This window comes from Glossina fuscipes, unplaced genomic scaffold (assembly GCF_014805625.2).
Source record: "Glossina fuscipes isolate IAEA_lab_2018 unplaced genomic scaffold, Yale_Gfus_2 3, whole genome shotgun sequence".
NCBI lineage: Eukaryota > Metazoa > Arthropoda > Insecta > Diptera > Glossinidae > Glossina > Glossina fuscipes.
The window spans coordinates 12,896,920-13,038,198 of record NW_023998417.1 but is presented as its reverse complement, the minus strand read 5'-3'; the positions used below and the strand labels follow the sequence as shown (position 1 = coordinate 13,038,198).

Sequence of the window (141,279 nt, the reverse complement as noted above, 5' to 3'; positions counted from 1 at the left end):
CTTTGTCTTAACTTTCCGACTTAATTAAGGTAGATGTGATAATCTCAGTAGTAGACATATCAGCTCCCATTTGGCTACAAGCGATTCCAACCAAATTTTTTTTAAAATCTGTTTGCCGGAGACGGAATACTTCATCTGCGGGCTGCTTGGCTTGACCTAGCCTTAATCCATTCCACGATTAGCTATTGAAATATATTTTGTTTTTTTTTTTTTGTTATTTCGTCTGTCTCAACATTCATTGAAAGTTAAGGCAACAAGATTGCGTAGATGGAATTTTTTCGGCAAGCGATAATCGGAGTCTTCACAAATGGCAAGACTGCTGTTTGCTGCCAAATAATCTGAAAGACAGGCTTCCACAAAGAATTTCTATGCCAACAATCATCAATGACATACATGCATGTGATGAAACAGAATTCTTATATAAACTACCATCAGATTGCCCTCAGGCCATCAAAAATCTTCATTTACACATTTTGGATTCATTAGTCATAGAGGGGAAAGTAAACATTATTCTATTCCAAGGATTTTCACACTATAAGCAAACAGGCCATTAGTACTCGAAGAGGCGCGAAGCGTAAGGGTTATGTGCTTTTTCGCCAATACTCCATCAATTGTGACTATGAACTATAGGCAAACTTTAAACACAAGTTAATAAAATAGTTTTCAAAGAGCACTCAAGAGCAAGAATTTAATTTTTCATTGTTACATTAAAGAATTGCGTTTTTTAAGTTTTTTTTTGTCTTTTTTCTTCATTTAAAAAAAAATAGAAAGCTAAATTATTTGACTTCCGGTTTTGTGGCTTTTGTGAAAAATCGAAAAAATTGCATTCTAAATTTATATAAAATGCTTTAACATTTCAATTTGAACCAATATATGCTGATTCTGGATATCCAATATATACGTATATATATATATGTATATATATGTATGTCGTCTGCCCAAAGCCGTATTCAAATTTTTAAATTCACAAAAAAATTGTATAAAACCCATTACCAGCATTTATAAAATTCTCACTTTTGCTAACCGCAATGGTTATTTGCAATTTCCCTTAACGTTTGAATGTGTGAATCAATATACATATATATGCATACATTTATGTATCTATGCAACTACGCTACAATCATGGCCCGCAAGACTATGCCACAGTTGATTACAAGCAATTAATGGGTTTTGTCGAAATTTTTAATTTTTATCGATATTTTCTTTTTTAAATCTATTTTTATTCCCTGCATTTTTTTTTTTGGTTTTTAACAATAAGAGCAATAAAAATTTTGCAGTATATTTCCCTTTAAAATAAAAATAAAAAATTCCTTTCAAAAATATATAAAAAAAAATTAAAAACGAATTACGGCATCGAGAAAACCTCCTAAATAAAGTGGGACAAAATATTCAATTAAAATATTTCATAGCTGTGCCGACAATTGGCTTTTAACAGCAAACATAAAATGTACATAAAAGCTATATGCACAATCGTTCGCACACAAAAAGCCAATTCGCAAAAGGAAACATAAAGAAATTGAAATCTAGATAGAAATCAAACAAAAAGGTTCAGATCGAACTTTTATTTCGCTTCCAAGACACAATAAGAAAATCAGAGCAAGGAAGGAATCAGAGGACATTAAACAAGATTAGGCATTTCAAGAAAGTATCATCTCGAGCCCATAGTATTCTACATTAGGTCTGCATTATTGTGGATTGCGGCCTTCTACTCTAAGGCCTTATCTTCACGGCTTGAGTAGCAATTCCGGGTTACCGTTATATGTTTTTGGAGTAAAGACATTGCTTGACAAAGGGAGAGAATAAGAATCGTATAAGAACCAACTAATTCTTCTTCTTTTCATGCACGTAAGCACTAAAACTTGCACTAAAACTACGACAACGAAGATCCTCTTGTTGACAAGCGATCGTCTGAAGCCGTTTGCTTTTAAGCCTGAACAAAGAGAAGTTTTCCAGGTATCGTTTCAATAAAGTAATGAGCACTGAGTAAGAATTTATCAGACCTGATCACAAAAGCTCTGGATAACTGAAAGTTCCTGTTCGGTTATGTATGAAAAGCAGTTTGCATATTTCTCTGTCCGCCTTACTCACAAACTGTTGTTCTAGCTGTTTTCCGACCAATAACAAAGCAGCCCAAGAGAGAGAAGAGAGAAGACTAAACCCATAACCAAATCAAATAAAGTTGAATACAAAAAGGCACTAACCAACAAACCGAACTGAATCTTTGGCAATGGTGACCGTAAAGCGACAAATCAAATAAAAGCGAATTAACGAAAAACGGATAAAGACCATTTGCAGCAACGATATGCTAATAAAATAGCCGGCAAAGCGACAAACAGGCAAAAAAAGGAAAACGAAATCGCTTATGTTATATAAAAAGCAGTAAAATTAAAAAAAAAAAAAAAAAAAAAGTGAAAAACCATAAAAATATTTCAAAAAGAGAGAGAACAAAAAAAAAGAAAAATTTTATATTTTTAATGCTAAACGTTTGAGAACGACGAAGAATTCAATCGGACATACTTACAAACACAGGCATTTAAAAAGTATTTCATGCATAGGTTTACACAGCGCTTGCATATGACAAATGCCGGAATAATGTCGAAAAAAAAAAAAAAACGAATTGCACACAAACACATTCACGCATTTTAACTATTCTCAATGTGTGACTGAGAATTTTCACCGCAGGCCAAAATTCTTGCTACTTGTCTTTTACGTGTGCGTGTGTATATATATGCTTAACTAAAGATAATGGTAACGTATTTGGTGGTGGTGGTGGTGGTGGTGTTGATGATGCGGTTATGGTCGATTCGGTACTTTAGCGTATAATCAATGAAAATCGTCATCAAAAATTGCATGCGGTGTTAAGACATTTCCGTTCTTTTCACTCTCATTCCATTTAGTCACCACCGTCGCCTTTTTCCCACGGATGATGTTTTTTGATTTCAAACGAACCATCTACTAAACGGCTTTGAGGCTGACTAAACGGGATTTCGTGACCAAAAAAAGTCCTTACTTTTCTCTACCGTTTCTCTCTTTGTGTTTTCTTTTTTTTTTTTTAATGCTACCAAAGCATAGAAGAGTATTTAATTTTTCGTTCCACATGACCTCTTTGATAATCGTTGTACACATTTATGGCACCAAAAGTGATGATCCGATTTAACGTAGTTGCTCTATTTTTGTTTTCATTACTTTTTTTTTAGAGAATTTTCTGATTTAATTTCACTTCAAGTTAATACGTTCTTCAGTTGATGACTGACACACACGCTGACCAAGGTGGTAATAACATAGCATCTTTGTATGTTATGGAAAATATCCATAAAGATTTATGAATATATGAAGAGAGTATAATATCAACCCGGACGAGTTTCGAAAGTATTTAAAGATACTTATTAGCAAAATGGTGAGCACTACTCATAGTCAGTTGGTACGAAGAACGATTGCTTTTGAGAGCAAAATATACTAACAATCGTAGAAATTTCTATTCAGGCTTCAGACTTCTATTCATATAACAAAAATTCCCCTCTTCGATAAGAGATAACGTCGCACTGCATTTCTCTAACGTTTATCGCAGAGAAAGCAGCTTTTATTGAAACCGGGAAATCGCAACTGTTGCTGCTGTGACTGCTGCTGCTGTGATCTGTGTGTGGATCGAATGAGCAAAGTAAGTTAGTATGTCGGCAGATAACACTAACTTTTTCATTTTTGATCTGTAAGCGCTTTTACAAGCAACCGCGACGACAATTACAATGACAGAGTGAAGTATGGTACAAGGAAAGTTGACAAGTAGTCTGACGAGCAATAAATAGTCGAGACAACATTCTTCCTATGTCGAGAGCAAATTTGAAAAATCATAAGTATTCTCTCTTCTTCTTACTTTTAAACCAACGTTTATACGCATTACACTAATTCATGTAAACAGTACATAAATGCAATCATACTTTCAGTTCATTCATTCATTCATTCATTTCGCACTCGTATACTCTGGCAGTTTATGCGACTTTATAGGATCTCTCTTAATGGAGTGCATATTTGTTTAGGCCGCTTAATCTGCTTCATATAGACACATACACACACACACACACATTATATGTATCTTGCATTGATTGTTAGAAAAATTGCACGAGCAAAGTATTTGTTGGGTCGTCAAAATTCGTTTTAAGCCGCGTAGAGCTTTTCCGCTAATTTTTTTTTTTTTTTTTGTGCTTTTTTTCGCTTTTCCCCTTTTTGTTCAACAAACAAAATTGATTTCAATTTCAATTTGAATATTTTTCTACATAAAATGTATTTGTATGAGCTTACGGCTGTGCGCTTGTATGTATTTTTTTAAAGCTTTGCATATTTAACATGGCTTCTACATTACTTTTCTTCTTTTCTCTTTTTTTTTTTAAATGCAAATTGAAAATGTGCACATCCGCCATTTTTTGTTTTTCATTTTGCCTTATAAGAAAAAATTTGTCGAAATAAAAAAAAAAAGCTGAAAGGGTAAATGTGACTGCTAACGTATACTTGAAATGTATAAGAAAAGAGATGAACGACATCAACAGCAACACTAGAGTACAAATAAGAAAAAAAAATATAAAAAAAAAATTCAATTCAATTACTTTTTTGTTTTATGACTTTTAATGTAAATTGTGTGCAATTTTGTTAAACAAAATCAGGAAGCACGAAGAAACAATATGCTGGGACCTGAAGCGTCATTTATCTGCTACCGAACCCCTTTTTGGGTTATATCCTTTCTGCTTTTTTTTTTTTTTTTTACTGATAGTGCTGCCTCGTTACCGAACACGTTCTTACATTTGTTTAACATTTGTTAAATATCTTGCTTTGCATAAAATGTCGCTTCTATTTTTTTTTTTGTTTTTTTTTTTTTTTTTTTTTTTTTTTTTTTTTTTTTTTGCTTAATTTTATTTTTTTTTTCTTTTTTGTTTTTTTTTTTTTATACAGCATGAATTTGAAATTATTCTCGTAACGTTTGCATTTCACATTTTATGTGTTCGTTAGTTTTGTTGGTTCAGTGTTTTCGTTGTTGTTTTCAGTTTTATTTCTAAATCAATCTTTCTACGTAGAAACGTGTAAATGTTGTATTATCGTCATGTTCTGTTATTGCAGATACTCTCCGCTCACGCCGCCCACTACAAATTGGTTTCCTGTCAAAGGTGTTACCATTGCCGACGGCTCATCGCATTGCAATCAATTTATATGTAATGTCGAATTGGAAAAACTCAGTGTTCACTCCTCCGGCTCTTATCGCTGCGAGGTGTCTGGTGATGCACCCGAATTCAAATTAATCGATAAAACGGCCAACATGACTGTAGGCGGTACGTTCATAAACTAAACGGGTAGTTAGTTACTCATTTCTCGCCATCCGACTGCCAACAAATATAATAAATTAAAAATTTAAACGATATTAATGCTTTAAGTCTTCACTAGTTATCCTTCTCATTAGAGAAAAGCATTTTCTCCCCTATTCCGTTATTTACTCCTCTTCAACCGTAACGAATAAAAGTTTAAAAAGGTTACTTTTTAACTGGCAGGACGATAAATTGTTATTTGGTTATTGGGAAGGTTTTCAGAGAGAAGAGGAAATAAGTCGCTTACACAACTGGATTTATCTATATCTATATTTCGCATCGTGTAACACACACACACACACGAAACATAAACGATGCCATAGAAATAGAATGCAAATCTACACTGTTGACAGGAAAGCAAGATTTAGCCTAAGAGCCAAACAAACGCTTAGTTAAAGAAGATGTTGCCTGCCCCACTTGTTTTTTTTTTTATACGTGTTTGTAGCAGATTATGGGTCTCTGAGTGATTAGAAAAAAAAAGTGTATTTATTCGATTATTACATTGGATACCTTGATGTTCAACAATATACGCGAGGTTTAACATACATCGCCTATATGAGAAATATTTTTTAGGTTGCGAAGTTGAAGATGAAGTTAAGATTAATGATGAGCTTTAAGCGGTCGGAGGCTAAAATTATAATTCAAGTTTCGAAATATAGTTGGAATGCGAGTGTTAGGTTTTAAGGTTAACCTTGAAGTTGGACAGAAAGTTCTTAAGCACGGGCCATGTTCTCTTTAACACAAAACCTCTTCATCCGCCTGTGAATACTCAACGCTTCTAGCTGTGGAAGATTGCCCTAATCAGGCTAGCAAGAGCGCCATTTCAAATCAACGCTACACGTACAGAGTTATTAGTAAAGTTCTCAAAATAGCAAGCACCTATGTATATAACGCAGGGACTTTACTCGCAACACGGATTCATTTCTTCGCTCCTCTTAAACCCCTTAAATCCTTTAAGACAACATCTAGAAGCCAAAAGATATTGTATCACCTCCGACATAATTATTGTTAATTAATAAAAAAAAAACAAAAAAACATTTAAAAAATTTTTAAAATTATGCTTAACAAAGCAATATTTTCATAAATTTTAGTTGTAATGAGAGAAACAAGGCTTCAAAGAATTAATAACGCTCTTTGTTAATAAAGACAAATCGATTTTAATTAATTTTTGCATTTAAAAGAAGCATGAGCTGCTTTTGACAGCTTTTTAATTGGCAGTGTAAGCATAGATTCAGTTAAACGATTATTCTCGAAAAGTACACTTACTACTACCATTTACAAATTAGAAGCTTAGAGAAAATCGATTAAATTTTCTTATGAAGAGCAAAATCGTATTGCCATACGCACGATATCAAAACAACAGACACATAATAATTATTAAGCTTCGTAATGAACTTTGTTTTCATATCGACTAAGATGTTTAGACTTTTCAGTACAAAATTCGAAATGAATGAGACTTTTGACAGTAAATACAATTGACTTTAAACAAAAAACAAAACGTAGTGGCTTTGCAAACCCCAACAAAATATTGACGAACGTGATAAACATACTAAATGTGAAACGTATATGAATGTGTACAAGTTCACGCTTCGTGCAAATGCAATGAACCGTTGCTTGGTTGTCACGTTTCCCGTGAATATAGATGACTAAGTTAATTTTATCTCAGGGAGAGAATTCGCAGGGAATCTCCAACAATTCCCTTGTTATTGTTAACTACAATGAAGATTTATTAGGACTCTGTAATTCTATACGCGACTTCTTTCACACATCAAAAACAAAAATAACACTTCAGTGCTTTTGCGAAAATTAATTGCCACGAATCTCAAGAAATACTCGTACGAAACTTTGCAAAACTCTTATCTGGGAATGTCTTGGCGAAAACGCTCTTGCAAGTTCTGTAGAGTGGGTCTTGTTTAAATGAAAGAAACGAATAGTAGCGGCCATTACTAGAGTGCTGTGCTTCAATTCACCATTTGGAATGCTTCGGCTTTTTTTTTTTTTCCAACATGAAATTCATTTGCTATCAAAATCATGAGAAATATAGTTTGCCTTTTTGTTTTTATTTTTTAATGAACGTGAAATTTTACTAAAATATCTTCAAAGCATTTCGCACAGTCCGGCTACAATTTCAATCAATAAGTTCATAGTATAAAATACAAACTTATTGAACCAAGTGTTCATTGATGCTAAACGTAAGCGAAACTATGTAGAGCGGGGAAAAAAGTTTGAAATCTATAAACAAAATACTTCGTATGATTTCTAAAAAGTGTGTAGGCCCGCGTAGGGAATTACAATTCCGCCGTTATAGTGGTTTAAATAATATCTGTTTATGCGTGTGTATCACAATCTTGTCAGATCAAAGTTAGTTTTCGATCAAACATTGGTTTTCTGCGTTCTAAAATGTGAAAAATTTAATAAAGTTTGCGTTGTTTAATGCCATTTATTTGAAATTGGAGAATTTTTATTTTATAATATGACAAAATGACAGCATTTTTACTTATGTTATGACACAATGACAGAACGAAAGGTGGTACAAGCTCATTAAGCAATAAACCCCATACCCGGCAATTCTCAATCGCCGTTTGGCTGAAAGCTCTTCTACGAGTCAAATACACTGAATTTATATAAAATTTTATGGCATTTACTTGCATAGAATGAGAAAATTCAATTCTATGCAAAGTAAGAGTGTAAAAACGTAGTCGTCGTCAGTGCAAAGGATAAACGGTATAGACATTTTAAATGAATAACTTTCGTACTGTATCTAATGTATTGCATTTGATGACATTTTCTTTTGGTTTCGTTTTTTTTTTTTTTTGAATCCTTCAATGGAAAGAAATTTCATTTGTAAAATTCTTCTTTTTTTTTGTTTTATTATTTTTCAATTTCCTGAACACAGAAAAAGTCTCTGTATATGGCGTATGAGTGACATTTAATTCTATTATTTAATAACACTTAAAGAAATGCATACATACGTATATAAGGTGTTATTGCATTGTTCTAAGGATACATAAAATTTATATGGAACGGTTAATGGCTTTGTTTTGTTGCTGCTATTGTCGTCGAAGTAAACGGTTGCTCTCTTCTTCTTCTTTTTTTTTTCATTTACAGTTTTGCCGAAATTTGATCCATTTATCAGCGGTCTTCAACATACCTACAGATACGGTGACCTTATTATGTTGAATTGCAGTTCAGAATGGTCAAATCCCCCGGCGACACTTACCTGGTATATCAACAATAAAACGGTATGTTAGCTTACGACTTATAAGCATACATCCGAACATATGTACGTATTGCTGCCATTTAATCGTACAATATCGCAAAGCACTTTTTCGAATTTTCAGTTTTTAGTTTTGTTTATTCACCAATTCCATGGTTTCTATGTTTTATAACATTTCGGTCTTTTTTCTTGTCTTTTTTTTTTTTTTGGTTTTGTTTTATTTTTGCCAAACAACACATTCACCAGAATGTACACAATAAATAGAAAAGCAATTTAAACTATCCTGAGTGCATGTACACATATGCATACATTTGTGTATAGCTGCTATATACACTATGTATATATATATATTTATACATATATATATATATAACGACTAGATGGTGATGATGTTCTTTGGATACTGTAAAAACTTTATCTCTCTCTATCTCTCTCTCTCTCCCTCTTTAATGTCTTATCCCTCTCTATTTCCCCCATCGGATAGTCTTTATACGCTGGTGATCTGTGATTTATTGCATGATGCGAGCTTTGTATAAGCGAAAGTGTTTTTATCCCTTTACGTATCCTTGATTAAAATTGTAATGTAAAGTGTAGTTTGGCATTTAACAAACCCACACAAATTACGAAAGGGAAAGTCAATGAAAAATTTTCTGCAATATAAAGTAAAATGCATTCAAATCTTTACCAATCATTCGCAAATAAATTGCGTTTCCTTTGTATCTTTCCTGTCAATCATAGGGCTTCGATATCTTAGGCATTTCCTATACTCACGCCAAAGCTACCTACACAGTGCTTACTGTGCTTAGCAGACCGTTTCATTTATGCAATATATCGTACATGCTGCAACCATCCGTCCACACACACATCCATTGAATGATCCGTCGGTTAACGTCCTGCTCATTGCAGTTTGCAAATGCGCTAAACAGCGTTTAGTAATTATGATGTGATGAACATGAGACTTATGCGCGCTTGCATTTCTAATATTAAATATTCAAACATTTCATCGATAATATCTCAATTTACTTCTTGCTCTTATTCTTGCTCATCTTTCACTTAAATATTTCATGGAAAATCTGTGCCATCATTATCCGGCATTGATGATAAACGTCAACGTCAACGTTAACGTTCTCGTCAAACGGTTAGGCACCCCTGACAACTATACAACCGCAAATCAATGAAATCACACGCAGCACAGATGGTTTCCTTCTTTATGCCAGCAATTTGCAATTACGCATACACATCGACGATCCACGTTTCATAGCGAAAAGTGAGGTTTTCGAATTGAAATGTGTTGCGGACATAATGGCCATCGCCAGTGTACGGAGGGAGAGTAAAATTACAGCCACCATTTTGGCTTTACAGGACACAGCCAGCCATAAACAACGTCTAATGGGCCAGAGTAGTACAAGTGGCGGCGATAGTCTATTACGGTTAGCGTTCATTGCCGGTAAGTATAAAACTGTTTTGGGATGTTCATGGGTTCGCGGTGCACCGTACACCGGAACACATTTGTATACCTCTCTCACCCCATCAAACACACACACCGCGTCTCATCTCACCTCATCTCATCTCATCTCATCTCATCTCATATCTCACCTATACGATATTGTAGCATTCTCGGCATTTATATTATGCTCACGTTCGTTCAACACATTTGGTCATTCATCTTTCTAATGTTTTGTTCAATGCGTATATGTTATTGTTCTTGCTGTTGTTGTTTTGTAATATTTGTTGAACTATTTACTGTATGTGATTTACCTGTAGTGGCTCTGTTCTTGCTTGGCTTAATTTCAGATGCCTCTCCGAGCGTACAGTGTTTAATTTATGCGCTAATCATGTCGATGTCGGTGTCTTTATGGCAAACAGGTTGTTGGAGTTAGCTGCTGCATTCGGTCTAATACAAAATAAGTTAACATTTAAGGGAAATGTTTAGAGCGTATATAGTGTTTAAAATTGTGTATGATTGTATGTGTATGACGAAATAATTAAAATGATGATTATGCTGATGATGATGATGATGGTGATGGTAATGAACAAGAGTTGAAATGTATTTTTAGCTAAATGAATTTTCAAAGCAAATAAAGTTTGATTTAACGAAAAATTCAAAAAAATGAATCCCAAGTCATTCTATTTGCGACTCGTTCATAGAGTTTTGGTAACTGAAAAGTGAGTATGTAGTAATGTACTTATTTTTTATTTTTTTTTTATTTTTTTTGCATTTCGTTGCAAGGATCTTTACATGATGAACATTAATGCTTTACAGCTTATGGGCTCGACATATAGAAATGAAATAAACATCGACATATATTCAATTTAAGATCCTGCTTAGCCTCTCTTATTCCCTATATGCAGATCATGGGCGAGGAAATATTTAGTTACTCATACAGTGATTAATGTAATTAAAAAGAAAAAAGCTGGCGTTAGTAACAAACGTTATATTTCCCAGGTCTCCTCATATTTAGTTTATTTAGATCTTTAGATCTTTAACACGGATAGGTTCATCAATAAGTAGCAAACATTTAGTACTTAAGCAACCAGCAATCAGTGAATATTTTTTCTTTACTCTTTCTCTGCGCTTAGTCTCCCGTTGCGGAAATTATCGTTGCATTGTTGCGCAAATACATTTGCAAAAATTCTACTATAAGAGTTGCTTGAGCTTAGGGTAATGAAAGGTGCTGCTCCTCCTTTTTCTTTTCTAGCGATCAGTCACTCAAGGGAGAAAGAAGGGGAAAGAAGAAGGATTTAATGTGATCGCAGCCCGGGAAGTATGCTTTCCAAGGTTGAATTGATTCCTCCTAACTGCGACTATTTGCCACTCGTAACTGAACTATAACCTAACGCGGTGAGAATTAAACACATGTATGCCGACTTAACAGCCATGTTTTGCACTTGTACGCTCCAAACTTCTGCTCAAACTTCACTCAACTTACAAATTGTCCTAAAATCATGCATTTAAGATATTTATAAAAATCTATTTACAACGTTGCCTGATTGTCGAGGCGTTGAGCTCCAGAAATTCAGAGCGGGAAAATTTCAAACCTGGGAGAAAATCGTCCATTACTAGGAATGTACTTGCTCTGAATGGCCACCTACCGGTATGCCCAATCAAAACACCCAAACTAAGTGCTCCCTTAAGGTGGGTGAACGGATAAAAAGAAACTCCCATGCGTTTCAACGTACGAGCAATCGTTCGGTGCCCTCCCACGAAGCCAAGCACAATCAATTCCATCGCCATATTTCCCAGTTGGGAGTAGTTATCGTAACGCCTATTAATGCTGTCATAAAATGAAAATTTTCTTTTGATTTATGAAATGATGGGGAAAAAAACCAACAAATATATGTACACACGCACCTACATAAGCTTCAGATACAAATTAAACAAGTGTACGCCTGCTTATAAAACACTAATACTTTTATGAGAAGGCAGCTTTTATTTATGTGATTTTGGAAGATGCTGTAAATTTTTAAAAGAAATTACTTTTGATTTTTTTTTATTATTATTTTGTTTGTCCTCCCTCTTTATGTAACGCATTTGCTAAGTTGTTGTTGTTGTTGCTGTTGCCGCTGTTTAGAGAACTTGAGATTACTGTAGGGAAATGTTTTTACTTTTTTGTCCTTTTTTTTTTTGCTTCTTCAGCAATGTAAGCACAATGTTTTATCACGTAATGTGTTTTTTCTTTCTGGTTGTTTTTCGTTCGGTTTCATACTTACCGTCACAGATGAACGCACCCTAATACTATCGAATCAGTTGTAACAACTACGCTATTTCCATATAATTTGTAATATTTGCGATTATACATTAACCTAACTGTGAGTGACATCCGTTGCAGAGAATTCAAGTGTCTTCCAATTGTCGGTCAATAAATGTCTTAAATCGGTTAAAGAGCCCTATACAAATGGAACAGAGTATCTTTGGTGTCTTTGCTTTGAAGATCTTCTGAAATTATGATACATCAGTGATAGCCTATACCAAGTTAACCACATCTTAGCTATCCTTTCTATCTATCGTTCATACGCTAGTGATGGATGTTAAGAGATTCGGCCAAGACCGAATTTAACTTCTTTCCTCTTCATTTTGTAATCTTCTTAAACGAGAGTTTTCCCTCTTTATTTAGTTTTCTTTTGCTTTTTGTCATTTTTTGCATTCCAATCTCCTCAAAATAACATCAAAGATATGTGTTTCGGAGCAAAAATTTCCTTTTTAACATTATTTACTTGATTTATGGCAAGATTTTGCCCAAAATAGGTCAGCCGATATAATGTAAAATAAGACATGATGCGTATTGCAAACATATTGCAAGCAGGTGGATGCTCTTAGACATACTAAGAATTTTACACTGCCTTCGCTGCGTCGTCGCCGTCATAAACTGCCAGATTACCGGCACAATACTCATTAATTTCATCGAACAAAGTTGAAAACTTGAACAAATGCAAAGAGATTTGACCAATCCTGCTCTTTTTGGCTTCCAGTTTAAAGTGATAAAAGTGCTAGTTTTCATCTAAAATTAGTGTGAAAAGAGCGGCTACTACCTGCTGGCTTTTATTAGTACCGGCATGATATTTTCTAGCGATCAAACTGAATCAGAGGAGATTCCTTAGCGTTGTTCACCAAAATTTACTGTCATTGGCTAACTAGCCTTCGATGTTTTCAAAAGAAATTTCCTTTTATATTAATTTTTTTGTTGGTGTTTTTTGAGAACATTTCTGTGGTGCGATGCTTAAAACGAAACATAAAGCACAAAAATGACAACAAGGATAACTTTGCTTTACCACGCGCGCACTCAAACATTTGCTTACAATATAAATTCATAATTTACAATCCGCAATCACAATAGGTGAGAGGAGGTTAACAGATTATCTGTCTGTCTGTCTGTCTTTCTATTTATTCGTGCTGCCGCCTGTTTGTTTACCTACGGTTAATACTCCCAAAAACAAGAAAAATTAAAGGTACAGGCTCATGAAAACAATACGAAGCAAAATACATCTAAACTGGCCTAAAGGACTAAGATCGTTTGGAAAAGTACATCATTTTGTACAAACAACCTATAAAGCTTTCTTTAGGTTATGAAAAATTTCGCTTGAAATAAAAGAGTAGACCTTATTGACTCTTGGATGCTGATCCGGTAAAGCTTCACAGGTAAACATCTCTCACCGAATAGTGATTAATTTTGCCTAATAAATATTAAATACTAACCCTAGTACAGTACATCGCCTCCCTCATCCCTTTCGGCTTCTCTCTGCTAAAAGAGCTAATACCATCCTTTAAATCCATACTGTCCTGACGTGTATTAAGCGCAAAAAGAATGAAAAAACAATTTTACATTATCTCGTTCGTAGCACATATTTGTCTTATATTATGTTCAAGAAAAATGCCTGTCTTTTCAAAATTTAAGCTTTACTACTTGCAGGGCTTTTCATTAGGTTTTATTTCATTGTGAGTAAGCCTTACCTTCGGACAAGTAAGACATGCTTTCAATTAATCAATTGTAAAAGTTAAGTTCGCCAAAACGACGACTCGAAACGACGTCTAAGCCAATTATAGGACACTTTAGGAAATTATATTTTTTCTCTTCTACTTTACTATCGCATAATATTTTTTATAATTTATTTGTTTTCTTAGGAAGAAAAACGACTAGAAATATCCACATATAAACATATACACGTCATTCTGCCCATTATCTCAACATTAAATTTGATTTTATGTAAAAGAGCTGGCAATCTACAATAATTAATCAAAGCAACACCACATTCACTCCCACAGCCAGTAAATAATTAGATTGGAGAAAGAAAAGCAAGGAGAAAAGAAAAAATCAGATAAACGCTTTAAGGGGCATTCATGCCTACATAAATGCTAAATGAGTAACAGACACCAGCAGAATATTAACATTAATATACGTCGTGTTTATTACAATATGATGGCGCCTTTAGACTAACCTTCCATCTTCTTCAAATAAATAAGCTTTTACATCGCGCCACGGTGTCATATACTATAACAATGCCAAAGACAGCAGCAACAATCAGACTCTAAAGTCTTAAGTAATGTGATAAATCTTTTCGAGAAAAAAACCTAAAACTTTTTTCATGCTTTTCAGCTCATTCTCATAATACGAACGCTCCCTTATTGCTACGGTCACAAGGTTGTGTTAATACAAGGATTTAACAGAACAACACTTAAATGATGGGCAGGCCGCCTGCACCGCTTACTTTTGTCAACAAGACACTTCAAATGAATTGCATATCATCTTAGACATAATTTCCCCGATTGCTTTATATCGTATTATTAACTCCCTTTTAATTTCGGTTAAACATTTCAAGGGAATTTCTTTTAATGTTCGTAAAGTGCCTGGTGTTCAAATGATTTCAACAAAAAACGGGAAAAAATATATTTAGCGTTGGCCGCCATATTATTAAAGCAGTGCAAGCTTTGTAAATATTTCGAAATTCTCATGTAATCCTTTTGATAGATATAAATGAATGCTATTTTATTTGTAATCGAATTATTTTTCATTGCTCCTCTCAACGTCATTAAAGTTCGGATAGAAAGGTACATCTTGTCATATGTAAGATTCTCTTTAACTTGCAGATAGAAAGCGACGAACAAATGTGGAAAGATGGAATATTTATAACAACAAAACGTTACCAATCTATTCGCTCTCATTTGTTACAGAAACGGAAAATCAACTTAAGTAATAGGTGTTGAAAATTCCCGCAAAGATCTAACTTCTCTTGTCTTCTTCTTCTTTTCTTTCTACTTTAACTGCAATAAAAGAAAAGAAAACTAGATATCAGCTTCCAGATGTCTCCGATGGCGAGTACAGGGATGAACTCAGCTCAAGCTCAGCCTGGTTCGTATATATTTTCTTGTCTGCGGCACCCGTGCACAGTTATGGGGTTTTAGTTGACACAATGTGTTTTGCGTGTTCCTCCTTTCGAGCAAAAAGAAGCAAATTTTCGGCATATGTCAAGTACCGGACGGGTGAGTAGGCGAATAAAGCGATGAATAAAAACAGGAGAAAGTCGAATAAGTGGTCAATGTACAAACGGGTGTAACAGAAAATGGAGAAATCAGCGAACAACTATAAGTGCATACGGATGAACAGATAGACGGTTACTTTGATGAACAGAGGTCTTGCTAAAGGCTCTCTGTATAAATGTAGAATTTTACTAAGTAAATATAATTGATTTATTTCCCGCAGCAAGGTATTTATTTGCCTTGAAATTTCAAATTTCTTATAACTAGTATTGCATGTTTAAGTATATCTTTTTGCTTGTTTGCCTCTTGAATTTTCTTAAAAAAAAAAAAAAATAAAAAAAAAGGAAAAAAGCAACTGAAGTTATCGAAGTCCTTAAGCTTGAAACACCTAATCAAGCTCTTCACCTATGTTCGTATGACTTGTTTGTTTGTTTATCTAGCACTTCGAGCAAATGATTTTCTCTATTTTCAAACGTACATAGCAAGAACGAGAATTGAATTAAACGAGAAAGAATATATTATTGGGTTTACACAAAATTTCGAATACCCAACGTCCGAATTACTTACACTACAATCTTATTTTGATATTTATTCTCTGTTTCTGTCTTTTACGTAAGTCATCTGAAATTTAATGCACTTATCATGAACATTTTTAGAATATACACGAAAGTAAAAGTTTGTTTGCATTTTGCGTATTATTCTTGCCTTTTAAAGTAAACAAGAGCCTAACAATAGATCAACAAAGAAGCCTTCAAGTGAACACATGCATAACGTATATGGCAAACTAAAAACATTTACTTTATAGTAACAATAATAATTAAATTATTGTTTATGAAACCGTTCACTGACTTCGAAATTTGGACGTTTTTTAACTACCTCTTCAATCAAATATCTAATAACAACAAAATCAAGCGCATTGCTACAGGGGATTGCTGGAAAGGCATTTGAAATATATCCATCGAACAGGGAAGGGTTTTGTTCATTACTCCTTTCGACCACTTCCTCAAAAGGCAATGGAAAATCTTATACAGATAGAATTCATGCGCTTTTTCTTGGCTTACACGGAGCATATTTACATGATATTACTTGCGCTACGAAATACTTTGAAATGAAGAAATAATAAAAAACAAGTAATAAAAATGAGTATTGAGGCTCAAGTGAAGTTTTGTGGAAACCACAATAAAGCCTTACCTTCCACCCCTTATATGGTTCTTCATGGGAACACTACCATTAACGTGTACCCCACAACGCTCGACGGCGCACGAGTTAAGCACATTTTCTACTCTTCACCGCCCGCTCAATCACCCCTTGTACTAGGCGTTGCGTCTTCCAATTATAAATTGCTTCAAACGATAATTAAAAAGGAAAACAAAAGATTCCGCTGATAACTTCGGAAGACTAAAGCGAACCGAAAAAGACAACTGTGGATCCATTTTATTACTATGTTGCTAACAACACCATGGCTTACCATTGTAGATAACAACAAAAAGGAGCAAAATTAAGTACTTCTCGCTGGTGAATTCCCAATAATTGATGAAAAGTAGGTATGGATCTCCGGAAAAGGTTTAATTTCTTGTTAGATTCATTTAGAAATTCTCGCTTGTTCTACATATATACAAGTTTGCTCTATAAAGTTTCGAAAGGAATCAACCTTCCATAACAGTCATGGCATTCAGTTTGCTTTTCCCTAGGGTCTCTATCTACCTCTCCTATCATTTAACATTCTCTTCGCCGATATCCATTATTTCTACTTCTGTCCTTTTTTGAATTTTCTTCAAGGGTTGCTTATTTCAAAGCGGATCGCGCACATAGAAGAAACAAAGCATTCATTTTTTAGATATAAAGCGATGTTTATTGGAAGATTATGTTTTATTTACAAATATTTATAAATTCTACAAGATCCCCCCCTCTCTCTCTCTTTTATATTTTTTATATACGAATCAAAGAGCCTTTTGTGTGCATCGACGTGTCCAGTACTATCCGTAACACCAGCGTGCCTAAACCTTAAGCAACCAAGAATGCACAAAGAGAGCGCACTTCAATACCATCGCCGCCGTGTCACCTGTGTTGTAAGAAGCAAAATCATGTGTGGGATGGTGGGGTTAGCTCGACGATACTATACCGGGTAAATTGACCCTTTACGCTTCATCCATCTGCTGTCTTCTACAGTACTGTATCCCAAGTCGTGCTTCATTCTGCCCCTTACAATCAAAAAGAGCACACGTCAATACCGCTGTAATTAACACCTCGTTTGTAGAAAGTGGGCAGAGGCTAAATCTTTGCAAATTCTAAACTTAACTATACTTGTGACGAAATTTATGTCTCCTTCCTGTGAGATTTAAAACATAAACTCCACAAAGTAGTAGTAATTGTGCCTAAGAATCAAAATTGCAAAATATTTCATTTCATGAACCAATCTCTCTACATTGAGTTCTTTTTTCTTCTAATAAAATAATACGTTGAACTAATTCGTTTGGCCTGGTGAAGAGGTGGAAAGCGAGAAAAATATATACTTAAGAAATGCCCTGAAATGCAAACACAAAATACCAAATCATTATAGATTATTCCAAAGTTTAGGATACGCTGCTTTGCACATTTTCAGTGAGAGAGGGAAGGAGACAAGCATTCTTGTCACTCTAGTAACAGACAATTTACTTTGGTTTAAACAAAAGTTCACATTTGGTCCATCACACATTATTCCATATATTATCGTATAGTGCTATGCGGAAAATACTTTTTGTTTTATTTTCATTTTCTGTCTTCTTTATATGCATATATATATACATATATATACGAATATATATATTCTTTTTTTTTTTTTTGTTCGAAATGTTTTAGTTAAACAACTCTTCTGTTTACGTGTGTGCATCGCCAGCACTTAGTTTTTATTATGTATGATGCTCTTATTTTTCCTGCTCTTTATCTTTTTTCCTTTTAAATCTTTATTTATTTACACTACTTTTTATCTACTCTAATACAGTTACAATTTACCTATGTAAACATGCACAACCGTAGAAGACATAGACATTAAATTCAATGCATCTCTTTTGTTTGTACGTTTAGCACACAAGTACTACAAACAAACACTGAGAATAGAGATGAAATAAGAAAAGAGTGTTATATGCGGCTTAAGCCGATTCCCTTGATACCCATCACCTAACGTTTTTTTTTTTTTTTGGCGCGAAATGAATCACGCAACGAAGATCTACGTAATATATAATATATTGCAGCTCGCTGCCTTGCAAGTTCAATTTAAAAATAAAAGATACTCGACACATAAGACTCACAAACACGCGCATATAATCGAACATACCCAAAATTATCCAATTTAGCTGAATAGAAAGCTTAAGGCAGAGCGAAACGAATAATGACTGAAGTTCTTGGCATGATTTTTAAGGCGCAATCAGGCTTCCGCAATGTAAGAAAATGGGAAAAGTAGTCAGAATTTATTGTTGACTTGTTTCTACAAAAAATTTTTGCAAACTTATTATGCCCTTTGCAATAGCAGTAGCGAGGTCCGCGGACGATGTAAATGATTTTAAGATGTCCCCATCAAAGAGTTCTTCGCTCTACGCTGTACGTTGTACTTAGAAATCAACTTCAAATCCATAATGATATATAAGGAGGCTTATTCGTCAACCAGGGCAGTCTAGGGAAGTAATTCTTGATTTATGGATATTTCTTCAATGCAGATGAACCTCATAATATGTAAAGAAGACAATTGACCTTTCCTATTTTAGTAGGGTGAATCGTATATTGATATCAATAGAGGTCCAAACACATAACCAAATTGACCTCGTTACTTATGCTGATCAGAACTGCATATAATCTATGATACGATAAAACGCAAATTCCTACGTACTCCAAATGTCTACCGAACGCATTGTAAATGAATTTATGCGTTGTTTGTTGCAAAAAATCGCTATGATGAATTTATTGTAGCTTTGCGAAAATCTCATGCCATAGTACAAAAGCCCTCCAAGACAATGCGAAATTTCATGCTTTGAATTTCACTGAACGGTACCGAAATTACGATCCGAAGAGTCACGGTTTCTGAGGACCAAATAAAAGCTCTGTCCACATTTTCGCTGATTATGCTTTAATTTTCGGGCTTCTATCATCACTATATTCTTTGAACCTCTACGATAGAACTTATGAAGGACAAGCAAGTCTTTTAAATGATTTCATATGATTAACGCAGCCGGTCTTGTGCACTGAATTATAAAATCTTCCCGCAGACCCCCAAATTGGTTTGCTTTAACATATAAAATTTTGCTTTACGCGCAAAAAAAAGGCCTTGCAAATGCCAATCGCACGTCTCCTTTTCTTATGAAAGAAACGCATTCATGTTTATTTTAACTCAATTATGATATGATAATATATTGATTGCATTGCCTTAATTTGCATAATTACGGTATTGTTCGCAATATAAACTTGAATATTTGTATACATATATATATGTATATATATGTATATATATATGAATGTATGCATACTTGTTTACCTTTGCATATCTTCATTTCAAGCGAACATATTTGTTTCAATTTATGACAAACACACACTCGCTGGCGTGCGAAAGAAGAAATGTAAAAAATTAAGGCGATAAAAAACGTAAGTTGGCGTATTGAAGAAACCTCCGCATTACACATTTGCTGATGTTCGTGTTAAAAACATAAAAAGTGGTTTTTGCTGAAAGATGCAAACGTAGATGATGTCGAGGAACATTCGACTAACGTGAAGGCAATTTAGTTAGCCTGCAATAGCGTTCGAGGAGTTCAAGAAGTCTTAAAGAAGGGGATAGATGCATAGAAGCTGGGGCCGCAATGCTTGTCGGGACAACGTTCTATCTAATCAAAGGGATATAGCTTTTGTTCTTTACTTATTTTCTCCAAACGATTCCTTATCTTCCCTTAATATTATTAAGGCTAGATTGCAGACATTTATCGGATATGAAAGAAATTTTTTAAAACCGTTTCCAAATTTGTTTGAACAACTTTTTTTACGCAACAACAACAGTTACTTTTGTGTTTGGTTTGAAGAAAACATACACTCGAGTGCAATACTTGAGTTAATTGTGAAAACTTTCTTCTTCATATCCTGCAGTATGAGGAATATTCGGCTTGTGGGTGAATGGACGTGAGACAGATCCACTATAGTATTCGATTTTGCATCATTTTCTCAATCAATTGAGCTGTCCCTGTTCGTTTGATGTCTAACCATGTTGTTTGTACCAATGCACTGCAATCGTTAAAAGTTAATTCTTCTTTCCTTTGCTCTTATATTCGTTTAATATATCGCGCCCGCATTTTCTTCGCCATAGGACACTGAATCTCCTCGACACAATTAGAGAATTAAATGGCAGTTTTGTACATGATTTTCCAAACGTGTCCTCTGCATTCCTTTACCTATTCTATTATCTGTTTATGTAATGGCGATTATTTCGATGCGATGCTTTCGCATATCAAAACAATTCCTCTCATTCAAGCAATTGAAGGCGATAAAGTTAAAGAAAGCATCGGGTAATTGCCTCTCAGGCAGTTAAACTAAATGCCTGAGCTGCGTACGACTAATGTGCGCTTATAAATGGCTTTTCTGTACATATAATACAAGCCATTAAAAGAGATGTTAAGAAGAAACGAATGATTTGTTATAAATTCAAAAGCGTGAATTTTTAAGTGATTCCATCGAATGCGCTTCATTAACTTTTCTCTTCAGCGCCTTTGCAATCGATTTGTTTGCGCTTATTGGCATTGTTCTAAAGATGTGATGTTTGATAACATATATGATGAGAGCATAACTGTGTGTGTCAAATTTCCTACAGGATGTACACCTGCTTTACCCATTTGTATAAAGCTAATGTTTATTAAGTCATGCGTGTGCATTGGAAGAAAGTCATGTGTAATGATTTTTGTTTGCATTTTTTTGTATATTTTTTTTTTCAATGCCCTCTGAGAATTTAAGCACAAGTGTATATGAAAATATATAAATAAGAGTATGTCACATAAATTCCATGTTACAATTGTTTCAACTTTATGGATATATTTTTTTCTTTGTTATTTATTTATATTTTGCTCTTTCTTTCATTTTTATAAGAGAAGACAAAAAAAAAAAAAAAGAAAAAGAAAAAAAAAGGAAAAGAAATATTCATTCTCATTTTCCCTTTGCCTTCTCGAAAGCAAACGTCAACCTGAATTCACCTCATTCACTTGTCCTGCTTTCCCTCCTCCTTAGAAATATTTTATTTCGTAAAATAAAATGAAATGAAAATATTTTCATTTAATTTGAACTGTAATTTAAATAAATATATATATGTTTTTTTATTCTTCTTCACGAACTCTGTAACGCATACACAAATTTAAAGCAGAGAAGAGTGAAAGACGAAAATGTAATTTCATGTTATCACATAATTATAATCAGTGTCATCCGGTTGAGGTCTCTGAAAGTCAGTCGCCATAGTAGAAATGTCAATTTCACATTTTATTTATACTTTTTTTTTATATTAATTTTTATTTTTTTTTTTTTTTTGATTTACATGAAATGCATAGCAAAGCGTTTAAATAAAGCGATAATCATACGACTTTTGAATTTACTCTTTTTTTTGCTATACATTTACATATAAAACACACACTTACAAAGTTCATTATTGTTCGTATATTCATATGGCTATCAATGGATCGAAGCTTCAGGGAAAAATAATTAGGTTTCTCATCGTCATTCAAACAATGGAATGTATGGTCTGAATAGATTTCTATGTTACAACAGAGCCCACACGTCGTCAACAAGGACTAGTAATAATGCCATACACCATACGGCAGGGCAAGGTTACCTTTAGTTACCTGATAGAATAACAATCTACCGTTTGCCCCAGATGCCCTTCGCTAGCTTTCCGGATTTTTTATAGCGATTTTCTCCAAATTCTAACTTAAAGTTTGCTCCGACAAAGGACCTATTTACAAATAGTTTTTGAGCAAACTCAGAACACACACACATCATCTAATAATCGATTTCATGCAACAGGAAGACATGCGTGAAACTTTCAAGCGAAAAAATCTAGATCTTGTTACTGATGCGTCTTTTATTTATAAATCAATATTTGTTGTGGTAGGATGGAAAGATAATCTCTAGGTGAATGTAGCTCCTTGTCTCTCATCTTGGAAAAAACTTTGCTTATATTTCGGATTACCTCTGCAAAAGCTAGCTCCAATAACTCTACCACGAGTTACGAACGGCCTAAATCAATAAACAGTGTGCGGCGCTTATCGACTTTTATTAGATTGTATTTTTGTTAAACGTTAAGTGGATAGCATTTTTTCGCTTCGCTAATTTCACAACAATAGCCTCAGCAAACTTAAGATCAAAATTCAATCAGGTATATAGCACTACAGCTCATCAACCGCAGTCAAAAGGTGTTCAATTTGGGAAATAAATATCTTTCTCTTTTTACTAAATTTAGCAGGTTTCTGTCCTTCTTGTCTTAAAATAAGAAAAACTCAATGCTTTACTTTAATTAAAAAAATCGTGGTTTTCTTCATTCCTTCAATTTTTTGCACAAACCTTGCGTTTCTTATTTCGTTAACATGTTATTTCTTCTTAGTTCAAAAAGCAAGAGAGAAAAAATGCTTGTCTTACATACTGCACTAGCAAAGTCTAATGAAAGTATTTCAATCATCAAAATCAGTAAACCACACACCTTCACGCACTATCGTAGTATTATTAATGTTAAACGTATTTTTTAGAGAAGAAGAAAAAGAAACACACAACAAACAGTGACAGCGTCAAGATATTTGATGTTATTAAAAAGGACGCGTCATTATCTGGCTTGACAGACACTAAGAAAAAAAAAAAAAAAAGCCGAGTTACATAATCATACCGTCATCATAAAAACACCGATGACAAGGTGTAGGTTAGTGTGCATATAGTATAGTAGAGATGCTACAAAGTATTAGAGAGGTGGATGCTTGTGCGAGGGCTTACTTAGTTATCGTCGGGATGTGCATATATGTAGGTATTTATGCGTGAGTATGCGGACATGTGTATATTAACCAAAACACATAGTGGCAATATACAGCGAATGTTGCGGTAAAAAATGTGACATGTAAAATCCCTCAACATAATCTGTTGAGAAATGTATTCATTCAAGCACGTTATAAAATGTTACACTCACGATGTAACGGTGCTCGCTGTTCGTAGTGATATAATGGGAATAAAGTATAACAAATCTGTCATCAGTTTCAGCCGATATTTTACATTCCGTGTGCACGCACACTACTGGGAGCATCGTAGTCGACCGCCAGTCAACAATTTGTTATATACAGATTTTTTTCTAATATCTATACAAATTTTTATGAAAACAAATGCGAATCTCCTGGTGAGTATTTGTGGCATGCCTGCTAAACGCAAGATATTCAGAATAACAAAGTTTTTCTTTCACGAAAACAAAGTGATGTGCGTGTAATTGTGTAGATATTTTTTTGCGCTTCACACTTTCCACTTACGTTATGCTCTAGTCGGTATATATTAACGATTATAAATTGTTGAAGCTGACATATTTGTAATGACTAGCTTACGCGCACATCCATACATACATACATACATATATACATATATACATATATACATAAATAAGTATGTTGCGAAAAATAACAACAAAACCAGTAATAACAAATATCAAGTTGACGTTGCAATAGCAGCTTGCCGCTTCATCTCCTTCTCTTGCTAACCACGATAATGATGGCAGCACTACTTATTATTCGCTGGAATACTAAAAATGACGATAACACTACCTTCATTTCTACCTTCATTGCCTTGTGGTTTGTTCTCATCTTTCATCTTTCTTCTTTTTGTTTTTTTTTTGTTCCTATTTTCTCTTGCACTTGTGACAGATCTATTTGCATTTGTTGCAAATACATTGCCAACACCTGGGCACCAATAGCTTGGAATCTGTTCTATACATAAGCATTTATGGCTATGTAACCCATGGCTATAAGAAGTCAGCTACAAGCAATCAATCACCTTAACGTTTCTACAACACTACAATTCGGTCCAAGCGACTAAAAGATGGGACAAAATAAAAAGAAAAAAAATTCAAAATTTTATAGGATTCACTACGCAGTGTTCTCACACGGATAGCGTACTCGAAAGTCAAACTGATCTTAATGTAAATGCAAATTTGGTTCTTTGTATTTTTCCCTCAGTAAACAGGTGACAAATCGCTTTCGTGCTATTTAAATGATATGCTCGCAAGAGGTTTTAAGCATCGCGATGATTTATGAACAGCACATATTTTCCCAACAAATATAGCGACAGTCAAAGGAACCGCTATACAAGAAGCCGCACGCAAGAATGGTTGAGAACGAATATCTTTCAAGTTAAAGGGAGTCTAACCTTTTTTTTTTTTGTATGAGGTCAAACAAAAACGTTTTCAGCTTTCAGTGATCAGTGCTAAAAACATTCATTTGTTCATTTATTGATTTCTGAATTGCTCCTCTTTGCAAAATAACGTTCAACGATCTATGTATTGCTTTAGTAAATGGTCCTCTCCTCTATTTCGCGCAGCTTTGTAATCTTATCATTTAATGGCGTCTGCGTCCCAGAGTTTGTACCAGAATTTCGCAAACTCTTCTATGATAACATTGTTAAAGGAATTTCAAAGTATTCTTATGTATATATGGGGCGTAAACATAGGCAATGACTCCCTCTTACCGACCTCTCTCCTTTTCTAACAAACCCTTATATTTCAGTTGACAGAATACGGAAATTACTTTCATAGCACTAAGTCGCGCAAGCAGCTAAAACACAGCTAAAAGTCTCCTACTTTGTATGATGAACTCCGCAGCAACCCGTCGCGTGCACTCCTGTCCAATCCAACCAAATTTCATGTGTCTCTTGCTTTTTCTACACTGCTTCTTCTCTGCGTGGCACCCATACGCGAATAGCTCTCTTTAGTTAACTCGACAGCACTTGAAGCGTAGGACTGTTAGAGTGCGAATCTTACTCGATTTTTGTCAGGACCGATTGTTGTGACTTACTACTACACGGACTTTTAGATGTTGCTTTTTCAAATATTTCCGTAGCCATTGTGACTTTATCGAAATGCTATCCCTCATGGACAAAGTGTAACACTTTAGTCCTGCGTGTAGTGCCAATCTCTTTTACACACTTATTGACTTTAAGACTCGAGAATTAAATGACTTTTCTCTTGATATGTACAGGACTGAAGAGGTCAATACTTTTTAAATTACCTAATATTCAAAAATGATTGTATTTCCCAAGTTCTACGTAATTGTTGTTAGTTAAGCAAAGCCATTTAATGTACTTAGTTTTCATATGCGTTTAATTAAAGGGATACTCATGACGAATATGATTTAAAGTCAAACTAGCAACCAGTTAACGCAAGTATGACTGCAGTATCTTATTAACTACTTGCGCTTATACATTTTAGTCATCGTCGTCGTCGTCATCGTAATTGCTGTCTTTCGTATTCTTATTTGTGTCGCTGTTGTTGTTATTTTCATTTGTTGTTAAAGAGCCACAATTTTGACAATTTGACTTTATGCAACACATGCAGAATTGTTTACAATTCACTATCGCATCGTAAGTTTCCTTTCCTGCAGCCACATATGATATAAGAAATTCTGATGAAGCACAACATTGACATCATCTATTCGAATTGCGTGCACATATATATATATATACATATATGTGCATAGAGACACGTACACAATAGTCGAATACAATCACTACTCTAATCCATGTTGTAGTAGTAGTAGTAGTAGTAGTAGTAGTAGTAGTAGTAGTGGTGGTGGTGGTGGTGGTGGTGGTAGTCGAAGCAGTAGTAGTGCAATCTGCAATTACAAGTGTATTTGTCTCATATCTTTCTATTGCCAATATAAGTACGCATGTAGCAGCAGTTGTACCAAAAGTTAAAAGATAGAAAATAAACGAGAAACATTCCTCTTCACACACCGAGCCATACGTGCTTTCATACATATTTTAGTAAACGATTACAAAGATTTCACACATGGCTTTTGGCTGAACACTCTCAACGACCCAAATAATAGTGGAATACTTCAAAACCAGAGATATTTACACACGGCAACATTCACACACATATATATATATATATTACACATAAATACAAAGGCGTACATATATATACGACGAGTATGTACGCTCAGCTCAGTCTTTGCCATGTTTCCCAACTGACAAATGCAATCACATTCACGCATGCATTCTAATATATTCGAACATATTTACACTGGCTAACACTCCAAACACACAATCGTTGTAATCTACCATCTGTTTTCGCTTCAAATACATAGAAATACGATGCGTACGTTCATTTACTAAATGCATTCAATATACAAATGTACACACGTGTGCGTATACGTTGAATGTACTGATTTTAATTACAATGGGTAAAAGACCATTGTTTCAGTCAGTCATTCATTCACTCATGCATACCCTCTCCTTATAATTGTTGCTGGCCTATATTAAGAAAAGCCAATTACCTATATACCATACGCAGCAGTAGATATATGTGTTATGCTTACACGCTTACGGATCAGGGCATCCGGTATTAAAAAGGCTCGGTATCTAAACGGTAGCATTGACTTTAAATTCGAAAGTTCAAGACATGGATAGGATAGGATTCTGCTACAATTACTTGCCATTAAAACTTGCTTCAATACGGATCAAATGAAAACTTGTTTATCAATTAAAAACGTCTTTAACAAAACTCTACAGCATTCTGATGTAAATTCTCCTCTAGCACCGTAGTTATCATGGAAATCAATATAAAACTGCAAGCCCTACCGTATGTTTGCATTTTGTACATACGAACGTTAAAGTTTTTACAATCGAAACGCTTAGTGCTATTCAGTTCTTATACTTTTCCCCTTTAACTTGTACTCGTGGTTCACATGAATGCAATCAAATTGAATTCGACTGAATTCAATCGAACCAAGTCTTTTGCTGCTCTCGTATTGCCTTCATTTGAGTTCGTTGGCATTGGCAATAGCATTAGCACCCGTCTAATATGCCCTGTGTTATATTTACATATGTACATATTTACCCTATTGAGGGCATAACAATACTATACTAGATTTACGTATGTGTATATGTACATGCATACACTCACACTAAACTACACTTAAGTATGTATTCTGCGAGAAATTTGATCCATTGCCATTCTTATCGCTTAAGTTGCATAAATAATTCCAATTATATAAAAATTTAATTGTTTTTTTCAGATTTTTCTTCGCTTATTTTTTTTTTTTCGCCTCTAATTTTTATATAGAATTTTATTGTATTACCTTCCTGCTCCAATCAAAGGCATAATGAAATTCTCTTATATAATTTTACAATCATCGCTTGAGAACAGAAACAAGGATATCTGATGGTCTTGAATGTCTTTGCTAAATCATGACCCGATCATTCTCTTCGCTTTTCATGAGAAGCCTTACTTGAGAGGAGTCTCGAAGTACGAACCAATGTGGTCCGATTTATTACTTTTCCTACGAAAGAAATGACTACACTGTTGACCAGTTTTCGTCCTTACCATACAAAAAAAGTAAACCTTACTACGCTATATAGATTTCAGAAGGGAGTCTTACGTCTAAATAAGATGAAGTTCCATTTCTTGCACTTTTTGCCAATTTTCCACAAGTATTATGAAAATTCGCAAATTTCTTTGATATATAATGACTTCAGCGTTGGATAACGACGAATGGTCGTAAGAACGCGTCAATCCAATTCACTTGAAGTAGGTTGTGTCTTTGGGCCAAAACTTGTGTGTATATAAGGTTTCATCAAAATATATAGAAAATTGCCGTAACATAGAGAAAGCCTATGTAAGGTCAATAAAAGATCATATTAAAAAATTTTATCAGCGATTAGAGTTGGAGTTCACTGTTCAAATGGATCCAGTCAGAATGTTGAGATGATAGCTTCGCTTTACGACGGGCCGAATTTTGATTTCCTATTGCATGAATCTACTCGAAATTACTTAACAGTTTTTCCCTTCGGCAGCACTCAACACCCGGGTTGGCGAAAAAGAACTCAGGTTGAAGTTGGCGTGGTTTCGTCCTTTCGCATTCAAGACATCTAGCGGATGTGAATCTAATATAATACTTCTATCTGCTCTGATCGTCTTGATGGCAATTCCTATTTAAGGGGCAGAAAAACCATTCACTGGTTTGATATTCTTAGGACAACACAATCACAAAATACTAAAAGTCAATCTAAGATTTAAATCAGTGAGCAAAGGAAGTTCTGCTCAGTTCTATTGAACATGATAGAAGGGCTTGAAAATATCGACTTTTGCCGTCCCATTTGTCGCGCACATTAAAATCTACCAACTACGTTATTGAACTAACCCTCGCAGATCTTCCCCTATCCATATCCGTGATGCGAAGAGGGCGATGTAATAAAATTAAGGAATAGGGACGACATGGGATGACTGGGGGACTTGTAATCAATGGCCTAAAAATCGCTCTTTGTATCTATTTTCGTGCAAATTTAAATCTTATGTAAAACACTTTTTGCAATTACTTTTGTTACTGGATCTGTGAAATTTCGAAACTAAAAATTACAAAATTTTGCCTGCCTATCAAAACAAGTACTAAAATAATATTCACTCAAAGCGAACTTTCAGTAGTGATAGCCTGAAACTCATTTATAACAGTCATAGAGTAAACATTTACTTTTAGGTAAGTCATTATTATTCTAATTCAGATCATTTTTTAAATAAACTTTTAGGTGGCTCTTGTAAATATTTGAATGAAATTTCGTGGCGACAACATTTGCCTTAGAATTTTCTTCTTCTCTTACTTAAAGATTTTTCTATTTCCGCTTTATGGTAGTCAACTAGCAGCAGAAAGAATTGCTTTTCAAATAACAAAGGAAATCAAGGAGTTTTATGGTTGCACCAATCAATCGCGAGTGCTAGTCCAGGGTGGTACTAAGTATTAAAGTAAAGTCCTAAAGCCAGTTGTATTTTCACAAATAGTGGAACATAATCATTTTATGATAAAGCTTCAAACATTGACATTGCACTTGATTTATGCGTTAGCCACTCATACGTATTTATGATGCATGCTGATGCTGCATATATGTCAATGTCTAAGAGAGCAATGCATTACTTACGGAATATCTGTATGGAGAACATAGGATTCATGTACTAATCAAAATAATCCGGAACTTTTGAAAATATTTTCTTACAATTGTTTATTGCTTTGTTATTTACCACTGCTGTTGCTATCCTACTTTAGTTGGTTAGGAAAGCTGACGAAGAGAAGAAAGAAAAATAACAGAAGATTAAACTTGCAGTCTCATCATACACTTATGCAGAAGCATTGACTGGAAGTCACGTATTCAACGATTCCATTTTAGATAAAAATTTTGAAAGACAAGTTGTTATAATAACATGTCACATGAACATAAAATACAATACTATCAAAACAGTAACCATAGCAACAACAAAGCATTGGGGAAACACAGACAACATTCGTACAATGAATAGCAATAATAAACGTAAAATGAGAAAATCTTTTCGATGACACATAGAAAGATACATAACTGTATGCTTACAGCCTTATATACTTACTTACGCCATTACTGTTAATACTAATATACAACAAAATACCGGAGGATTATAAAAAGAGAAAATTACATCAACGCACATCATCCAATCCTATCGCACATAGCACATCATAACAACTAAAGCAACAAAATAAAATTTATGATATAAACGTTATTCTTCGTTCTCTTGCAATGCAATCAAAACGTTAACAGCGATAAAAATATTTTATCCCTATGATCTCTCTCAAAACAATCTTCTTTCTATCAAACCGAACAAGACCTTCTAAGCTCGTTTAGACTCTGGAGCAGCTCGCAGTATCGGAAAACTACTAAAAAAGATGGATGGTTGGATGCATGGATAGGCATCCTCCTCTTCCCAGTGGAGACATCTGATCGACAAATCCTTAAAGTTTTCAAATCGAAACGTTTTCGATTTAACAAAGTTACCTCGCTTGCCTCTCTATAATTGAATTCAAGTTTAAAGCGCATCCTAAATTCGTTCTCAACGTTGCGCATAGATTTCTCCTACATTTTTATTGCTTTGTTTACGTGCAAAAGTAAATTTATGTGAAAACACATGAAATGTACAAGAATGAAATTTTTAAAACTAAGTAAATCCATTACTAATCATAATCTACACGAAAAGTGAAAAAAAGAGATAAAAGACTCCTTTTACCCAAACGTCGTTATTTAAAATTCTATGAAAAAATCGTTTAACATAAATTCACTCAAGGGGAAGACTAGATTTCCCCCACTGCATGTCTGAACGAAAAATATCGTGCACTTAAACCTAGACGGATCACATCATATATGGCTTTTTCGTTATGTAAGAATTAATTATCAATGATCAATGAATGTGAAGAGGGAGACGACTTAGTCAATTTCACACTTTTAGTCCTCAATATATTTTTTCGAAAAAGTCGGACTTGAAACTTGATATGGTCTACCCCAACCATGTGCAAAAAACTATAAGGTGCTAATCGTAGTACATGTTAGCGTAGGACGTGCAAAAGTGATTACCAAGGCCATTTGAAGGCCTATCGCTTACGGTGTAGAAAATTTGCTAAAGTCAGACTTGGTGCACGTATTCTCTAGTGTTATGTAAGAAAAACTCGATAGGCTAACTAACCTGTCAAAAACTAACACAATTCTTTGAGAGAGGATTTTCAATAGCGATTGTTAAGAACACTTCTATCTGAATAAATAGTAATACGTTCTATGTACGCATGTTTTTTTCTTTTCATATATAGTGACATCGCGCTGCTAACTAGTGGCCCCACAAGACCCGGGTACAAAAAAGCCATCTTTGAACAGCTTCCACACGGATCCTTAACGATCGTTATTCGATCCTCAATGGAGGATAATCGTACTTTCCTTTGCACGAGATCGTGGTTTCAGGTCTCACATTTGTGTGCCTTTACTCCGGAGAATGCTTTAGCCAAAAACTGTGTACTGCGCGTCATCGTTTATGCGCAAATTGAAAGGGGCAGGGATAACTCGAGAAAGTTCCATTGCCAGTCAAAACTTGAGCTAAGGAAAAATGCATTTCTGCCTATATTCTCCAAAAGCGCTATTAAGCTTTCGAAATTAGGGTGTAGATCCATTTTCATTTCCTATCGTTTTTCTTCTTTTTTCTTCCACTCTGACGGTGGTAACTCAATGGATAATAGCGTGTATGCATATGCATACATATAGAGAAGAGATGTTTGTGTTGAGTTAAATCACACTAAGAGTCATCGTTTAATATTGCAAACACACACGTTTGTGTTGCGTCGAATGGAATGCAAGAAATGCATGCTCAACATTTCGTACAATATTTTATGTTCGGTGATAGTTAATAAATGAAAACAATAATTATCGTGAAAAATGGACATGATTTATTCGTACCATAAAATTCTGACACCGAAAATGTCAAAAGTTAGAAATATATGCTCGTCTGTGGAAACATCGACATGAACGTAAAACCAAATTGTTGGTGTTTTTTGTGTACGCGGGCGTTATTTTAATTTAAATATTATTTTAACTTTTCCACACCAAACCCCAACCAAACCAGAGAGAGAATTGTAATAAAACTCAAATAAAATATTTACACAACATATGTGCACGCACATACAATGCGCATGTTGACGAAACTTTTCACTTGAAAATATCATACATTTTTCATTCATCCTTTTGCACACTCCCTCCTTTCGTTCTTTTATTTCGGACTCTTTGGGCTTTTGGGTGATAAAAAGGCTCTTTCAAGCTGTCTTCATTATTTCGCTTTGATATGAAATATGATAAATTCTCATGATTATATACCTTAAGTCGTACTTGTCATCGGTTTTTTCTCTCGTCACTGACGAAACAGCGTTATGACCGCACACGATATGAAATTGAAACAAATATCTTGATTACGGTATTTTACACTTGAATTTACTGAGACTTTCACTGCTACTGCTACTGCCACGACACTACATTCGAGGAGGTGACAATTATGCATACAACGCTTCAGTGCACGTAACGTGCACTAATAAAGACAGCCACGTGCCAGTGTCAGAAAAATTCTGAAATTCCCAGCGCTTTAGGGGAAAGTCACTCAAACGGAAACTTAAATTGCTATCAAAGATCTTCTTAGGCTTGTTGAATACTCGAATGCGTGACGATGTTTTTCAATTCTTTCACCTTTGGACAGATGTGACCGACCACAAACAAGTTGATTATGCCCCCCTGCTTCACAATCAGTTGAACATAGCATAAGTTATTGAGATTATTTTTATAACCAAATTCACGCTTGCGAATACTTTTTCGAATATTGCAATTAATTACTCATCCGTACGTTGTACGCCATTCGGATGTCTTGAGATAAGAATAAGGAATTTAACTCATACGTCCCGTCGCACGTGAATATTGACAATGAACAACCATTCAGCCATGACCACACAATGACGCCGGCTAAAAAGACGGGAAATAATATGATCTCGATTATCTCTGAGTATTTCTGGCGACAGAGTGAGAGGACTGTACCTAACACACACCTGAAGTTTGATACAATTAACAAGTGTTAAGTTTCTGTTTTCTCTCACAGAACGGTCGTACTTACCATAAACAAACCAAAGTGGTAAAATTAAACAGAGGATCGCGAAAAAAGCAAGCAAAAAAAGACACGAAATCCGAGTTAAGAGAGTTCGACAACAGTCAAGAAACTGACCTCTGATATATGTATTTATACACAACTTATACATATAAATATCAGCCATGTTAACCATTCATCAAATTGTACTACAAGGTGACTACAATTTCTTTATCACCTTGCATGAGCTGTTATTCTTTGACATGTACCTAAGTGCTGCACGATTCCGGTCAAATCTAAATCCATTTCCAGCTCCATACTCTGCACTGTTATTACACGAGACCAGTTCAGACCAGTCTCCTTCTTAGACTTGTGAGTGTTCCAAATCGGTTCCAAATGAAAAATTACAAAATTTCGAATATATTCACGTTTACGTGTAACTCGTGTGTACATCAGGCTCGTGAAATTACTTAAAATTATTAACTTCTTCTACTCTTGCCCCAACGCGAATTCTTTAAATTTTAAAGCTTTCGCATCACGCCCGCACGCTAACATCCATTGAAAATGAAATGCAATTTCTTTCTACCGTTGTATTTCGTTTCATAGAATTTTTGATGGAAAATGAAGCGCCAACAACACACCAGTATAATGCCGAACAAAAAAACTAAGAAAAACATATTTTTATGCAATTTTAACAAAACTATATGTAAATGAGGAGGATATGGCAGCCAGAGAAAGAAAGAAGGAAAGAATGAAAGAAAGAATGAAAGACAGAAAGAAATTGAAAAACATATATGTGTGTGTATAAAATATTGCCAAGTTCATGTGCATGAACGCATAGATATGTGTACGTGTGTGTGCATGCAAATGTAAATTTTTGCAGACATGTAAAACAACGCAACATGTACGAAAGAGAACACAATGACATGTGTTACGTATGGAATACAAGAATATGTTAAATATGTTAGCATGCATATGATTGCCTGTGTGGGCGAATGTGTGTATATATATATGCGTCCGCATTTGCATTGGTAAGAATGTTCATGCCAAGGAATGCATACAAACACAAAAACACAAAAAAACATTACACTTTCAGTCAATATTCTTTGATAAACATTGAAAATTGAAAGTGAATGATAAACATGACTACGGTCTCGAAAGGGAAAAACAGATGCGAAAGTCTCTGCATGAAATGGGCAAAAGCTAGGCGGGCAGGCAAGGCAACAGCAGCACAATAGCATCAAATTAAAAAAGAAAATCAAGTACATTCGTCGTGTACATAGAACGCAAACGTATAATGTAAAGACCATAAAAGAAATGAGTGCAGTAAGCAAAGAAAAAAAGAAGAAGCAAAATATATGTTGATAAAAAACAAAACAAAATGTAGAGCAAAAAGCAAACCAAAAGTTTCGTTGCTTCATTCCGATTACTTTCTTATGCAAAGCCAAACAATTATAAGAGAACAGCATAAAAATATTTCTCCTTTCTCTGTGTGCGATTGGGGGGAGGGGGTGGGGGGAAGGTCATTTCATAAAGCGTTAGGCAAACTAATTTTCTATAATAACATGTATGTGAGTCTTCATAGAATTCTTAGATGGGCATTAGTTGCTTCACCTTTTATTGTCCTCCTGTATGTTTAGAGAGGTGAGCGCAAACTGCATTAAGTCGATTTCATTGCTCTTTAAGAGATTTTAAATTTGATAAGATGCACTCATTCAATGCAGACTTTTGCACTTACACGCTTGCAAAGTGTTACACGTCAATTACGATAGAAAAAAGGTTGATATAAATAGTTTGTATTCATCTATTGTACGGAGAACGCTTGCCGACACCTTGTCTTTAGAATGTGTTTCCGTACTGCGAAAGGACAAGGTATGTGCCAATCACAAGTTGTTGCAGCTGAACTGCAACCAAACGAAAACGAAGCAATTCAATAGCGACTGGCCACGAAGTTTGAATAAATTCGAACACAATCGCACAAGCGTTCACGTGTTTTGAACTGAAAGGCGTTTTAATGCATTTTGAATTTCAAGATAAACGAACGTCCAAGCCTTCTAGATTAATTACAGATATTTTCGGAAAAATTTCGGCTTTCGCTGCTAAGCCATGTTAGCTTAAGGCAAGCAAGGCCGTTGAGCAATTCATAGAAATCCGAAGCATTATTCAACGAACCTGTACAGCTTTTTGATAGTAGTTTCGTTTAGAATTTAGCTCGTCTCTCATGTTATATTAGGTTAGTTTTTACCCTTTGGAAAAGTTGAGTTCTAATAATAGCTTACGTAGGGCAATTCGTGAAAGTTGCTTACATTTACGCAACTCTGGAAATTTAAAGAGATGGCGTAGATTTCCAATAAAACCCCACTACTATCCAGAGGTGGAGAGTGTGACCTCAAAAGTTGGAACTGAAGAGGTCACGTTATCTTGTGTTCCTTAAAAATAGCGTCAAAAATTGTTCTCCGAATCGTTTCCTTTAACGCAACGGTCAAACATTGCATTATTTTTGGTTTCTTACTGCGAGTGCAAAGACAATAAAATTTCCGCATGCTTTACTAATCTCGTTATTTTCCGGTCTGTCTTTCAATTTGACGGCAATTTGCTCTGTCAGTAATCACATAACTTCTGCATTTCACAGGATAAAGCCTTACACGTCTTAACGCAATAATGTCTTGTGGAAGACAAACAAAAAAAAAAAAAAACTGAAGCGACAAGAATTAGGAGACATTCATTTTAACATTTTATGTCCTTACTCCCGTCCCACTTAGCCTCTTTGCTTGCTCAATTTCCTATGCGGTAGCGTAAGCTCTCGCCTAACTATCGAATATTTTTAGTGTTGTCAATTATTGACTTTGTCAGTTCGTATTTGATGAAACTTTCGAGCGCATCGCTGGCTCTGTCCCGTCGCTTCTTCAATTCATGCCCGTATGACCGTAATATTTAAGCAACAACAAAGCTGCCTATATCACTGAAAAATATTTTCAAGGTATGCGCGTTTGCTCTACCAGCGATGTTATTATCGCTATAAGTTTGTTACCATAACTTGACTGATGCAATCAATCGCTACGATTTTTATTGATATTAAACAAGAATCAAGTTTGCTTGCAAGTGTACTTTCAAGTGATGCAGAGAAATGTATAAACTGGCAGCTTATTATTAAACTTTCCTTTAAGTGGGTTACAAACATTTTGAAAGACGTATTACCTTCGCTCCATTTCAGTAGAGTCGAGAGTAATTTTCATCATCACAGAATATAATAAAATCGCTAGCAATCGTTTTAAAGATGACTCGACTCGGCTGTTCGCGTTCGCTGCCATGCTGCCGTATCCAATGCGTACATATCAGGCCGACAGCAATGAAATACCAGTAAAAAAGAAAAAAGAAATATATATCAGAGTAAAATATATACATAGACGCACATGTATACACATCCACACATTGGTATGCGATGGTTTTAGCATTTAGACCAAAACTAAAATACGACCACTACGCCAACAATTTAATGGCGTGTATATAGATACCAATGCAGCACATGCCGGAAATAACAAAAGAAAAGAACACATAGCGTACACATAAACACTATACAAATAAAGCAAACAAAGCCAAGAGAAAAAAAAAAGGAAAGAAAATGAAACGATGACTAAAAAAATAAAGATAATAGTGTGTAACTACAACAACAACAACACAATGCAACCAAGTAAGAAAATCATATTCGATTGCGGGCGAATCTTTTATACCCTCCACTTTCACCTTGAGAAGAGTCATAACTCTAAGAAAACAAATGGAAATTTCAATACCGCAAAATATTGGATGGACGTAACTGATTTTTCCTTTCCAAAAGTTTTTATCATTTGGTCACTTACGTAACGAGAGCGAAAGGCCGCATTTTTTCATTTCTAAAAGCAAAGGTATTTTCAGTTCACGCTGCACTGTAAGCGTGTGCTTTGGCCAAATTGGCTCATTTTCAATATTAACTTGATTGCATAAAATTGCCCTGTTTTCGACAATTGTGAAGCGGGTATTCTAATTTTGTCGATTGGGAGAATGTTTGCAGCAAGCATTGCATAGGCGGATAGATGGCCGGACTGTTCGTTGTAAACGTGTTGACAAAATGAATAGACGCCCAGCTTTCGGTAACGGTAGCAGTAAATGGCCAGTGCAGAAAAGGCAAAAAGAAAAAAAAGTGGAGACACACACACACACACACACACACACACACACACACACACACATACATACAAACACATTAAAACAAATAAACAAGAATTATGCCTGAAACGATAGTTGGATCAGTAGTAATGGTAGCAGTAGATGAACGGACGTAACAAATGGAGAAACAGAGAGACAATCAGATATACGACTACTACTGATGGCAACAATTTGGCAGCCAAAAGTACATTGTAATGCTGTTTGCTGCCTCGGCAACTGCTGCATACTGAAAACATTGTGGTCGGTCACGATAAGATTGTAAAAAGACATTAGAGACAATTGGCAAATGTTATAAGTCAAGGGAGGCGTAAAGATGACCGTACGACAGATGCTTGAATTTAAATTGAAGAAAAATGTTCGTTTACAATTACGATCATAGTTTTGCATGTCTATGCATAACAAACATTAAATGGACATTATATTGCGGGATATTTGTTAAAAACACATCAAATCAAAACCATCTTCACAACTACGCTCTTTAAAGAAATGACTTAAGCACAACAGAATATCTTTATATTTATTTCATTCTTTACATCGTTTTTTCCGTAGTGGGTTAGCGATTAAAACATTAGTATCAAATGCTAATTGGTTAGTATACGCTTGAGGTAAATAATATGGATCCAAGAAACATGAAAGGAAGCAGGATTTAATCATTAGTTAGAACATGCTTAGCACATATTTTTGAAGGACAAGTTGATAGGAGAACTCAACAAAATAGATTTGTGTCCAAAGATTAGATCGAATTCATAAATTTTACTCTTGTAAGACTTTCGATAGGCAGCAGAGACACTCAAGTGACTCTGTGATGTCATTCATTGAATATCGTAAAAGTAAGGAGACAAAAAGGAGACAATAAAGTGTTAATTGCTTTCGAACGATCCTATTATCATAAAGAGTGAAATATATTTTTGAGTAAAGCAATACGTTCTACGTAGGAAGAAAAACCACAATTTTGTAGTCTTGATCTCATCCTCATCTCTTGATAATTGAAATACAAAATTTGGACTCGATACATATACGTTTGCTATAAATCCTCAAATAAATTGTAAATCTAACTATAATGCGAAGATAAAAAGCAAGTAAGAACATTAAAGTGGGGCACGGCACAACATTCTACCATCCTAACCATCCTAAGGCATATGTCGGCTCTTTGAAGTAAGGCCACATAAAGGCCTTATGTGGCAAGTTGTCGAAAAATAGGTCCGATCCGAACCATTTTCAATACCGTTCGTCCTTGCACCAAAGCACATCATCGATATATGTCGAAATTTGCGTTCTGTGGGCTGAATAGATGAAAACAAGACAGACAGACAGACAAGCTTAGATCGATGCAAAAACTGATTCCAAATTGATCGATATAATAAAAGGTCTATCTCAACTCCTGCTGGGTTAGGCATACATTCGCATAAACTTAACATACCCTTGTACCACAAATGGTGTGAGGTATCCTAAGAATGTGAAGACAAATTCTTAGGTTATTAGGAAAGATGTTTACGAATCACGGGGACAGATATTTGTGAAATCTCAAACTTTTCTCTGTTAAATAGTTAATAGGGCTGCATATATTGAAACTTTAGGCTATGATCTCACGCCGCCATATGTTGTTCAAATTAGTTTCACATCATCATATGCTACTCTGAATAAATATACCTAACTAGTATTGTAAACAACTAAATCCACCTGCATATATGTATTTAAAAATATGCAGACATGTGCATGTATGTAAAGCCTAATGTTTAATTGTCAAACAGATATCCCCCCCTCTGAAGTCTCTAAATTTTATATTAAAATTTTTGAGATATTCATAAACTGATTATTGCTTATTATTGCATAATACGTAGCAGAGCATGTGCTTGCTTGTTTGTTTAAAGGCGTTTAAAGACATTGCTATACATATTCATGCAAGTGTGTGTGCATGTGTCTGTGCGTACGTGTGTATATAAACATATCTATATACAATAAATATATTTATATTGTAATGATATCAATTAACATAAAATTTACTACCAATAATGCTACTCGTGCATAGCATTCACATTCACATTCGCATATATATATATATATATATATATAGCATTCAAGTAGACACATGGTAACCATTGTATTGTCTGTTGATGTTATTGTTACCACACAATATGAAATGGTTAAGTATACGCACACGTTGTTTTGCGTGTGTTCTTGCATTAATGAGTAGTAACACATACTGCACTTGCATACATGCATATATACAATTTTACGTAAGTACATTGTGCTTCATTGGTACTTTGGCTATATAATGTTGAATAGCAATTACGATCAGTGTTGTTGTATTCAATCTATTATTATTACCAACAACATTGTCATCATCGCCTTCATTATCAACACCATTTCCGTATCCGTTAATAGTGCAACTGTTGTTGATAACATTGCCATTAAAGCGTATTAACGAAAATTCGCTTTTCATGCACTTCAATCCAATGATATTCAACTACGAGTTTGCTTTATTATATTACAAAAGAGAATATAAAATTCTGCTTACGTTTTTACTTAAATGCATTAGAATCGAGTAAAGATTAATTGCGTTATGTGTTGGTTTTGAAATTTTAGAAATATTTAAAAATCTTTGAAACTTCTGAGAACTGCTTCTTTCCGTTTCGGGAATATTCTTCCCGGTATTGAGCGCTCGAGATCATAATTGCAGATACAATTACATTTTCTGCTTCCTCATGTAAGAAAATCTTAAAAATTGTTATAATAAAATATAAAACTGATTCAAAAACAAGTTCAAATCATCCTTGACCGCAGTAAAGTAGTCGCAAATATTACGGACACTGTAGTTGCAATTAGCTGACTATAGAAAAACATTGCGTTTAAGATAAATGCGGGGATCCCTGCGAGCCTGACATTTCATCTAGGAATGTCAATCTCTTTACTAACGGGGATGGTGATGGAAGCCACAAACGATAAATAGAAGATTTCTTATCCTATTTCCATACATCAGCACGGTAGGCATTGCTAGAAAAGTGTTTTTTTCGTTTGCCAAGTTACAAGCGCAGCAAATGTAGCGTTAGAAAACCTCAGTATACCACCTACATGATTATCTAAAGCACCGAAAATCGGAAGAGACCTTTTCGAGACACATACAACGAAGCAAGACATAGTTCGGAAGTTGCTTTCCCGAAACTATCATGATGAGGAGCTAAATAGTATTACAAAGAGTGGCCATCAGGTTCTCAAGCTCCTCAAAGTTATTGTATGCTCGCAAGCGTGAAGCAAGAAATTCGAATTCTTATACACTGATAGAAACTAGTTTGAAAACGAAGGAGTAGCAAGCTAGAGACTCAATGGCTTAGACTCATATGGTTACACTGCCTACTAGCGGTAAGCTGTTTGCCTGCACACTTTTCAATTTTCCCACTTGCAGTAAATATCATATAATTTCTCCATGAAGATTTAACCTTGGATAGATCGCCAGAAGCGATCCCGTTCCGACCTAGTACTTCTTAAGCCGATTAACGGAATTTCCTTCCATTTCCTCTATCATATGAGTATATAGCACTCGAAAGTACGTAACACTTATTCGGTCAATTTGCGATACCTGTGTATTTGTAAAAAGCAAAAACCTAATGCGCGTATATTCCTCCTAACTAAAGTGCACACATTGGTTCCGAAAAAAAAAAGACAAGTGCTTGCGAACAATTTTAAGAATCGGGGAAAATGAGGAAGACAAATTTTTCATCGGTAACCTACCAATGGTAGCAGCATTATTACTGTTGCTATTGCTGCTATTATTATCAAAATTTTATTTTAATTTATGCACATGTACATATATAGGACAATATTTTATTAAAAAATAAACGCAAAAGTTATATTCGACTTTGTAGCGGTTGCTGATTACCCTTCATCTCAGAGAAACATGAAACTTTCTTCCCACCCTTCTCGTTTACATACTGTTTAGGTTATGTCGCGACACTTTTGCTACCCCTAACTTACGCTTGATATCGCAACAATCTGTACGTTGCTCAAAAGTGACAAATTGTGAGGGAAGAAAAATACAAAACGACTGGGCATCAAACTGCCAATAGCCGCTCGTCTTACTATACTACTTACTACTGACTATACTTTTAGCAAGTTGTCAATGGACATAGCAATCAGGTGGGCATCAAGTAGCACGAAGTAGCGTACGCAGCGCCCTTTGAATATAAAATCGTAGGCGATCCTAAGAAGTATCTGTATACACCAACTCTTGCACATATTTACTGACTAAAGTTTTGCATCGAAAATTAGTTAGTTCTCTAGCAAAACTAATTAATAATCTCAAGTATATATAGCTTTTGGTATTAGGTCATCTTTCACATTTGCCTTTCAAGTTGTTCGCATTTTGCAACTCCAAGAGCATTCATCAAACAAAACAAAAGTAATTGCATCGATTTGTCTGAAAGAGGATTCCATATCGATGTCGTCCTTTAATGCGGAATGGACAGAACATACCTATGGAATTGGCTTTGAAATAACAAAAAGAAATAAACTATAAATTATCATATTGTTGATAAATTTCTATTAATTGTAATAAATTTCATTATCAGAGCCGCAACAAGAGCAACAACAGCACAGCGCGTTGTTTAAAATTAAAATCAATATAAAAGAAAAAAAACAATTTATATGTAAGCGAACGCACAACAAAACTTAACATATTTATGTAATTTATAACAAAAAAAAAAAAAAACATGAAAAAAAAGAGGGAGGAATTCAATGAACGCCTGCCGTAGCATAAGCATACACTTACATACAATGTGCACATATTTGTGTTTGCAGAGAACTAAAAGTTATTTATAAAAGTATTTATTCAACATTTAATAGCAATTGACATAAAAATTAATATATTTTTAATGTATGGCTGTTGCTGTCGTTGTTATTTCGGAAAATTTAAAAGCAAACTTGCACACGCACACACACACACACACACACACACGCACGTAGAATGCTTGCCATGTCTGGTTGCGTTTGCAATATTTATTGATTGAATTTTATTGTGATTATTCAGTTTTACTTTATAATTGCATATAAATGGGTAGGCTTGCGTGCTTGCGTGCTTGCGTGCTTGCGTTTGTGGTATGAGGTTTGAGGTTTGCGTTCACAACAAAATAAAAAGAGAAAAAAGATAAGCAACAACAACTCTCTACCACAATACGTTTTAACTGCACCCTGATGCTGCGCTGTGCATGCAGGCGCGTGCTTATATGTCTTTAATGCGTAAAATAAAAAAAAATAAAAATTAAAAAATAGAACAAAAAAAAACAAACCGGACTTTTCGTCCAACAGTATAAAATACGTGCATAATTAATTTTAAAAGTAATTTCATAATAAATATTCACAGTTACAAAAAATATTCACAAACACACACACACACATATATATATATATATATATAAACATATCTATTATACACTTATATATATATATATATATATATATATATATATGTGTGTGTGTGTGTGTGTGTGTGTGTTTATGTGCATCTGTTTTAATATACAAAATAAATATGTTAAGCGTATGCATTATGTTTAACTGTTTTTGACTCACCATAAATCTGCGCTCATGATAATCTTGATGATATTGTTGCTATTATTTTTAAAATTATTTTCAGTTTGAACATTTAGTATTACTGTTAAAATACCGCAGAATCTTATGCCATTCCCGCGAACTGACTTTAAAGCGACCTTTGAACACCAAAACACAGCGAACAGCAAACATCTAGGAAAAGAAAACAAAAAATACAAGCGTAAATGCTCGTGAGTTTAATGAATTTTGATTTTCTAAAACAATAATATTTCGCAGAGTACCTCATATTTGAACATTCGTCTGTCTGTCTACATGTCAAATGTGAAAGCGGAGCTTGTCCATCGAAGGCATATCCCAATCATTGCTTCAAATGTAAAAAGCAACTTACGAAATACTTTCTGTTTCTGACACATCTCACCTAAGGCCGATCACAATTTCTCTCTTATGTTCCTAAGGAAAGCAAGTCAAGTGTATGTAGTCTTATTTGTCTATTTTACAAGTCTATGATGCAATCTGTTCATACGCTTTTTGCTCGTTAAAACTAAATTAAATAATTCTTCCAGAATAAGTCGGACGAATTGAGATAATTAATATGCCTTCAGTTCTTGTAGGCTGAGATTTAAAATAAATAAAAAAAAAAGCATTTAATGTTTTTAAATTTGTTTCAATAAAAAAAAAAATAATACGCGAAAAATCATTAACCCAAGCTGTAGCGCATTACTACCGCATTAACAGTGGCATACCATCAAACGCGTTTATTCGTCCACACAAGTGTAATTTTGCATTACGCGATAAGCGAATCGAAAAATGAAAAAATGGCAAATACTTGATTGCATGTCTGCGCTCCCACATACATATGTACACTTTTCAAAAAGCACGATGTACCGGATGCACAATACATTACATTACTGGCTACCACCTGTTATACTCTCTCGATGGTTGCCATATATTTAAGGTTGTGGCTATTATTGCGTGTTAAAGCATCATTTTAAAGTAGCAAAATTCATGCCATATAGACATTTGCATTTATGCAATTCAATGGCCATTAATCCATCGGTTTGTTATTGCTATTACCGGAGCGTACGCACATGTTCAAAAGCATGTGCATGTAAATATTTTTTAATGATGAAAGATCATAGCATAACATGCGCCGATTTATGCAAATAAATTGATTCAATCAAAGATCAAAGATATTATTAATATTAATATTGCTTTTTAGGAGAAGACAACTGTAATCGAACTATCTATCTAAATCTATCGTTAATAAATCTCCTTTTCGATAAGGCTGTAATTTGGCCAAACATTATTTTGTCATTAAATTCCTGTTAGCACGAATACCACGACAAAATTAGTCCCAGCAGCAGATAATGGTACAAGTTGAATTTATCGTTCCACTCAAGAAATCTAATGTAGAGATAAGAAGCGGATCACAGAACTATTTTTGCCCAATTGCTCTGGTCTTTGCTTGGTAGGCATTACAGCTGCTCAAGTAGTTCTTAGCAATACTCCTCGCCTTTGCATCGGTTGCCAGTTCACTATACGCACTACAAGTCTTAATAGTTTTAAGTGGAAACCAATCTTACCTTCTCACTCTCACACCTATAACGTTCCCAACGATTCGCAAATATACATAGCATTGAAAAATATGCTTCGCTTATAGCGTTATACTGTAACCGGTAAATTAGTGATCAGAATGTCGTGAAATTGAAAATGATATCTTTGGCGCTATCTGAAAAAATCGTATGGATTCTTTCATAGTCGTCTTACATTTGTATGTCCTCCTACGAGCTTATTGAGTATTATAGTCTTCAAATTTCAGCAAATATTAATCGAAAATAATTAAGGAAAATTATTTAAATTTTTACCTTCACGTCACCATAAAGCTTGATCGCGCATCGAAAGAGAAATATTTTTATATACCAAAAGCTTCTTGTATTTTATTAGCTTAAGATGGTGGAGGCTTTTTTTAACACATAATAAGTTTTTTTTTTATATTTTTCACACTGAAAGCACGTGTCAGGCGCAATAGAGCGCTGCATGCCCAAATTATGTGTGGCATCCTTAGCATCGAGTTCAGCCTAAAAAAAGTAGCAGTAAAGAGAAATATGGCGTAAAAACAGCTTCGAATTTTCACCTGTTGTTTAAACAGGTCGCTAAGAGTATTTCTCTCTGCAGATTTTCTAGTCTCGCATGCGACAATTTTTGCTTGTCTATGTAGCATACTGCACCTACCAGTAAAGTGCTACTATTAAACGTTTTGCTAATGATTTCTAATGATCTGCATAACGTCCAAACGACCTGAACTGTTGACTGAAACAAACATACATATCGAATAATATCGTAAAGGAAGCTATAATTCAAAAAATTTCAAATGAAGCGAATGAGAATTTCGTAACTACTTGACAGTAAAGCTTCTTCACACCAGTAACTGGAAATCTCTATACAATATAAAAACGTTACGTAAGAGCTTTTTCCTAAAATGTTCGTAAACTTACTTCCATTACGCAATTAAATTGAATTATTTCCTTTTGTCACAACGTAGTCAAAAGTAGTTGCGTGATTTTGTAATGCACAAAAAGGATTTGGACTTCAAAAGAAGGATCAATGCCATTTTGGAGGAGATTCGAAAGCCACTGCACGCCTTTACCTCAACGGCACAATATCTAAACACTCTCACATCAGTGTCTATTTATATATTAAAAAATTGATTATGGACTAGAATTAAGGAGATTAGGTTAACCTTTAGCAAAACCAAAGTAATGACTTAACCAGGAGGGACCTAACTTAATAATTTATGTTGTATATGCGGCGAGACAAACTCCACTGCCGAACAGAGAACAACATACCGTAATAATCGTTATTTTCATTACAATTCATAAAAAATTCTTTTGGATTTAAAGTAAATTTAGCAGAAATTAAAGCACAAAAGAAACGAAAAGAAAACTTTGCTTAAATCAAATAAAAATTCGTTCGCATCCAGTGGGATATACATAGGAAAACATTAAAAAAACTTAAGGAGAAAATGTTCTTCTTCAATTTATTTTTTATTTTTTTTATTTTTTTCATTTTTTTTTTTGTTTTTTTTTTGTTGCTATTTTCAAGTGCTGCATGTAAACACGAGTTCAATAGTTCGTGACAATAACTATGACCTTTTGCTAAACATGACTTTATTTGTTTTACTGTTATTGTTGATTGTTATGTATTTGCATAGTTGTATGCACAAATGTATTTGTTCAGCATTTTGTTTTGTTTTTATCGTTGCTTTTGTATTTTTTAGCTTTTGGAATTTGCTTCTTTTTTTTTTCTCTTCTATTCGTAAAAGATATTCAATACTTCAAGGTCTTTTAAAAGTTAATACGGTATGAATGGATGGAATGTGTTTCGAATTTTCAATGCTCGGCAACGCTTAAACTAGTTATGTCGTTGTATGCAATACACGGACGTACAAGTTTTGAACAATACAGTAGCTTTTCTAGTTCATCGTTAAATGGACGCACACACATGTACGCACATCTCCCTTTCAATATATATGTGCCAATCAATGCATGGTCATACTTATATTACATATTACACCGCTTTCGATATCTTTTTCTCTATAAAGCAGATTTGACCCCATTTTCGAGCTGCGTTTCTCATACGATGATTACGTGTATATGTATGGATGTATCTGCATATATATATATACATATATTTTTCGTACATATATACGTAAATGGATATCACGCGCATCATTTAACCGATCCGAAATTATAGTTAAATTCTAATCATAACATCCATGCTTTTCCGGAAAAGAAAAATTCTATAAAAAAAAAATAAAACAATTTTTATGAATTTGAACTGGAAACAAAATTTACGTGCATCCGGTATGAATGGCAAAAGACACATTCAAATGAACCCTTAGTTAGTAAAAGAAATTGTCAATAATTGAGTTGTCTTCAATGCATATGCTTACAATAAAAAATCTTGAGCCCTATAGCGGAGACAAGGTTTGTTGCATTGAATGCCACTGCTACACAAGAAACAATTTACTCGATTAACAAAATCGATTTAGCTTGAACTCTTCAAGGCGATAAATTATGTAATAAATTCCATAAAGTTTAGCTCTCTTTTTTTTATTTTTAAAAATTTTTTATAGAAAAAATTGATTAATTAATTTTTTGTTTGTTTTTAAAATTCATAATCAAAACAGAAAAGGAATGGATTTATAAAAGTTTAATTATTTTTTATACCTTTAATGAACTCTTTTGACCTACATACATACACATACACACACACACACACGCACGCACATATCGCATATTATAAATGTATCCGTCTGTCGATACAATGTGTGGAAAATGTTGTTCAATCTTCGCAATGAAAGGAATAGAATGAAATTAATTAATTTTTAATTATTCTTCTTTGTTAAATATTTTAATAGAGATTTTCCCTTTCATTCGCAGCTGGATGCCAGCAAACGCTGTAATTGATAATAGAACAGATGAGCGGAAAGAAAAAAACACAGGTAATAAAGCTTCACGCGCTTTTGAACGAATCGCGAAGGCGCAGCAATTAAGGCGAGTTATAGACGAATTTCATAAAAATGGGCCTGAAAATAGTAGTATTGCGGCTCCAAAAGGAGGGATTATGGGAAAAATTATGAGGAAATTGAGAGACTATATTAAAGAATAATAGGGGAACTAGGCATCCTTTCTAATGATTACAGCGAAGATATGCCAAATTTTCTCAATCCTTCATAGGCATAGCCGAGTGGTTAGGAGTCACAACGGATTGCTCATGCGTAACATACACCCACTAGATTGCGAAATGGTCTCTTTCTCTTTCCTCACTTCTTGCTGACGTCGCTGACCATCGTCGTGGTATATATGTAGGGCACATCTCCCGAGTGAGTGGTTATATTAAAACAAACATTAACGCACAAATACATATATGACTAACTAAGAGGCGTTTCAAAATTCGCTCTGAAGGCTACAAACATTTGTCGCTAATGTAGCATTCAATGTATAATGAATTTAATAAAAAAGCGAACTTTTTTCTTTTTTTTCCTTTGAAAGTGACGTAATTGCGTGCAGTTTAAAACCGAGCCGTTTAAAGATCTCTTTTAAAACGTTGTATTTCATAAACAGTTATATATGTATGTAAAAAATATATTAAACAAATTTTCAAAATTCAAACGTGAAAATTCATTTAAAAAAAAACGAGTTATTATTAAATTTATAAAAATAAAACTAGAGATGAAAAATTTACCGAATCGCTTCGAAAAATTCCTATTTAGTTTATTGCATGTATCTAAAGAGCCGCCAACTACTGTCATCTGGTTTATCTAACTTGGACTTTACACTTATTAATGGCAGATTAATGCAAATATCAGAAGAGGCAAAGAATTTTCCTTCTTTCTTTCTATTTTAAAAAAGTTGTCGTGAAAGTGACTGGCGAAAAGTTGGGAGTGGCAATGGTATTAGAAAAGATGGGAAAACTCATAAGCCGGCATAAGTGCTCTAAAATGTAAAAGAAAAGTAGAAGTTCAACCCTGTTAACCCGCATACATCTCTGCAATGGTTTTTTTTTACCCCTCATTTACTGTAATAATTTTCGAAAAGACCTTCTCGTGATTGTGTGGTTAGGTAATCCCTAACTAGGTCTATACCTTTTAAGAACGCGTATATGGATTTTAAATTCCTGCCTGCCATATTACAAATCGACCATGGTTTGGCAACTCGCTATTCCTCTTCCCGACCCTAGCGTTATGAAAAGCATGGCGCCGCCGCTTCAGCCAAACAAAAAAAAAAAATCCTGAAAACGGGAAAAGCCAGAGTCTTACCATATCTTTTCAGTAAGGATCTAATAATCCAGTTTCAACTGAAGATTTCAAAGATGTCTGTAAAACTTGCCAGAAAAAGAAACGAGATCGCTTGTCAAGGTTAGAAAATCTTACCTGACGAAAACGAAATTATTTTTTCTGTCGATATCAAAAGCTTCATCAAGTGCTGTTACCTTCTTTCTTTTACACCATCTCTGCCTCAGAATGGTTTTCTTCAATCAAAGCGTCTCGCTGGGAACTTTTTGGTCTAAAGTAAAAAGTGAAGCTATGAATAAATGCCTGCGTCGAAGTGAACTAAATTCAACCGCTTCTAAGCTTGACGCGTATAACCAACCATCTCATAGAAAGTTCACAGAAGAAATTAAAAATTTGAAGCGTTTCTGCCTTTTTCGTAATATTTGCGCAGATATTGCAAAAAATGGCGGATTTTTTCGCAAGTTTCTCTCAATACTTTTTCCACGAAGCAATATTTCCCCCCAACTGTAACACTAAAGTTTCTATGACTTGACCTTTAAATAATACAATTTTTCTTTTATTTTTGATTTTCACAGAGGAACAGCATTTTATTATGATGACGATGTCAAGTCTTTAACGCTTAACTAGGATACTAGAAGTTTTTCATTCATATTAAAGCAGAATAAATTGCTTTTCATATTTTTACTGCCGAGTATTATAAAAGTAAAAATGTGTGTTACTCGTTCGCAATGTTCCCCTAGAGAGATGCGTCTTGTGGAACAAAAGGACAGAACAGCAACAATTGCTGAAATTCCTGAAAACTGTAACACATAATTTCTCATGCAATTGGCATGTTGAACTCATTTATCATATGAGTAAACAAAATGCGAGTTTATATATTCCATTTTGTGAGAGTATAAGCAACCGGGACATGTGTGCGTGTCATGTTGTTGGTGTATATTCTGAATGCGTATATTAAGCTTTTATAAAAATACCAAATATTAACTGTCTTTTTTCTTTTCTTCCTTTTTTTTTTCCTATTTTTTTTTTTTTTTTTTTTTGGAAAGAAAAGAAACAAGTGCTAGTGCACTCTAGAAATTACGTAAATGCACTCGCATATGGCTTTTGTTCGGTACCCTCCCAGACACACGCGCCGCACACTTGTAAACATTATTCACGACAATAAATAACAGCTTATGTCCTTCAACACTTGTTGTAAAAATTGCTTGGTTGGTTGGTATGTGGATTTTTGTTTCTCTATTTTATTGTCCTAAGATGCGAAGTAAATATATATGAGTTTTTCTTACTTCTCTCATTTTCTTTTTCCTTTCACTTTGTGCATTGTTTATGCGATTGTATTGTTGCTGTTGTTGCGTTTGTTCTTTACTTCTTAAATAAAGCAAAAAACACGCTTATCGCTGAGGAGCGACTTTTGAATACCCATCATTTAATAAATAAATGCATGAAACTATTTTGTGAAAACTATTAATTCGAAGAAAGGAAGCATTTAGGTGCGGTTGTTGTAAGTTGTTGGACCAATCCTTTAAAAATCCTTGCATTTTTCAAAATTGTTTTTAGATTGCCTTTTATTTTAAAAATTGCTAAAAAAAAAATCGGAAATAGGCACCAGGCAGCCACATAAGAACATATACTAAGGGAAGTATGGATAGAGAGAATCGAAAGCGAACGAAATGACAAACACGGGGAAATACGAACAGACAGAAAACCCAAGAAGCAAAGACCTGAAAAGACGAAGACAGGAATAAATGGAAGAAAGTGTGCTGGAAAAGACGAAGAAACGAAATCAAGTGCAGTAGAAAGGAAAGACGACCAATCGAAAAGCCTAGTTGTCGAAGGCAACACAAGATGAACAGTTGAAAAGAAGAACAGACTTGCAGATGTAGTAAGTGCAAGGACGGACGGATATAAAGGCTTCCAGAGGAAAGGTCAAACAGTTGGAAGCGTGAATAACCGGAAAGACAGAGAAGGGGAAAGAGAACCGATATAATCAGAGACTGCATAGATAAATCTACGAATACTACTATATGCAGCAGCGAACGCACCCCTCAATGCTGCATATTATTAAACCACTTTGAAACCATTAATCGATGAAGAACACACTATGAATATGATCGGTAGCATTGTTGATTATCACAAACGCAATGACGAAATGACGAAACCTTCGGCCTTGAATGACGAATAAAAAAAAATGTTAACACGGCGAAAGTGTATGGCGTATACGCGTATATATCATCGCACCAACGTAAACGTACACACATATAAACATGTTTGTATGAGAAAATATAAGTGTTTATAAATTGTGGCGTGTTGGTGGGAGCGTGGGCTTGTGTGCGTGTGTGCGGGTGTATATGTGTGTGTGTGTGTGCTTGTGTCAAGGACACTTGTCGAGGAAATTCTAAAAGCATTAAATTATGACGCTCTTGATTATAAACATTAAATTAAGGGATAATCACAAAAAGAACACAGAGGGTGACATTCAATGTTATTGCCAGGATTTATAATACATTCGTTTAATGTGCTTATGCGTGTCTACTCGCATGCGGATGTCTTTGCGAGAATGCTCTTTGTTTTTATTGAGCAGGGAATTGGAAATGAAAAAAAGATAAACTTTTTCTTTTTCGTTTCTTTTTCTTCATTTTTTTCTTTGGCTTTTCAATGAATTTGAAAGACCGAATAAATAAAATAAACGACATATAAAATAAAATGAATGAGAAAGAATTGAAATTCAAATGAAACTAACGGCAAAGATTGTTCTTGACTTCATCAGCAGACTTTGATCAGCAGCAGCAACAAAGCCATAAAGATTTACTCCTAACATTAATACACACATTCAAACACCAGAAGCTTATGAGAAGCTTATGATCAATGCCTTATCATGAAATTGAAAGTTAAACCAAGCCGCGTTGCAAATGTACTCAACTAAGGCAAACGGAGTCTATCGTGGAAATAAGACAAAGATCTATGGCTTACTTAATGTTTGAAATTAATTTTTGATTCACATTTGCTTTCGTTTACAACTTCTGCCAAATATAACAAGTAACAACATTATAACCAAACTCTTTACCTATTCTCAGCATAACAAATGCAGAATTAAAGTTGCTTGCCATATAATAGCTAACATTCATTGAGAGCCCCTCTACGGGCTGAAGCCAAAGATTAACATATTGGGGCAACTTTCGTCTTAAAATTGGAGAGTTTTGCTATGTAAAGGGTTACTACTCCTAAGGACATGTTACATGCGAAGAAGTTGAAAAAATCCTATCGAAATTTTTCTCATCAAGCTAGTATGTCGAGTTTCGATAAGGCGTTGAACGGAGGTTGATTGTGAAAATGGTCCAAATGGTTTATCTCATACATTATGACAAACAAGTTGAACGCAAAAATACGTGAATAGAGATCGCTGATGACAACAAAAACAACTGCGAATGCAACAAATACTCTATTGAATAACTTAGTGATCGGGATAAGTTTCTTTGTACCCAGTAAGACAAGCCATACAAACTTGCAAAGACGTCTGTCATTGCTTGAAATTTGCAAAATAACTGCTGCAAGAGGCAGCATCTCGCCGTATTCGATAGTAAGGAAACGAGAGGGAAGATTTTCGAACAACCTTAGCTCCTTCAAAATCTCTCTGCCTACTTTCTTACATACAATATATCTGCGGTTCTCATTTGATGAGCAATGGTTTCCTTCACTTAACATCTAACGGAATATTTTGAAACGGTTCACGGTGAGCGCTTCTTTGGAGTTCGATAGCGGAAGACACGCCAATTCTTCAATAACCGTTTAAAGACCTTTTACAGAGGTAATGGGTCTTGTAGGGCACATTTACAAGTTTCAATATTTATAGAAACACAACATCAACAGGAGAACGTCATCTTATGGCCATACGCATAAAATGTATAAAGCCTGTAAATGACTCCCATGTCTTATGCCGTCCTTGTTCGTCTGCCGTCCATAGCTTTATACAACCTATAACTTCTTCTTCTTCTTGTGTCGCTTGGTAGAAGGGCTTTTCAGATATTTTCAATTTGAAAAAGAATATTTTTTCCAGAAGCAAATCTTTTGTTTTATAAAAGCTGTTAAAATTGTAATTTTAGTCAGAGAAATAAATTCAGAGACTAACGTGTCAAAGCACTAGCATCTAAGGATATCGGGGTTATTTAGAACCGCTTAAGACCGCACTTGAATTCTGAACCCGCGACCATTGACTTGTTAGTCGAGATAGTTTGTCTCTTCAACGCATAATATAAAAAAAAAGAAATACAAATATTTCCAAGTCATGTCCCGACACTTTTCGATCATGATAGCTTTACTGTAAAACAAAAAAGAAAAAAAAAAGAAATTAAAATAAACAACATGAAATAAATGGGAAATAAATCATTGAATTCGGCTTAATTTGAATTGTAATAGCGCGGCTAAGCCGCTAATTCTATTGCACTAAAACTTGTTGGCAGCAATCAATTGTTTCACATTGGCTTTCGCTCTGAATCAGTAATGCTCCTCTTAAATGTATTGTTGTATTATTTAATGTAACGTTTTATTTATTTCACGTTCACCTGAGCGTAAACATTAATTCAAAACAAACACATCGTAAAATACCAAAAACACTTTTTTTTCACTTTATTGATTCCAATTGTTGGATATCGATTGAACTGCGTTCAATGAGAATTTCATTTACAATAATAATAAAAAGCAAATGAGGAAAGTTAGCTTGTGGACTGGAATACTTGTTTCCCCTAAAGCTTTCTGGCGATGCAAGTAAGGTTCACTAGAGAAGAGTGCATGAAACGCTTTCTTCAGCTATTGCTAATCAATTATTGCGAAAAGGATATCAAAATATTTATACTTAGGTTGCTTTGCGTTCAGATCACAGTCAGATCACGGTCTGCAAACTCGATGTAAGTCATAATATATGAAAGAGCAAATTACACTCTTTAGAACGTACGGACAGGCAGACGAACACATTGATACTGACAGTTACTCTGGCAGTCAAACGGATATGTACTTCTGTTTGCCATTGTTCGATACGACGGTAATAATTTTAAAGTTTAATTGATACGTGCGTAGGGTAAATTGCATTGAGCCGAGCGAGGGCGTTGCGGAAATCCATTTGAAATATTCCTCAGCAAAGCTAATAAACTCTATCACCTTGCGCGCCATATTTCTATATTTCTTTTTAAACGTGGTTAAGCTTGAAAAAAAAGCAAAAACAAAAGCATAAAAACTACGGATTAAAAAGTGGAAAAAAATTTTCCACAACAGAGGACTTCGCTGCTGCTCTATTAAAACTTTACTCTCTCACTTTACGTGTAATTTATGTTTGTGTGTACATAAACACGCAAAGAAATGAAAGGATTTCCAGCAGACGGTAACCTACACTTTCACACATCATTAGCCGGGAAAGTTTATTCTTTAACATTTTGTTTTACAAGTAAAATGACATTAACTTGAAAGGGAGCAAAAAAAGCGCAAGATATGCTTAAATTTAAAAATAAAATAAAAATGAAAATAAAAATGAAAATGAGAGAGCGACAACAACAAACGATTCAAGTTGTTTCAAGAGCATTCACACAATAATCTTCATAAGTAAATCTTGAGCCGCTTTAATGAAAATCTTTTCACTTTAAAGACTTAGCTTAGCGTAATTTTAGTAAAGTTGCCCTACTTAAGGGGACTTGGATGATTAAATTTTGCTAATATTACTCTCACATTCCAAACAACTTTTACGTTTTTTCATTGCATGTATGACTTTAATGCATTCACCGGCTTCAGTGGCTTACGCTTTGATATGACAGAGACAGAGAGTTTGTTTCTTTTTTTTTTTTTTTTATGTATTTATCGAAATGCAACAATGACAGCCTTGGCTTTCAGAGTTAGCACTACGAGCTAAAGTCATGAAGTAACTCTTGCGAGCAAGTTTTAGATATCCCTTTAAAGGGGCCATCACAGTTGTACCAGCATTGAGTGATTCATGAGCCATTCATTCACTCAATCTCTTGGGTGATTTACTAATTAGGTCAGCTTAGCTTTATTGCATATTGACGAATTGTTTATGCTTTCGAATGTGTTGCATTGTTATTAAGCAACAATCGAAATATATGTGCGTCATCTTCATCGGATGTTCATCGCGCGAATATATACTAATCGTAAGAGATAATATTAACACTTGTAACCAAATATTCATTTTCTACACCGTCTGTCCGTCTCTCCGTCCGTTTGTGCCTGCGATGTCTGTCCATGCGTCTTGATGAAATTGAGTAACGCAACGTTTCCTGGCCCAAGGACAAACCCTATTGAAAATGATCCGGATCGGCTGACTATTTTGTCGTTATATCAAAAAATATAATTTATAATTCTTGAAACGTAGACTCAACTACGACGACAGATGTTCAAACGATTGCTAAAGGATTTTGATGCTTAAAGATAAGAATCTTGACATAAGACAGGAACTATCGAGCGTAGAGGATCACGATAGGGACATTGGAAGATAGTGGGACAATTTCGTAATTGCTTTCGTCATTGTCTCGAAAACATTAATCTCTGAATAATAATGCAAGGGGATAAAGTCATTGTGCTTACTGTCTTTCTTCGCTTATTTAATAAAAAAGATTTAATTAGAAATTCACTCCGAAGTCAACTTTTACTCTTGTCTTCCTTTTCCCTTACTTACTTGTCATCTGCTTTGCCCGTGAGGCGTACTGCAGGCCATTTTGTCGTTAATGTCGAGTTGAAAAAATGATTAGAGCAACACACTGTAGAGAGAGTGGAACATAAAGGTTACACTAAAGCTAATGCAACAATTACAAGTCATACTTGACGCTGGTGCCATCGAGACAAGCAATACAAGAAGCATGTGTGTGTGTGTGTGTGTGTGTGTGTGCGCGATGAACGGCTTCAGCACATAGGCGTGAATCGTGGTAAGGAGAAATTTCAATTGGCACGAAAAGTAAAAATAACGCTTTCCCGCATAATACTTTCGCAGCTTTTCTGTGGTTTCAGTAAACCACACCTGCTGTGTGCGAGATGTTTTACTGAAAATCAAGTCAAGGAACTTACACGTTTCTCGCATCATCGCCGAATATTGTATCATATATGTAATAGTATTATGCATACAAAATAACTTGCGGTTAAGGCTACGACGACTACGCTGGATTCGATTGTATTTATAACTGCATGAGTGTATAGTTTATCCCGCTGACGCAATAAAGTCTTCCTTTAATGCTATAAAAATGAAGAAATCAACTATTTTTCAATATAGTAAATTATAAAATCATAAACTGCACATTTTTCCTCTGCACCCGTATCCCTTGCAACAATAGCATTATATATGTGTTAGCACATAACACATAACACATAAATATAAGAAAAAGTGCTCTTTTTATGTTGTATTAAATAGAACGGTTCATTCCTTTTATCCAGTTATTTGGCGTAAAATACGTTTCAATCGCATTTTATACTCTTGGCTCAGCATTTGTTGATTGCCAGCAATTTATATGTATGTGAATGCATTTGCACTTAAACATTACAGTGCCAAACACGTGCACACGCATACATGTAAACTCTCCGTCTACATGTTGTAAACGAAAGCGGCGGCTATCTTGTGGATAGATAACCATACTCTTGCCATTGCAGACGCAGAGAAAGAAGAATAACGAACGATCTAAGCAAAAGAATAGAAATATGTATGTATGCATGTGATAATACAACATACATGTGTGCGTATGAATATCTGAGGAACAGTGTTTGTCTGACTATCTAATTGTAGGTTTGTACGCGTTACTGTCTAAATGTGTGTACGCGTTGGTATTTCATTCGTCCATTGAAAACCTTATTTTCCCATTTCCGGCATTAGATGCAGCAATTCCCTCACAGCCATCATTGCTTACTCGAAAGGAAAGTCAGAGCCGTACAATGTTAAAACTGTTTTGATCGCATTTTAGTTGCCGCACATCAGAAATAAACTCATTATATACTTGTGCACGTTATGTATTCATATACACACTGTATATGATTTCCCAAAAAAAAAACAAAAAAAAAAAAAACACTTATATACATTACGTTGGAGCATGAATATGTATAAAAATATAGTGGCGGCATGTTTGGATGCATGTGTGCTTGCTTAATACGTTACAGAATTATCTTGTGTATATTTTCCCTCAAAAAAAAACAAAGAGAGAAAGCAAAAAAAAAAACACTACATTCAGCTCGGTATGAATGCATTTAACTGTGTCATGCCATAGCGTCCATGGTGCTTAAAACCCTCAACATACCAAACAAATGAATTTTTTTCAACACATCCCCGCTTCTCTGCATCTCTCCTATTTTTGTTACAAAGTTGAACGTATAAATTCAAATGTATATATACGCAAGTTTATAAAAGACACAGACACTGCATCCAGACGGACGGAAGGACGGACAAATGGATGGATGGGTAAAAGAAACAGCCTTAGCCCAAGCATTTATTGTAATGCGAAAATAGGATTTTAGGATATAAAAATTATGATAGATTACTTGCATGGACATGCCACTGAAAACGCATCCTCTTGCAGAATTTAATATTGTTTTATACTCACATATAGTAACGCAAACTCTATATACACATATGCATACATATACTCAGTGTACACTCATTTTTCGTGGCCATTTCTCCGTCAATAGTGAAATAAAAGGAAAACGTTTACGATTTGAATTTGAATTAAAGCACAGAGAAGAAAATATCTTTAACATAAATAAAATCACCCTCCATGCATTCTCGATATTCGCATACATTAACGAACAGATATCACATTTGAAAATTTGACATAAGAAAATTGAAATCAGAAACAAAATGCGAAAGAAGCGATCAAGTGACGACTTTGGCGCATTCAAAATCTCACAAGCCCCTCAAACTTTTTTACGTCGTGCTTTCTCGGCTCAAAGTTACAAACTAAAGTCTAAAACTTTTCGTTACGCCAGTTTACAGTTTTTCTTTTTCACCAGACAGTAACACAGTAAAGTGACGGTACTGCATACATACGTCCAAAATGTATGTGCGGAAAAAGCGAAATTGTGGATGTCCGGTTACACCAATATTTTCCTCTCCGGGAGTTTGTATTGAAACAACAAAAGTTGTCCAACTATCTCAAAACACACATCAGCTTAGACGATACGCTTGTGTGTGGCTTGATAACGATAAATATCCGAAATCGGAAGCTGTACCGCAAATATTCAATCTAATTTCGCAGACACTTTCACACACAAACAAATCCAATAAATAAATTTGGCATAAGAAGAAGCTGTGCATAAAATCAGGAACCTCTAGGGATTATTTCACATTTGCTTAGCAAAAGAAAAATACAATGCTCGTGCTATTCTTGCAAGATTCGTTGTCTATCCCTACCGTTCGAGTTTGAAATGCCATTCAGTGCTGTATGAACAACAAAGAACCTTCAAGTAAGAAGCCTCTGTTCGCCTTACGTCCAACACCTACTACTCCCTACTAAATTCAAAATTGCAGTTTCCAACTCGATCTTGAGCTCCTTTTGTGGCCGTAACAGTTCGAACGATAAAAGCCAAACAGCCCGTGAATGAGACTAATCTAATCATATCGGCTCAAAATAGCACACAAATCATGAACTTTGCGCAAATTTATGGATTCTAAGTGATACGGGCAGACAGACAGAAGAAGGTTAAATTTGTCCTTGTCTTATGTAGTAGAGTGTGTCAAGAATATTAAAAGCGCTTATGGGCCGCATATGAATGGAATATTTTTCAGCAAAGCTTTGCAATGGTGTTTGTTATGGCTAACCAAGGTGACCGGGTGTCAATGTGCACAAAGACGCGTAGACTTTGTTAATAGAACTTCTAGTCATAAGATTAATGAGAAGCAGAGTGCAAGCTCTACAACAGCAAAGCTTTTTAATGTCACAGTTTGTTTTTGTTATCTGTGGTTAAACAGTTGTTGCTCTTCGCTATAATTTTGTTTCAAGCTCAACGGCTTTATCTTATACGTTTCGGTTTACTGTAGACACAAGCCAAAAATTCCAACACTGAAAGCGCTCGTGCCGCAATACATGGGAAAATTTTTCTATAATGTTGTTTATTATGCTGTTGAAATCCAAAAAACAAGAATCAATGACCATCAACAGACAACATTCTCGATGTAGTGAGAGAAAGGTTTTTAATTCCCAATAATCAACGCAAACAATTATTAAAAATTGAATTTTTATCAAACGTTCAGCACTTTAAAAAGTAAAACATTCTTGTTGTGGCAGGTCGACAGAGAGATACCCTAAGATCGCGTCACCTAATACCATATTTCATTTAGGTAATTTCTAAGCTGAAAACAGCGGGAAAATGTATTCTCATTACAATAAATTTCTATTTTATTATTTATCCTATATGGAGGGAGGCACCAAACGCCCAAAACGTGAACCATATTTAGTAAAATTGATGTTCTTACCTATTTTCGTTACAATGTCCTAAAATCAGATGGAGGCAAAAAAAAAAGCCAAAGCAACTCACATTTGGTGCAATTAATTTGCGGAAGGGGATATAAAGAAGAATATGAACGAAAAATTGCAAATCTCTTTGATGTAAAGATTCAAAATTGTGCGAGAAGCGATAGTGAAAATCTGTTTTCAGTGGAGTTCGTCCTTGGGCCGAAGGAGGCCAATGTACAAAATTTCATCAAAATGTCTCAAACTTCCCAATCTGTCGAATATGGACACGTATAGAGCCTTGTGGAAGAGATAGACGAACGGATGAGCTGAAGTTTGGGCTCCTTTTCAACTCCTACTGGGTGTTACACGTATCCGCACAAACTTGATACACACTGCACATGCGAACGGTGTAGGGTATAAAGAGAATAATGAAGATAATATTGTCCTTGTTAGGTTACAAGCACACTTCGGACTCCACACACTGTGTAACTAAATGCCCGGAACATGCCCGAACCGATGGCGAAAACATGATAAAGCCGGAAACCTGTACAATGTTTTGTAAGATTTCTGTAATAAATTTAAGGTTTTTTATATATATATATTTATATGAACAATTTAAATTTCTAAGACTTTTGTTTTTGTTAAAACAGAGAAACAAACATAATATTTAATTAGATAATTGCGTGACTTTACAATGTCCACTATGCAAACATACTGTGATTTGCGCTTGACTTATAGGTATGAAAAAAAAAAAAAGGCAACAATAAAAAATTTGAAAAAAATTCAAGTACATCCACTAACTAAACTGGCTACAGACAAAAGTGAATGGAGTCATTTCGTACACAGGTGATTGAATACATTTTTCATTCTAACTTTTAATTCAATCACAACACGTTGCAATCAGTTTTCAAACGTTTCGTATTGTTACAGCGCACTTGCGCACCGATATAATAACAGACAAATAATTTTCTTTAATAATTAATACAAAATTTTCATTAATAAAAACCAAAAAAAAAAAAAAAAAGAACCACTTGTTTATGCTTAAGAAATGTTGCACTTGTATGGGTAATCTGAGTAAAGCCGTTATCCGCGTTCCTTGAATCATCGGTAATTTTCAAAAGCAAAAAAAACAAAAACGACAAATAACAATAATATTGGTGAAGGTATTAAGATTCCATGTGGGACTAAAGCAGCAAAAAATATACCAGTGATTGCACGGTTCACATTCACATATATGTGCGTGTGTGGTTAAGCGAATAGTTTATTGATTTTTTAATAGAATTCGTGTTAATAATTCAATCATTTAACAATTTAGCAAAGAAAACAAACCAGTGCTATACGAAATGGGCAACAATAGCTCCCTTTGCTCCAGTAAAAATGCTGTACGCAACTTGGATGAAGGAGAGTAAGTAACTGCGATTGATGTTTTTTGTAAAAGGCAAAAAGCCGTTATTACCATAATAATCTGTTCTCATTATGACGACGACTGTATAAAAGCTTTCCCCCGACAGACAGACTTTAATTTAGTCTTGATTCTACACCAAGTCCACACAGTTTCTCACAGAACCTTATTTTAAGTGTTTAATTGTAGTAGCAGAGATATGTCATGCAATGAATGAGCGTTTAAATCTGCACAGTGTAAATGTATAATCATCGGATTAGGGTGACCAAACTGCAGAATGTGACAATCATACGTACATATATAATCTATGACACCATTTACTAAACATTCCTATCAGAATCTATAACTTTCAAGATAGATCATCACCTACCTCATAAGCATACTTTAAGAAGTTTATCATCCATTGCCAGAAAAGTCGTCGCCTAATTTATGAAAATTTTCGTCAGCAAAAAAAAAAATTCGACAAATTTCTAAAACAACTTCGGCAATCACAGTGAAATGATAACAGCCGCACACAATGATTCAATATAACCTTACATTTTATTCAAGTTGGAGATTATTAATGTCTTTGTATACCCTACACTACTTGTGATGCGTTTTAAGTTAGTTCGGATGTATGTACAATGTAAAAGGGATAGGTCAGTCAGATAGGGCGACATTTTATCATACCGAGCGTTTCGGAATTATAATCTGGTTTTAGTTAAGCTTGTCTGTCCATCTGTCCGTCTGCCAATCTGATGTCTACGCTCCACCCCGTTCACATTTTAATTCTCAAGCTACATTATGCGCTTATATGAACTCAAAATTTTGTTCAAGTTTTTATGAGCGCATAAGTAAAAGCTATTTTAATCGATTTCCTTCCATTTATCCATAACTAATTACTAATCTTGAAATTTTCATTTATTTACATTAGATAATTGACGTGCAAGGCGCAAAAAATTGTTTAATTGTTTTCAGCTTATATTTAGCAAAAACTTACGAAAGATTGTAAAAATTAATTAATCTTACCGTATCTGTTTTGTGTGGTTGTAATAACAAAAAGGTTTATATTTCTGATTAGTTTGCTAAAAAATGTTGCTAATAAAAATTTTTTATTACCTAGCAATGACCGGCAATATGATTGTAAAGGTTTTAAGAAATCAGGGCACAAAGAGAGTTTCGTGCGCTTGGTAGCTTACCCTTCGGTAATCATGCACAGACTCTTTCTATGCCACCTATATGTGCAGTTAAGCTGCTGCCAAAATCTTGCTTAAATTAATAAGAGCTTAAGGAAAGACAATGTAACGCTCATCGTGAGATTGTTGTTGTACTTCAATGAAAAAAACAAAAAAAAAAGCAAGTATTTTGTGCGAAAGACAATTCCTGACCTATCCCAAATGACGGTAAAATATATAAACTCAGACTAAAAGAAGACCTAAAAAGTATTTATTTAGTATTAAAGCGAAACCTGGACACCCATCCTCCCCTAAGAAACGCTAACCTTTTTCAATTGCTCCGATAAATATTCGAGACCCTGTCTCAAATAATCTAACCTTTGTAGGAATGGTTGAATGGAGGAACTTTAACATATAGTATAAGTACTTTTTAATCAAACCAAACCCCGAGATGGTCGTCTCTCCTTCTGATGTTTGTCTATTCCTTGAACACATAAATAATATTTGAAAAGTAAATTGGCCGGCAAATGATAGTAAATCTTTGCGATGATATATATATATATTTATGTGGTCTCGGGTGCTTTTACTGAGGCATCACAAAAGCAATGAAAGACCTAATATATTTTGATCTTTGATGGGCGTTGTAAAAAGCACATACAAAACAAAAAGTCAACTGATAAAAGCAAAAAAAAAAAGGAAAAAACCCCATTGGGTTCTTTTTCGTTCATTCGATATTTTCTCATTAGTCTCTAGCAAACATTTATTGTAACTTGACGGTTGCGAGATTCGACATTAAACCCGTTGAAAGACGAAAATTTCCTTAAGAAGAAATTGAAAATGCTTTGCCGAACCTTACTGACTTCAAGATACTTTCGGTGAGTGATTGCCAAGAAATGTTCAAGTGTTCCGTATAGTTGTTGTATAAGTTTCAGGCTTGATATGATTATTACTCATATAAATGAAATGTGCAAAATCAATTCGGGTGGTAGTTATCTGTATGGCTTTCAGAATTCCGTTAGTGATAGTGTGCCGCACGCCGCTTTCGATTTTTTCATTAAGTAATACCATGATCGGACACTAGATTATATACGCGATTAGAAAACATTTTACGGCAACATGTATGTCTCTTTCTCATCCGATTTGTTAAAAACCCTTAAGTGTGGGCATGATTGTGTGGATTGTTGTGTAGAAAAAAGAAATGCAAGCTTTATTTAATTTGTTTTTTTTTTTTTTTTTTTACTTTCACAAAAACTTTCGAGTATTAATAAACAAGCCAGAAAAGCTTTTCATTTCACCTTTTAATTATGTAGAAAAATCTGTCTCTCTTTCTCTCTCTCTCTCTCTCTCTCCCTTCATTCTCTCTCATTGCTGTTTCTCATCTTCCATTATTTTTTTAGTATTGAAAGTCATTAAAAGTTTCTCTCTCTATTTTGCGTTCATGTTCTCCTTGATAGCACCCGAATATATCCGTCAGCAGTTAGTTCTTATAATTCTTCTTCCCATGGCAATGGTACTCCGAATCAACGACTGCTATACAAGACGACGATTCCAGTCAATGAGCAGCAACAGAATCATCAAACAGCTGATACAATAAATGAAACATTAACAGCTGACAACAGCAAAACCCTTGCAAGTGACGTAATTGCTAATGGGCTTCCCTCCAAACACGAATGCTCGTCTTGTAGAAATGCCGTTTCGCATACCAACACAACATTATTAATGACGAATGAAAATCATACGACTGCAACAAAACAAACGGCAACTACTGCTACAACACCACCACCACCACCAACAACAACAACAACAACAACGACTATAGAATACGAATTGTCGTCGAACGGTATAGCAAAGCTTTGTAAAGTCAGTACAAGTCATATTGCTCCTAAGCAGTCATCGTTTTCGAATTTATATTCGCACACGCAGCCAAATTGCACAGTCGGTCAACAAACATTGTCGAGTGATGAAGAAATATTAGAAAAAACGGATAATAAAAGTTACCAAATACCATTATTGTCCTCGAGTAATCTTAAAGTTTTGTGTGAAAATTTAAACGCCATTAATACGTACAACCGAAGTATACATTCCTCCTTTAAAGCGCCTGCACTAAATTATCAACAGCGAGCTAATTACACAATGGATTGCAACGGCATTAATATGGATACCTTGAAGTTGGCTCCGCGCGACCGTTTAGGTCTTTGGGGTACTCACAGCGATTTGGATATACCCGGCAATATATCGGGCTTGGGACGTCTGCGAAACAAGAAATACAATAAGGTAAATATGTGCGCAAATTGTTTATGTGTTTCTCGTTTTCCCTATTTTTCTTATTTTCACAATGACTTGCAATGCGTGTGTGACATTTTTCTCTCCACTTTATCGTGCATTATAAAAATGATTGGGTATACTAAACGTAGCAAAGCAGAATGTATGTACAATATATCGACATGCGTTGAGTGTTCGGTGGAAAATTTCGAAAGTCTTCTTCGATTAAAGACATATTACATATAAACAAACGACGGGCGGGGGTTGCTTACTATCTTACAAATATGGATGATTTCTAAGTTGCCACAGGTAATCGTCACATATTGCGGTTACTTTTGCAGTGTTGAGCACTGCCTCGCCTGCAACAGCAGAAGCAGTATTTTCACTTTCGGTTGGAAGCTTTATATGCAAGGTCTTCCAGGAGACTTTGCGTTACGTTACCAAGCAATATATGAAAGCTAACTGTACAGTACTCGTCGTTCTCTTCGTCGAAGACAAAGGAACATGAAATTATTTTTAAAAGATAGATAAAAAGGAGAAAAACAACGGAACATTCTATCGTTTAACTGTTTGTAAAGAATTCCTTTAAGGGCAAGATAAGCGAGCTAAAGGTCTTTAGCTTTTTTAAAACAACGGAAAACGTAATTGTGATGGCAATGTGTAGAAATGGCGTAATTAAAAGTCGTTCGATAGGTACTTTCACTTACGTTTATATGCTCTTCTCCATGGGCGCCCTTCTGCCCTTGTTCTTATGTATTTTAAAGGACAAAGGCTTGGCCTTAAGTTGGGAATTTTTTTAGTTTACACCATCTAGAGATGGCATTATTGTACACGCCATTCCCTTTGTCGCACACCGCCGCGTTTCTACCTATCTTCTCTTTATGGAATACTAACGTTCGTCGCAACTGAGATAGAAAGCTGAATGGTATTCTTGGCCATAGATAAGCTTCCAAAATGAAAATAATCTGACCATAATCCCACCCGCTCTAAGCAAATAAATATTCCTTTAGATAGTCTATGGTATATAGTAGCACAACACTAAGTTTCTCCTCTAACTTAGACACCTGGAGCTAGAGTCTATTATAGATTCCTAGGTGAGGTTTCAGAGGGCTTTCTTACTCGCTTTCTCCTCGCTTACTGCATCAGATGCTGAGCAGATGTTCCTAAAGAATTTGCTAAATATGTTTACATTCAAGTTGTGGTTGCCCGCACGGATGTGCTTACATGCATATGCGCAACTTTCTGCTGTGCATCAATATTATGCTTAGAGGTTACTTAATGTCATCATTTTTTTTTTCTTTCTTTTTTTTAAACAACAAAGCAAAAATGAAATAAGAAAATGTATAGAAAAAAAAAAGCAAACACACAGTAAACTTAAGTTAATCATTAAATGTCTGAATAACTTGTCGAAAGTAAAAGTTTGTATATAAACACAAACAAAAGTAAATTCTCTTTTTAATTCATTACAAAGTAATTCAAAGGTGCAACATGCACGCTTTGCATATCAAAAGATGCGAGCTATTTTCGTTTACCGCGTCCGAGGAGCAATTCCCCAGACATGATTCTAATTTGTCTAAATGGATCTGGGATTTCATCCCTTCCTTTTATGATTAATAAATTTTTCAAGGCCCTTCAAGGTATTCTCTCACAAGTGGACATTTGTCGTCCAAATTCAGGATAAGTTATGTGCGGCGGGCTATAACTGAAACCAATAAAAATGTGCTGGCATGGCCGTCAAAAGCAAAGACTTTTTAGAATTATCAGCGAACTGTCGAATTTCGAATATCCTTTAACAATTTCGAGGACTTTCGGGAAAAGATATGCTTTTGTTTCCACAAGTTGAGCGTGAATGGGCTAAGCCGACGAGAGATGCGGCTAAAGGAATGCCAGTCCAATGAAAAGCTTTCTTTAAAGAAAACAATGTAAATACGTCCGCTTCTCCCGGTTCTCATAGTTTCCTGCAAAACTATAGCTAGCTTGCACTTTCAGTGCAAGTGATTCTGATAAGACGCTATACCTCTGCACTTTCTGACGCTGTTATGAATATATTTTTAAACATTTATGTTTGAGGCCTTTCTCCAAGTTGACCCACAGTTTATAATTCAGTTAATGACTCTTGTTGTTTTCTGTAAATTTTGTTATATTGGGTTTCATTTTTTGTGATTTGGTAAAGAATATATCCGTCCGTCGTGTAAATTAAGCGGTAGGTGTAATAACATTTGATTTTGAAGCTTAAACGATTTGAACCAAAGTGTTATTTGCACTAATTGTGTATACAATAAACTTTAATTTAAAAATAAATAAAAAAAAAAAAAATTATATAAATAATTTCATATGAACAATGGCATGATGAGGTGCATGCATTATTACTTAAACATTAGAAAATTGCTTACAAAGCAATAAAAACTTAAACTTGAAAAAAAAAAACAAGAAAAAATTTATTGAAACACAAACGAAATTTTGCATTAATAACATGTTTCTTTATTTTTACCGTCAAGGATGTGCTAATAAGCAACAAATTGTGAAAGTTTCCTGGAAACCGGAATAAATATATATATAGACGTCAAGATTTCAAAATTGAGATCAAAATTACATTTGCCTGACTTTGGGTTTCGTTTGAGTTAATTTCTGCGAATTTTCTTCGAATAAGTTAAGGTTTTATTCCCATTATGCTGCTATTATATCTGTCGCGAGAGCTTAGTCAGAATGTTTAAGAAAACATATCGTAGGAGATTAGTCACATCCATCAATCTACTTAGGGAAACCCATGCATATATGGCCCTGTAAGATGCTGTCATCTGCATATCAACAATTTGCATAAAGATATAGTTGCACCCATAACATGATAGAGAAATTTTCCTACTTTTTCAAGTATCATGAATTTTTTTTTTTTGTTTTTTAATCAAGATTTTAAAAATATTTGACCCGGACTGTGCGCATAGACACCTGGAGAGTTTAAAGCAACTTTGAGCCAATTTCTCTGGCAAAACCTCAAACTATTATTATAGTTAGTATAAGCCTGAGAAACAAATTCAAAGACTAAAGTCTTAAAGCGCATTAGCATCTAAGGCTTTCTGAGGCTTATTGAAAACTCTGCCGCACTTGAGATTCGAATCCACGGCCAATGAGTTGTCAGTCGAGATCCTTTGGCCCCTCATCTATCCAGGCGGACGACCTCAAAGCAAATAACATTCTTTCTTCTTATGTAAAGAGTACATCGATGTTGTTTATTTATAAGTGCCTTCTCGTGTGCGAAAAAATTCGTTCCAATATAAGTTCGTTCATCTTTTATGAGCTCAGTATATGTACGATGTTCTAATATTAGATAAATTTTAGTAACAGTATATGTACTTGTCAGGCGAATATTTCAATATTTTTCTTTTCCTCACTACTGATTACAAATGTTAATTAAATTTTTGATTAGATTAGATTTAGAAGGAAAAAGTATCAATGATTAGTTTTTATTATACTGCTGCCCCATAGCAAGCTTGAATTAGATTTTTACTTATTTAATACTTAAGTGCGTAACAAAAATATAAACACGTTACCGTGCATCTTATCATATAACGATGACAACGTATGTTGTCTAGATTGATATAAACGCTGCATTTTCAATATCTGCAAATCGCTTCTCTTCACTTTCAATTCACGTTCTATCATCAAACAACAAAAGGAATAAATGTAAAAAAAAAAAAAGTTTAAATTATAAATAAATTGTGTATACAATTAATTATATTGAGGTTTAGCTTGAAATATATAAGGTTTTGTACGACAATTCGAGAGAAAATAAAATTTGAAAATTTTATTAAATAACTAACAGATGCGCAAATACAAGTACGTATGTATATGTGTATAACCGGTGCAAATAATCGCTGCCACTTCCCCCTACCCCCTACCCCCTTGACTACATTCTACTAAAGAGCTCTGTACATTTTTGTATTAATTATTTAAATTACGTAACGCGATTACAAATTGACGTCTCCTTAAAGACGTGGAAACTAACTAATTACAAATTGTACAAATCTATCATAACAAACTTCCTATGGCGATATGATTGATGCACACATTTCAAATTTGAATTAACGGCCAACATTACGTCAGATATAGTTTAGTAAGAATATGAAAAACTTGATAATTAATTGTGGCTTTTAGCTGGCATTGAACTTGAAACCAGATTTTAAAGGCGAATGTATTTTAATTATATAAATTTTTTAATTCACGCTTTAACCACAGTCGCTGGTATACGATAACACACTCAAGCATAAATAAAAAGAAAGTGTAAACCAGAAAATTTTAAAATAAATTCACACACCCTTCAAGCCCCCCAAGTAATACGACAGTTGCCCTTTTTTCCCCAAGCAGGATTTTGTTTGTTCACTTGGAACGGATCCGTAGTGGGGCCTTTGTAGCTTTGCTCTTCTAATTCGTAAAGAAAGGAACGCAACTACGCACTATTGAATGCCGTCAAATTTTTCACTTTCATGGACATGAGTCACGTGTTCTATTGATTAAAACTTAAATACATTTTTTTTATATATATTCTCTAAAACCAGTCGTAACCGATTCAATCTGATGAATAGATTGCCGTAAAGCAATTGTTGACACTTCGTTACATTGATTTTACTCGTACTCGTACTCCCATTAGTAGTTTAATCTTTAAAAAATCACCTGTTCGCTGAGGCAAGACGGCAGTCGTGCTATCTTGAAGCGAGTAAATGAAATCAAATCAATGAAAAAACGAGATTAGAAACGCGGCAATAATTTTAAGAAGTGCCCCGATTGTTGTTAGGCATTAAAAAGGCAATGACAACAACAACAAAAATGCTAATGAAAAAAGTGAAATCGATTACTGACACTAGCTCCACGCTCCACCGTAGCGAAAGAAGGTCAAAGTTCTGGCAGTAATTAATTAAAAACTATACTCTTTCATTTAATTTACATATGTATGCACTCATACACACGTGCAATAATATGTAAAGGTATTATTCGGTTGTTATTCGGGGGGGTCTTAATGAACACTAAAGCTCACGCTATATTCCGGCAAAATGAAAAAAAGAATATTTTAAGTTTAACAAAGTAAACATTTCCTTTAATCATGTATATATATATATATACATATATAATTGTTTTGCAGGGTTTGGCTTTTACTATTACGGAGCGTCAAATTTTGGGTATACACGGTCTGTTGCCTTATGTCGTGAAAACGGATGAAGAACAAGTAAAGCACTGTACGATTTTATTGGATCGCTTGGAAAACGATTTGGATAAGTTTATGTACTTAAGCGATTTGGCCGAGCGCAATGAACGTCTCTTCTACAAGCTATTGGCTTCAGATATAGCGAAGACGATGCCTTTGGTTTACACGCCCACGGTGGGTTTGGCTTGCCAAAAATACAGCTTGATCTACACAAATCCAAAAGGCTTATATATATCTATTAAAGACAAGGGTCATGTATATGAAGTGTTAAGGGTAAAAACTTTTCAATACCGTTAAATGTTTCTACGATATTAAAAGTGTATTTGACTTGATCTCTTCTTCCAGAATTGGCCAGAAGCCGACGTCAGAGCTATAGTAGTTACGGATGGCGAACGTATTTTGGGCTTAGGTGATTTAGGCGCCAATGGTATGGGTATACCTGTTGGCAAACTGGCTCTCTACACAGCCTTGGCGGGCATTAAACCGCACCAATGTTTGCCGATTACTCTCGATGTCGGTACGAATAATGAGACTCTACTTGCTGATCCGCTTTATATTGGCATGCGTGCGAAGAGAATAACTGGACAAAAATATGATGAATTTCTTGATGAATTTATGCAGGCTGTTGTACGGCGCTATGGACAAAATTGTTTGATTCAATTTGAAGATTTTGCCAACGCCAATGCGTTCCGATTATTGGATAAATATCGTGATCAGTATTGTACCTTCAATGATGATATACAGGGCACGGCTAGTGTGGCAGTTGCTGGTCTGTTGGCCTCATTGAAACTTAAAAACACTAAACTAACCGGAAACAAGATTTTGTTCTTTGGAGCCGGTGAAGCGGCACTAGGCATAGCCAGTTTGTGTGTTATGACTCTAATGAAAGAGGGTTTAAGTGAGGCGGAAGCTAAAAAGCATATTTGGATGGTGGATAGTAAAGGTCTTATTGTTAAAAATCGTCCAGCTGGCGGTTTAACAGAACATAAGGAGCATTTTGCTCAAGATCATCCGTCTGTCAATACACTGTTGGATGCCGTTAAGACGGTAAAACCTTCCATACTAATCGGAGCTTCTGCCGTAGGTGGCGCTTTCACTACCGAAATTCTAGAACTAATGGCCGAATATAATGAAACACCGATTATTTTTGCTTTATCAAATCCCACCAGTAAAGCTGAGTGCACAGCCGAGCAGGCCTACTTTAGCACCAAAGGCAGATGTATCTTTGCCTCCGGTTCTCCATTTAGTCCGGTGGAATACAATGGTAAAAAATTCCATCCCGGACAAGGCAACAACGCCTATATATTCCCAGGAATAGCATTAGGCGTAATATGTTGCGGTATGCTGACCATACCAAAGGAGATATTTTTAATAGCTGCCGAAAAACTGGCGGATCTTTGCGATGATAACGACTTGCAAATGGGCAGTTTATATCCGCCTTTAGAAAAAATTACGCCATGTTCTGTGGAAATAGCCAAGTACATAATGGAATATGCCTATCAAAAGGGTAAGTCGTTACTGCCACAATAAGAGTTTCTTATCTCACAGTTTTTATCTTATCAACTTTGCCCGTACAGGTTTAGCTACAGTCACGCCCGAACCCAAAAATATAAAAGAATTCATAATTAATCAGATGTATAAACTGGATTATCCATTTGCTTTGCCAGAGACCTATTCCTGGAATAACACTAAAGAGTAGGCGTTTAAGTGCGCGATAAAAGATTATCTAATAACATTTTCTTAGAAGACGGAAAACAAAAGTCAAAGAAGATATTACAAAATAGCCAGGAGTATCATAATGAAACAAAAGTTGGAAAAAATCTCCCAAGAAAACGTTCCTTTAAATAAAAGCATGTATTACATTTTCTACGAACTTTAATTATTAGGCAGGTCCGTCTTGATTATCATCGGAAAACATTTTGACCCTCTTTAAATGTTGTAGTATTTAGTGTGAAGCACTTGAAACGTGTGATTATCCTCCCCCTCTTGCTCTCATTTTATTAAATTTACTATTTAAGGCATTATCATTTTGAACTATATAAATCAGATTTTCTTCTTTTTTTTTATTGTCATTGGAAAGAAGAGAAGAAACTATCCTCTTTTCATAATCATTCCATTTCACTTATAAGAATAATTATCTCTCGTTCTATGTATCTTAACTATTATTTATTACTGCGATTACAAGTGCAAGTATATATGAAACCGCTTATCATCTAGTGGAATATAATATGATCCGTAGGTGATCAATTGCGTTTTAAATGCACCCAAAATGAAAAATATTTTAGTTTAACCCTTGAAGGTCTTTTTGTGTTGGAACTTTTTATTTTCTTCATATCTCTTTTCAAAGTGATTTATATACGCATTAATTATATCGCTTGTAATATAAATACATTAATTATGGATATGTATGCGCACGCACACACATATGTATAAATAAAGTCAAAATAATTATAAAAAGCATAGATAACAAAAAAGTTTTACTTCAAATCGGAAAAAGTTCAATGTACAGGGAAAGTTTGGTTTCCGGTGGCATATTGATTACGAAAAGCAAGATAATTTAGAGCGGGAAAATATGTCCTGTGAAGTATGAAGTACGAAGAAAGTATGCCGATTACCATCAACGAAGCACTTTCAATATTTTGCTTATAATTCGTATCGTATTTATTCGTATTAAGTCGTAAAAAAGAAAGCTGTCAGCATGTCAAAGGTAAGCGACAAAACTATAATGAAATACGTTGAAGTAAAGTGCACTCGCACTTTTGCCTGAATCGCAAACTGGCAAAGTGATAAGAAAAACCGTGACTGTAGGGGCAGCGAAGGAAAAACTACGATATGTTAAGGGGTATTTGAGGAGGCAAGAAAAAAAAAGGATCGAAAATTATTATTTGATTTCATTATTTTGTAAACTCTTTTATTCTCATTGATTCCAACATGAATGTACATGCAAAGGTCGGTTCAGGGTTTTCTAGCTAACTCGAACACGAATGTCAAAGTTGGATTGAAGATTCTTTAACCAGCTTTAACCAGCACTCATTAACAAGCATTGGTTTGAGGCTGGTTGATTGCGTATGAATGCTTGCTCGATATCGAAAGTAAGACGTCATACTTTATCTTGGCAGCAAAATAAAAAGGCACATATTTGTACAAATTACGATCTATAGGAAGATAAAAACCGAGAAAGACACTTTCAACTCAACTACTAGCATTGGGTTTAGGTCTATCAAGAAGAAAAAGAGAATGCTTTCCTCTCTTTCTACTTTCATGAACAAGTAAATATCAAAAACCTTGCTGAGTACATATAAGATCGGTTTTTCTTCCGACTTTTTGAAGGCATTGAAAACATGATAAAAGAGATTCAAAGTATTTGCAACAATATACACTTACCACTTCCGAACCGGTAGCATAATCGCAAATTGTTGATGTCTTTAAACGAAATATCAAGGTTAACAACAACGCCTCTCTATTACGCTACCGAGAGAAATCTTTTTCTTTTTTTTTTATAAACGAAGATTGATGCTTTGATCAAAAACACAATTTTTTCAATTACAATTCGTTAGATATATTTAGGATCATATTCACCAATTGATCAAATCAATTTTGACTCTCAAAGAAATCAAATTAAACATGAACTTTAGAAACTCAAAAAAAACCAAAAATTGCTAATTAAAAAAAAATAGACTGCCGCCACTTGTTATACATCTTGCAACTAAAATAAAACTGTACCGCTATGCAAGAATGTTTTGAATAATTATAAAAATTCTTGATGAATGGTAAGACTAACATATTTTTTATCCACCTTTTGGTTAATCGATGAACAAAATAAAGAATATGTATACGCAGCACTGTTCATAGCGGTTAATTAAATTTGCTTTTTATATTTGAAAATATATTTTTACAAAAATAAATGATTGAGACAAATATAATTACTTCTACAACAAATTCGTTTCTTAAATATCCTACAATTCAGATGCGTAGTTTAAGAAATCGCTGAACTTTTCAAATGCTTTTTAATTTGCTCCAAACATATTTGTCCACTTTTTTTGTTATTTATAACTAAGGCACCATACGTTAGTTTATTTATTAGCTGGCTTCGCTTCCTTAGCAGTCTACTGAGAGCTGGCATATTTGTGTTGCAATTTTTCATGGCTCTTTTGGCATCATACTTCTTGTATATACAGCAGTTAAAGATTTGTTTGATTTGAGCATTTGGTAACCGCGCAAAGGCTGCCGACATCTCCAAACTCAACTTTTGTCTATTTCTTTGGTATCTACTTTAATTGCTTTAGTTTCCGAATTAGGAGTCACTTTCCCTGTTTAAGTTTGCCTGAATCGTCGGCTACACGTTCTGCTCCATCTTCCTTCCTCTATACCTGGTTGAGCTAAGGTTCGTAATGATCTATACACCTACCCGCTATTGTTTGGGCATTATTTTGGACAAATGCAAAAGTCCTTCGTCTTCCTTATTAAATTAAATAATGGTTTCCAAGGAATACTACTAGGAAAGTTACCTCAATTCTCCAATCTGCAAATCGGTGAATGAACAGCATCCTCAGCACGTTTGCATGGCGGGGGCGAGTGGATGTGACCATCACGTCACATGACTTGATGACCTTCTCATCAGAGGAAACAATTTCCTAGTACAGGATATAAATGTTCTACATCTGCACACATACCGCATATTCTTCTTTTTAAATCAAATGAATGGCACTCGAAATGTCATTTTTGGAGTATGGAGAGTTGTTCGTGTATATTAGCGGCACATCACATATTTCCAACAGATGTTTTTTACAGTATTGCCATTCATTATGTTAATGTATAACTTAACCAATTTTACCAATTTTAGAAGATATGATAAAAAGATTACCGTATTAAAGTTCCGATTTAAATCAAAGAAATGAAGGTTTGTTTTATAACTAAATTTATAATGCTCCATTACGCCTAATTACAGTCAATATTAAATATTAATTTTTATTTAGCGACAACTAGGCCGCCAATTAGTTGATGAGCTAAAGCAAAAACAAGTGAGTACAACATCATCATCGCGTCCAATTTGGAGGAGTAAATTTACATCCCTTTTTCTGACATTTTCAGGCTATTACATTTAGTTTGATAAATAAAATTTTGTATTCCAAACGATTGTTAGTGGATCACGTGCAAGCATTGGAAGAATTTATGCGCAATAATGAACAAAAGCAAAATAATGCAGCTGATGAAATTGATGGTGCCCTTAATCAAAAGCTAATATGGTCCGAAATATTTACGGCGCGTAATACGTGTATTGCGCTAGGCTCAACAATTTTGGAACATTTTATAACACCACGTTTTCTGCGTTTTACGCTTGTCCCGTCGGTATTGATTACGAGCGGCTTTAGTGCTTTGTACACTATTAAATATTTGTTTGGTGTACGCAACAAAATTGTAGAGACTGAGCTAGAGAATCTTGTACGCACTATTGATGACTTTGGAAATTGTATACGACGCAACATGACGTATTTTAATGAAATTATTGTCATGAAACAACAAGAGCTCATTGAGTAACTTTAAAGTATTTAAACACAATAATCTGATATGCAAAAATGAGTAATTCTAGGTCACGACAAATTGAGAGAGCTTGGGATTGCATAACAGCTGCCAAGGAAGTAACAGAGATATTATTTGAGGCTACAAGGAAACTTGAATCACAATATCCTCTGCCTTCTCGTTTCTCGCAGTATTATGCACCTTTAGAAGACCTTAAGAATTGTGAATTTTTCGAAAACAATGTGACTGATTATAGTCCTAGACATATTAAGGTATAAGATGTCGGGTTTAACGAACAAAACAGAATAATTTTCTTATTTTTATACTTTTAAGGATTTTCATAATATCTTTGCGTATGTCCAATCGCAATTTTTGTTACGCTTGGCTTTAACTCTTTACACAAAACCTTCGTTAAGCCAATTAAACCGGGAATTAGTCAAAATCGAGAATTTAATACGACAACTGGCATTGGAGGAAGAAAACCATTTTAAAAATCTTACCATCGAACTGAACAAAGCAAAATGTTTAGAATTGCAATCTTTGAATGAAGATAAAACCGTAAAAACACGCAATGATCCTATCGGTATATTACAAGACTCCTCACTTAAACTTAGTGCTCGTATGGTAGCTGTCGCAGCCGAATGCCAGGCTTTGGATATAACTTTACAGCGACTTAACCAAATTGAAACGGAGAGTAAAGACAGCGCTAAATCTTTAGTGCAAGTGGCCAACAATATGCATAGTATTGAAAGCGCTTTATCGATTTGTTTTGATGATTTCCAGCGCTTAATATTGGTCTACAACAGATTTCTAACTAACAAGTTAGAATTAAATGACGGGAAAAGAAAGCAAGACGAAGCCCCACAAACTTCAAGCGAAGAATTTCCTGATAGTTTTTTGCGTGTTGAAATTTCGGAATACCCTTCAGACACCGAAAAGAAAGATGATTTCTATGCTTATATTTTTGATGCAGAACGAAATGAGAATGAAGGTAAGAAGGAGCGCGAGGAACGTGAAAAGCTCTCTCATGATTTGGAAATTTTAAACTTTGAAAAACGTGTAACCAGAGGTAAATTTAGGCCCGTTCTAAAACAATTAAAAGAACGCATTAATCCTATACGCCAAGTAATGCTTGAAAAAGAGCGCGAAGTTTTGGCCGCAAAAGGTATTAAGATTAGCGAACTGTTTCCCAATGAGCTGACTAAGGACAAACAAATATCTGAAGAAAGCGGTAATACCACAGGGGATGAAGACTTTGCCAGTGATAGTGAAGGCTTGGCGGATTTGGAATATAAGAAACGATCCCGTAAAGTTAAAGAACACGACAATTTTGAAGAATCGCGCAATTTCTTAGCCCAAAAGCCAAATCTTAATTTATTTAAACTGGACATACCACCTCCATCAAATATTCTCGGTGACGAAAGTATACTGGAAAGTGAATGTTGAACATTCATGTTAAACCATATGAATGTGGTTTATAATTTTTCATGGCTTTCAGCCCACTCTCACACGCTGCAACATCATTTTTGTTCCTTATGCTTATACTACAACGTTATTTATTTTTTTCACGTTTCTTTTTTGAATGCTTTTATTTAATTAAGAAAAAAGTTTCCGTATTAATATATGTGCCTTCTATCCGAAAGTCCAAATATACAATTTTTTTACTTCCGTCTCTTTAATGCTAGTCGATCATATCAGCAAGCAATGATTTGTAAAACATTTATTTAAAAAACTAGTTCTCATTACATAAAAATATACATCTATATAAATTCTGTTAAAAAAAAAAAAAAAAAAATGTAATTTCAAAAGGTTTTTTCTTACATCTAGTAAACTGAAGAAAGATTAAGTACCTTGAAGACAATAATGGCAATGGATTCTTAGAATAAATCTTAAGTCTTATTTATATTACATGCTTTTCGTATATGTATAGGTTTAGGAAAATCTACATTTTTAACATAATAGTCTTTGGTCTGAAATTTGTGATATTTGCCTAACCTACATATATATAGAAGAAGAAGACATCTGTATACACAATTACATAGGCGATGGAACAAATTAAATACTGAAAAATTTAATTAAAAAAAACATAAGAAACCCATAACTAAATTCCATTATTAGTATTGGCGTGGCCGTGCGAAAATGCTGACAAATTGCTGCTGCGTACGCTGGTGTAACGTATCGGTTCAACGCCGAAATCTTCACGCTTTAAACGTCTTCGTATGCATACGACAATAAAACCTATAATTAAACCTAGAATCACTACAACGGTGGCGGTGACAACAGTTAAAATAATATAACGTTTTCTACGAAAACGCGGCGGATCTTCGTCGACAACACGATATTTTTTCGGTATCTGTAGCGCACATATTTGCGCGGACGTCAAATTTGACAATCTGGCGCCCGATAATAAATATGGAGCTTCACAACGTACATCCTGGTCAACGACATCCTGATAATCCTTTCCGATTATATATTCCAACGTTTGAAATAATTCGCAATCGCACATCCAGTGATTCCCTTTAATGTTGAAAACTTTTAACTCAATCCATGGCTTCGGTGAGACATCGTAGTTTTTATTATTGGGCTCTAAAGCTGATAGATCCATATTGAGGGCAAGTGTATTTATGTTACAAAAGGACAAATCCAACTGAAACGGTTCCAAAAAAGCAGAGAACCAGAGAAACGTTTTACGTCAATTGAATTGAAGTTTTCCTTAAGCAGATCTTTGTTCTCCGGCTATTGCTGTCTTAACTTGTTCTTATTTTGCATAGTGCTGTTAGCACATAGTACTATTGGAGCAGTCTTAAATTTGTTTAGATAATTGCGTATTGAAAGAGCACTACCACGAATTACTTACAGACATTGTAACAATTGCGTCTTCTACTTTGTTAAATCTTCGTCAACCAAAGAGACTGGATTCGTGGAATGCTTAGGATACAATATAGTCATATCCATTCCTCATTCCTACTGCTAAAGCAATAATCGCAATCTCAAGTACTTTATGTAAAGAAGACATACTCGATCTCATGTCTTTGCTGTCCCATGACATGAAGTTAAGTTGAATTGATCAAATCCGCACTTTAAATCGCAAAAATGCGCAGAGCATAATTTATATGCATAAGCAGTCTAATGCATTATAGTAGTATCGTGAGGAGTATTGAACACTGAGTCATGTCTCATTAGACTGCATTTTTTTTGGAAAACCCTTTTTAAGTAGAATGCAAAAAGAGTAATTCTTCAAAGTGGATGTTTTTCGTAGCATGAAAAATGTCGGTCCCAGCCACACTATTTTTCTTCTTGGTTTAAATTCCAATATTCTAAATAAAGGTAAATACTTACGTAAGTTAAATTTCCGCAATGCATCAAACTATCCAAATCGAATTTTTTCAAATTCGGATTGTGAGAGCATTCCAAATAAGTTAAAGTCTCCAGGCGTGAGAAAGTATTATTTTCAATACTTTTTAAAACCGGCATGTAACTGATATTGAGATGCGTTAAAACCTTCAAGCCCAGAAAGCTTTCCTCATTGAAATTACTGAACAGATTGTTGGCCAAATTCAAGTAGAGCAAACTACGGCCAATTAAATAAAAACTGTCCGGTAAACGGGTGAATTCATTGCCGGCCAAATTCAAATACTTTAGAGATGTGAGATTTTCAAAAACCAGATTTGGTATGGTTTTAATACCCGCATAAGAGAGATCCAGAGACTGAAATAAAAAATGATTTACTTATACAAGTTTGCAATGATTTTAAGACACTTTACTTTCATTTAATTACCTGTAAAGTAGTAGCCGAAGCTAAAGCTAAACTGGTAGGAATATCTAACACTTTGTATGGATTAAAACTCAAATTCAATCGCGTCAGGTTGGGGGTATGTTCAAAGATGTGACGATCCAACGATTGCAATTTGTTATGACTTAAGTCCAATTCGTATAAAGCTATCGGTTCGTAATTTTTAGTATGATAGGGCCCCCGAAATACGTCTGGTACTAGTTCGTCGCTTTCAATTTCGTTCCAAGCCAAGTCCAAAGTGTTTATATTTGGCACGTCCATAAAAGTAGGAACTTGCAAACGTTTAATACCGCAGTGTCGGCAAGAAAAATATAACGTAGCGTTCGTTGAAGGTAGCTGCTGTAATACGTCAATGGTGTTACCTGAGAAACTCGCCACTATTATCACGGGATCCCCTGTGAATAATAATTCATTAATTCATTATTAATCTATTGCCTTAAATCGAAGGCCCTTTTTACCTCTTGAGGTATTACCAAATTGTACAGGCCACCTGGCCAGAATATGTTTAAAGCCTTTCATCGTGCAATTAAGGATATCGTAAAATTGTCTATTATTCCCAGTACCGTGAGCTTGTCGGCATATACAAGTTTCGCAAATATTTTCTACATTTTCGTAAGGAATACTTTCGTGTTGACCCACACATTGGAGCCATAAATTCACCAAAGTTGAAAGCGCGAATAGCTGTAAAACCCAAATTATACGTTAGGCTATGAAAAACAAACAACATTTTTCTTAATAGTTTAGAGAGAGAATGAGAGCAATGAACGCACTTACAGAAGAAGAAAAGCGAAACGACTGCAAATAATTAGATCGAATATGTTGGGCTGCGAGCTAAAGAGTTCAAAATCAAAATTAAACGCAAAGATTACCTAAGGCTAAGTTTGGCCAACATTTAGTTTTCTGTTCAAATGAATTATCCTTGTTCAAGAAGATATTTCCTCTTTCGCATATATTCACCGCAATCTTCAGATCAGCTTTTGGGTAAAGCTAATTAAAATCTGTTCTAGCAGGGTGAACAATAAGGAATGATTTCGGTCTATTCGACTTTTTAACGTGGGAAAGGTCATTATGCGAGAAAATTTCATATAGATCGAGTGCTTCTGGAGTGCTTAAGCTATTGTTACTTATTGGACGGACGGGAGATTGTTAAGAAGGAAGAACAAGATGCAGCAGTGGGTCTGTAAAACGACGAATTTAAGATTCAGCTTCGAATGTTGTGCTGATGGAATCCGGAACGCTACCATACGAGCTAAGCTATACGCTAAAATAACTTAAAGCAGCATTCGTCCGTAACATTGGAATAATTTATAATGGATATACACTTCAAATTTGGCAGTACCGCTTGTCAAGGATATGTCAAATGTTGTTAAATGGGTTCTTGCAAAAAAATCCTTTAAAAAGGGGTTCGAATTCCCCGCAAAGAATATATTCGCAACTTATTCCCCGGGAACCTCAAGTTCAGATTTTAAACTTTCCGGTTAGGGTGAAATAATTTTGCCTACAAAGCACCGAAAAGATTTAATCGGATACGCTTTACCATATTTTACATGCGAAGACTTGCCTTATGTGTTGCTTTATATGATTTGGTAGCAAGAATGCCTTTTATATCCAAATTTTTATTATTTTAAGATCTCAATGCCGATCTCTTCACTGATATCTAACTCATGTCCCTATTAATTACAAAAAGAATAAAATACCGAACAGCCGATGGCTGCTCGTAAGAATACACGAAGTTATTACAAAAATGCTGAGGGCACCAACGGTAGGAAAAAAACTTCAAATTAATGGAACATTGCTGGTATCGGTGGGTTGAAAAAGACTTATATACACTTACCAGAGCGAGATGGTTTAGTTCCATGTTGGCGCCGCAATGTCGGATCAAATTGTACAGGAAATTGCTATCTGTCTATTATTTATCGTAAGTCAGCCAATGAAACGAACTGATTGGCGAATTCTTTGATTTGTGAAAATTACTGGATCGATGCGGTAGCATTTCGTTTCACTGTATGCGTAATCATTTCATTTTTACGTACTTAAGATACACGGGCGTGTTATCAACTTTCCGTTTTATTTCAAAATTTTCTTTTCGATTCTAAAGTTCATTTATTTGATACGCGATTTATTTTTTTACTTTCATACTCGGTATGTGTTCTAAATAAACAAAACAAAAAATTTTTCCCATTTCCGTGTTAAAAAAGGAGAAAAAAATATAAAAAAAATTTAAAAGAAAATCCGATAATGCTGTTAAAATGACGAAAAGTGAGTAAAGTCAAATATTCGCCTCTTAACTAAACAAAGCTTTAGCACCCGCACTCGCACCCGCACCGCCAGGTGTTAAAAGAAAGAGACTTGAAAGGTGAACTGACTGAACTGAATTGTTGTAACCGTTAAATGTACAAACTACTTATGTACGAATGTACGAATGCATACATGAATTGCGAATGTGATAAAAAAATAAAGAAGAAAAACAAGAGTTCGATTAGATAAGATGGTTAGTAGTTTTTACAACCGCAGTACACAGTATTTCGTTAAATGTTTGCACACAAATGTAAGCCACCAAGAAAGCCATCGAAACCGTATAGCATGAAAAATGACTTCTTAATGGACTTACGGCTTTCGATCGACTTTGAATTAAATCTGTCTATCTATCCAGCCGTTGAAAGTACACACACTAACACAATGCGAATGTTTTGAATCGAAAGCTGAATTTAATCATAAGCTGCCCGAGACCCAAAGGTGGCTTAAGTCAATGCAATAATTCACGCACACTACGCAACATCAATAACAAATGTATTTAGTGTGAAATAAACACATACACAACGTGTGTATGCATAATTTTGTTTCTCTCTTATTGGCCTGATACTTTAGCTGAGGCTGCAGTGAGCTTTGTTGAATTTCACCTGTAACTAATCGTTTTTCGGGCAAGCCGGTGGAATACTGGAATAGGTGTATGCGAAGATTTTGAATCTGTTATTCATTCTCCCAAGGTAAGCCGTATGTATGCCTCCCCATGACAAGCAGTATTATCTTATCTACTCGTCGTGATAGTTTCATATCCAGAACAAGATGGTTCCCAATATTGAATAAGTTCGTTTATCGATTGACGAAAAATTTGTGATTCCATGATAAGAAAAATCCATACTTTATCGACAGCTATAAGCTCTCTACTCCTGATAGTGCTCATGCATCATTCGTCCTATATATGCTTATTATTTTCTTTAACATATGTAGGAAAAATTTCCAGCATAACAACAAAACTGACGTTGATTAACACCAGATACATGTATGCGTGCAAACAATTTTCTTCTTGAAGGCTACATATGCTTTTAGTGCAAGTAGCAATCTCGCCTGAAGCACAGACACATTGTAAGGTGTATATATATTCTCGGTCTATACCGGATTCTTCCGGGCATGTCCATCGGTCCAGTGGTGCGCAAATGTCTGTCGTTAACATCCTTCGGGACAAGAAGCTTCACATTTCAAAAAGAATATTGGAAGTACAGAGTACCTGAGCAAGAGTGGAAATCATAGGCTACGTACGTCTGACATTATAGAATATCGAAATTCCATTTTTGGTTTTCTTCTTCAATTTCCTTATCTTTTCTTATTGTTAATGTTTTAATCAATTAAAGCGCATAGACACCAACAGACAAACAAAAGTGTTTATTTATCAGATCGTAAACATCTCCATTCATTCCCGTCTGAATCATGAAATTTAAAACGAAATATGAAAACTTTCGACCGCACAAACTATTTACAAACCACTGCACAAAATGATCAACAAAAAGTTTCTCACTAACACTGAGTGTGTTAGGAAAGCAAAGGAATGTTAAGACAAATCATAACGTGCAACGGAGCATACATATTAAAATGTGCAACGTCTTCACCTATTTAGGGAACTTGTTATTATCAGCGGCATTACGTTTAATGTTTAAAAAAAAAAACCATTAACATAAACATGTTAATGAATCACTTGCTTTAAAGTCAGCAATAATTCAAAATATTACTAACAAACAAAGTATACTCTCGAACTACTATTCGAATGGAAATAATTATAAGAAATTATTAGTTAGTCCTTGTAACACTTAAATGGATGATGGAAGTGATTTTTATTAACCATTTCCTAATCGATTCGTTTTCTTATACGTCTGCTTAAATTAATTACTATCCAACGTCGATATCAATTTGTATTTGTATTAATGAAGTTCGCGCTGCACAATTTCCACTCTTTTTTTTCTTTTTTCTTTTTTTTTTTTTTTATATTTCACATTGCAAGTCTTGTTGACTTATGACATTCCTTATGAGTAATATCCAGTGAGATTTTTTTATGAAAGAAAAAATACTTTATTCGTCCGAGAATGTGCAAAAATATATGAATGAATGAATGAATGAGTGAATGAATGAATGAATGAATATTGAATACGTAAACATAAATTTGCATTTGCACATGGACACACACGCATGCCGTCTTTTTATGCGTAGATTTTTAAGAACGCTACCAATTTGAAGACGGTATGCTAAATTATTCTTTCCGCTTGTATCAAGCGATTATAATTTTCAAAAATACCAGATATCAAATATACACATATACATATTTTTGATTAGCGTAAGATACTGTATCCGTATGCTTGTCTCGATCTACGTTCACAATAGGTAAACAATGGTAAGGTAGCTGCAAAGGCTGCAAATATTATCCACAACACATTTTAAAGGGTTTGCGTAAAAGCACTTCAAACATGCAAAAAAATAATTTACTTTTGTGCATGCATTTAAAAATACGTATTAAACGTTCGTCTCGATAGGAATGTCAATTTAATTCTTCTTCTCCTTACAAATTAGGTCGATTCCACGTTTCAAACTTAAACGATGACTAAAACTTAATAAAAGTAAAAAAAATTGAATTTCTTGAATTTCTGAACGGTAAGCTGTTTTTTGGTTCAAATGCAAAATTTTAAAGTTTATCAAACTGGTCCACCTTTGAAAGAAGAGATAGAAACAGATTCAATTTGAACCAACTACGTATAAGTGGAATGAACACTTGTTGAGTGGACCTGATTCTATATCTTTGGCGGGAATTGCCCCAACAAGTTCTCTCGACAAAGATCTTATCGTCTTGAAGATACTCTCTTGCACAACGGCAGCGAAAGATGTTTTCTTTCAATCGGCCATTCCATCAAGAACAGGGAACCTCATGCATGCACTATTTAATATAGCTCTGAGCTCAGATTACAAAAGACCTTTAAGAGTCTCAAATATTTTACACCTGAAAATGACTTATCCACCTTTGTAAGTTTAAGATCCTATTATTCTTTTTTACAAACGTCAAGTCCACTGTTACCTATGTGAGAGTATCAGTATGCCTCGGATAGTATCGATGTCTTCCCTAAGTTGAAAAAGTCCCAGGCTAATGCTACCGAGTGTAGTATGTTCATATTCAATAGAATGCATAGGATATTCCATAGTACTAGTTTTTTCAGCTTAGCAGTTCTCTCCTGAGTGCTCTTTCATCAAAAGCTTATAACTGGCGTTAGTGGAAAGAAGTCGAGTCGTCGGTTAAATAGTTCAAAAAAAAAAAAAAATGAGCCTCCTTGGAAAAGCCAAATTTCATTTCATTTTAATCAGTTCGCACTCATAAATACAGACATTTACGACTAACGTTATATATATTTTTTTGGGGGCTTGATAAATATTAGATCGAAATTCGAGGCGAGATTCAATTGAATAGTTTAGTTGATTGTTATTTATTAAGATAAGTGTTTTCTTAACGTTAATTAAAGTAAACGAATTATGTTAAAATTTGTAGCGACGAATTAATCTGCACATTACATGCAAACATGCATTAAATAAGAATTTGAATAGGCATAGTGAAGGAAGAGCGAAGAGCAATTGAGTGGAAATGTACCGTGAAATCGAACGTCTTTTGTTAAGATTACCGCATGTAATGGAATAAGAGGAGATCGTCGCTGCCCGTTTGTTCGTTTGTATACAAATCGAAACTAATCAAACGCGTTTTTCTTCTTCCCTAACATCGGCAATACGTTGCACTTTTAACGTAAAACGTTCATCGTTTCATTCAAAACACGTCACACAAAGTGTAAAAGTGTAAAGGCGAGAAAGCAGTAAAAACGAACGAATTTCATAATTAAATCCTGACGGGATATTAAATAGTAATATAGATATAGATTGATATAGATGGACATTTTTTTGATTCTATTAAATTATTTTAATTTTTATTCTTTACACTTGCTTTTAATTGCATTGCATTTGTTTTTTTTTTTCACAAAATTAGTTCAAGCGCCACAAAATGTTCAACGATTTCCCGCTGCCATTATTTTACAAGTAGACCCGCTTTTTGCCCTTGTGGGCATATCTTTGTCATCCCCCGAAAGCGAATATTTAAATGTATGTGTGCCTAATCAAAAAATAGTATTTTTACGTGTATTAGCGCACAAATAGAAAGTTAAGGAACACATAGAATTTACACGCGCGTATTGAGATACACAGCCGATATGCTGGATTGTATTTCTTTACATTTGCTTTGTACCTGGAAATTCGATTTTTTTGCTTATTCTATTTTCGTTTGAATTTGCTGAGAATATGAAATGAAATTCAATTTCTGAGAGTAAAATTTACTCTGCTGTCTTTGCTGTGCATTTCTTTATCGAGGGTTCAAACAAAATCTACAAAATGTTTCGATTTATATGCACGTTTCTTTATGTTTCTTTCTCTCTTTCTCAGAAATCAAAGAAATCCTCTCAGAGCAAACAATATTTTACAATAACAATGCTAAATAATCCAAAGATGCTGCCAAGTAACCTTACTTGCGTGCTGTGAGAGGGAGAGAGAGAAAGAGTATTGAAAGTGAATATTAAACTGGCTCAGCAGTATTTTTGTCGATCGCGGCTTGAAATCTAAGAGAAGCATATAACAATGCGAGTGAGCAAAACTAAGCATTAACAATAACAATCAAGTAATAAAACATAATAAACAATATAAAGCAAAGAAACAATCTTATGCTTATACATCTGTAGGGGAAAAAAGCGTTGAAGAGCTGTGGTCACGATATGGTCACGAAACTAAAGCCAATTTTAGGAAAATTGTATTAGCCCTCTGGAGCTTTGTGTTTCTCCTAATACTTACGTCTAATTCTTAACCAATATTTAGTCAATATTCAAGATTGTGACTAAAGTGACTAAAGTCTGTACAAGACTTGCGAGCTTCCATTGTTTTTGAGAAATGTGACTTTTTGTAGGAAATACAAGTAAGATCCGAGAACAATCTATACTCAATCTATATTCAATTTGGCAACAATAAAAGTTTCATCAAGGAGGGGCCAAGTAGCCATTGATTTGTATCTACCGAAAAATATCAATTTCCAAGAACGTTACGATGCATTTAGCATACTTCTCTTCCTTCTTGATGATGAATTGAAAAAAATAAAAAATTTTATTTCTATAATCACAGGACTGAAATGAAATGTACAGATACTTAAGGAATATGTGCATCTGCAGATTGCCCAAACAACACCATTCATATCACATTTATTGTAATTTAAAAATAATGTAATTTCAGCGTATGTTTGTATATGTCTGTATGTAATTCGTAAACTTGCAGATCGCTAACGCTCACGCGATTTAAGTTCCCACCAAGCACATTGCGCCCAAACCAATACAACAACATTCACTCAATTCGAAGTTGCATACCGCAAAAGCCAAGAAATGAAAAACCTCTTTACCAAAAATAGTTACCGCTAAACCGGTCTGATTTTGTTATGCTTGCTTCGTTTTTCTTTCTTTTTTTTCGCTTTTGCTTCGCTTCGTTATAAATTCAGGCTGGCGCAGGCTCCCATACTAAATATTGTATTTTGAAATGATCTTTGTGGCTTCTTTAACTATACATTTCTGCGAAGCCCTTTTTCGGCATCTTTAGACTGCTTACGCAGACAACAGTATAGAAAGTTCATTACATGCACTGGCACTCGAACTTAACAATGCATGAAGGATTAGGAGCAGAGAAAAAAACGATGATAGATAATTTAAGTGAAATTTGGAAATAATACTCCCGGACAAACGAAAACCTATAGCACATCATACGGTAATTGAAAATAGAAGTATTCAAGTGGAGAAAATAAGACAAGTTTTTAGGTTAATCCTGCTTAATCTGCCGCTGCACTAAACAAGTTCGTAATCTGCTTATCTTAAAGTTTCTCATAAGCGTATCCTTCTGTGTCTCAAACATTTGCTTTTGCGTACTACGCTTTTCGTAGGTTATTTAAAGGTCGAGCTAAGCTAACAACAAACATTTTTCAACTTTAAAGCCTAAAGCTTGATGCGTCATGTGGATTTATTTTTGTTTAATATTTTGTGGTTAAATACAAACGGACGCTGTAGCTCTTATGTTATTATAGGTGGAAGAGGTTATAACTGTTTAATATCTTCACAGGATGCTCTTTACTTGTAGGCAGGTGTTTATTTCTTAAAAATCTAAAATACTATCGAAGGCAGGACAGGTGTTCTTTGCTAGAAATGATGAACCAAAGTCAACGCGGAGTTTAACAGAAAAAATTGCAAACGTTTTTATGATAGACTAATACATATTTAAGAGCTAAACTGGCGTCTCTCTAGAGGAAAAGTCTATAGGTCACAATTATAGAGAAACGTGTGCATCGTACCGGAATAAAGAGCAAAATCCTCTTTAATGCAATTACAAGTTATTGATGAATTGCGCTTGGATTTTCCTCTTCTTTGATAAAATGCTTTCATTCCATAATGGATTTGAACTTTGACGTTAAAAGAAACAGTTTAGGTTTGCAAAAAAAAAAAAAAGAAAGTGTGCGCATGCGTTCGATCTAATTAATTGCTTGTATGATTTTCTAGCTCGTTCACCTTATTCCTGTTCAAAGGTTAAAAGTTCAAATACCAGCAAATTTACATAAGTCTCTTATTTTTAAAATTATTCACGTTAACAGAGCCCTTAAGTGGAACTGGAATGTAGACAATTGGCAACATTATGCATTTAAATGATAAATATAGATCAGAGATTCCCAAAAAGAGCCTTAACACCCGCACGTGCAAAAATATGCATCTACACCGTTACGCTACTATTCAAAATTCATGGCATCCTATACATAACGCGCGCTTTGTTGTAGACCACAACGGTTACGTGACAATGACGATCAAATAGAAACGCTCGCACATTCACTGGCTATCATTTGAAGGTAGCGCAGTTAACTATTTTGTATGCACAACTGCAAGTAAACACACACGCCGAGAAGAGCCACTAGAGAACTCTTTTAAAGGAAATAGTTTTGAAAATATCTAATGATGTGTTGCTGTGTGTGTGCGCTATATAATATGCAGTAAAAAGAATTGATTTTTTTAATACAATATTTCCTTAACAAATTAATTTGTCTTACTTCCGGCAAAAGCAAGCGCACGCATACACGCGCCGATGTATTTCTGCTATTGCACTAACACACCCCCACACAGATCTGTTTGAGATATCATATTATCGCACACATGTGTTCACACTACGTAAACTTCGCATACATGCTGCACAATAATGAGATCACTTTTTTGCTCTATTTAAAGCTTTTTTTTGATATTTCGGAAATTTCGTCGTTTATAAAAAAATCGAAGGCATTCCAATGTTGATCTCTAGACCTCTTTTGGAGGTTTGTGTCTCACGTAACTTTTACGAATAATAACCAATTAAATGCTTAAAGTGGCAAGGGTTCTTCTGAAATTTCGGATCCTTTTTGAAATTCTACTTTGAATAGAATAGGATGAGATATAGACTCGCTCCTATATATATGAATATAACAATCTCCATCAAATCAAGTTTCAGCGTCTTTCAGCAAGACGCAAGTAGCCATCGGTTACGCTTTCTCCTGGAATATATCAATTTAGTCTATGATAACGATTTCCAAGAATGTCACAATGCATTAAACATACGTCTCCTCCTTGATATTAGATTTGAAATATTAAAAACTTTATTTACTGACATCAACGTACAGATGTACAGACACTTTAGATGCGTATGTGCTTCAATTGATTTTTTGATTTTAGATGTATTGTAATTTAAAAATAATACAATAGCAGCGTATGTATGTTCACGCGATTTAAGTTCCCACCAAGCACATTGCGCCCAAACCAATACAACAACATTCACTCAATTCAAAGTTGCGTACCGCAAAGCCAAGAAAAGGCAAACCTCTTTACCAAAAATAGTTACCGCTAAACCGGTCTGATTTTGTTATGCTTGCTTCGTTTTTCTTGTTTCTTTGTTTTCGCTTCGTTATGGCGCAGGCTCTCATATTAAGTATTTGAAACGATCTTCGGGGCTTCTTTAACTACATTTCTGCGAAACCTTTTTTCGGCATCTTTAGACTCCTTACGTAAATGATAGTCTAATAAGTCTATTATATATATTGACGCTCATTGCGTTCAGTTTTAAGTAAGAAAGAAATCAACTATCCATGCGGGATTGAGAGCAGAGAAAAGAAACCCATTATACTTAATTTAGTCGAAGTTTGGAAATAACAACGATCTGCGACACATTATGCGATTTAATGAAGAACAGATCGAACCAAAAATTCCAATTCGAAATATTAGTTAAGTTTATTAGGATAATAGGTCCGGACCAAGGCAGCCAATTTGGAAACATTCGACCATCGCATGCGGTGTCGCTGTTTTCCGGTATTTGTTATTTGCCAAGCATTTTTTTTTTTCATTTCTTCCTTTTACACTTTTCATAGGTTATTCAAATGTCGAGGTAAGCTAACAATGAACATTTTTCAGCTTTAAGGCCTGCAACTTCAAGCGTCATGTGGATTTATTTCTGTTTAATATTTTATGGTTAAATACAAACGGATGCTGTAGATTTTGTGTTATTGTATGTGGACGAGATTATAACTGTTTAATATCTTTACAGGATACTCTTCACTTATAGGCAGATGTTTATTTCTTAAAAATCTAAAATACTATCGAAAGCAGGACAGGTGTTCTTTGCTAGAAATGATGAACCAAAATCAACTCAAAGTATATTTGGCAAGAAACGCGCGGAGCGGGGCATGGACGCGGAGAAGTGGCATGTATATAGCAATGAGTAAAGATAAATGCAAACTTACCTTTGGAATATAGCGATTATTGCTTCATTCTGGAAGGCGCGGAGCGGAGGCATGACTCGACTAAAAATTAAAAGAAAAATAATGAAAACAATTTCGATTTGAGAATATATCTTAATTTATCTATATTTACCTTAGAAGGACGTTATGTTGATATCCTTGCTCTATTTTCAACACCGGCCGGACTCTCGACACTTGGGCTGATGGCGATGGGCCGTCATGGTCGTCATCGACCATCAGCATGCACTTCTCGACACTTGGGGCTCTCTCAGCCCTTCGCGTATTAGTCGCGTCAGTCCTATCCGTTTTAACCATACTCAGACATGCTGATATCCCATTCATACAGTATTTAGCTTCACCCACCACGACCCGTTCCTCGAACCCACAGAATCCCTCCATCTCGCCGCGTATCATTTCCGTTAGTCTTCTGTTATGGTCAATCAGTTTTGTAATCGCCTCTGCGGCCCGCATATAGCCTAGTTCTTGCGCATACCTGTGGTAATAATGCGTACGAAAAGAGGACTCTTTTTCAATTCGTTGCAGACACTGCCTAACGTCTCGTAAAGTCCCTTTCACCTTTTCAGCGGACACTGCCGGGTTCAGTTGCTTCAGGTGCTTACTCTTCCCGCCAGTTCTTTGTACTGGCCTTTAATCGAGAGATAATTTACTTATGTATTCTGTTGTGATTTTAGAAAATTGCAAATAGTGCACATATAAATAATTTTATCAAGACATTTAACTTCCGTCTAAATTGTTGTTTAGTTTATCAGATACATACCTTAAATAAAAGTTGCAATTATTACAAGCAAATTCTTCATAGACGCGAAATAAAAAACGCGGCCAATTTCGCAGACGCCAAATAAATAATGATTTCGTCGTCACGTCGCCAATGAACTCTTCACCAAGACACTTTTCCATCTATACACTTTACAAATATACTTCCATTTTTCCATTGCTCCTTTATTTCTCATTTAAAATATTGCCTTCGTCGTCTTGAAAACTTCGCGGTCTTTGCTTTCTTGCTATTTTCTTATAGTCAGCTGTTTGATTTTTTATAAAACATATGTTAAACGTTCCCCAACTTTCATAAACAAATAATGCTAATGCGGAAATTGAGAGTAGTTTGTTTAATTCAAAACATTGGTTCGAAAGAAAATTTCATTGCTACGGGTAAAGAATTATCATTTATTAGAAAATAGGGTAAAGAATTTAAGATGTGAAGGAAGTAGAAGTCTATTCACAAAGACGAATTTATTAACTATCCAAAGATTGTACTGTTTTGCACAAACGTAGTCTTTGAGCTGACAACACGCAAGTCAGCTGTTCTTTCTAGTATCGTAATAATAATATAGTTTATAATAGTGATATAATAACTCAAACAATTGGTAAAATAAAAACAATTGGACACATCATAGATATTTACCGCAAATCATTGCCAAAAAGCACTGAAAACATGTTCTTATAAACCAAAGGAATTAAGGTTCAATGTCGTACTTCCTTTTTGGCTAATTACCTGAATAATCTGAATTTAAATGAGAACATTTGTTAGGATTTAAAGTAAAGCAAAAGTGTAAAAAATATGTCGTATTAGTTTAAAAAAAAAAAGTTCATAATAAAAAAGATTTTTAAATATATTGTTTGCAGACAATATGAAAAATGTACATGGAAAAAAGTGCGTTGCAAGCGATTGCATTGGACGCAAGAAAGGTGAAGAAATTCGATTCTTTACTTTTCCAAAGGATGCCAATCTTCGAAAAAAGTGGTGCGAAAATTTAGGAATTAGTGAGAAATCCGTAAGAAGTAATTTTAGGGTGTGTAGTCGGCACTTCGAGCTCCATCTCGTAGGATCAAAGAAATTGAACAAATATGCAATCCCAACGGTGGGTCTAGGTAAAATAGGAGTAAGCAATCAACGGATTCTTGACATTTCATTTAATTTTATTTACTTGCATTTGCACAGGTTCAACGGGACGTGTGGTTCACAGAAGCACCGATCCAATTTGGTCTGGGAGGATGTGCGCTGCGAAAGGATGCGCAGTAAATAGAAGACATGAGTTGACTAAACATTATAAATTATTTCAAGTCCCTCGAGATGACACTGGGAAATGGTGGGCAGAAGTCTTAGGTTTTGAGTTGACAAGGAAGGTTATGTTCGTATGCGAAAGACATTTTGCCAAACACGACGTGGGAAAATTAAGGCTGTATAAAGGGGCTATCCCAAAAAGCGATACGCCTCAGACTGTGATCGTAAAAGAAGACGTAAGCGATACAGGTTCTGAGACAAAAAGCGCTTTTGAATTTGATAACGTTAGCAACGAGAACCTAAATAAAAGTAACTTGGATATGATAATGGATGAAAGTACAGAAACTGCTTTGACTGTGCTCCCAGTAGAGAGAACTTATGAACGCAGGGAACTAGCGGAATATATTATCCCAGAACAACTTGAAGAATTCGGCGGCCTTAAAAGAAGGGGGCTATGTTTCGGGCCAGCCCAATGCAGTGTTGAATGCCGTAGAGCCTTTGAAGAAAAAGAAAAAATGAGTAGAGCCAGAGAATTTAAACTTTTTGAAGAAAATCAAGAATTGAAGGAAAGAATTAAAATATTAGAAGAACAATTACAGAAATATCAATATAGTGGTACTAGTACAGATTTTTCCATGGACTTATTTTCTTAAGCATACTTTATTTTACATTTTTTTTTTTGCTGAATAATACTTGTACAAATATATATCCATTTAGAAGCAAAAAGTCTCCTTTCCAATTGAAGTTTTGCGTTTTGTTCGCATCTGCCAACTCCTTTTGAACCTCTCTTACAATTCAGTAGTCTTATGTCATCCTATTAATGTGAACATCATTTCATCTACTGTGCATGTAGTAGTCAATAGCTGTAGAGAATGCGGCAAAACCTAAAGCGCCGACAATTCCAGCTTTCACTCCAGCTCTCAAACCAATTAAACCACCAGTAACGCCGCCAGCATAAGTGCCATTACGCCAATCCGTAACTCCTCGTTGCTTTGGGTAAGCAAATATCGTGACAAAGAAACAAATATCGAGGAATAAAAACAATATGCACAAACTTACGCTTTCTATAGTACATTCGACGGCCGAAAAAACGCAGCCAATTAAAGCAAAATTTTTTGCATAAGAATGGGTTGTAGAGCGCATTTCTCTGAATATTTCGCGCGCGGTTTGTTTGCGTTCGTTAGCCATAGGATCGGACATATTCGGACTAACGGAGGACGTAAACAAACCAATAGCAGCGCCCAAACCGTAACCTGTAGCCAGCTTAGAAATTGTTAAGAAGTAAAAATTTGACAGAACTTAAACCTCTTACCCATTACGCAGGCTGTAAGAGATTTAAAGGTGCAGCTTTCGACAGTACTTTCAATCATTTTCTCTTCTTTTGTTTTAATTTGCACTGGGCCGTTTCCCTTAGGTATTATAATATTTTCACGATATCTATACAGTCATATCGGTATAAATTTTTCTATTTATTAACTGCTACTTAGGAGATTCTAAAAACTTGCATCACTAACCTGTACAAATTGCCTATAAAGTGCTTGGCTATGTCATCAAGTTCAGCATTTTGAAAAAATTGGGTTTTCGTTTCCTTAATATCTTTTGGCGGTGGTGGTAATAAAGACATTTTGTAGTTTCTTTTAATTTAGTTCAAATATACATTCGTAAAAAGAATTAATACCGAACAATTTTTTCCTTTGCTGTTTATTCTTGAATAACCAACAGCTGAAAGGTACTGCCAGGCTTGCATTATAAACCATGTCACTCACTGTAGGTAAAGAAAATATGTTTGTAACAGAGCTCAAAGTTCGATGATTTTCAACCTACCTGATGTAGCTCCATGCGATTTTAAATTCTTTTTCGAAGAACAGTTATACAATAGCTACTTTTTAAGATTCCTACTTCAAATAAATCAACAATCCCTGCAGTTTTAAGCTCATAATAGAAAATCATTTATTCACCATACAGTATTCATGGCCCGTAAAGACAAGTATTTTAACTTTTCGCATGCCGCGAAGATTTGGAAAATTATGTCTCTAATTATTTTACGACACTATCAAAAATCGCCATTCGCTTATATTATTTCCTAATTTTATTAAGGATTGTTGTTTTAATCAGCCATTCAAAGACGAAATAATATAAACGAATGGTATAAAAATCGAGATTTAGTTTTAGTTGTGGACTTTCCTTACTGTACCTAACAAAACGAAATGACTTATTCTCCTTTTTAGTTCCGAGTATCTAAATCAAATTATTGCAAAAGTAAAATATTTAATAAAAACATATATTTTCTATTTCTTTAGGCCAGTGCTATAAATTAAATTGGATATCAAATATATATATATATATATTTACAAAATTTTATTTCGTCTTGTCGGTATTTTACGTGTACCCTCATACCCGCAAACAACCTACGCTCTTCTGCCACGAAAACACTAGTACTTGTTTGGCTATGCATTCGTTCTGGACAGGTAATAACTGACCTTTTTTCATCGAAGAAGCCGTTAATTAAATGCATACAATAACAAAAGGACCACGCAAAGTCCAATAACTGCTCCCACAATTAAAGCATCACGTTTCTTTTTAATATTAATCCGTTGAATTAAACTAGAAATAAGTTTAACATAATTTATAAAAAATATTTATTGAAAATTGCATAGGAAACAGTTATTTACCTGGATATTAACGGAAATCTATTAGATATATCATTGAAACGAGTCTGAAGACGTTTGAAGGCATGCCGTTGTGAAAGTAAATTTTCTCGGGTTTCAATAGCTATATTTATCTGATCGTTAATCAGCGCGTTCGAACTACAAAGAAGTAATGTCTCCTCATAATTGAGAATTAAATTCATGTGCTATTTAATGAACCTATTTAAATGATTGCTCTCTTTCATATACATATCTCGGCGATTTAATCCCGAAATTTTGGATATATTCTCCGGACCACGAAATAATTCCTCGCGCTCTATTCGTGCGGTGTGATTAACGCTAATTTTATTAAACTCTTGCCTGTAGCTTAACAAAATTTCACGATGACGCTGAAGAATATGCATGCCTGCTGTGCTTGTACCTGCTGACGAAGATTCAGCCATAGCTTCATTAATAGATGCTAGCTGTAAAATCAATCTAATAATTACTTTCCTCGCATTTGTTGAAATCCAACATATCTACCTTGTCCAGCTTTTGTTCTATTTCTGTCGACAAGGAATCGAACATCGATTCTCCCAATAATGGAGATGTATCGGTACTTGAACTATGACCGATCGGAGAACTGCCATTTGCTCCAATTTTTCCAAAAGCCACCAATTTCATGTCAATTTCATTTTCCAGCTGACGCGCCTGTTTGCGTAGTACTTTAATAAACAAATATTTTTACTAAGCATCATTAAATTCACTTTAGATTTCATATTTTTAATTTACCGTCATGATTTTTCGCCATATTTACTAAATATTTTTACAATAAAATCGTTTTATTTTATTTATGAAAAATTATTGACTGCTTTGTTGTCTTGAAGAGATTTCGTTCTTCAATGTGTACTAAAGCTGTTAGCTGCTATCTATAGCAATTTATTCATTTAACTTGGCAGCACTTAAATAATGATAATTTAAAATTTAACTTAACACATAGTTTTGAAAAACTAGTTGGATGGTCACAAAACGATTCTACTTTTCAAAAAATCGGTTATTCGTCGAGAGATGATAGTTTTTGCCTTAAGGTACAATTAAAAGGAAATCTTGAAATTAAGTAGGTTTTCCTCTCTCGCTCGCAGAAACTCTCTCAGTATATGTTTTGATAGGCCTTCGCAAACATCGCGAATCGAAATTTTTCGATTCATTTAACAATTTTTCATTTTGTCAAACTTCTTTGTGGACTTGTAGTAGCTTTGATTTCTCGCTAAAAACCGTTAGCTAATTTTTTCCTTTACATGGTTTAAAAAAAAAACTACCATGTGCTGAGAATAGAGAGCACCGAGTTGTTTTCAATAAATTACAACGCTTAGAATGAAAATTTCGAAAACCTTGTGTTCGATTCCATTAGTGTGAGAAATTTTTGTTCGATACGGTTGGTGAGGACAATTCATTTATAATTTAATATGTATTTCGGAAAATAAAAAAATCATATAATAATATATTTAAAATTTAATGTACATGTACATAATTTAAACTGCTAATTTATATATTTTGTAGTCGTTCAGTTTTGAAACATAATTTTTATATTGTAATGACTTAAAATTAGGGTAAAATAGAGTTTACACTTCAAAAAATAAAAACTAAAAATATTTTTGCATTCAGCTTTCATTTTATCTGCATGTGTATGTATACTTAAATGTAATTCACTATATTAAGTTACATTTTAAACGTACATTTGTGGATAATTCGAGTTTATTAGAAAAAAAAATCAAAATTAAGTTAGCATTTTTTTTTAATTTTTAATTTTAGATTTTTAAGAATCTAATCTTAAGACCATAACTACAAAAAAAATCTAAATAAACTTAATAAATAATTTAAAGAAAAAATTAAAAATCTTATCTATAACTATTACACATTATAGAATTATTATAAAAGTTATAGTGCTTAAGTAACCTTTTTAATCAATTATTAACGCCTAGTTAGGATGCAAGTCTAGCTAGGATATACATTTGTTTCACTTTCATTGCTGTCTATTATTGACAATCTGGATACCATAGTCTGTATTCTTGGCGACAACATAGCTCGTTATGTGGCTGATGGCCTCATCTTGCAGACGTTCTGGCCAACGTTTAATGTACGATTTAATGAAATCACAAAATGCGTCCACTTTATCGGTGTCGGCTTTATGTGTGTCCACAATATTTTTGACAATTTCAACAAATTTATCATAATCGTCAGGGCATTTCTTGATCTTATTATAAATGAGGACACCACCGTTTGAGGTGTTGTTTGAGGAAGTGCCAGCAGCAACATTCATTTGATCCATTTGACTACTCTCATTTAAACGAGCAGAGGCGGCGGCCACAGCGGCTGCCGCTGTAGACGTCATAAAATTCACATCGGCTCCAGCGCCATTTGCATTATTTCCCGCACCGCCCGAACCGGCATTAGGTGGTGTCTGATTGTGTTCTAAAAAATGACGATGCATCCCGTATTCCGATCTAAATTTATGCAAATAATAGAAATCATACAAATCATGTTATGTTTACGAAACTCTTTGACCCGCACCACATGAAATCTGCAATCTATATAAAATGTGATAAAGAATAACTTTTGCATATGAAAACTTTCATTTTCGTCGTAGCAAGATATTATATACGAATCTTTACAATGTAATAGGACCGTTAACGCTTCCATAGCCGCAATAAAAAGCAGCAAATTTATCTTTTCTTTTCTATTCTTATGCAAACTCGACATAAGTTTTTCGGAGAGTCAGATCTATTTACCGCTCTACCTTAATTTTGACGAAAAACAACAAACAGATAACACGAAGGAAACCATTTTGAATAGTTGAAAATTCGATTTCATATGAAGTCGCAGTCACATTAGATAGAAGTAAAGAGAAGCAGGACTTATAGCCTTAATTTGTCAAAATCAGTCATGATCAGTTACCTAAGGAAAAACATGTAATTATTGCTGAAGCCAGATTTACAGATATCATGAAGTGCTGGTTCGTTGGTGTTGGTTATAGAGCACCTTAAGAAAAGAACATATACATAATAATAATGGTTTTAAAAGCATAAGACCTACTTATAAAATCCTTCGGAATTATTGCTATTAAATTCTTGTTGAGACATTTGACTTTTCCAAACTGGTGACTCGGATGAAGACGGCAAATTAGATGCATTAGATGCTGGTGTCATAAGGCGTTTATCTCTAATAGCAAACATTTCAAATAAATAGAAAATTTATTAAAAGTTGAAAGAGGAAGAAAAGAGATCCTACTTATAGCCTGCTTGCCCCAAGCTTTTGAAAACGTCATCCACCTGATTATAAAATTTCCACGTGCTTATTATGCCTGTAGTCTCGAAGGTTTTCTGCTCTTGTCTGTAGCGTTGCGTTAAATTATTAACTTTAAAATGAACTTCTAGTGCAGTTACTGGTACTCCAAGGCCTAAAGCGTATAAGCATACATTTTTTAAGCATTTTATAAACACATTTGCATATTTCATATTTAGCACATTTACCAGTTAATTGTTTTGCCATCGCCACATAGAGATGGCCATTACGTTTGATAGTGCGCAATTCATAGGCGCAAGTTTTCCATAATTTAATTAATTCTAGAACACCGTTATCCTCCCATTGTCGACGCTTTTTATTGAATTTTTCATACTAAAAAAAAAATTGAAAAGCATTGCATTAAAAATGATTATCTTCTTTCGGATTTGCAAATAACTCACAGGCATTTCACATGGGTCTCATGTAGTGCAAATCACTTCTTTGCAGAATTATTCCTTCTACGCTTTCTCTCAAATTATTTTCTTTTAAAAATAAATTTCTAATTTTAACATTTTGCTAAAATTTAAACAAATGAAGAACGAATTAATGTTAATCTCTTCAACAAGACATGTATTCCATTTGAAAATGGAAGAAACGATGACTTAGCCAATAGGCATTCATTCAAATCGTTATAAAAAATGCAATCAACAAAACTGAGTTTTTTTTTTTGATGCCTCTGTTGATGTTTTTGTTTTCTTGTGTTTTTTTCCTGCTTTTTTGCGGTTTTCATTTCAAATAAGAATTTCAGCGACCAAAACAAAACAGAAAAAACTGCGTAATTATCATTACTTTTAATTTCTTTATGTCAAATAAATTAAATTAATGATTATCGAATAAAGATAATGAAGTTTTTTTTCAATCAACGAAATGAAAGAAACAACAAGTTGACGGCGGAAGAGAGAAGAGAACGAAGAGCGCACACAACCAAAATATACTTCAAAAAGAAAATTTCTTAAACCACATGTACCATTACGCTTATTCGTATTGATTCTTTAATTTGTGAAAACACCAAAGTACAACAAACTATAAATATTTAATTAATTTAAATACATATATATAAAGAAAAAAAAGAAAAAGTGTTTATATGTAATATTTACTTCACTTCGTACTCTCTCTATTTTTAAGCAGATGAACACTCAAGCAAGCACTCGATATTTAAATGCAATAGAACTATAGTTTATTCACTCGTACTCATTTAATATTGGCGTTTAGATACACTCATACAGAAATAACAACACGACGAACCCAGACCATTTTCGAGACAATAATTATAGCGATAATTATAGATTTTCACAATGATCATTAAAATTTTAATGACAATATTTTTTTCATTTGTTTGCACAAACCGGCGCATTTAACGAACACAAGAACACAGCAGGCATAAAACCAAAACATTGGTAGCATTAGCGTTTGTTTAATTAATATTTGAAATGAAAACTTCTGATTAATTCAAAATCGCATCAAATCTTCAAATTTGTATGTATACGATGAAGAGGAAAAACTATATACAAGTGCATGCACACATGTAGCAGAAAAGAAGACGAACACTGAAAGAAAACACATTTTATACACACTGACTTGGCCTGGCATAGAATTACGCTTCTTTTTTTTTTTTCCTTTTTTTGCGCTGGGTGCTGAATTGAACTTTATACGCAAAGCAAAAGAAAGAGATGATGTTACTCTTCTTCTTTGTAGGTGCGTGTGTTAGTTAATTTATTGCTAAAAAAAAGATTTTCTTTTTTTGTTTTAAAGATGCTCGTCGCTCGTCTTTACTTTCCAATCAGATTGCATTCCATTGCTTTTTTATATTTTCTTACGTATATGCAAGTGTGCCTTTGTACAAGTTTGTACATATAAAACTTTATGTTAATCTCTTTTCGATAATCTTCATTTATTTGCAACAATCACACTAACTCACTTAATTATGATGTCCGCCACTGATAACAACATAATCTTCTCGCCAGTGCATTCACAATTATTAAATTGTCTACATTTAAATGAAAATCGTGTATACACACTCTCTCTAATGATGTAATTAAAATTAATACAAACAAATGTCTTAGTTCTTCTATTTCAAACGAAACAACGCGAGCGAATTTCACATCAAACATTGAAGTTCAACATCAGACTAAAATTTTTTGTTCGTCCATCGCGAACTTTCGCTTCTTTAACTTTAACAAGAGTTTATTAATCTGTCTGTTGCCCTGCACTAACAAAACCCTATGAAGAATGAAATATACCAGACATGATTATTCTAGGGACTTTGACGAAAAATGAAATGTAATAGATAGGAAGAAGAAGATTGGTTCTCCATGTTGGCCAGCTTCAGTGGTCAAGGCTGCGGCTAAGTATTGGCTTGACTTTGCCTTTAAAGGCTTTTGAAAATTTAAAAGTTGGTCTAACTATTCCTAGAAAGCCTTTATTGATATATCCATATACGTATAAATATACAAATTTATATATATTTAATTTTGTGTATAATATACGCGACAATGCTGGGTATTAAAAATTCGCCTTATGCCGTAAACAACTTTATTTATATCTCTCATACATCGTACTCTTTTTCTCCGCTTCTAATAAGTTTCCTAGCACAATTATTATTTAGTGGGTGCTCTTGCTTACAATGAATACGATTCCATGACCTATGCAAGTAGAATTTCAGATAAACTCGATCAACACACTAATATTTCTTTAATAAAATACAAATTATTAAAGTCTTTTTTTCATATCTTTTTAACAATTAGGTTTTCCCATAGCATTTAATATATATGAACAGCAACAGGAAGACCGATTTAATGCTTTGAACTTAAAGTTTGATGCAAAATATCTGCGCTGGTTTTGGTTCGGTATGAACAAATTTTTTTTCGTTGTCTGGCATCTCTGCAACTCATCATCATTAAAATTTTCTGATGAGAATAAAGGGAAATTACCAGTCATTAGTACATTGAAGATAATGTCGGAATAAAAAAAAAATTTTAAATTTCATTCACTGGCTTAGAAAATCTTTTCATCCAATCGATTTAGGTAATTTACACAACACTCCTCCACTCCTTATACGGAATGCTTCTCTCTTTATTTTGTCAAATGTATCAAAAGTGGTACAAAAAGTATTTTATAATTTAGAAAGCAAAAATGCTAGTAAAAAAGTTGAAAAAGGCGATAATTAAGATTTAACAATTCTTTCATATTCATCACCGAGGAGTATATTCGTTTTGTCGGACCGTTTGCAACACCAAGAAGCCGTTTGCAACACCAAGAGACCCCACAAAGTATTTACATGACCATTTTGAGCTATGAATTCCAAATCTATTTAATTATGTCCGTCCGTCCGCCCGTCTATGTAACGCCTGTTGTAAATAAGCGGAAACGAAGCTCTCAACTTCAAATTTGGTAGAAACATTGGAAGTTCTTGCACGCAGGTTGGCATTGAAAATGGCCAAAATCGATCGAAGGACACGTCCACAGCACCAACTAAACTGAGAACACGTCTGTATTTCAAAAGTAATAAAAATTGATTTTTGCTTATTAGTTATAAGCTACAGCCAACAAATGTACAACAATTTGAATGCATGAGCGATGCTTAGCACCTGTACAAAAATAGAAAACGTTTGTTCGTCTGTTTATCTGTCCGTCTGCCCACCTATGTAGTATCTGTGGTAAACATTTTCCCGTTGCCTACAAATTTGCAAAACAATTTGGAAGTGACCTAGACTTTTCAAAGGGCACGCCCATACGAGAAAAACTTTTTCTTTGAAAATAAAAAAATTCAGGCGCGTCCACTTCATATTATAGAGCAGGAAAATCTAGGTCCTCTACTGCTTTTGTCGTTTTTCGAATAACGGTGACGGATATAAAAGATTCCGTCCAGACCGATTATAATTTTCTTTCCCGTTTTTTTTTGGTTTTGCTAAGAGCTTGCTTCGTATAATATAAACGGCGATCCATTCAGATATTTCTGGGTTTCCATTTCGCGTTTAGAAAAGAACTAAAAGCATTATTGTGCTGCTTTCTCCTCTGACGAAGGTATGCTGAGAAAAGGTTTCATGCAGCTGAAGATAATTAATAATGGCGTTTTAAGAAGAAGTTTGCAAAATCTCTCTAGACATTTGACATAAGAGGCATCCCTTCCCGGCATCAGAGATTATTTTGAAGTCCATCAGCGATGAAACCCACGGTTTTATTTTATTTTCTTATTTTCATTAAAGGCATAGCCCATTACTGACGATATATGTTAAACTTCCACGTTCCAAAGAACACACAATCACTTACAGTCAATAAAAACTAAAGTTTATGCGAGTTCTGTAAAAGCATTCTGTAGTTCAATCGTGAACCCGTCGGCGTATGGCTACATATTTCAGTTAATCCTGAAGAATTTCTCCAACTTCTACTTTAGTTGCTTAAATATTCAATTGAAAACGTTTAGGCTCAAGGAAGTTTGAGAAAGCTTGAGGAACCAATTTGCTTGACAAGTACATACTTTCACGGCCGTTTTTGAATATTTCCTTTAATTCAAAATGGGTGGACAAGATTTACCAATATTTGATATGTTTACAAAGTTATTGGAGCAATATTGATATCTTGGGTCTTTAAGGAAATAAAAAATACATGTGCAAACCTAGACGACTTATTCGAATTATTATTATTATGATTGTTTTAGATAATGGCGATGGTTTCGGCGAACTCAAGAAAAGTTTTTTGCAAAATTCTTAGACGAAGGCGCTCTATCAGTTCGATACTGATTTACAGCGCTGAAGGTGCCAATAGACGATGATAAATGCTAGGCAGCTATACACGGATTACGATCTATCCAACACCCCAATATTTTGAAGTGATAAAATTTGTTTTTAAAAGAAAGTACTCTGATCTTTATACACCGTCTGGAAAGCATTTTCTTTAGAGTTGAACAAAAAAGCATAAAGAGAAGAATAGTAAACTCAAAATTACATATCATGATGACATTATCTTCTTGGAATGAAATTACCGCTCGAACCGTGACTAGTACGGACTGATTGAGTGACTGACTGACATTCACGTACTATCGTTACTTTAATGTTGTGTTTTTTTTCTAGGTTTTGTAACATTGCTGAAGCAATTTATCTCTCACTTTGCGCCGCACGACTCCCCATTCATTCATTCATACTCACTTAATATTAGGCGAAAGCAGCAACAAGGAGTTAAGGATGAAATTAGGCGACAAAAATGTGTTTATACAAGGTAAAGTTTTATCTCGCTTGTAAGTCGTTACACGCACATACGTACACACATATATATATATATATATATATATATACAATTTATATATATATGCGGCTGTGCTTAAAAAACATTATATGCAACAAATAGCATTAAAAAATGTTTAAAAAAGCTTTGCGCACACGTTGCTTGCTGGAGAGAGGACAGCAATGAAGAAGGAGATTGCACACAAATATCACATGCCGGTCATCATCATCATTATGTTGACTGGTTTGATTTTGTGTTGGTTGCCGCTACTCGTCGTCACAAATCTATGTATGATGGGATGTTTGAAAAGAAAAATGTGGAAATGGTCATTAGAGCAACGAAACTGCGTCACAAAATACAAACAAAAAAAAAAAAATGATAATGTTCATGGTAATCATCATTAAATAAAAAGAGCGGGAATTGCTAAGTCATTTAGACAAAATAGGTAGTGGTAGTAGTCAGCTCGTAATAGCATTAGCAGCAGCAGTAGTAACGTTGCAATGACAACAATGGATGGATGCTGGTCTTGTGTCTATGTGGTTAATGACATTGAATGTTCATCGCTGAATTCCGACTGTTGTTGTATAGCAGCTATTGCTACTGATGGCATTGCTTGTTGATATTAGCATATCAGGCAATTATTTAGAAAATTTTAATTTTTTTTTGTTTATAATAAATGATAAAATAATTTATTTATTTCATTTCACGTTAAAAATTTTCTTATTAAACGTAACATAAATTCGCGCGCAATAAACAATCACGCTATGTCCGTACGTAGTTGTTCGTCGTTAGATGGCACTTAAGGTGAAAGGTGATCCCGATATGTGTTCGTCACCCCATTTGGCAGCTAATATATACTGTCCCGGATCCTGTATTTGATAGGTCACTTTATAAATATTCCTACCCTCGTGTTTTATAACCACCTCATCGCATTGACCGTTCGGGCCGCAAATGCCCACAAATAATATGTTGTTACCCGCCCGCGAGCCATCGACAGTGAATTCATTTTTCTTATTTAAACCTATGCGTAGATGCGCACTCAAGCCATACTGTACTACTTTCGACGCATCCGATCTAAAAACTGGTACTGGATGGACATGCAAACGCAAAAAAGAAAAGAAAAAATTATTACATAGAACACAAAAACTGTTCAATTAAAAATAATAATAATGATAAAAATTGTTTATATTAATTGCGCTTACATTGCGGTTTTTTATTAAATTCCGTCTCCATTTCACTGCCTGTTATCGATACTAAGATGTAGGGTGACTTTGGCAATAATACTGAATTGCACTTGATGTGCACTTTATAAAGACCGGCTTCAGTTATCAATAATTTTACTTCAAATCTTTCGGGATCGTTGATCTTTAAAGGTACATATATTATCCGGCCGGATGGACTTTCCAACTGCATTAAAAAAAGTTGTCCACTCTATTACAACAATCTTTGTATTCGCATTTGGCTTCGACTTTACCTTGACTTCAAAGTTCCCTTTAACGCCGTTCCTCTTTATAATGAATGTAATCTCGGTGTTAATGCGCACAGCGCCGTTGGGAAAATGCAATAACTGCACACGACTGGTGTCCGTTAATTCCGGGGCCACAAATACTTGATGCGCTGAGGTGCAATATTTGTCTGACAAATAAATGGGGAAAAAAAAATTTCGATATTATTACTAAACATGATTCGTTGGAAGGGCTTCCTACACGCTTTACACGACCAGTATTTCCTGTAAACAAAAAACTCATACTTTGAATTTGCAAACCCGCCGACGCATAGTCGGGACTATCAAATCGGTGTTCAATCCCAGTGTGGTTTGGCCACATTGCTTGGCCAGTAAAGGCGTAGCACGCATCCCCACTCTTTCTTATATCTCCTCGTTCTGGCCTTCATAGTGTTTGTTGCACATATAGCAGATATCCATTGAGCTATTGGTCCTATTAAAAAAAATTTGCGTTTGTGTGTTTGTGTATGTGTGCCCAAATTATATAAAAATATAACTTCAATAAAATTGCATATATAATTGCATATATAGAAATGAAATGAAAATTTGGTCCAATTCGTGCATAAGTTTTTTTCTTTATTGTTTTTTTTTTGTCTTAAATTTAAAAATCTAAACATTCATCATTCATTGTTTGTTAATTGTATGTTTGTGTATGCGCGTATGCGCTTGATAGGTACAATATCTTGGTGTTACCAAATAGTAGGGAGGAGGAGAAGGAGTGTGGTAAATGTAATCGTTAGACATCTGCGCACACACATGTGTGTGTACACGCGGTCACACATTTGTTGAAGAGCATTTCATATAAGAATACTCCTGCTGAAAGTCCATCGCATACTGATATGTCTGACGTTGAAATTAAAGAAGCTGAGCATAAGATTTTCATTTACGGTAATGAACCTACGAAACCTGATATCGACGTTTTGAATGCCATTCTTCGTATCGATGTCGATAAATCGAAGTACCCAAATGTTCATTCCTGGAAAACCGCTTTGATGCGTTATCCTAATGACGAAATGGATTTCTTTGCGTCACCTCGTATTGTGAAGAAGTCTCATTCGTTTATGAATCAAACGTCGTATAAAAATGAGAATATATTGGAGACACCGCCATCGCGTCAACGTAATCAATACTCCCTTGATAATACGAATTGTGCCAGAGACAAGAGCAGCAACGATGAGTCTGGCACTACTAACCTCTCCCGAATGAATTGGTCGGACATGAATGCTTGTCAATGAGCCGGAAAACTATTATTTATGTTTATTATGTTTTTGTTTTCAGATGAATTGCCTTTTATTTTATTGTTCGGTTTCTTCTCTTATATAATCATTTCTTTTAAAACTTTTTTGATGTCTAGGTTATGTTTGATTTTTTTCTTTATTTCAATTGAGTAACACGCTGAAGTTGGTTGTGTACACCCCAACAGCGACAGCGTGAAGACTGAAACTCTTTCAATTATCTGAATTTTCATAATAAAATTTTTTGTAAACATTAAAAAAAAAAAAAAAAATACAGTCAATACAGCGTAGTAAGTAATTTGTTTAATGTCAAAAATGTTAACAAAAAGTTATTTGTGAGCGAACTGAAACGGAGCTCGTAAACATTCGTAACTGAACTGATGGAGAACTTTACCTACTTTATCTACTTTCTTCATTTCCTCAATGCCTTGAATCAAATCATATCTAGTCTAGTTCGGATCTTTTGGAGCTCTCTTCTAAACCATAAAACATATTTAAGCTGACGCTGTCCATCCGTCATTTGGGACAATTGTTTATCAACTGTGGGTGTGTCAGCATATCCGTTAGGGGGCTAGGGGCTAGGCTATGGGCGAACGAAACGTCTTTACATTTCAATATATGCCACAGATTGCATTATTATGTGATTTGCATTTTGAGCGAGCACGATTTGGTCCAAATTTCAGTTTTCTACTGCACTTTTTGCGCGCTTTAACGTTCAAGTCTATACATGATTGGATAGACCAATATTGGTAGCTCTACTTATCTTTTCAATCCGATCGTTTTCAGAATTCAGATCGTTCTACGAGTTTATGCGGAGCTAAAAAAATGTTTTCCTCATGAAAATACAAACTACGTCATCATGTCTCCCATGCATGCAATAAATATAAATAAATTGAATAATAATAGTTTACCATCAGCGTCTGGTGTTTTTTGATATTTTCCAAAAATACAAAAATCTTCTCCGTTACTATTGTTTGTGTAACGTCCCGCAGCGGCGGCTTCACTCGTATTCAAACGTATTTCTTGCGATGATTTAAACATTATTTAACTAAAACTTTATATTAAATGTTTTTATTTTTAGTTGTAAATATTCGAATTATGTGTGAACGTGTATGCATGTGTATATAATAAATATATATAAGTCTTTACATTAAAGAATAATAATTCACAAGACACTTCCGTTATCCGAAAAAGGTTTCCGTTCAAGATTTTTCGACAAACTAAATTCAATAATTTGAAAAACTCTTTTTCTCTAGAGGCGTATGCCACTCAAGCGTCCATACAAATAATATTGAAATGTTTGCTGTTGTGTTTATCTCTCATTTAATATATATAATGCCGTGGCATTCAAATATAAATTTTATATACACACATATATATAATTAAAGGGTGCACATTTCAAAGCGCGTGGATATATTGGCGTAAATGAGAGAAAAAATTGTTATGATTTCTATTCGAAATGAGCTTTCATTCCCATCACGGCGCTAATGAGAATATAATAATCATTTTATCCAGTTCGATTTTTACCATACCTAGGATTTTTATATTAAAAATACAGGTCAACATTTTTCATCTCTTTGCCTTTCGGACAATCGATTCATTGATGAGAGTACATTACTTACCCAATTATTCTGACGACGGATCTTAGCAACAAGTTTAAAAAATAAATTAGAGTAAATATTACTGGACTTGGTCCAAGGAGGAAAGAAATAAGCCATGACTGACCTGTTTTCATGGAAGGCCCCCCTTCAATTCAAGCAAGATTCCAAGGAAATTGATTTTTTTGCTTATCCCAATTTAACTCTTCCGATAGAATTACTTAAGCCGGTCTTAAAGCTTCGACCTTAAATAACAAAAACCGGAAGATTATTTAACTGCAAAAACCATAAGTCGTACTTTTGTTATCAATCTTAATAAAGTGCAAAGCATGCACTCTTTCTAGGCAGCTTTTTTTCTTTTTCTTCTTTCACTTTTTCTCAGTGTATCAATCGTCTTCCATCTTGCAAGAGATTTCCGAGTGTATACTTATTATTACTCATACACGTTATGTCCACATATTCATATGCAGTCCAATGGCAATCAGCCAAACATCTTTATGTTTATTTTTGGCGAGATATGTGAAAACAAAACATCTGCTTATGCTCTTAATGCGGGTGATTTATACAGAATGATTACTTATTTCATTTAATCAAATGCAAGTGCATCGTACATGGCTTTATAAGTAAAATTTAAAGATCGAGCAAAAGAAAACTCATAAGAGTGCATTGGCCTTTTTACAAAACCACAAGGAGTATGATGCATGTGTAATATTGCACATGCTACACAATTTACAATTAAAAAAAAAAAAAAAAAAAAACCGATCGACCGACCGACCGACAGCCGACATGTATGAGAAGATGCTAATTTAGTTATGATGCATTTTTTCTTATTAAGTGTCAATGACAGACGGTACAACTGTATATATGAAGTAACACTCTTTAGCGGGTAGATAAACAAAAAAGCAAATTTATTTTTTCATTCATTTTTATTACTCATTAATTTATCTCATTATTTATCTTATGGTCTCTAAGTAAAATGCACATTACATACATATACAGAGAATATGTTTTGATGCTTTTTTTTTTTTTTAAATACAATTCAATTGTTAAGAAAGTTTTCATTTATATAAAAATCTTCTTTAACTTCGTTTCTTTTATATGATTACACAATACAAAATGAATGTCTAAAGTATTTTAGATTTTGGGAAGAAAACAAAAAGAAAAACAAAACACATAGGAGATAGGCCCAAGAAGAATACTTTTTTCATAATATCAATGCATTTGGAGCGTTCGCTAGCAAACGGACGCTATTTAAAATATGTACTTGCAGGGCCTCCCTGTGATCAGTTTAGAGAGTGTTTAAGCGATTAACATGTAAACCTTCATATTTCTGAGACAGAAATCGAAGTTCTCTAAAAGTGAGTTCTATCCTATAGCCGCAGTAACTAGTTCGGCCACATCTGAATCTGTGGTGCGTACGGTCAATTGCATGGTTACACCTTCGGATAGAGCGAGCTTAGCACGCACCAAAATTTCTGCACCGCCTCGAAATGTACCTATGAGAACATGACAACGTTTTAAAAGCGAAACCTCAATAAAAAGGGACCGCGATATTACCTGAACACAACAACGTGTGCGTAGCTGCACCTTCGGGTACCTTTTCTGAGAGATTAGCTGGTCCCAAACCAAGGAATTTAATGATTGTATTAACAGCGTCCTGTAGAGTCTGGACAGCAGATAGGGAGTATGTATCTTCAGCTTCAACCCATTCTAAAACAAAACAAAAGAAGAAAAATAGAAGTTTTTCACTTTATTTACCAAACGACAAAAAAAAGGTTTAAATATTACCTTCGGTATCGGCAGCATCCCAAACAGCTTGGAAATTGCTTTTTTTCGTTTGCTGTATTTGATCAGCGACAGTGATTTCCAAGTCTTCCAACATGTATTCATCGTCATAACCATCGTCGGAATCAGGAATTCCCGTAGAGGGATCACAATCTTTCACCACAAATCGTAAAGTAGCTCCGAATGTGGCTACAAAAATTGGGTCGAATTTTTATTGTTACTCTAAAAGACGTTCTTGTTTATTTACTAACCTGCTGAACTATTCACGTCTTGTGGAAATTCAACAATCACGAATGTAGTTTGTAGATCATTATATAATAGCTTCGAACAGGGTATAAGATCTCGTATCATAAAACCTTCCGGTAAAGTTAGTTCTACTCGAACGTTCTCTAATAGCTGATCGGATAAGGTATTCAAACAGTCAAACTGCAAACGGTGAATATTTGAAAATAGTTGGATAGCGGTCTTGAGAAATTTTGCAATTACGGAAGTGTCGCGAGTTCTCTTTTTTTCGCAAGTAGAACTTCACCTTAAGCTTTACTTTATTTACAATATTCAAGTTTACCTGAAAAACAATATGGCTGGGGAATATATGTTTTACACATTGGACTGTGTACTCGGTTTCACTCTCTGTCAGTTGTATAGGTCTGGTTGTGCGATGTAAGGTTCCGAGCGCTTGAATGCCTGGTATTTGAGCAAGATGGGTTGCACTTTCTTCCTCAGGTGTAATTTTCGGTAGACGAGGCGCTGCAAGTAAAACGGAAAGTGAATAATTATTTAAAGCCTTTTCAATTTCAATAAAATACATTTACTATTTGTAATCAACATCGCTTCGTCCTTAATTTCCTCCTTAACTATGGTAGTTTTCGGCACAATAGATATATCGAACGATTGACTACAATCGCCGTTCAAATGGTCTTGTAAGGCTTTTTCCAACAAACCCACTGAACAATTCTCTCTTTCGACAATGTAGTGTTTGTAAAGCTCCTGATTTTTCGTCTGCAAAATGTGCAAATAATAAGTGGCTCTGTCGCGTACTTCATCATCGGGATCCATCTGACAACGGCTCAATAGAACCAAAATGTTATTCAATAGAGATGGACATGAAGCACCAAATTGAGCCAAAGCGGCCACAGCTGCAGCTCGCACTACTGGGCTTTCTAGTATAACTCGATTGTAAATGAATCTTATGTATTTTGAAGGGGTGTTGGCGAAGGGTCCCTCTTTGCCTAACAAATGCAAAATGCGCACAGCCAAGGAGATATGTTCGCAGTCTTCTATAAATTCACACAAATGTGAAAGACCAGACTCCTTGGCATCGGCATTCTCTTCAATAATGGTAATAATTGTGTCGACGATTGATGTTTTATACTCTAGGCCACCTTCTTCACGCAACATGCCGCTCAAAAAATTCATAAGCACAGTGTGTTTGCGCGGATATTTACTGCAAAGGGAACATATGGCTTGCACAACGACTATCTTAAATTCATCTGAAATTTCGGCCACAAATGAAGAAATTTGTTTCATTAGACGTTCTACTGAAGACTCTGCGCCAGTCTTCAGTAATGTGGTAATGGCCAAAGTGGCTACTGATCGATTGGAGTCAGCTATAAGACCTTCCAAATCTAAATTGCAAGTGGTAACAGCAGCTGGGTGTGTCATGGCCACTTTATTGAGCGTACGCACAGCGGCAAAACGTAGAGTGGCCTTCGGAGAACTACAAAATAATTGAAGTATGGAGAAAGCTGGCGACAAAACACGTGCATTAGTGTTCTTCAAATTAACAATAGCATGAGCCGCTTCATAAATAACCATTTCGCTTTTATGACGTAAACAAGATTCAATAAAAGTGAACATAGGTGATTCAGACATCTCATCGGCTGAGATATCTTCTTCCTCAATAAGTTTGCAAGCAATTCGAATCTAACCAAAAATAGATGGAATATTTATTTTGATTCAGAAGATAAATATTCAATATACTTACCAACATGCAAACAGCGTAAGGGCTTTTCATCGAGTTACGAGTCAATTTATTAACCAGTTTCGTAACGGCCAAGCGATCTGATTTTCTTATGTGATAAAGTAGACCTAGGGCGTGGTATTGAACCATAATGTGATCGCTATTTAAAGCTTCTTGTGCTTCATTAGCCCAACGTTTTACGACATCGCCAGCAGTTGTACCTAATCTCAGGGAACTAACTAGAGCCGCACACGATACAGCAACATTCTTATCTACAATACATTGCTTCATGTAACGTTCAACACCTTGCAGCATTGTATTATCAGTAATACTGCATAGAGCACGAATAGCTGCAGCTCGATATAAATCCTCTTTACCGGTCATGTCTTTCGTTAAAGAACTGGTAACAATGATAACATGTTCGGCGATAGATGACAACTCCTTTATGCCCAAATAAACCATGCGACGCAAAACTACATCCTTAGACTGAAACAATTTGGTCATGGCAAAGAAGCATTCAGTAGCTTCTCTTGTACCCAATTGTTCACCCTGGTTGATCAAGTATAAAATCTTGGTCAGTATATGTATACATTTGCGAGGATTAACTGGTGTGTCATTAAACGCTCGCGTTTCTTGCAACACTGATGTTTTTTCGAGATTTTGATATATATTTGTGGAACCTGTACAATATTTGCATTTCGTTAATAAAGACATGCTCAAAAGTACACTTCAATTAAGAGTGACATTTTAAGCACATATAAATAAATTGAATATCATCTGAATATTGAGACAATCATGACTGCTACCAGAAATGTATTACAAGTGATTAAATACTGGCTTTATGGACTAGTGATCGTAAGTAATTTTTTATACTCTGATTTAAGTATGTGTATATATGTATATATTCAAAGTAAGTACCACAGCATAAACTAGTCGATTAAATCAAAAAACTTACCCTCTTCTTCATCGTCTTTCTCACGGCGGAAAGCCATTTCTAATAACTATGAAATTTAAGATGATATTATTGAAAATTTCTTATTAGGATAAGTTTTACTTTTTTCTTGCGATTTGTCTATCCAGGATTTCTGAAAATTTACACGTCACACGCAGATCACGTAAATGTCAAATCAAATAATGCTGCCAAATTTTTGCATGTATTTAGAGTTGTGATTATTGTGTGCATTTATACACAATTTATGCGAATGTATATTTTATACATGCCAGTTTTTTAAAATCGTGAACAACGGATTAAAAACAATAATAGTAATAATAATAAGGAAGCGCAAGTGTTCAGAGAGAAATATGTTCAGTGAAGTGATCGCAATTTAGAAATTACCTAAGATTGATTCTAATGAAAGCAATTAACAGTCAGCGCATCATAAACAATATGAAAAGGCGTTGATTATTTTCCATAAATAAAAAAAAAAACATAAATAGTAGAGAAAACAACTTAATATATACAAAATTATTTCCTTTTCCGAATGAGATATATATCTTCTATCTATGGAAATCATTTGTCCGATTAATTTTTTCTAAAAATTACTTAAAGGAAATCGTATAAGATTTTTCTAGTAACGTCAATGGAAACCGAGGCTGGCAACTCTTAGCCTTCTTAAATAAAAAATAAAGCTGTGAAAATTGTTGAAAATATACAAAATTTTCCTCGTTTTTGTTAAAAATGCACTCTCCTCATAGATCAAATGATGTGCGCAATTCACTTAGAGATCGGGTACAACATTCTTGTTCGCGTGAAAAAGAAAGACAATTGAAAATTAAGCCAAGGCGGTCAAGAAGCGTATCAAAACCCTATTCTGGACATAGTAAAAGGAGTCGGAGCAGAAGCGTAAGGAAATCAAGGTCTAGGTCAGCACATCGAAATCATCATAGTGTCAGCCCTGAAAGATGTCAACGAAGTCCTCGAAAAGAAAATGGTAATAGAAATAGTTCTCGTCATCGAAGCTCCGACCGCCAAGAAAGGCGATGGCCGCACGACAAGTATCGAGAAAATTCAACAAATCCTTTCCGAGGAGCATCAGATAATTTTACGCCCAGTGAGGGCAAGCCTTTTGGTTATAGATTTAGAAGCGGTTCAGTTCGGAACAGTAAGAATGACAACGAAAAATTTTTAAGAAATAGGCGAGAAGAGCGCGAGATTATAGGCGCTGAAGGCTTCGAAGACGTTTGGAACAAAAGTCCGATTCATCCCGAGATCTACAGCGATGATGACGGGGATGAAGTAAAATTGCTAAAACATACATATCAAGGGCCTAAGAAAAAGAAATCTAAAAAGTCCAGCAAGAAAGCTAGTAAAAAGAAGAAGCACAAAAAACTCAAAAAGACGAAGAAGCAAAAAGACGCCTCTTCATCGCAAGATTCTTCAAATGACTCATCTTCTGAAACGTCATCGTTTGAAAGCTCTTCAGAAGACTCGGACAGCGAAACAGGGAATTCGGATGAAGAATGGGTAGAAAAAACCTTGGTTTCCTCAAAGAAAGTTAAGAAAATAAAAAAACTTAAGAAACTTAAAAGACATAAGAAAGCTAAGAAACATAAAGATAGCAATCGCAAAAAAAACATAAGTTTATCGGGGCCTAGTTGTTCGAAGGCAATCCAGAACATTGCTTTCAATGAAGAAGAATTTGGTCCCACTTTGCGTCATACAAGTGGATTGAATCAGAAGGATTTCGGTCGCGCACTGTTACCTGGAGAAGGTGCTGCGATGGCCGCCTACATAGCTGAAGGCAAACGTATACCACGACGCGGTGAAATCGGATTAACGTCGGAGGAAATAGCAAATTTTGAAGCCGTTGGCTATGTTATGAGCGGCAGCAGGTAAGTGTCTTGACTTACTAAACATTGCTTGAAAACTGATCTTGTTTGAATCTTATTTTAATTAGACATCGTCGCATGGAAGCTGTGCGTATACGAAAGGAAAATCAAATCTATTCTGCAGATGAAAAACGCGCTTTGGCTATGTTTAGCAAAGAGGAACGTCAGAAGCGAGAAAATAAAATATTATCACAATTCAAGGAAATGATAAATTCAAAACTTAACGCTAAGGAAAAGAAATGAAACCGAGAATTGAGTTTAATATTTAAAAATGAACCATTTCCAAACGGTCTCATAACTATTAAAAGGAGTGGTGAGGTATATGTGCAAGCTGATATTGTGTATCTGCTTACAAAAAGAAAGCAAAAAACCTCTTTATTTTGGGAGGAATATATATTATTTACACTAAACCTTTTCTGAATTGTATGTGCGTGGCTATGGATTAGCTGTATTTCCACGCAGAAAGCCTACATAGATTTTATGACAGTTTATAAAAAGGCTTTAGCAACAATTCATTTAGAAACGTTTTTATTAATTTGAAATTACGTAACGGTATTATTTTTAAGAGAAAATTGTATTTGACCTTTGACACATTTGGAGTTAATGTATGTAAAGAATGGGCAGCATTTTATTAGATGTGGCCATACCAGTTTTTGATGACGGGAGTTAATCTGCTAACGACAAACATCTAAATATCCATGCAAACTTACGGCAATTGACAATAAGTAAAGTGGAGTAGTACCGTGATTGCAGAACGAAATCATCGTATATAATTCAAATCTCATTTCTAAAAGCTTAACTGTATTTTGTGACTAATGACACTAAAGAATATATGAAATAATTTGCTATCCTGGGTGGAAAATTTTGCTCAATTTCCCTCATCAATGAACGGCTTTTATTACTACAGAAAGATGTTGATTTAAAAGGAGCGTTGGCTTACGTTTCCCGCATTTCAAGTAAAGCTTATCTCTCGATATGTGTTTTAATTATATTTACTATTGCTATTACCAACGGAAGTATACATAAAGCGGCTTATCTTCTAGTGGTATATGATATGTGATCTTGGGAACAGTCTATCGATAAATTCTATACAATTGTGGCTTGTGGAGTTCTTGCGTTTCATTAATACTTTTTGTCATTTTGCCTGAATCACCCTCTTCTCTAATGATGAAAATGTCCTAAAATAAGAAATAAAGGGTAATAAATTACTTTATTAGAAAATAAAGTTTTTGAATTGCATTTTGGGATTTTTGATTAATTTTGCGCAAGTCAGTGTGTTTAAAGTAATTCAACTTAATGTCAATAGCAACCAGCCGATAATGCAAATGTTCTAAGTGAATAATCCTCAAATCTCATTTAACAAATTCGAGGAAAAGATACCTACCGCTTAAACAGATCTGAGAAGAAAATATCTCATTTAACATGATCGAAGCGGTGCAATGCCATCAACGAAGCGCTATCAATAGCTTCGTTGGCAAGGGCAGTTGGAGGCAGAGTTAAGCCAAAACGTCGCTGGAGTGACGGTGGAGGAGCGATGGGAAAAACTACGATATATTAAGGGGTATTTGAGGCGGCAAGAAAGTGCCGTGACCAGAAAAAAGAAAGAATCGGAAGTGATTTTTTGATCTCATCACTATTTTATCGTTAGGCTAGCAAAAATGTTGAGCGATTCTTTAAATTAACGTAAAATACATAGTCATATGTAATCAGAATTCAAAAATTGAAAAAAGGAGCTGATGTTAGCAACACTGGTTCTATTTATTTGCAGAGTAGAACATGTGGGGAAAAGTATTGTTTATAGTTAAGAACTCGAATATCGTGTACAACGATGGATGGAATTTCGGTACTCTGTAATAAAAATGTATAATTTTATATTTTGTTTATAAGTTAATAATAAAAAGTGTCCGTGGGGAGAGTTTTAGAGAGAGAACGGGAATTGCATTTACTAGTGTTAATTAAAGTGTTTTTCTTCTGTTCAGTTAGAATCTTCTCGAGTTATTTCAGTTTTATGTGGCGATTATCTAGCTCTAGGGCAAAAAGGAGCTGGTGGCAAAGTTTACTCTACAAGTCTTCCATTCGTTATGAACCGTTATGCCTGAAAAACGAAGCAAACCAGCAACAAACTTTGTAAAAACAACGATAACAAGTAGTGCAAAATTTCAGTAAAAGCCGGCACTTTTAAATTGCAAATAAGAATATAAATAGCGTGCAGAAAAGCGATAACAAAAAGAAAGATAATAAATAAAAAAGTAGAAGACACGATATAAGATAAAAAAACTCCCAGTTTTTACTTATACAGGGAATGAAATTTGGGTAAACACGGTTCAAGGAAATGCTGTCACCTACCAGCGAAGGAATGTTGTTAACGCCTACAATCGAAGCAGGAGCTTCAACAAGTGCTCGGACAACCGTTGAAGCAACTGATGGAAAGATAAATGGAGATTCGAGTGATAGCGCAGTCCAAATGAAGAAACGTTTAGGTTTATTGGAAGGTGTAGCTATTATTCTCGGTATTATAATCGGTTCTGGCATCTTCGTGTCACCAAAAGGAGTTATACAAGAAGTCGAAGCGGTCGGCACTTCTCTTATTATTTGGGTAATGTGCGGCCTTTTATCGATGATTGGGGCTTTGTGTTACGCCGAGTTAGGTACATCTATACCCCAATCGGGGGGTGATTACGCTTACATTTTAGAGGCATTTGGACATTTACCTGCTTTTCTCTTTCTTTGGGATGCCATGATGATATTTGTGTAAGTTTCTTTAATTAAATACTCTCCAAACTCTGATAACTTTGTAAATTAAAATCAATTAGCCTTCGGTAGTAAAATGCAACGCAATCGCAAAATTTTATTGTTTCTATGGAATTCATTTGCACACATGTATAGTTGTGTACTCACTGACTAATCCCTCTTTTATATCCAATATTTATTGCCGATGTATGCATAATTGCTTTATGTATTTCTATGTGACCTTCACAAATGCACATAAAAAGATGATATGACGTTTTCTTCTGCGTAAGTAGAAAGTACAAAGAAAAAACAATGAATGAAAAGCAAGATCATGAACTACTTTCAAAATAATGAAGACGTTCCGATTCTATCATTGATCACAATTCCTGAAGTTGTCGGAGCGGAACTTTTCGAGTTTTTGAATGACAAACGAATTGATTTCCATTAACATAATATGCATCTAATAACTCGGAAAAGTTTTACTACAAAATTTGAAAATCCACTTGAATAGTAGAAAGGGAAAAGAAGTCGCATTTAGATAAATTTTTATTGGGAAAGACTAGACCAAACCTAATGATTGTTTAAAGGCCGTTTACAAAGAGAGCTTTGTTTTAATCCAAAAAATGCAAAATTTCTTCCTATGCGTTTTCCAAATACAAATATAAATTAAAAAAATGATGAACTTGAATCAAAAGTGATCCTCTCAGGTCATATTTTCTTTTGCCGTCACTATTACAGACCTACGACAAACGCTATAATGGGTTTGACATTTGCGTCGTATGTACTACAACCGTTCTTTAGCGGCGAATGCAAGATACCTGAACTTGCAAAGCAACTTTTGGCCGCCGTTACGATATGCTTTTTAACATATTTGAATTCCTACTACATGAAGGTTACTACAAAAATGCAGAATATTATAATGTTCACAAAAGTGGGAGCCTTACTGATGATCATTGTTATGGGTATAATATGGATGTTGTTGGGTATGTTATAATCAATTAAATTTTTTAATATGACATTATTTTAAAAGTTCTCTGTCTTCATTTAAGGTAATGTTGATAACTTTTACAAACCTTTTGATAATACGGAAACTGATCCTGGAAAATTCGCAGTAGCATTCTATTCGGGTATATTTTCATATGCTGGCTGGAATTATTTAAATTTTATGACTGAAGAACTGCAAAATCCTTATAAAAATTTACCCAGAGCTATTTATATATCACTGCCTTTGGTTACAATTATTTATGTGCTGGCAAATATGTCGTATTTAGCGGTATTAAGTCATAAAGAAATGATGGCTTCCGATGCAATAGCTGTGGTACAGTATTTCATTCTGATTGTTTGAAATTCTTCTTAATTTTAGACCGGGTTGGAGATTAATTGAAATGTTTTTATTTTCATTTTTTTTAGACGTTTGGCGACAAAGTATTGGGTGTTTGGTCCGTTATCATTCCAATTATGGTTGCCATTTCATCATTTGGGGGTCTCTCCGTACATATTATGACATCTTCTCGGATGTGTTTCGTTGGAGCGCGCAACGGGCACATGCCAGCTTTATTGGCGCATATCAATGTCAAAAGTTACACACCGCTGCCATCCCTGTTTTTCCTGGTATGAATCAAATTAAGGCAATGGTGAAATTTATTGGTATTTTCTTTCTTTCCCAGTGCATTTTATCAATTGTAATGCTGGTCTGTGGTGATGTATACGTCCTGATTACTTACAGCAGCATTGTGGAGTCGTTTTTTATTATGTTGTCTGTGTCGGCTATATTGTATTTTCGCTACAAAAGACCAAATATGGAAAGACCGATTAAGGTAAATTAAATTATGAACGATATGTTTAGTCGTGGCGTCAGGCATGCGTTCTCATTCCGCCTATAATACGCAGATGAATCAATAATGAGAAATTTTTATGTATTCTTCCAAGTCTAAATTTCATCGCTTTCATTGCTTTCATCGTTTTATAACAATCAAACAATATTTTTTATAAATAATATGGACTGGCGGAAAGAAGTGACAATGGACAATACCGCGATATTTGAAAAACTGTCAATCTGATCTTGGTTTTCAAGCGACTTTGACGCGGCTTCTTCGGTTCCGCTTCAACTTTTGTACGATATACGCTCGAAATTAGTCATCTATTGTGCACGGAAAAAATTCGTCGGTTTCTCGTTGACAAAATGCAGTTTTGTAGTTTTCATCCCAAACATGGAATCTCAGTACATCTTCAGTTTTCTTAACCTGTCGTCGTCCTTGTCATAAACACTAACATCTGTTTGTTTGTCACAAGAACTTGAACGGTAGAGTCATTTGAATTAATTAAATTTCACTTTTAGGTTTCCTTGTGGATTCCCATTGTTTTTATTATAATATGTGCCTTTTTGATTATTGTGCCCGTATATGTCGCCCCATATGAGGTAATAAACATTTTCACATCTTATTTCACTTTTAACATTTTTCGTCTATTAGGTAGGCATGGGTATATTGATCACATTAGTGGGTATTCCCTTTTATTATGTGGGAGTTGTATGGAAGAAGAAGCCTCAATGTCTACTTAAGTTTACAAGTAATTTAAAGGATTTATATATTTGTATACATATAGTTGTAGTAAGCAGAAAAAATTGTTTTTACGTATATTTCTTTACAGCCTCTGTTACTCTACTGTGCCAAAAGCTGTTAGTATCAGCTAAAGAAGAAAAGGATGATTAAAGTATCTGGTTTATGTGAATAGAGAGACCAAAGTAAAAAAGAGTTTATGGTGACTTGTGCAATATTGTTTCAGTTTATTGATCATTGCTTTTATATCCGTTATCGGTTATTATTCTCTTTAAGCTTGAATTCAAGTTTAGTGTGAAAGCAAAAATAATTTATGTTCTTAGCTTAGGTGCCACTAAAGTTATGTCGAATGTTATTATCATATTTTTCCTTTATACCGAAGTCATATAATATATATTTTTTAAATTAATTTCATATAAACAATTATAACTGTTAAAGACTATTTTGAAAGCACTCTTTTTGTAGGCCAGTTTTTTTCCTATGTAGCTATAGTTTTTTATGAGCCTTGCAGTTTACACATTCTGCAGTAGCCATGACAATTTAAAAGTTGAAATATTTCATTATGAAAGAACAGTTATTTTCATATCAAAATTTAATTATTTAATCATCCATTAATCTACTCGCTTGAAACCATTGTCGCGCAGTTATTGCTTACAACTTTTATTTAATATTAGTAATTAAAAACTTTTCCTTTGAATCTAATTCACATAGACGTGTGCGTGTGTGTGTTATAAATGTATACATGTGAAACGCATTTATATTTTAGATCAGTCTTCTTTAAGTGTTAAATATAATAAATTTGAGCATTTTGTTACTGCATAAAAAACTGATTTTTACATTTATTCCTTATCTTGCTTACTAATTTAATTAAAAGGGTTCGCCATATACATATAGTATACTATCGACGGCAGACATGGTTAAACCGGCCTGCTTTTTTACGTTGATCAAGAGTATATATATATATATATCTATATGGTATGATATGATATAAAAAACATACGTAGGAGGTGAACGTTCTGATATCTAAAGCAACGTTATGAAAATTGTGTGATTTTATTTTATTTTTTTTTATGAAAATCAAAGTAAATCTCTTTTGGCTTGTTATAACTGGATCCGTAACAATTGGATTTGTAACAATTGCTTCCGTAATTAAGCTTTAGAACTACGATATACAATCGTTATATTAATTGTGAACAAATAAATCGCTAATTTGCTTTGACCGTGCTAAAGCATTGATAGCACTGTTTCATTTTATCACTGCTTCAGTTTGTGGAAAATTTTATTGTGTGCAACAATGCAAATTTTCGTAAATGAATGGACTTTTTGCAATAAAAAGTTGTAGAGGAGGTCATTTGAAATTTATTCGCGATCCTTAGCGACACACTTCATCTTCTTTTAACGAAACGAAATCAGATTAAAAATAGAAGTTAATATTTAGAAGCGGCGTCCATGTGTTTCTTTGCAATGAAAAACCGTTAAGCATATGCCTTTGAGAATTAGATTTGGGCTCATTTTAACTGTAGTGAATAAAAATTTTTATTTTATCGCGCCAGCTGTTACTTTGTCTGATATGTTTGCGAGATTATTTTTCGTATTTCTTTTAAGTAAGCTTGCCGCCATTTTGTGCTTTAAAAGATGAGAAAATTATTTAAAACAAATCTGCCTAAGTTCTTTAATTGATCGAGGAGGAAAAATAGTGTAGTATGTGATTAAAATTAAGAAAAAATGATAAGTGAAATAATGAGCTCCTTATTCACGATATTAATTCTCGACATTAATTCTGCATTTAGTTTTTATTTTTATTTTGCCTGATATGTTGCCGAGGTTATTTTTTGCATCTCCTTTAAGTACGCTTACCGCCATTTGGTGCTTTTAAAGATGAGAAAATTATTTAAAATAAATCTGTTTCGAGTTTTTCATGCGATCGGGAAAAAAAGAAAATAGTGCACTAGTGAATGTGATTAAAATTAAGAAAAAATAATAAATTAAATAATGAGCCACTTATCAATAGTGTTAGATTTCGGCGTTGATTCTTATTGCATTTAGTTTTTAATTTGATGTCAGATTCTGGCTGCACCTCCAGCCGAAAGGAAATGTGTGAAGAGAAATATGGGTAAGTGATGTTTTATCTTTGCTTTTTTTTGTGATTAAATTTACGAATTTTATATATATCTTGAATTATGTTTAATTAAGTCACATAAGCGTAGACTTTGGAAAAGACCTTTAAAGGTTGATGAAAGTTTTAAAGTGTTCTTATTCGAAGGTAATCATGGCATGGAAGTTGATGAAAGTTCCAAGATGATTCTCATTTCTACCCATAAACGAAAGAAGTACGCATGTCGGAAATTCTTTTACGATACTGATCAACTTTACAATGTCTGCGTAATTGTCTGTCTATATGTCTTTCAAGTCCTGTAAATGCTTCTAAGATATTAATTGCAATAAGAAAAATGATAAGACTCATATAAAAATTGTATGTAAATGATAGACAATTTCTTGTTACAAACGGAACGACAAGTAAAGCGTATATATCGGAATAATGGGTACAAAAACGCTTAAGTGATGGAAATTTTAAAAGAGTCTTTAATTTCACATTTTGAATGCAGTGGAATGAAATAAGTTTATTGAGCGCTTTATCTTTATCGGCGAAGTAAATTGATTTAATAAAAACATTGAACGTATAATAAGTTTGCTAATCAAATCAAAAAATATATATTTATCTGTTTTTTTAATGGGTAAAATGTATTCGACTATTATGTAGTGCCGTTCGCTTTCTTTCAAAGTTTATTATATCGGACATGAAACGCTTTACATTTATTCAAGTTATTTCATAGAATGTCCTCTTGAATAAAGTGTTTAATCGTTTCCATGATAACAAGAATGGGATACAAGCTTAATATTGCTTTGACGTGCACTTTGAAATAAATAAGCGCTAAACGAAAATTGTCCAATTACGAATTTTAAACTTTCCTTAGGCCCATTCTATACCTCCCAACAGGTCAATAAAATTGCAAACTTTAGAAAAAGGAAACATACGAAAGTAATTTATATTATTCTATATTTCTTGCTTCACTGTGCCATACCTTTTGATTAGTTTCCAAGATCAACTAGACGGCCGACCCTAATTGCTAAATAATCACACGTAGATAAGAAGATTAGGTTCCATCGAATTAATATTCGCAAAAGTCTTGCTTGATTTTCAGGCGTGACTTCGTCATAATTAATGAGATTTTTTTATGACACGATTATTCGCATTAATTTATGTACGTGTTGTCTTCCTAGTTATGTAATTCGTATTTTTAGAACGCTTGGTGTCAATAGTATTTCTTTTCATAACATATTTTGGCTAAAATACATTAAATATTGAAACTGCTTTCAGTATATTGTTTATTATTCGCTCGAAGAGTTTCAGTACATTTCGCTTAAAGAATTCGTAATTAGAGAATATTTCATATTACGTCCAAGAAAGACATGCGGGAATTCGTTATTTGTCTAAAGAAAACCAAATCTATAAACGGAATTATACTTAGGATGGAAGTATGCGCAGTGTTTGGTAGATATTTATTAGTAGTCTATAAACTTCTAGCGAAAAAACACACTGGAATGTCATTAATGAAAATTTATATGCGCAGCAGAGTTTTTTCTTCTTCTTCTCTAACGAAAAAGTCCCTTTTAGCTTTTTATGATTTCATAGAGCAAGTGAGGAAGAAATGAGAAATGTTCCTGTTTCACCAAAGGAGATGGTATATTTGTTTGGGGCACTCTATAAAGCATCAAATTCTGAATTGATTTAAGCACGTCCTTCTGCCCGATTGCCTGTTTGCGTAATGTTTATGACAAACTCCCTTCTGGTCTAGCAAATCGCCAAACTGGTTAAGGGATAACCACACGGACAATGTAAAGTAAGTTTTGGGTCCATCGGTTTTAAAAAGCCACAAAACACAGTATCGGATTTCATGATCATTACTTAGAAACTTCAGTTTTAATACAAAGATAAAAGATTCGGCGCCAGGTGAATATTATTTTCTTATTTGTTTTGTTTCTTATATCATTCAAGCCGTGGTCGCCCGGGGGAGAGAGCCTTTGTGAGCACTTCCTGCCGCCACTTTACCTACTACATCAAGCTTCATTCGCTTTCTTCGCAAAACTCGATTCCTCATGTCGGTGGACCCGACTTCTCAAAAACAAATGCTTCGTTCTTATCAAAATTTTGATAGATTGAATATCCTTTAGAAAGATTTGATACTCGTAGACTGATTCTGGACGAGAAAGTTTTTTCTTTCGTTACAAGTTCCTTTGCAAGGCAATACGTGGAATAGATTTTATCGAACATTGTCGTTTTACTTACATTTGATTATTGATGCTGGCATAAGTCGATGTTTTGCACGAATTGAGGGGGGGAGGGGGGCGATATACTAAGGATATTACTATCAGTTTAAGCCGAAAAAGGTTTCCAACCTTTTATTTGCGTCAATTTCTTATTGAGTTTGCGGTTATTTTTACACATATGTATATATCACGCGTCTGTGTACGTTGAAAATGAGCAATAAATTTAAGAATTTATGTGAGACATAAAATCTATTTTATTATTTTTTGACATTGAATTAATGAACCGGAGGTGTTCCAAAAAGAGGTGTCAAACAAAATACATTTTTTAAATGGAAGTCATATTTTCCCTAATTAAGATATGAACTTAATTAAGCCTGCTTCGATAGCTTATTTCCATTAGTTTGGAGAAAGTGTGCAACGGTGCATAGTGTAAGCCAGGCGATCATTGGTGTCAATAACGGCGGCAATTGTTTTGAAGAATTGCAACAAGAGAGAGAGAGTAAAGAGACAGTCGATCATTTGGTTTTGTCTTAGTTCAGATTGTATGGATTTCAAGTGGATGATTGCTTGTTATCAGGATTAGATATAAGAAAGTGAAAATGATATCGTTCAAATGATTTGTAGCCATGAATGAGACTTGGGGGGGGGGATAACCCCATATCCCTAACATTTTGCATCGGAAAAATGACAACCTGGCTTGAACCTGTTTGCTCAGTAGAAAACGAAATTTTTTATTGTCTTCAAATTGGATCTAAACCGGCGGAACGTGAATTTGCTGAAGAAGAGAGTTTTTGCTTTTGGAAGAATATGACTCACCGGAACTTGCGTTGCCTAATTAAAGAAGTGGCTAATATATTATAAACTAGTACAGTGCCCATTGTATTCACAAGTTCTGCCTCCTTTGGCTTCTTGCCTTCCAAAGGTACAAGGAAAATATAACCGGGGCCGCCTTAAAGGAGGATTCTGAAGACCTTTTAAAAAATCACGTGACAACTTCATCAAATCTACACAAATTTCATTCAGTTCCTTCTGTTTAGTTGTTAGGTCGCGAAATTTCTGAATGTACTGGTATTTGTTTAAAAGTTGTTTGCAAAAGTAACTCCAAACGACATAGTTCGTCAAAACGTACGCAGTTTTGCGAATCAAATTCTGAATCGCCTTAAGCTTGGCAACAAAAGCAATAGTGGCCCTTGCAAACATTGAAAAATAGACCAAATTGGTTAGAGGGCGTGCCTACAATACACCAAAAACTGAGAGGACTGTTGTTTTTAAAAGGAAAAAAAATATTGGCCTTCTTTGCCCGTTACTTGTAATCTTTATATTTTATGGAGCTATAGAATGCCTTTATGAAGATGGAAAAAGAAAATCCCGTAGCCGATATAGTAGAGTATCGGCATTTCTTACTTTTCAAAGCGGTGGGTACAGAGGAAGGATTCCGTCAAAGCGAATACACAAAGGCAAAAAAACACGTACCCCACACACGTTTGAGTTGCAGTTGTTCTGGTTACTGATTATATTGAACGGAGCGTAAGCTGCGGCTGAGTATAGTGCATATTGCAAGATATCTAATTAAATTCTTCGTTACATAGATTTACGTTATTATTTGATCACGAAGATATGATACGAAGGGGTTGTTAAATCCTGCAAGTCCTCAATGCGGGAAAAGTCAATTTTGAAATATAAGTTCATCTTGGTACACCTTATTTACTTGCATATATTCACAGTTATGCAGATTCAATGTGGTTTACTAGTTAATATATATATGTATATATATATGTGTGATAGCTAATTACAATTTTAGATGTTTGTAAATTTGAAAAGTTGTCTTGGTGGATACAAAGCCAAGTTTCGCGACTTATCTACGAATATAGAACACCTTTAATTCAAGTCGTTAAAAATATGTAGATGAGGTAAACAAATAATACGCTAACGCGAAGCATAGATAGCGAGATATCAGACATAAATTTATTGTCGCATATTTTTTTAAAAACCAATATTCGCAGCCAGCTGTGAAGAGCTCTACACCTCTTCTACACATTTTCATATAAATATATATATATTTTTATTTATACCTACCTGTCTGTATTCGTATAATATTTACTCAAATATTATACAATTGTCAGTAAGTACTTTATGGCATAATTTTTATTATACCGCACTCGCACTCGCACTCGCACTCACACTGCGTCGCCACCATAATAGAGCTTTGCTGTGCTTATCTTATTGGCTGTTTTTTTTTCTTTCTTTTTGCGAAATTTGCACGTTCAAGTAACATATTCGTCCGCATAACATCGGACTGGCTATTAAAATGTATCGCGCGAATGTTAGAACAATCTTCCATCGGATAACTAAACCTTAACTAAATCTTGTCCGTAAAGGTGCTTGAGTTTGTTAATAGCGCAACGCCACTGGCGCTCTCTTCATTGTAAAATCTCTTTAATTATTATTAAAGAAAGTGTGCCTTTTTAAATACAAACAAACACACGGATATCTCGCTGATATTCAAGGTGTTTGATAACCAGACAATAGTTGGAATTAATTGTGAATTGAAGAGATCTTCGAAGAGATCTATTTCCTTCGATCTAGTCATTAATAAACGCAAAGAATGCTTAAGTGCGTGAACAGGTATACGGGATCTCTGCAACAATTTCTATTAATTTTTATTATCATCAATTTTACAGCTAAACAAGGTGAGACATACATAGAAAATGGGAAAGCTTTTCCCAAGCTTTTCCCAATAAAAACAGAAAAAAAAAAAACCTAATCAAGATAATGTTAATTAATATAAACACTATTTGGTAACAATAACTAACGTTTTTTTATATTGAAATTGACCGGTGTTTGTGCGATCATGTGATGTAACGCTTGCTTGGCTCATATGCTTATATTGAAGTGTTTTAATGTGTGCACTCAAGTTATACAGAAATATGGAAATCTGTATGGAAATCCATGAAAGTGTCCGCATGAATACGTTGATACCAGTAAAGGTGAATAAATATGAGACGATTTCTAAATTAAACGCGAATTACATTTTCGGGGAATATTCTATGCAGCTGAAGGCAATTAGTAAACCCCTTTTTTTTACTTTATTAACAAGTACGACGAAGAAAGAAGTTCCTATCCCTAGGATAAGAAAAGTTTGTTTTATTAAAAAAATTAGAAGATCAGTTAATAACGTGATATCCTGCAGCAACGGATAACAGTGTTTGAATTTTGTTTGTGAATGAAGTTGATTTAAAGTGAGAGAGAGCACATGTTTGTTCAAATTTCCGTGATTTGAAACTTTTGAAAAAATGAAAAGACGGAATGAAGAGACAAAGTTTGGTTTCGCAGCCAAGGATATTACAAAGATCAAGACAACAAACATCAAATTGTGTTTTTATTTTTTCGAAGATTAATGTTTTTTTAGTCTGTTAACTATGATCCATTATATAGTGACGAATGATGTGAAAAGACGAGGGGGGAGGGGGAATTTAATATTAGTAGTAGTACGAATAGTACTTTAAGGAATGTCCCCTGTTCGCCTAGCACGGTGACGGTCGGAACGAAGTGAGGAAAAAGAAAGAGTTAGGAAGGATAGCATAGGAAGGCGGCCACAGCCTAATGGGTGTATGCTTAATCGGTAACACTCCCTATAACTATGACTAAAGTAAACTTTAGGACTCGTGAGATTTGAACTCGCGAACACTGATTCGCTAGTCGCCATTCTTACCCATCAGACTATGCATGCATTGACATTGACCTAAGATTGCCTTATTTCTGATGGAAAAATCGACATTTTCATTCATTAAAACATGCGTTCCCTTTTTTCTAATCATACACAGGCGCGGCGACTAAGCGTTGTTTTTATCTCAAAGCGAACATCTGGCACTAGCATGAATCCTTCATCAACGAGGTTTAAACTCGACAATAATCTTGCGGAAATTTCCCTGTTATAAGCAACAACGGCCTAACAGTCCTCTCTTAAAAATTTTTTATTGTGTATTTGCTACTAACCTTTAAATATTTAAACTCCTTTTTTTTGCAATACATACATACACGGCTGTGAACCTTGGTAAATTGCGTTATTCTCTCAGCGCTCCTTTTTCAAAGTTTTGAGTTCTCTAGGCTGTGACTATGATGTAAATCCCTCTGGTAAGATTTGGGTGAGGTAACGGAAACCCGGTTCGATTGACTATAGCACGTTTCGCATTTGATTATTATTAAGACCTATTGACACACATTAGTTATTATTTCATGTTGTTGTTATTTGTTTTTGTTATAACTAATTAAATTAAAGGGACTATAAATTATCTTTTTTTTTTGTGAGGAAACTTTGTGCCGTCTATATGTGTATTTGTAAAGTAATTTTTTTTTTTTTTGCTTTTTTGAATAATCGTAGCGATAAGTGGGTATCGTTTCGGATATTCGGAATCAAATCAGAAACGTTGGGCACGTCATCATGGTTATTGTGCGGGCAAAACGCAATCACCCATAGCTGTGAATCCTGCAAGGGTACGTTTATGATGACATCATACGCAGAAGGTTCTTGCAATAAACATTAAATTTTCATAACTCTTAGGCAATATCACTGCATATGCCCGCTGTTGATATGATTGGTTATCATAATCTGCTTCCGTATCCTCTAAAAATTATCAATAATGGCCATACAGGTATTGTCTAAAACGTTACTCTCTTCATTTTCTTTACAAAATTGTATGCTTTTACAGCGATTTTTTTTCATTATAAATTTCTCTCATATTTCTCAATCAGTCCCAGCACTTTTAATCTGGCTATTAATCTAATTTTCTTTTTTCTTACCTCTTTTTGTGTTTTGCTTCGCTTTTGAAGAGTCAGTCAGTCAGTCAGTGCATTGGGAGATATTGATTTCTTTCTATTTTTTTTTTTGCCTTTTTTCTTTTGAAATTTTCTTTCCCTTTGTATTCAATACAGTATCAATTGCGATACCGAAATTGAGTGAAGAGCAATTAGGGAAAGGTGAGTTCATGCCGTATACAAGCGGGGCAAAGCTGCCGGGTGAATTTGAAGTGGAGAGCATTCACTTTCATTGGGGTGACAAAAACAATCGAGGCGCTGAGCATGTCGTTAACGATATTCGCTACACCATGGAAATGCATATTGTGCATCGCAATCGCAAATATTCCAACTTGACGGAGGCACTCGGTTATACGGACGGTGTTGCTGTGCTGGGTTTCTTTTACAATGTGCGTATTATATGATTTTTCTGTTCTTGTTTTGGAGTAAGTAAGCAATTCTCGAGTCGATATGACCGTTAGGTGTTTTTATTTGACATTTGTTTTTTTTCTTTCTCTAAATCACTTGCACTTCGATTGAATTGATTCTTGACAGTAAGTTTTATTTCAACTCCACGGTCGCGTGTAGTTGCATTGGTAAATTCTTGTTTCCACGAGCAGAGCTTATATATATGACATCTAAAGCACAACTACATGAAGTTTCGAAATGGGATTAGATCGGTTTGCATTGGCTTTAAATGCATGTCTAAAAACTATTGTATATCATTTCGTAAGAAATTGAAGTGATCCTTTAATTGGGCTCAGTCTTCACCTGGACAGTCTTTATGACAAAGTAGCTGCGTTCCATTCCATTTAAAATCTAAAGAGGCGTTCTATTTAAATATTTACCCTTTTCCTTTATTACATAACAACAATTATTACAACAATTAAAAAGTCAAAAGATTATCGCACTTGATTAGGATTTCATACTAAGCAAGCATAGACAGACGTTGTTCGTGGGCACATGGGACAAAGAAAGGGAAATATTTAGCTCGCTTTTAACGACAGATAAAACAGAAGAAAAGAGGAAGATTTTGAAGCAACAAAACATGCGAATATTATTTAATAGAAAGACTGCATTTAAAAAACGTATTGACCTTACAGTAAATAATAATTACACCTTTTGTGCACAATAAACAACACAAATTAAAGCTAGTAGTCACCGACTATTCATGCGACACACTATTCACTGAACATAGTTCTTTAGTTAGTATTTGTCATATAACTCCAAAACCTCTAGTGGCATATAAAGGTTCTCTTCTTTTTTTTCGCGACCTCTTTGTAAGGAGAGGAGATACGCAAAATAGACGTTTCAGGTCCAAAATCAGCATGGCAAACGTCTACATCACAGGGCTCTTTGTAAGAACGTTTATATAAGAGAGGGTTACAAAATGGTTTCCGGCCAGTGCCGTTTAAATTTTTCTCGTTCAATCCGTATTTAACGCCAAAATATAGCTTATCACCGATTTTTGTACAACTTTCATATATTAATTACATTTGAAAAGTTTTCTCTTCAAAATGCAGCAGAAGGTTATCGTAAAACCTGTCTGATAAAATCCAAATTTCATGAAAATTTGCTCATGCAGATTGAAGAAATCAATGCACAGACAGACAGACATGCTTAACTCGACTTCAACTGAAGTCTTTTTGGGCGTTACAAACTTAACGCATTCTTAATACACGTCGTCGAAGGTACGATAACGTGAACCATTATCCGGAAATGTCGAAAAAAACATCAGGTAAAAAATACAGATCTATTATGGATTTGAGGGGTTTGAAAGTGGTTAAGATCTAAATCGAAGCGTGAGAAGGAGAATATTGCATATATAGTTGTAAGGGTGTACCATAGGTTTTTCGCGCTTTAAACCGCAATTTTTCTGTGCCATTCTATCACTTGCAGTTGGATGAAGACGAAGGACTTGGTTTAACAGCAATATCTCGTCATTTACATTTAGTACCAGAAGCGCATAACGAGGCTACTTTGAATGTTACTTTTTCATTATCGTCACTCATCAACGGTGTGGATGTTGATAAGTTTTATACATACAAAGGTAAGTTGGAGGAATTTATTGTAATCCATGGGCGAATTGGGCAAACCTCAAATTTAATTACCTGTAGGGACAACATGTTAGTAATATGTCGTATCATACATAGATAAAATCAATCAAATGATTGAGTAATGGGATGAACAAAGAAAATCGGGTGTAGTGTTATACTTTAATTAGTTATCATACACTACGAATATCAGCAATAAATAGAAATAGTAATTAAGGGTAATTATTAAAGCAATTTTTTGTATGTGTCTGTAGGATTTACTGATTTCATTCGTTTTGTACTACAAGCATGCATAGAGTCAGCAAATGAATTGAATTTTCCAAATGTAAAGAGCTATAGTTTATCATTTCGATTCCGACAGAATCTCCTTCTCCGAAGAATGTTCTTTACTCTAGAAGAACGGTCCGAAATCGTCAGAAAAACATGTGGACTTCCCTTATAAACGATTCTGTCTCAGTGACAACGACCGCTTGATTCGTGCAATTATAAGTCTGGGTTTACTCCTCGGCCTTTTCAAAAACATCTAAGAATTTTGCTTTTGTTAATGCATCGTTTGAGAGCAGTTTGCGATGAACATAGTAGATGCGCGACTTTTAAAAAGAGTCCTATTTTCTAAACTTACTTTCGAAATACATCCAGTCTTTGAAATTTGGGATTGAAGCGAGCCATTAACACATGGACAGAAGGACTAATTCTTACTAAGTAACTCTAATTCCAATACATTATATAATAATTATTGTCTTCTTAAAAGGTTCGTTAACAACACCGCCATGTTCAGAGGCTGTGACTTGGATTTTATATCCTGATCCCATACCTATCTCAGCAAAACAGGTTTAAAGAAAATTTTTGCTTTACTTTTTTTTTTTTCCTTTCAATATTTATTTGCCATAGATATCGCGATTTCGTCAATTATATGACGTTGAAGAAGGTGCACTGGTCGACAATTTCCGGCAATTGCAACCTTTAGGTAATCGGCGTATTTTTATGCGTGTTGGTCACACACATCATACAAACATACAAACCTTGATCTCCGAAGTGGATTACAGGAAATGGGACTGGTTTCATTAGGATAAATTAACTACTGAATCACTTAAGTAAAGCATTTACAACGTCTTGCGAAAGGTTCAATATTATTGGCTTTTGCATATCTCCTAGTGTAGGTGATGATCCCATAAAGAGTGGAATGGGTTAATAAATCTGAAACTAAATTAGTTACAATTCACTTGAAATTTTTTTTTTTTTTTTAACCCAATAGGAACGCTTACGATTAACCGGTTGAAATATGAGTTAAAAAATTTACATTTTCGAGTTACACCCTTTCCGTCTAACGATCGAGGACCGCAAACTGAAACGTTTCTGTGGTTGCGTTAAACGTGGTTATATAATGCGTTTTATACTGAAAATAGATGAGACAGGACTGTCGCAGTGTCTTCCTGATGATGTATTTTTTCGTTTTTCTTACATTTAGTTATGCATCAAATAGCTTTGCCTGTGCACAGCTTTAGCAGACATGCTTCTTATTGAGATTCGCAGAGACGATCAAAGAGCTGAAGTAATCTTGAATACTGGCCATCGGAAAGTTTCCAACTGATGCCGATTTACAACGCAAAATAGTTATTTACCTTAGCTGCGCAACAACAACAATAATGATAAGTCCTAACTATAGTCCCTGTCGATCTATTCATCAATCAGTTCTTTTGGATTTTTTAAAATTATTATTTGAAATTTATAAAAGGTTAACATGCTTAGGCTCAGGTTAAAGTAACTTCCAATGCATCTGCCAGGAGGAGGATTTTCGTGCCAAGGTCGAGGAAATCTTATGTAAAGTAATTGTTACTATAATGTATTTGAAGATATATTTTCGTGGAATTGCTTAGGTGTGGGAATATCTTCTAGAAAATATTTAGCTGGTATACGTAAACATATCTTATGAAGTAAATCAAATGTTATTTGGTTCGTAACATTGGTTGTGGATGGGCGCAGAACTTCGAAGAATTCTCGCCAATTTTCATTGATTGACGTGAGGATGCTTCGTTCCAAATCTTTGTTGCGACCGCCGAATAAATTATCAAATTTTGCCTTCAATTTGCCAATATTTATATCGTTTTGGACTTTAGTGACATTATAGAAAGTGTAGCCGTCTCTACCGAATAAGTCAGTTTTGATAAGCGTTGTTATGTTGACATCCTCTGAAAAGAGATTTTAATTCGTTTCACTTGGGGAAATTTATAGGCGGCGACAGAACTTGCCCAAATCAATGGCCATTTCCCCTTCTGTCTTCAAAGACAGCAGCAAAATGCGTCCATCTAATTTGTAGTGACCCGTTAGTCTCAGTTCAGGCATATGCAACTTCAGCAGAAAACTAAGATCGTTACGATGAACCCTGTTTGAGAAAATTGACGAAATTCAGTGCGAGGTTAAACGAAATTGTTGCAACAAACGAATCAACCTGCTCTCTACGACCTGCACTCTTGACATATCTTTAATTATCAAGGTTGACAAGCCAATTAGGATGTTTACTGCCTCGGCGCCATCCTGTTTGAAGGCAATATCGTTTAGCACGAGAGGATCTAACGAGCCAATTACATCTCTAAACTCAGGCACACCTGTACTGGATGTCCATCAAATATGTGTCAAGTTTGAAAAAAATTTCATTTTCCTTACCTTTCATGATTTCCTTGACAATTTTTTGTATTGCTTCAGTAGAACATTTTGTTAGATCCGGTTGGCTAAGTTTGCAAGATTTCATAAACGAAGCTGCAAAAGGTTGTTTTTATAGGAAAAAAAAAAACCAAAAAACGAAAACTAAAGTAATTTACTTACGTTTTTCTTTAAAATAATCAAAGCTATTCGAACGTTTCACAGCACACATCAGGACGAAAACTAATAGAATTATTTTAGAATAAAGAGCATTTGAAGATACCAAGTTATTAGTTTGTTGTTGCATTTTCAAACTTTTTTTTGCATACAAAAAAAAAATTATTATATTTTTTAAAATATATTATTATTATCTTATGTATGATAAATGCCAAGTTTAATTATTATTCTAGCATCTATGATGTTATCGTTAGCATCTCGTATAGCGAACTGTATATAAATAGGTTTTGCGCACTTTGTTTTATAAGATTTGTAACGGAAGTTAAGTGATATAATTTCCATTAAATTTGCAGTTAAAGTGTTTTTCCTCTTTCCAACAAAGTCGTTGAGTTTTTTGTTAGGTCAAGAGTCAGAGAAAGTATTAGAGCGAATATTGAAAACCCCTTGTCTGAACTAATTTTTGAAAAATCTCACAATTTGAACAATGGATTGGGAAGTGATCTCTGCTAATCGTCCACATGGCTTCAGTGAAGTCGGGAGCATCTCGTCTTTATCTCTATTCTGTTCATATCACTTATATCTATCTGTAAGACTTAACGAAATCAAAATTTAATATTTTAAAGTCATAAAACTTAATTAAATAAAGTAAATAAATAAATGAATTTGAGTTAAATGTATCTTTATTGACTTTGAAATTACAAATCGGTGTAAATAATTCGCGAAGACATCAATTAAAACCAATTTTCGCCTCTAATGGTAATCAAAAGCTTTCCTATGCGTTCCGCCTAGAAAAGACTCTACTGCATATGTCCCTGTCCTATGTCTCACGATCAGAAGCTTAGGATTGCACAGATGCAAGATTGGCTTCAAAATGTGTTCAGTACTTGCTTGAAATTACATTACAGTCAACCATTTGAAAGACATGGGCGAATTTACTCCACGATGGTTGCAGACGTCTTCATATCATACTTTATGAATGTAACTATCGCAGTTGCATACCCTGAACCCTGTGCGATAGCTAGCTTATATCAAGGGCTTTGGGCGCCTTGAATCAAGTCGCCGCGCTCAGCAAACACATAAAACCTCTGAAGAAGAAGAGCAGCGACGACCATATGCACGTGGTGAAAGGAAGGTAAAGCGAAAATGCCTCCTGCTTTATGCTAGTGCAAGGAAAAATCTTCCCCTTTCGCTGGTCGTGTGTGTGTAAACTTTACAAAACATCGAAATTGACAACAAACTTGTACGCCTTAAAAGTAACGTAAATTGCGTATTTATCTGATCACTTTGTAATAAAAGAGTAATCAATAGTGTTTATTGTGAAATTTAACAGTGAAAAAAGCTTACTGAGGTCTGATTGATTTTACTGACGCAATGCCTATCAATGTGTCTGTTTAAATGGATTTTTATTATTATTATTATTTTTATTATTTATTTCATTTAAATCCGCTGACATTGCTCAGTATTATCTTCTTAGAGATGTTTATCGATTATACCGCTTGCTTCAAACTTATTCCCTATGGGATCTGAGGTCAGAAAAAATGGAGCTTTAGCAGGGAGTAGCGAAATCAATTTTTTGGACTTTAAGGCCTACTTTTCTTTATATAGAACTTGGTAGAAGTGACAGCGGCAGATAATACAAAGCAATTTCCTCCACTAAGAGTTTTTAGTCTGCAATGGTAAGCTAGCGTTAGAACATGAGGTTTTAGCACGTTAAGCGACTTTTTTAAGCTTCCTAATCTTTCATAGTTGACATCCGTGCAATGCAATACAAATGGTATTAAATAAATCGCTAAAATGCATAAATAAAGCATAAAAAGAAGAAGAAAAGATTAAGCGAAACTTGCACTTGATATAATGATGTGTAATGATTTCTATATAGGCTTATAGCAAGTAAGCTTTCGATTTTGAATTAGTTAATTTTTATAAACGTTTTTAGTTAATTATATGCTATTAAAACAATTAACAATTAGTTAAACTGTTTCTCTGAAACGACTTTCAGGCCATGCTTACATCGTGTTGCAGGATCTTTCAACACGTGCTGTCACTTTAAATTTAATACACGTACGACTGTTATCATCCCATGAGGGCGTTAGATAAGTGGAAGGCTTGATACATGCTTGAATACATCACTTTTTTTTAGGAAAATTGATGATGATACTCATGACCGTCTGTCTCGATATGTAAACACGTAAATCTGGAACGTGTCTCGGACTCTTAAAATCCGAAAGACATGGTCGAGCTAGTTCCCTTCCGCAGCAATGAGTGACATTTTCATGAGGAGATCATGGACCTTTTGCACCCTAAATTTAATACCGCGTATATGGACGACGTCTTTAAGACTCATAACTCAACCCTGAGAAGTGTGCTTTGCTTATAACTAAATTCCTGAGTAAATCAATCCCGAATATCAGACTTGCAGCGTTTTCTTAATAACCTTGAATTCCATAGGCACAGTGTGATTAATCAAACAAAAGCAATGTCTATCCCTTGAAATTTTTTATTTTTAGAATTTGTTTGTTGCATAATTTGAAAAAATACTTATTTCTCAAACTTTGTTATTATACAGTTGAGCTGGCGTAGGAATGTCTTCTACGAAAAATGTGGCGGGCATAGCTAAGAATACGTTGGACAAAAGATCGAATAATATGCGTTCTACGGTTTCGGTGATTAAAGGGCGTAGGGCTTCAAAGAATTCTCGCCAATTTTTATTAAACGATTCATTTGTACTTTTTTCAATTTCTTTATTATTGCCGCCGAACAAATCATCAAATTGTGTCCGCAAATTGCCAATTTCGATCTCAGCGCGTAGCTCGGTGATATTATAAAAGGTGAAGCCGTCCTTTTCAATTAGTTTCGTTTTCGTTCGCATCACTACCGCTAAATCATCTGCAAGAGTGCGTGGGTGAGTTAACATTATTTACATTGCGGTACGATCGACCCTATGGCGGTAACTTACCCATTTCTATAAACATGTGACCTTCGCCTTGTAATGTTAGCACTAAAACACGACCATTTAATTTGTATTGCCCCTCCAATCTCAGCTTGGGAACAAGAATTGTGGTCAGCCAACTGAAATCTCTTTTGCTAACCCTATTTGAAGAAAAACAAAACCAGTTAGAGTAGTGTGCTATGGTTGTGGAGTGAGGTTGCATAAATTCACTTGAAATATTACCGGCTTTCTTTAATTTGAAGTTTTGAAAGACCCGTCGCTGTTAGGTTTGTAAGATGTGCGTACAGATTTGCTGCTTCCGTATTCGCTTGATTAAAATCAATGTCATCGAGTATAAAGGGATCTAAGCGGCGAACAATCCCCTCAAACTCAGGTATGCCTATTTCAAAAAAAAAAGGTAATTTTAAGTTTATATATCGCAAAAACTTTTCATAAACTTTTCCACGTCAACGCACCTTTAGAAAGTTGAGTAATTAACATCTGAATAGATTCCGTGGAACATTTTGTAAACTCTGGCTCGTAAATTTTACATGATTTAATATAAGACGCTGCAAAATGATAACAATTTAATATATTAGACCGTTTGAGTGTACACACATATCTCTCTACGTTTGGTTATGCACGATATGCGCTTCTATTTTAGTAGCCAAAGATGTCACCTTTTTTGGCGATACTTTATGTGCCCATTAAACGACATATATTTTGCTTGAAAAAAAAAAAACAAACAAGCAAGCAAATTATATTCGGCCTTCACCGAATCTTCTACACCCATCACCTGCCTCCTAAGAAAAAACTAAAAAAAAGAAAGAGAACTCAGTTTTCCTACTCTTCAAGATTGGATGTTGCATGGATGTGAAGGCGCTGTAGCTGTGTCCTTTGACCCGTTTTACGCCATTTTCATTTTCTTTCGCAATTTGCGCCCGCGGGAAAGTTTAACACAAATGTTACATAGTTGGGCAGATGGACAGAGGGACGGACGGGCATGCTTAGGTGCATTCCGAATTTGATGCTGATCAGGAATACATATGTACTTTGTGGGGTCCCTAACTAGACTATATATACATAGTAATTTTCAATACAGAAACTTTGCCAAATGCTATACACAGCTCACATACCTGATTTTGTTAAAGTGGGCAAAATGAGTATCATCTTTCCTCTCTATCTACGGCCTAAGGCTGATACGCAATTTTTGCATTTACTTATGACGCGGAGGTGCATTTGTGTGTGCGTCTTAAGCTATTCCCCTAAATATTGTAATAATCGTGACCCTTTTCGTTATAAAATATTCAAACATATATATTCTGTTTTCTATTAAGCGTGCATTTCCTTTTTCAAGGCTTGCGCTCACTTTTCTCACAAGGTATTTTCACAAAAAACATTTGAATTATCTTGAGGGACTGCGTGGGTTGCGCAAACTAGCATCGCCAAAGGACATGTGGAGAATACTGTGGCGAATGTACATAAACCAGGACGAACCAATCTATGGATTAGTGGATTGAGATCAAAATTCCATTTCTACCGAAAGCTTTTCCACAAGTACGTTAAGTTCGCAATTTATTCGTTTTGTGAGTATTAGTTAATTAAAAAGGACTTTTTATATTCCCTTTCGCATTTTTTCGTCTACCAATTATGAATTATTTTGTTTCTTATTTAACTACCACAGTCACACAACTTAAACGCACTTGTGTTTGCGTTTCATTTTAGATAAAACTTACGTTTCTCTCTGAAGTAATCGAAAGCATTTGAATAATTTTCGCCGCCCAATACGATGACAAACAATGCCAAAATGCAATGACCCATTAAGTTAGTTGACCTTGGCACTTGCTGCATTTTTATGATTCTTCGATGTGTGCTATAGGTAGGTACGAGTGCTTTTAAACGTAAATGAGAGATTGATAATCTGAACACCGACACGTTTACCTTTATTACGTTTCACTTCACTTAAATTAAATTAAATTAAATTAAAGATGAATTCGAAAAGTAGATTTTATCCGGTGTTTACGCTTGCGTTCGTTATAGAAAACTGGGCAAGTTAATGACTGCGATCAGCTATTTTATAAAAGTGCTAACTTAAGCAAGCGTCAATTAGCAAAAGTGACAAGACGAACTTTTCATTCAAGCATATATTATGATCACAGTAGAATAGCAGCAAGCAATCATAAAGTAGTTCCTCTATATATTTATTAATAGTACATTTGTGTAATTAAAGTTTAAAGTTAATGACTCTGGGGAGAAAAGATGTCGAATTATTTCCTCGTTATTTTTATAATACGCAAAATATACCCATAAGTGATTCTACCTAATTAATGCAAATCTACATATGTTTTTATGCGTACATATGTGTAAGTAAATAAATGTAACTGTCCACTTGAAATCGGAAAACTTACCCTTGGTTGGAATGGCCAAGCAGACAAGCAATCAAGGCAAAAAAGGATAATCATGTTGATTGCGTTGATACGCAATCTATATGCGCGTGCATGCATTCACTGGTGCTTCTAAAGGCCGCCTGTTGCCCAGGTTGGACAAGCTCGATCAAGTAAACAGCCCAATATGACGGAAACGAATAAAGCATTTCTCTTAAAGTTTATTTTTATTTGCTTATAGGGATGGGACCTGAAATGATTCACACCTACAAGGTTCAAGCATTTCAAATTACGGGTCATTTGAAAATTTACTGTTTCCCTACAACACAGTTTTTACACTATACCGCAGTTATGTAGCAGTGTATGTACCCATATACAAAAACTATTAAAAGAAACACATTAATTGTAGAGAAACGGACAAGTTTTTTAATTTCTCAAATTTTTACAACGGATGCATCGGAGATTACATCAGAGGTCAGATGTTGTTTCTACAAAACGTGAGGATGATCGGAAAATTGTGTGTAGAAAGAGAATGAACCTGAAGGAGTTTGAAAAGCATTTAAACCGTCGCTCACAGAATTTTGAAAAGCATATATGGGTATTAAGTGTGAACTCTTATGCTATTTCATGTTGCTTACCATTAGGATATGCTTAGGATAATTTTGGTTATATGTTAGTTTTTCTTTTACGTTAGTATCGTTAAGGATATGCGTACTTAAGTGGTTATGAAATAAGGCTCTCATGCCTTCTTATAATGGTTCGTAACCTAATCCAATCCAATGTGTGAAGGAGAAGAAAATAGGCAAGTGACAAGCGAACTAAGCATAATCTCTAGGGTGGGGTGAAATGCTCCTCTGCTTGGGTAAGTTTCCGCATCGTATGTACAAATATTTCAAATATCTAATTTCGATATAGTTTTCGATTACTATGTCAAACCTATTTTGAAATGATATGAAGCTAACTTTTTATCGCCAAAAACTTTCTTTTATACCTTCTCTCGCATGATAGAATATAGTAGATGTGTTCTTCTATCTATCTAACAGAAATACATTACAGAGACGTATACCCATATACGCGTCTAATTAGTACTGAGTATTAGTATTGAGTCGATTTATCCTTACCGGCCTATCCTTTTCGAATATCTATTGAAACAGTTATGATCGCAAGGCGAAGAGAAAGATAGTTAATCATCAGGCAACCATGACATAGCGTTTATTCTTCTGTAAATCTGTAAGAAAACTTCAGTGAAAACTGGTGCCCAAATATACCGACAATAGGTAAGACATATTGAATTTGATTGAAATATTTCCAAGGTCGATTTGAAAGGGCGAGAAGAAGTACTCTCCAGTTGTCATGCACGAGCTCGCGACGAATATTGACTTTAAGTGAACACAGTCTCTTACTTATTTAGAACACCTGCTGTTAAGACCTTAACAAACTAGTTTGTCTTAATCTTTTCTCTCTGCCTGTTAAGTAATCGCGAAAGGGAAATAGGCCAATCATTTTTACACACTACATCGTATGTGTCTACAAATTAAAAGTATCAGATTAATTTATTGTCGCTTTTAAAAATAAATTTAAAATGGTCAGGAGACAACGGAGATATACTAATTACGTTACTGCGTTTGCCACATCGTCAGAGATCCTATGAGCCTTGTAGATTCTTGATCAGACTTGATGTCTTTGTGTTCATTTTTCTATCCTCTTGCCTGTCTTTAGCTGCTGTCGTTATTCTTCGGAAAACTTCTGAAAGCCCCCAGAATTTCGAGGTAATGTTCTTAAATCAGAATGAACCGTGCTTCCTTGATCTGTCCACAAGCGTCCTTGCAATAACTAAAAAAGTTGGCAATTTCACTACACCTCATTCGAGAGCCATCTAAGACTACAGGATGAAGATTATGTTGACTCAGTCCCTGGCGCTGGGCACTGTCAAACCTTTCTCTCGTCGGCTTTCTTCTTTAGTTATCGAACAAGTTCACTGAAAAGATTTCTGCTTAGTGAATTCCGCTTGTCTTACTATGCGCACATACATGCACAGGCACATAAGATTGAGCAGGTTTTTGTTGGAAATTTGTAGACGATATAATTACTATAATGAAAACAGTATAGGTAGCGGAAATAATCGCAAAACTTTTTATTGTACATTGTATGTGTCAGGTGATTATCACTCGTTTTATGTTATATTAATACACGTATCACTGTAATCAATAGACGATTGTATAAATCGATTCCATATTGAAGCAAGTTGTCGCTTTTAGGGCAGATCGAAATTTCGTTAAACCAAAAACATTTAAGTCTTACTTATCACTAAACCATGAAACTAATCGCATTAATATCATTTTATTGCTTGCGCGACTACTTCTAATAATATCGCACCATTTATGATCGACTGAATTCGTCAACAATCCTATTAATTGCTACATAATATTATTTCACATATATTTTGTTTATATTTCTAGGTTGAAAAAAAAAAAACAACTAAGACAAAAATGTTGGGTTAAATATCTTCCACTACAAATAAATTTCATCGAAATATCTCAAGGATTGCGACCTGTAGGTTAAACACAAGAAACAGAAGGCCAGACTAACGGACAGACGGACAGACAAGCTTAGGTCGATTCGCAGTCAATCGGTATAGTGCAAGGTGGCTTTATCCCAAGTTCTACTGGGTGAACCATACAAGCGCACAAACCTAATATGGCCTTGTACCTTGTACTTGAGTGTAGGGTATATCGCGAGAAGAAATTTTTTTTTTATTACTGTAAGAGATATTTTGTGATATGGTCCGCTGGGTTTTTTCACTTCTAAAGAACGCAGAGCTGTATAGCACAAGCAAATCGAATTGATTTATTTACTGGAAACAATTGCGAAACAAAAGCTTGCATTAATTAATTGTTCAGCCATTTCATATTTATGATAATTCTTTCTAGAAAGTTGCACAATTGTACATAGCTTGGAGCTAGCTTTGGCACG

General features: G+C 34.7%; 15 protein-coding genes across 25 annotated transcripts in view; 7 read left to right on the top strand and 8 right to left on the bottom strand.

The window, feature by feature from the left end:
- Window positions 1-10,592, top strand: part of LOC119635207 — a 48,539-nt gene extending 37,947 nt beyond the window's left edge. Inside the window, exons 3-6 of the mRNA XM_038029898.1 lie at window positions 5,107-5,315; window positions 8,457-8,590; window positions 9,709-10,012; window positions 10,360-10,592. Of these exons, the coding sequence (XP_037885826.1) occupies window positions 5,107-5,315; window positions 8,457-8,590; window positions 9,709-10,012; window positions 10,360-10,445 (733 nt within the window). The 3' untranslated portion in view covers window positions 10,446-10,592. The remainder of the gene's footprint in view (window positions 1-5,106; window positions 5,316-8,456; window positions 8,591-9,708; window positions 10,013-10,359) is intronic.
- A 49,582-nt stretch (window positions 10,593-60,174) lies between these two features.
- On the top strand, window positions 60,175-71,032 carry LOC119635206 (NADP-dependent malic enzyme). 2 transcript variants are annotated; one of them, XM_038029896.1, is made up of 6 exons: window positions 60,175-60,371; window positions 60,451-60,540; window positions 63,146-63,965; window positions 69,088-69,423; window positions 69,496-70,657; window positions 70,728-71,032. In XM_038029896.1, exons 2-6 carry the CDS (start codon window positions 60,479-60,481, stop codon window positions 70,847-70,849), a joined length of 2,502 nt encoding a protein of 833 aa, XP_037885824.1. In that variant the 5' UTR covers window positions 60,175-60,371; window positions 60,451-60,478; the 3' UTR covers window positions 70,850-71,032. The 2 variants fall into 2 exon arrangements, with proteins under 2 accessions (XP_037885824.1, XP_037885825.1); XM_038029897.1 differs by lacking the exons at window positions 60,175-60,371; window positions 60,451-60,540 and adding an exon at window positions 62,457-62,566.
- Window positions 71,033-73,989: 2,957 nt separating this feature from the next.
- On the top strand, window positions 73,990-76,441 carry LOC119634570. Its single transcript, XM_038028803.1, has 5 exons — window positions 73,990-74,050; window positions 74,127-74,171; window positions 74,242-74,684; window positions 74,741-74,942; window positions 75,004-76,441. The coding sequence occupies exons 1-5, from the start codon at window positions 74,045-74,047 to the stop codon at window positions 76,114-76,116; spliced, it is 1,809 nt and encodes a 602-aa protein (XP_037884731.1). The 5' UTR covers window positions 73,990-74,044; the 3' UTR covers window positions 76,117-76,441.
- A 7-nt stretch (window positions 76,442-76,448) lies between these two features.
- Window positions 76,449-90,535, bottom strand: LOC119634571 (SLIT and NTRK-like protein 4). Of its 2 annotated transcripts, XM_038028804.1 has the most exons (8): window positions 90,367-90,535; window positions 89,722-90,265; window positions 89,592-89,651; window positions 80,298-80,614; window positions 78,922-79,144; window positions 78,449-78,858; window positions 78,010-78,378; window positions 76,449-77,317 (listed from the first exon to the last, which is right to left on the bottom strand). In XM_038028804.1, the coding sequence occupies exons 4-8, from the start codon at window positions 80,319-80,321 to the stop codon at window positions 76,772-76,774; spliced, it is 1,572 nt and encodes a 523-aa protein (XP_037884732.1). In that variant the 5' UTR covers window positions 80,322-80,614; window positions 89,592-89,651; window positions 89,722-90,265; window positions 90,367-90,535; the 3' UTR covers window positions 76,449-76,771. The 2 variants fall into 2 exon arrangements, with proteins under 2 accessions (XP_037884732.1, XP_037884733.1); XM_038028805.1 differs by lacking the exons at window positions 89,592-89,651; window positions 89,722-90,265; window positions 90,367-90,535 and adding an exon at window positions 84,366-84,979.
- LOC119634572 lies at window positions 80,625-92,355 on the top strand. Of its 3 annotated transcripts, none has more exons than XM_038028808.1 (3): window positions 90,907-91,145; window positions 91,233-91,478; window positions 91,549-92,355. In XM_038028808.1, exons 2-3 carry the CDS (start codon window positions 91,238-91,240, stop codon window positions 92,262-92,264), a joined length of 957 nt encoding a protein of 318 aa, XP_037884736.1. In that variant the 5' UTR covers window positions 90,907-91,145; window positions 91,233-91,237; the 3' UTR covers window positions 92,265-92,355. The 3 variants fall into 3 exon arrangements, with proteins under 3 accessions (XP_037884737.1, XP_037884736.1, XP_037884735.1); XM_038028807.1 differs by having other exon boundaries at window positions 90,907-91,194; XM_038028809.1 differs by lacking the exons at window positions 90,907-91,145; window positions 91,233-91,478 and adding an exon at window positions 80,625-80,722.
- Window positions 92,356-92,421: 66 nt separating this feature from the next.
- LOC119634573 (mitochondrial import inner membrane translocase subunit Tim22) lies at window positions 92,422-93,334 on the bottom strand. Its single transcript, XM_038028810.1, has 4 exons — window positions 93,126-93,334; window positions 92,924-93,048; window positions 92,671-92,864; window positions 92,422-92,601 (listed from the first exon to the last, which is right to left on the bottom strand). The coding sequence occupies exons 1-4, from the start codon at window positions 93,233-93,235 to the stop codon at window positions 92,446-92,448; spliced, it is 585 nt and encodes a 194-aa protein (XP_037884738.1). The 5' UTR covers window positions 93,236-93,334; the 3' UTR covers window positions 92,422-92,445.
- Window positions 93,335-93,920: 586 nt separating this feature from the next.
- On the bottom strand, window positions 93,921-95,219 carry LOC119635042 (Golgi SNAP receptor complex member 1). The gene is made up of 5 exons (XM_038029559.1): window positions 95,031-95,219; window positions 94,782-94,963; window positions 94,479-94,723; window positions 94,284-94,418; window positions 93,921-94,215 (listed from the first exon to the last, which is right to left on the bottom strand). The coding sequence occupies exons 1-5, from the start codon at window positions 95,047-95,049 to the stop codon at window positions 94,113-94,115; spliced, it is 684 nt and encodes a 227-aa protein (XP_037885487.1). The 5' UTR covers window positions 95,050-95,219; the 3' UTR covers window positions 93,921-94,112.
- Window positions 95,220-95,780: 561 nt separating this feature from the next.
- Window positions 95,781-99,683, bottom strand: LOC119634703. Of its 2 annotated transcripts, none has more exons than XM_038029018.1 (6): window positions 99,499-99,683; window positions 97,982-98,096; window positions 97,769-97,913; window positions 97,527-97,695; window positions 97,332-97,457; window positions 95,781-96,742 (listed from the first exon to the last, which is right to left on the bottom strand). In XM_038029018.1, exons 2-6 carry the CDS (start codon window positions 97,985-97,987, stop codon window positions 96,262-96,264), a joined length of 927 nt encoding a protein of 308 aa, XP_037884946.1. In that variant the 5' UTR covers window positions 97,988-98,096; window positions 99,499-99,683; the 3' UTR covers window positions 95,781-96,261. The 2 variants fall into 2 exon arrangements, with proteins under 2 accessions (XP_037884946.1, XP_037884947.1); XM_038029019.1 differs by lacking the exon at window positions 99,499-99,683 and adding an exon at window positions 98,678-99,365.
- A 3,730-nt stretch (window positions 99,684-103,413) lies between these two features.
- Window positions 103,414-106,788, bottom strand: LOC119634792 (filamin-A). Of its 2 annotated transcripts, none has more exons than XM_038029164.1 (4): window positions 104,551-104,736; window positions 104,275-104,435; window positions 104,003-104,207; window positions 103,414-103,887 (listed from the first exon to the last, which is right to left on the bottom strand). In XM_038029164.1, exons 1-4 carry the CDS (start codon window positions 104,624-104,626, stop codon window positions 103,589-103,591), a joined length of 741 nt encoding a protein of 246 aa, XP_037885092.1. In that variant the 5' UTR covers window positions 104,627-104,736; the 3' UTR covers window positions 103,414-103,588. The 2 variants fall into 2 exon arrangements, with proteins under 2 accessions (XP_037885092.1, XP_037885091.1); XM_038029163.1 differs by lacking the exon at window positions 104,551-104,736 and adding an exon at window positions 106,451-106,788 and having other exon boundaries at window positions 103,417-103,887.
- Window positions 106,789-108,189: 1,401 nt separating this feature from the next.
- LOC119634949 (coatomer subunit gamma) lies at window positions 108,190-112,005 on the bottom strand. Of its 2 annotated transcripts, none has more exons than XM_038029393.1 (8): window positions 111,838-112,005; window positions 110,907-111,562; window positions 109,729-110,845; window positions 109,488-109,669; window positions 109,174-109,348; window positions 108,926-109,111; window positions 108,695-108,847; window positions 108,190-108,633 (listed from the first exon to the last, which is right to left on the bottom strand). In XM_038029393.1, exons 1-8 carry the CDS (start codon window positions 111,872-111,874, stop codon window positions 108,503-108,505), a joined length of 2,637 nt encoding a protein of 878 aa, XP_037885321.1. In that variant the 5' UTR covers window positions 111,875-112,005; the 3' UTR covers window positions 108,190-108,502. The 2 variants fall into 2 exon arrangements, with proteins under 2 accessions (XP_037885321.1, XP_037885322.1); XM_038029394.1 differs by having other exon boundaries at window positions 108,191-108,633; window positions 109,735-110,845.
- Window positions 112,006-112,461: 456 nt separating this feature from the next.
- On the top strand, window positions 112,462-114,596 carry LOC119634711 (NKAP family protein CG6066). The gene is made up of 2 exons (XM_038029035.1): window positions 112,462-113,714; window positions 113,780-114,596. The coding sequence occupies exons 1-2, from the start codon at window positions 112,561-112,563 to the stop codon at window positions 113,952-113,954; spliced, it is 1,329 nt and encodes a 442-aa protein (XP_037884963.1). The 5' UTR covers window positions 112,462-112,560; the 3' UTR covers window positions 113,955-114,596.
- Window positions 114,597-115,538: 942 nt separating this feature from the next.
- LOC119634681 (Y+L amino acid transporter 2) lies at window positions 115,539-119,660 on the top strand. Of its 2 annotated transcripts, XM_038028977.1 has the most exons (8): window positions 115,541-116,462; window positions 117,180-117,424; window positions 117,491-117,759; window positions 117,852-118,052; window positions 118,109-118,258; window positions 118,780-118,860; window positions 118,913-119,009; window positions 119,091-119,660. In XM_038028977.1, the coding sequence occupies exons 1-8, from the start codon at window positions 116,044-116,046 to the stop codon at window positions 119,150-119,152; spliced, it is 1,524 nt and encodes a 507-aa protein (XP_037884905.1). In that variant the 5' UTR covers window positions 115,541-116,043; the 3' UTR covers window positions 119,153-119,660. The 2 variants fall into 2 exon arrangements, with proteins under 2 accessions (XP_037884906.1, XP_037884905.1); XM_038028978.1 differs by lacking the exons at window positions 118,780-118,860; window positions 118,913-119,009; window positions 119,091-119,660 and adding an exon at window positions 118,371-118,732 and having other exon boundaries at window positions 115,539-116,462.
- A 1,370-nt stretch (window positions 119,661-121,030) lies between these two features.
- On the top strand, window positions 121,031-131,363 carry LOC119634342 (carbonic anhydrase 2). Of its 3 annotated transcripts, none has more exons than XM_038028426.1 (7): window positions 121,031-121,112; window positions 127,710-127,822; window positions 127,890-127,980; window positions 128,261-128,532; window positions 130,022-130,172; window positions 130,928-131,007; window positions 131,068-131,363. In XM_038028426.1, exons 1-7 carry the CDS (start codon window positions 121,109-121,111, stop codon window positions 131,242-131,244), a joined length of 888 nt encoding a protein of 295 aa, XP_037884354.1. In that variant the 5' UTR covers window positions 121,031-121,108; the 3' UTR covers window positions 131,245-131,363. The 3 variants fall into 3 exon arrangements, with proteins under 3 accessions (XP_037884354.1, XP_037884353.1, XP_037884355.1); XM_038028425.1 differs by lacking the exon at window positions 121,031-121,112 and adding an exon at window positions 125,555-126,018; XM_038028427.1 differs by lacking the exons at window positions 121,031-121,112; window positions 130,928-131,007; window positions 131,068-131,363 and adding exons at window positions 125,555-126,018; window positions 130,538-130,903.
- A 91-nt stretch (window positions 131,364-131,454) lies between these two features.
- LOC119634343 lies at window positions 131,455-133,297 on the bottom strand. The gene is made up of 6 exons (XM_038028428.1): window positions 133,000-133,297; window positions 132,841-132,933; window positions 132,626-132,782; window positions 132,426-132,559; window positions 131,639-132,365; window positions 131,455-131,572 (listed from the first exon to the last, which is right to left on the bottom strand). The coding sequence occupies exons 1-5, from the start codon at window positions 133,121-133,123 to the stop codon at window positions 132,013-132,015; spliced, it is 861 nt and encodes a 286-aa protein (XP_037884356.1). The 5' UTR covers window positions 133,124-133,297; the 3' UTR covers window positions 131,455-131,572; window positions 131,639-132,012.
- A 2,173-nt stretch (window positions 133,298-135,470) lies between these two features.
- Window positions 135,471-137,973, bottom strand: LOC119634344. Its single transcript, XM_038028429.1, has 5 exons — window positions 137,659-137,973; window positions 136,399-136,491; window positions 136,166-136,322; window positions 135,950-136,083; window positions 135,471-135,879 (listed from the first exon to the last, which is right to left on the bottom strand). Exons 1-5 carry the CDS (start codon window positions 137,771-137,773, stop codon window positions 135,539-135,541), a joined length of 840 nt encoding a protein of 279 aa, XP_037884357.1. The 5' UTR covers window positions 137,774-137,973; the 3' UTR covers window positions 135,471-135,538.
- Window positions 137,974-141,279: the final 3,306 nt, after the last annotated feature.

Excerpts from the sequence above, each read along its gene's own strand:
- LOC119635206 (XM_038029896.1), top strand. The coding sequence starts at position 60,479 with ATGGGCAACAATAGCTCCCTTTGCTCCAGTAAAAATGCTGTACGCAAC. Across the intron at positions 60,541-63,145 it reads CGCAACTTGGATGAAGGAGA|CACCCGAATATATCCGTCAG; the intron begins GTAAGTAACTGC and ends TCTCCTTGATAG. Across the intron at positions 70,658-70,727 it reads GGAATATGCCTATCAAAAGG|GTTTAGCTACAGTCACGCCC; the intron begins GTAAGTCGTTAC and ends TTGCCCGTACAG.
- LOC119634570 (XM_038028803.1), top strand. Across the intron at positions 74,685-74,740 it reads AAACAACAAGAGCTCATTGA|GTCACGACAAATTGAGAGAG; the intron begins GTAACTTTAAAG and ends GAGTAATTCTAG. Across the intron at positions 74,943-75,003 it reads ATAGTCCTAGACATATTAAG|GATTTTCATAATATCTTTGC; the intron begins GTATAAGATGTC and ends TATACTTTTAAG.
- LOC119634571 (XM_038028804.1), bottom strand. The coding sequence starts at position 80,321 with ATGGAACTAAACCATCTCGCTCTG. Across the intron at positions 78,859-78,921 it reads ATTTGGTAATACCTCAAGAG|GGGATCCCGTGATAATAGTG; the intron begins GTAAAAAGGGCC and ends TATTATTCACAG. Across the intron at positions 78,379-78,448 it reads CTTCGGCTACTACTTTACAG|TCTCTGGATCTCTCTTATGC; the intron begins GTAATTAAATGA and ends TTTTTATTTCAG.
- LOC119634572 (XM_038028808.1), top strand. The coding sequence starts at position 91,238 with ATGAAAAATGTACATGGAAAAAAGTGCGTTGCAAGCGATTGCATTGGA. Across the intron at positions 91,479-91,548 it reads AATCCCAACGGTGGGTCTAG|GTTCAACGGGACGTGTGGTT; the intron begins GTAAAATAGGAG and ends GCATTTGCACAG.
- LOC119634573 (XM_038028810.1), bottom strand. The coding sequence starts at position 93,235 with ATGTCTTTATTACCACCACCGCCAAAAGATATTAAGGAAACGAAAACC. Across the intron at positions 93,049-93,125 it reads TTTATAGGCAATTTGTACAG|ATATCGTGAAAATATTATAA; the intron begins GTTAGTGATGCA and ends ATGACTGTATAG. Across the intron at positions 92,602-92,670 it reads TCGAATGTACTATAGAAAGC|CAACGAGGAGTTACGGATTG; the intron begins GTAAGTTTGTGC and ends GCTTACCCAAAG.
- LOC119635042 (XM_038029559.1), bottom strand. Across the intron at positions 94,724-94,781 it reads TAGAACAAAAGCTGGACAAG|CTAGCATCTATTAATGAAGC; the intron begins GTAGATATGTTG and ends TTGATTTTACAG. Across the intron at positions 94,419-94,478 it reads GAGAGCAATCATTTAAATAG|TTCGAACGCGCTGATTAACG; the intron begins GTTCATTAAATA and ends ACTTCTTTGTAG.
- LOC119634703 (XM_038029018.1), bottom strand. Across the intron at positions 97,458-97,526 it reads TTGGGGCAAGCAGGCTATAA|AGATAAACGCCTTATGACAC; the intron begins GTAGGATCTCTT and ends GTTTGCTATTAG. Across the intron at positions 96,743-97,331 it reads AATTCCGAAGGATTTTATAA|ATCGGAATACGGGATGCATC; the intron begins GTAGGTCTTATG and ends GCATAAATTTAG.
- LOC119634792 (XM_038029163.1), bottom strand. The coding sequence starts at position 106,580 with ATGTTTAAATCATCGCAAGAAATACGTTTGAATACGAGTGAAGCCGCC. Across the intron at positions 104,208-104,274 it reads AAGGGAACTTTGAAGTCAAG|TTGGAAAGTCCATCCGGCCG; the intron begins GTAAAGTCGAAG and ends TTTTTAATGCAG. Across the intron at positions 103,888-104,002 it reads ATTTAATAAAAAACCGCAAT|TACCAGTTTTTAGATCGGAT; the intron begins GTAAGCGCAATT and ends ATGTCCATCCAG.
- LOC119634949 (XM_038029393.1), bottom strand. The coding sequence starts at position 111,874 with ATGGCTTTCCGCCGTGAGAAAGACGATGAAGAAGAGG. Across the intron at positions 110,846-110,906 it reads CTTACGCTGTTTGCATGTTG|ATTCGAATTGCTTGCAAACT; the intron begins GTAAGTATATTG and ends ATTTTTGGTTAG. Across the intron at positions 109,349-109,487 it reads CCAGCCATATTGTTTTTCAG|TTTGACTGTTTGAATACCTT; the intron begins GTAAACTTGAAT and ends CACCGTTTGCAG.
- LOC119634711 (XM_038029035.1), top strand. The coding sequence starts at position 112,561 with ATGCACTCTCCTCATAGATCAAATGATGTGCGCAATTCACTTAGAGAT. Across the intron at positions 113,715-113,779 it reads TATGTTATGAGCGGCAGCAG|ACATCGTCGCATGGAAGCTG; the intron begins GTAAGTGTCTTG and ends TATTTTAATTAG.
- LOC119634681 (XM_038028977.1), top strand. The coding sequence starts at position 116,044 with ATGCTGTCACCTACCAGCGAAGGAATGTTGTTAACGCCTACAATCGAA. Across the intron at positions 116,463-117,179 it reads GATGCCATGATGATATTTGT|ACCTACGACAAACGCTATAA; the intron begins GTAAGTTTCTTT and ends TCACTATTACAG. Across the intron at positions 119,010-119,090 it reads ATGTCTACTTAAGTTTACAA|CCTCTGTTACTCTACTGTGC; the intron begins GTAATTTAAAGG and ends ATTTCTTTACAG.
- LOC119634342 (XM_038028425.1), top strand. The coding sequence starts at position 125,934 with ATGCTTAAGTGCGTGAACAGGTATACGGGATCTCTGCAACAATTTCTA. Across the intron at positions 127,981-128,260 it reads TATCAATAATGGCCATACAG|TATCAATTGCGATACCGAAA; the intron begins GTATTGTCTAAA and ends TATTCAATACAG. Across the intron at positions 130,173-130,927 it reads TAAGTTTTATACATACAAAG|GTTCGTTAACAACACCGCCA; the intron begins GTAAGTTGGAGG and ends TCTTCTTAAAAG.
- LOC119634343 (XM_038028428.1), bottom strand. The coding sequence starts at position 133,123 with ATGCAACAACAAACTAATAACTTGGTATCTTCAAATGCTCTTTATTCT. Across the intron at positions 132,934-132,999 it reads TGATTATTTTAAAGAAAAAC|CTTCGTTTATGAAATCTTGC; the intron begins GTAAGTAAATTA and ends AACCTTTTGCAG. Across the intron at positions 132,783-132,840 it reads TGTCAAGGAAATCATGAAAG|GTGTGCCTGAGTTTAGAGAT; the intron begins GTAAGGAAAATG and ends CATCCAGTACAG.
- LOC119634344 (XM_038028429.1), bottom strand. The coding sequence starts at position 137,773 with ATGCAGCAAGTGCCAAGGTCAACTAACTTAATGGGTCATTGCATTTTG. Across the intron at positions 136,084-136,165 it reads CTTCAAATTAAAGAAAGCCG|GGTTAGCAAAAGAGATTTCA; the intron begins GTAATATTTCAA and ends TTCTTCAAATAG. Across the intron at positions 135,880-135,949 it reads TCACATGTTTATAGAAATGG|ATGATTTAGCGGTAGTGATG; the intron begins GTAAGTTACCGC and ends GCACTCTTGCAG.